Source organism: Anguilla anguilla, chromosome 3 (genome assembly GCF_013347855.1).
Source record: "Anguilla anguilla isolate fAngAng1 chromosome 3, fAngAng1.pri, whole genome shotgun sequence".
Classification (NCBI taxonomy): domain Eukaryota; kingdom Metazoa; phylum Chordata; class Actinopteri; order Anguilliformes; family Anguillidae; genus Anguilla; species Anguilla anguilla.
The window spans coordinates 64,486,006-64,627,378 of NC_049203.1; the positions used below are offsets into that span (position 1 = coordinate 64,486,006).

At 46.0% G+C, this 141,373-nt stretch overlaps 8 protein-coding genes, 1 long non-coding RNA gene and 3 other non-coding genes across 17 annotated transcripts in view; 9 read left to right on the forward strand and 3 right to left on the reverse strand.

Annotated features, from left to right (window-relative positions):
• Positions 1–418, forward strand: part of si:zfos-2326c3.2 (mitogen-activated protein kinase kinase kinase kinase 4) — a 62,886-nt gene extending 62,468 nt beyond the window's left edge. For all 5 annotated transcript variants that reach the window (XM_035409645.1, XM_035409646.1, XM_035409647.1 and 2 more), the window contains one exon: positions 1–418. This exon is cut by the window's left edge and continues 3,803 nt beyond it. The gene's annotated coding sequence lies outside the window, so the exon portion shown is untranslated.
• Positions 419–2,997: 2,579 nt separating this feature from the next.
• Positions 2,998–31,517, forward strand: myot (myotilin). Its single transcript, XM_035411873.1, has 17 exons — positions 2,998–3,165; positions 10,917–10,972; positions 11,170–11,296; positions 11,665–11,730; positions 12,185–12,326; positions 13,547–13,570; positions 13,960–14,079; positions 14,817–14,970; positions 20,570–21,451; positions 21,775–21,922; positions 22,723–22,824; positions 24,007–24,044; positions 26,280–26,412; positions 27,161–27,368; positions 28,153–28,318; positions 29,293–29,426; positions 31,238–31,517. The coding sequence occupies exons 2-17, from the start codon at positions 10,965–10,967 to the stop codon at positions 31,366–31,368; spliced, it is 2,583 nt and encodes an 860-aa protein (XP_035267764.1). The 5' UTR covers positions 2,998–3,165; positions 10,917–10,964; the 3' UTR covers positions 31,369–31,517.
• A 734-nt stretch (positions 31,518–32,251) lies between these two features.
• On the reverse strand, positions 32,252–40,725 carry hdac3 (histone deacetylase 3). Its single transcript, XM_035411872.1, has 15 exons — positions 40,499–40,725; positions 39,617–39,699; positions 39,052–39,194; positions 38,582–38,663; positions 37,792–37,848; positions 37,593–37,648; positions 36,915–37,048; positions 36,605–36,685; positions 36,040–36,113; positions 35,879–35,943; positions 35,419–35,508; positions 34,431–34,489; positions 33,870–33,949; positions 33,612–33,769; positions 32,252–33,101 (listed from the first exon to the last, which is right to left on the reverse strand). Exons 1-15 carry the CDS (start codon positions 40,551–40,553, stop codon positions 33,032–33,034), a joined length of 1,287 nt encoding a protein of 428 aa, XP_035267763.1. The 5' UTR covers positions 40,554–40,725; the 3' UTR covers positions 32,252–33,031.
• An 808-nt stretch (positions 40,726–41,533) lies between these two features.
• Positions 41,534–81,011, forward strand: rell2 (RELT like 2). Of its 2 annotated transcripts, XM_035411870.1 has the most exons (7): positions 41,534–41,710; positions 46,343–46,605; positions 47,406–47,471; positions 48,124–48,187; positions 50,776–50,958; positions 51,508–52,308; positions 80,972–81,011. In XM_035411870.1, exons 2-7 carry the CDS (start codon positions 46,416–46,418, stop codon positions 80,994–80,996), a joined length of 1,329 nt encoding a protein of 442 aa, XP_035267761.1. In that variant the 5' UTR covers positions 41,534–41,710; positions 46,343–46,415; the 3' UTR covers positions 80,997–81,011. The 2 variants fall into 2 exon arrangements, with proteins under 2 accessions (XP_035267761.1, XP_035267762.1); XM_035411871.1 differs by lacking the exon at positions 80,972–81,011 and having other exon boundaries at positions 41,537–41,710; positions 51,508–55,355.
• On the reverse strand, positions 44,356–45,743 carry LOC118224386. The gene is made up of 3 exons (XR_004764629.1): positions 45,654–45,743; positions 45,382–45,452; positions 44,356–44,436 (listed from the first exon to the last, which is right to left on the reverse strand). It is a non-coding gene; the product is annotated as an uncharacterized LOC118224386 (long non-coding RNA).
• LOC118224382 (F-BAR and double SH3 domains protein 1-like) lies at positions 56,433–85,168 on the reverse strand. Its single transcript, XM_035411868.1, has 20 exons — positions 85,008–85,168; positions 83,150–83,247; positions 81,090–81,135; positions 72,760–72,833; positions 71,037–71,181; positions 68,878–69,014; positions 67,855–67,918; positions 66,719–66,847; positions 64,942–65,064; positions 64,506–64,601; positions 63,205–63,324; positions 62,974–63,078; positions 61,628–61,789; positions 60,947–61,063; positions 60,736–60,819; positions 60,050–60,236; positions 58,941–59,161; positions 57,752–57,941; positions 57,498–57,553; positions 56,433–57,244 (listed from the first exon to the last, which is right to left on the reverse strand). Exons 1-20 carry the CDS (start codon positions 85,026–85,028, stop codon positions 57,194–57,196), a joined length of 2,226 nt encoding a protein of 741 aa, XP_035267759.1. The 5' UTR covers positions 85,029–85,168; the 3' UTR covers positions 56,433–57,193.
• An 11,522-nt stretch (positions 85,169–96,690) lies between these two features.
• Positions 96,691–107,884, forward strand: hspa9 (heat shock protein 9). Its single transcript, XM_035409535.1, has 18 exons — positions 96,691–97,027; positions 98,091–98,149; positions 98,305–98,392; positions 98,741–98,922; positions 99,271–99,395; positions 99,532–99,605; positions 100,047–100,153; positions 100,824–100,986; positions 101,389–101,481; positions 102,412–102,621; positions 102,717–102,806; positions 103,116–103,253; positions 103,619–103,723; positions 103,834–103,951; positions 104,797–104,891; positions 105,151–105,243; positions 105,373–105,513; positions 105,767–107,884. Exons 1-18 carry the CDS (start codon positions 96,941–96,943, stop codon positions 105,839–105,841), a joined length of 2,043 nt encoding a protein of 680 aa, XP_035265426.1. The 5' UTR covers positions 96,691–96,940; the 3' UTR covers positions 105,842–107,884.
• LOC118224426 lies at positions 102,102–102,306 on the forward strand. The gene has a single exon (XR_004764650.1). It is a non-coding gene; the product is annotated as a small nucleolar RNA SNORA74 (small nucleolar RNA).
• On the forward strand, positions 104,023–104,094 carry LOC118224429. The gene has a single exon (XR_004764653.1). It is a non-coding gene; the product is annotated as a small nucleolar RNA SNORD63 (small nucleolar RNA).
• A 241-nt stretch (positions 107,885–108,125) lies between the features above and the next one.
• On the forward strand, positions 108,126–113,407 carry LOC118223135 (general transcription factor II-I repeat domain-containing protein 2B-like). Its single transcript, XM_035409311.1, has 5 exons — positions 108,126–108,225; positions 108,917–109,000; positions 109,771–109,830; positions 110,120–110,181; positions 110,525–113,407. Exon 5 carries the CDS (start codon positions 110,921–110,923, stop codon positions 112,727–112,729), a length of 1,809 nt encoding a protein of 602 aa, XP_035265202.1. The 5' UTR covers positions 108,126–108,225; positions 108,917–109,000; positions 109,771–109,830; positions 110,120–110,181; positions 110,525–110,920; the 3' UTR covers positions 112,730–113,407.
• Positions 109,434–109,638, forward strand: LOC118224427. The gene has a single exon (XR_004764651.1). It is a non-coding gene; the product is annotated as a small nucleolar RNA SNORA74 (small nucleolar RNA).
• Positions 113,408–114,457: 1,050 nt separating the features above from the next.
• The window catches only part of fgfrl1b (fibroblast growth factor receptor like 1b), a 35,540-nt gene continuing 8,624 nt past the window's right edge, over positions 114,458–141,373 (forward strand). Inside the window, exons 1-3 of the mRNA XM_035409312.1 lie at positions 114,458–115,170; positions 115,393–115,482; positions 133,393–133,665. Of these exons, the coding sequence (XP_035265203.1) occupies positions 115,422–115,482; positions 133,393–133,665 (334 nt within the window). The 5' untranslated portion in view covers positions 114,458–115,170; positions 115,393–115,421. The remainder of the gene's footprint in view (positions 115,171–115,392; positions 115,483–133,392; positions 133,666–141,373) is intronic.

Below are 141,373 nucleotides of genomic sequence, written 5' to 3' on the forward strand. Positions count from 1 at the left end.
TGTCCAATGCCTTTTTTTTTTTTTTTTTTTTTTGGTTATTTTAATTTTTTTTTTTTTGCCTGTGAAAATGTAAAATAACAAGCATTACAGACTATTTACTGTTTCAAAGAAAATGTATTTGGTAAGTTTTTTTGCATATACATTTTTCTCAGAAATTTGTAATAATGTCCCTATTATATTAAAAGATAATCATTCTCCCAACTTTTCTCAAGTTTTCTTTGTTCATTCTAATGCATAATTCTTATGCTTATTTAGCTTTTGTGCACTGGATTTTTGTAAACATTTTTATGTGTACAGCATGCACTGTATATCCGAATGTTACTTTCGATACAAGTCCCCATTTGACTAGTTAAGCTCTAAATTAAGTCTTGTAATTTTATATGCATTCTGTCATGCAATAAAATGGTTTAGAATAAAATCATATGCCTAAAACCTCATTTAAAAAAACTCCCTTATGGTTAGAACATTATCCTCTTATTCATAACACTTGAAAAAAAACATTTTAGTTTGAGGAAGATTCATTCATTAAAAACTTGTTGTTGAGTCTGGAATAATTACTTTGATTTAATTTAATAAGTAACCAAATGTGTGAATTAATGTGAAAGCCAATTTACCATGGATGAAGTTGCCTGTCCTCTAATGCTCTAATGCTTGCAGTGCATAGCTACTCTAACTAGCCAGCCGTACAAGAAAATATTTTATAGCATTTTAATTGGAAAAAGGTTTAAAATGTAATGTGATTTACAACTCCTTAATATGTGTCTAATTGAAAATAAGTGGTGCTCTTGGTTGCTTGGTTACCTCAAGATAATGTCTGTTCTGTGGTGCAGGGACTTCTTGCCCTCAGGGAAAAGTTTAATTTCTTTTTTCTTTTTGCAATAGGAGTTCCCATGGTGACACCGTGTGACACTGCCAATTATCATGTGAACTAAGCTCATGGTCACACGTACCTGTTTTTGCCATAGGAGTTCTAAAGGTGACACTGTGTGATGCTACCAGTTACGTTAGCTTAGCTCATGGTCACACGTACCTGTTTTTGCCATAGGAGTTCTAAAGGTGACACTGTGTGATGCTACCAGTTATGTTAGCTTAGCTCATGGTCACACGTACCTGTTTTTGCCATAGGAGTTCTAAAGGTGACACTGTGTGATGCTACCAGTTACGTTAGCTTAGCTCATGGTCACACGTATCTGTTTTTGCCATAGGGGTTCCAGTGGTGACATCGTGTGACACTGCCAAATATGTGAACTAAGCCCATGGTCACACGTGTCCGCAGGAGAAAATAGACTGGCCCCTGAGCTGCAGTCGTTGTGCCACTGGGCGGCACTGTTTCATTCAGATCAATTGCCTTGTAAATGTAGAAACAGTGCTACGTGCACAATGGGCTGCTTCTGCAATGCGGCTCGTATATTTTGCCATTAAGTGGTGAAAAATGTAATGTTTCTTTTGGGTTAAGAACGTGAATTTCCCATTGGGTGTCGTAAACCTAATTGGGTATTTAATCAGTTGCACAATAGCATTTAATGGTTCTACCGGATGTACTGCCTGGATTTCAAGACTAGGAAAATGTCCTGCTTAAAATGACCCCATGACCTCAGTGAAATTATTACTGGGATGAAATTGCAACTGAGTACCATTAAGGACGTGGAATTTCTTTTATTTATGTACTACATTTGTGGTGTTGAAGACAGCATTCTGTACAGAAGAGAACCTGCGGCTTTATTGAGTGGATCTGTGTCAATAGCTGCAGAGAACATTTTGGGGTCTAATAAGGCAACTTCTTGCTGTAATTGATTATGGTGAATAAATGACCCTTTTGCTAGAAAAAAAAAAAAAAACTTATTTTAAAAACATACCCTGGAATGCTATATGCTAGTATATTTCTTTTGCGTCTTATAGAAGGAGCTGACTCAGGAATTTCAGGAATATTTTCCATTCCGCCTTTGATTAAGTAATAGAGGTTTCCCTCTGTCTGAGTGATGCATCAGCATTCTTTGTTTTATTGAGTATTCCCCTGATATCATAGTGCAACATCAGCTTTCAAATTAAAATTACTGACAGTGTCTCCTGCTAATAATTATGCTATTAGCCCAGAAGCGAAGAGCTTCGGTTTGTCAATTCAAAATAGCGAATGTTTTATAGTATTTATAGTAGAAAAAATTTGAAATATCTGACTTGAACTCTGAGGTGCAGGGCAGTGGCACTCTGAGTAACCGATGTGTGACCTTCTCTGGCTCGGTGACCAACCGCCGACTACGTTTAAATTCTCTGTGCACCTCACGGACGTGGGCCAGAGGGACAGCAGAGTAAGGGTGTTGGGGGGGGGGGGGGGGGAGGAGGGGGCAGGCGGCAGAGGGTCATAAATCAGATTTTAAATGGTCCAGAATTCAGTCCAGCACTGTTTCGGGGAAAGATCATCGTACGTCTAATTAAACATTTAGCCGTACTGTCCTGTCACCCGGCACGCTTACGGTATTTATTTTCCAGGTAAGCGCTCTTAATCCGCCGCACTTCACACCTCATACGTCAACCAAAGGCCGCTGAGGCACGGAAAACATTAAAAACATAAAATCCTCGGGCCCCGTCGCCCTGGCGCGCATTCAAGATTCCCAGCACTGCCACAGGTGCGCATGTTTCACAGGTAAGAGCTGTTAGCGGAGGGTGGGGGGACCTGCGCGCCCTCGTCCGAAACACCCCGGGCTTTCCGCCTGGTATTTTCGTTTTTTGCGCGGAGCCGAGCGGTGTAACCGGGCGGGCCCTTGCCCTGCCCCGTCCGTCTATATTTGAGAGGTCCCGGCGTTGGGTTTTCCTGTAACTGTGGAGTCAGCTGCGTTGGGGCGGAGAAACCGTAACCCGAGACAGGGCTTGAGCTCACTTCCTCGATTTATTCCCCCCCTCCAGACGCTCCCTTGGAACCAGTGTCCCCCCCTCCTCCCTCCCCACCGCACACCCCAAACCTCCCCCCCCCGCCCCCCCTCCCTCCACCGTAGATGACCTCCTGCCTGTGCGGAGAGGGGGGTCCTCTGTGCTCTCTGAGCGCTGCCCAGGAGCAGAAAGCTGTGACAGGGAGAGGACTGGGAGTAGCGGATACCCGGTCCCACGCGCGCCTTCACCTTCGCCCACTGGAATAGTTTCGGCTCCACCGCCCCCCGAGGCCATCCTCCGGTAAGACCCCTGATTTCACAGCGCCAAGCTCTGCTTTTATTTTCCAACGCCGCCACCACACCCCACACCCCCCTCCCCGGAGGAACAATTATCAGAGGGAGGGAAAGGAGGTGGCTGTTTTGGGGGGATTAAGAGTTGGTGAGTGCTCCTTGTGCCTCGGGGTCCTCACTCGTGAGCCAGCGTGTAGTTAAGTGTCGACTCTGCAGCCTCTGTGGGTGCAGGTAACAAGAGCTGCGGTGCCCTCTTCAACTTCAGCCATTTTGATCGAGGGTGAAAGGAGTCACTCAAGTGTACTCCTTGGTTTGAGGGCCATCTTAGAACTTAAGTCCAAAATAGGTTTTGTGGGATACAGCTACTGTGGCAGTGGGGGAAAATGCTGAACATGACTCGACATTTCTAACGGAATGGATTTCAAGCTTGTGGCAGATTATTTTTGGTATTTAGATCTGTTTAATTAAAATATGTTGCATTCAGGAGTAGATGTGCGATAAAGGACCTGTAAATGTGGTAGGATTCGTGGTGCAGAGGGTGAAGCGATTGGAGGAACTGTTTCTGGGGGAACTGTTCAAGCAGGTGGGAGGGGGGTTAGCAAGCAGTAACGGGGCAAATAAAACATCCTTTTACTTTGCTTTTGCAAAGCATCTGCTACGATTGGCCCATCGCAGATCACATGACCATATGTCCACACCACTAGTGCGCTGATGTAGGACACAGGGGCTTTGTTGTCTTGGTGCAACCCCTATAGGTATTTATGATAGAGATACCAAAATTCCTGAATGGCTTTAAGGTGGTTACCGCTGAAGATTGCTTATGTGGTAAGTGGAACCCAAGGGATCTCTTAGGCCCCAATAAAACTACTGCTAAATATGGATGGGAGTTCCCTTCCCTGTGCTTAGGGCAGGTCCATGCACTGCATGGTTTTGACGGACAGTATAATTCGTACTGCTTAGAGGTGACGAAAACAGTTGTTAACTCCAATCTCGACGTGAAAATGAGCCGAGAGTTAGCGAAGTGTCGACGTTGAGTTTGCCCGCTAACGTGCAGACATTAGAGGGGCTCCCTGAACTCGTCCTGGATGTGACAAATTGCGCTGGCGTCCGCCTTCATTTGCAGCCCCACCGGGGGGAACGTGCCTCTCGACAACAGGGGGAAGTGCCGCAGCCATGATCGTCGGCCATCTTGTTCGGTGTTTTCCAATGGGAGAGTCCATTAATCCCCACTCAGGGAACACTCTGGGGAGGGGGGGGAAGGGAGGCGGGGGGTTCCCATACATCAGCAATGGTCTTGCCACCATGTCTTCTCCTTGTCTCCATGCCCCTAAATATGCTCGAGCACATCAATAAGATGGTTAAATATAGCTGAGGGACTAGGGGAATGCGGGGGGCCAACCAACGTGGCCGCCAACTTCAGAGAGCAAAACAGAAACTGTTCCGTTTAATCAAAAGGAAGGAAAACTGTTCAGAGATCCATACAAATTGTGTGGAGACCAGTACAAGTATTCAAGTTATCTGGGTTGGACTGTTGCCTCTTCATTCACAACATTCTCTGGAATTCCACTGAAGTTCAGAAGTGCTTCATAATCTGATTTTACGAGCTTTTGTCGGACTATATTTCACACCCAACAAATTTTTATCGCAATGATTTCCTAGGGACGATGTATCTGTTATAAAGAAGCTCATTCTCATCTATTTCCCATCAAAAGTGATTCAGCATCAGGATGCCAGTCTGATTTTGAAAGCCCAGCCCGAAGTTATGCAATTATATCTGCAAAAAGAAAACCATGAGTATGACATTGATAAAAGCATAAAAGCCTGCAACACAGTTTGCCCTGGAAAAAGCCAAAGACTACCAACTGACTTCTTATGACAAACTAATCAGGAAGCAAAAACAAATCTGCACCATTCAGGAACAAGGCCGTGTGGCGAGCTCAAAACTGTAGGCTTTTAATTAGCTGACACAATTTAGATAAAATGAGTAGAAATATCCCTTTGACCTTTTAATCCCACAGTTGAACTGGCAATCCCATGCCAAAATGTCAATGTATTCTGTCAGGAACCCTGTGGACAAAATATTATCTCAACCGTAATGAAGGAACATAGTGTAGGTTTTGTTTCTTATCATAAAAGGAAGCAAAACAGTATTAAAACTTTAACGGTATTTCAATTTTAACCAATTGCTGTGCTGCAGTCAGACTCACAATTGAATGTTTGGCTTTTTAAAGACTAGACCATTGAAGGCTTGTTTGTGCTTCCTTTAATCTTAACAAACTGCACCGGTTGGAGGTCAGGACCTATCAGTTGCAGAAGCAGGAAGTTTTCCATTTGGTTCAGTCGGCCATTACACCTGAATGACAGAATGCTCATGGACTGTGGGCTGGCTGCAAAAAAAAAAATCCAAAGCGGTTCTTTCGTTTCAGGCCAGAGTTTGTTATTTCACCGAAACTTAAGAGTCCAGGTGCAGACAAATGGCACAGCAGCATTCAGAAAAAAAAGTTGCAAGTCCATTACCTCACCTTATTTTTTTTGTTGAACTGTTTAACTTGGCCTGTGGCCCCAGTCCTGGATTTGAAAATAACTTAGAGTTATTCAATGAAACAGATGTAATATCACATCTGTGGCCATACAAAAAAAAAAAAACAGAACTACTATCTGCTATTATTAAGTGACTTCAGTTGCAACTATGCTTGATATTTCCTGGAGACTTTACCTTTAAAACTAAGGCTAATCTTCTCAAAGGAAAAATTGCGTTAGACCTACGTGAAGGAACCAGAGTGGTGTTAATTGCCAAGATTATGCCCAGGACCAAGTCCAACATAGCTGTATGATTGACGGATATATGGCAGTGTAGGATGACCACCTGTGCTATATGTGACCTATACCATGCTTATAACAGGTGCGTACTGTTTCTGTCATCCGTGTACTTTAGTTTATGGTCAGGCTGGAACACAACACCACAAGCGTTAAGATCAGAAAACACCATGGCTATGACACCCCTTTAACAACCCAATAAAATAAAGTGACTGAAGCAAATGTAATGATCTGATGTTGATCACCTTTGATGCATTTTCAGCATGGTTATAACACGATTATAACAACTTTTTCAGGTCTCAAAGCAGCCATTTTGTTTTTTGTGGTTGGTGGAATGATCACACCCAGCTGTACCCTTTTGGAGGAATGCCGAGATATTTTAATTGTGTTTCATAGGAATGTGCTCTGTCTCTGGAAACTGATATGTGGAGCCATAGTAAAAAAAACAGCTGTTGAGCCAACACAAGCCTTTGATCATCAGCAGTTTGTGGAAGGCTACACCGAAAAATATAAAGAATAAAAACACATTTAGAGAATGATAACAATTTGATAACAAAATTAACTTTTTTTCTTCTGCTGTTCTCTCTCTACCAGAAGAACGATGAACTATTTCAGTTCAGTTCAATTTTATTTGTGTAGCGCTTTTTACAGAGACAATGTCACAAAGGTGCTTCGCAGCGGACGTACGAAAGAAAATTGGGCATGAAAACAGCCAAGAATCAGAACTAACGGCTGAGAGCCAGAACTGACAGCTAAGAGGCAGAACAAATGCGCCTCGCTTGTTGCCAGTGTGTGGTCCATGGCAGTTTTTAACAGGCATAACGTCCAGCACAAGGTGAGCAATAACAGTCAAGTCACACTGTGCTAAAGAGGAAAAATCCTCACTGGAGAAGTGACCCAGTTCACCGGGACTGTCCTATTGCAGCAGGGGGTTTTGGAGCAGTTTAAGCTTGCCCTTTTCGCACTGAACACCAACTTTGTCATGTGACCTGACACCTTTAGAGGCACGCAGTGATGTGCTCCAACTCTTGCAGAGCGTACGTATAGTCCCTATGGTATTCATGTGTACTCCGTTAAGAGTTTAATTAATACTGAACATTTTACTGGACACACACCGACGGAATCTCCAAAAATCTGCCCTCTTGTCCCATCTTCTCATAGCCTTTCTCACCCCCCCCCCCCCCCCCCCCCCCCCCATCCACCTGCACTCACCCCTTTAGCCCAGAACACTCGTGGTTTCAACACAACGTTTCATGAAGTTTTGTCCCTTAACGAACTGGTAAAAGTAACAAAAAACAGGCCCCATACAGGAAAGACCAGTGTGACCCCCCCCCCACCCATGAGAGGATTTGGAAGGCGCTCTGCTGCAGCCGGTGACACGCCAGACCAGGGGAGGGGAAGATTTATCACGCACCATGTGTGTTTCTAAATCCAACGCCGAGAGGGGAACCGAATTAGACGCAGGGCAGCTCGGGTTTCCCCCAACCACCCCCACAGCCCCCCACCCCCAGATCGGCAGCACCCCCTGGGCTTCAGAGGCTACATAACTGGCTGATAAGTGGTAAGGGGGGGCCAGGAAATCAGACCCCCCCCCCCTTTTTTTCACCCCTCCAGCGGGGGGCTCAGAATACCACAATGGCTGAAGCGAGCGCCCCGAGGCAAAGGTGTGTTTACCGAGCATCAGAAAGCGCTCCTTCGTTGGTCAGGGCGCCTGTTCAGCGGGGAGGGGATCTGGGGGAGATAGCCTGAACCTCTGCACGCTTTGAGCTCTCCCAGTGAAACTCCTCGCTGTCAGGTGAAAAGAAGTGGCTGGCGACTCCACATGCATCGGTGTAGGCATGCGGTAGTCTACTCCCTCCCCAGACCGACAGAGGATAGCGCATCGACCAGGACCGTGATACACACAAGGAATTGGTATAACGACTAAATTGGGGAGAAAATGGGAGAAAATGGCAACAAAAAAGAAAGAAAGCCCCACGGTGACCGCTGGGGCCAGCCAAGCTCGCTTTTTTCGCCGGCTGACACCGCCCCCCAGATCCCCACCCCCCCCCCGCCCCCCAGGGGGCGGAGTCCGGCGTGGGACCTTTGTGTTTCCGGCGTCCGTCCAAGCTCAGGAAACACCGCGGTGCATTTGTACCCCGCGCGTTCCTAAAATGAAATGGCTTCAATAGCTCTGATTGTGTTTATGGTACAGGTCACACTGCTGCGCGTAGATCATTATGTGCTCAATGTCGTTCACTGTGTACTCAAATGTGGCTTCGGGTAATAACAGTTTTCAGTTTCAGTCCTCAAGTGGCTTTGAGACTCATTGGTCGAGCATACAGATACACACCACGCACACACACACACACACACACACAACCACACACACACGCACGCGCACACACAGATACACACACACACACACACAAACACATGCTCACGTACAGGTGCACACACACAAGCACAAATACACAAATACACACATACACACACACACACAAACGCATGCACACGTACAGACACACAACATGGCATCAGACACACGCCACACACATATGCACAAAACCTCAGTGGCATCCCAGAATCGCAGACATCTGTTAAGCGGTATAAATGCCAGTCCTAAGTCAGCAGCTGTAATCTGTTAAGCTACTGAAACTCCCAGCTTTATGACTGAAAAGAACAAATGTGTTACCACAAAGATGAGCTATTAATAGACATTAAAAGGATGTTTCAGTAACAAAGTGCCTGGAGAATTTTATATAATAAATAAAATGTGTGTGTATGTGTGTGCGTATGTGTGTTTGTGCATTTAAATACAAAAAATATTATTTTCATCTGTATTGTTATTGTTATTATCACTATTATTATTTTATTTATCTACTTTTGGACATTTTAAAAGGTATTAAAGATACTACATATACGTGACTGAGAATTCTACTTTTTCTACTTTTGCTTTTGGGACCATTCCGTCTTACTACTTTGGTACTTTGTTTAACTTTGACTAGCTTATTTAAGCGAGGATTACATTCTGTTTATTCTGCTACAGTCTTTGTGGTTTCTGAAATTATCCAACCACAACAAAAAAAAATATAGTTATGTGACAGTTTAATTGAATTTGTCCATCAAAGTTAAAGACAATCACCCGCTGTGGTTTGATTGAATTGTCCCTCCAGTTTTTTTGCTTTCTCACTGCGCCTTTAAGCCCAAAGCACTGCCGCTCGTGGCTTGTTGTTGTTTTCATGCTCTGCATTCTGGGGTGTCTTGTTTCTGTACTGGTGGAGTGTTTAGAAACACTGATCTAATTCTGTCATAATGCCGGGTGGAAGGTGAGTGGGGTGGGCAGGGAGGGGGCATAGTTGTTTGAGGGGGTAAAAGGCAGCTCACATACCTCTGGGCACTGTTGGGGGAGTAGTTTATCTATATCTGGTTAAACTAGTAGCTTAATTGCATTTTGCTGCAGTTTGCTAGCAGTCCAACTACGTTCAGATTTGTGCAGTGGTTGTAGTAGTTTTTTTGTCATTTTGAGGTGTACTTAACTACACAGACTAGTATTTTTGGCCCTAAAATATATATTTCCTATTATATTTCCTAACTATTGATCACACAAGCACCATGTCTGGGGAACATAATAATTATTATTATTATTGATACAACTATTTTTACAAATAGTTTTTTTAAGTAGTTTGAGCTATGGTTTTTGAGCAATTGTAATTTTGCAAGCTACATTTATTTTTATAGTAGCTTTGCCAAAGTTCAAACACTTTCAGTGTGAAGTAATTGGTAGTTTGTAGAACAACACTGTCAGAGTAGTTTGCCCAACACTGCCCAATGGGACTGGCTCCACAGAAAAGAGAGAAAGAGAGAATGCATTGAACACAACTGCATTGTGCCACACTGACAGCGCCCAAAGATGACCATGTGATCAATATTCTCCTCCTTCAATGTCACCAGACCCCTCTTTCTTCTGTGGCTGTTGAATAAAATGCCTTTAGCTACAGCTGAACAGCTGAGTTTAATCATTCTAATGCCAGGTGTTGATTTCTGGATGCTTGAATTTCCATCGATTATGACTAATGCTGTATGACTAATGTCATCGTTACGTGTCGCGTTATGAACGATGACTAACTGTCAGTTCAAGACAGCGATGTGGAAGGACGACGCACGTGGGGCGCATTTTAATTTTGGAGCGAATTTAAAAAGATGGCTTCTGTGCAACAGTGCCCGGAGTGTGTTGCAACTTCCGTTCTAAAGAGGAGAGGTCTCCCTGTTTACAGAGTACAGCAGCCACTCTCAGTTCACTCCCAGATCTGCCAATCTCACGCTGGATGATGGCATGAAACGCCGTCTATTTATACAGAAAGGGGATCCCACTGGCAGCTGGGACTCAGAACCCCTGCCCTTCCAATCCACCCGCTGTTACCCGGGGCAACTGCCTGGCCAATCACAGCCGAGTCAACACATGACTCTGATCTCTGATGGAGCTTCCTGTGGGGCCGTTGGTATCACAGCAGGACTCCCCACGGCAATCCGGCATATTTACAGCCACATCTCCGAAATGCCAGGATGCTCTGGGCTAGCTGGGTGGGCTCCAAAAAGCTAGAGAGCAGTTTGACAGCAAGCATGACCAGGACAGGACCTGGGCAGATTTGTACTGGTTAATTAACTGGATTGAAAATGAACAAGCTACAGTGATTAAATTGTTTATTTTTATTTTTGTGTTATTGCACTGTGTAATTAATCCTTGAAGGTGTGAGATTAGAAAGATGTGATTAGAATGTTCTTAACATTCTAATGCTGATGTCACAATCACTACTGGTGACTGAAAGCAATGGAGTTCTAGAACACTGAAGTTTGAAAAAGAAAAAAAACCATTCTACAAGACCTTCTCTTCAAAGGGTTAAGAATGAATGCCATTTCCAATTCATCCTCATTAACAGCCGTCCACACCCCTCCTCTCTTCAGATATCTACAGCAGCTGGACCCCACCACGCCCCTGGGAAAGCCTGCAACATGGCACAGTGAGTACAGCATGCCTGTCTGGACCCAGCCACAATACTGAGTCAATGCAGATACAGACAGTACTTACTCCTCAATCTCTTTTAACCATTTATTTATTGTCAGGATTGCGTTGATAATGAGGAGAAAATGAATGAAATATAGTTGGTATTGTGTGACACTGCGATTTTGATATTTCCGCCCCCCCCCCCTCCTCTAGGGTCCAGAAGAAGACCACCACCATGTCCCTCACCATCTCCTCCTGCTCCAGGGAGTCGTCCTCCTCCACCGTGATCCAGCAGCGGCACTCCAGCCTGGTGCAGCCGCTGTGCATCAGCCCCCAGAGGGTACCCCCCCACCCCCATCCCAGCCCCCCACAATCCCTACCTCTCTACGTCCCCCCTCCACACACCCCCCACCCCCCACAACATCTTAAGCCCCTTACCGTTTTTGTCTAAGAAAGTGAAATGAAAATCTCACCTGATTTGCTGTTAAAGTGCTGGTTAAAAATAGAAGTAGTTTTAAAAAACCATAAAAATGTAAATTCAAAAATTATATCTTGAGTTGATCTGGGTCTTTTTATGAAGAAAATATAGATTTTTTTATATCGTGTACAGATATGTAAAATGTTTGTATGCAGCTACTGATGAGCAGTATTGGCATCAGTTGTTCACCAGCAATCTTCTGGGTTAACTCATTGTTTTTTTTTTTCCAGACCCAAAGTCCATCATACAGCCAGCATTATTCTGGGAATGGAGGTGTGGCCCCAACATTTGTAAAGGTAATTTTTTCTATTTTGCTTTGAGGACGACAGAAGCAATGTCTTTGTCTCCCTCCAGTGGTATATTATGGAACTGCCTCAACTCATTTGAAGAATGGAGATGATTTTAGGCAATCATGTGACCATAATTATGCATTATATAACTCTCTACATTATGCACAGAATGTTGTCAAATCCAGTCCCTGTCACTTCTGACTCAGAAAAATTATATATTCCAAACTGGGGAAGCCGTTTGGAAAATGAAAAGATGAAAAAGTCCTTTGATGACATTTGGAAAATACCAAAATTCACATTATTAATTATTCAGACCCATGCCTTAAAAACTGCTGAGTAAATATTTCATTTTTGGATGCTGGACATGACAAGAGAAGCTATAACAGGAGGGGATTTCTTGAAATATTCGACTCAGAGACTAAATCCTCGGCCTTGTTCAAATCCTTGTTTGTCTTCCCAGTGTCTCCATGACGTCAGCACGGTGAAGGGCCAGCTGGTGGTTCTGGAATGCCGGATCCGCGGAACGCCGCCGCTGCAGGTCCTGTGGTACCGGGAGGACGAGCAGATCGAAGATTCGGCAGATTTCCGTATCCTCAGGAAGAGTGAGTCAGATCATGCCATTAACGCAGGCTGCACGCACAAACACACACACATACACACACACACACGCACACGCACACACACACACATATACATACACACACACACACACCACACTTACACACACACATGCACACACACGAACACACGCACACACACATGCACGCACGCACACACACACTTACACACACACACACACACACACGCACACACACACACACACGCACACGCACACACACACACACACACATGCAGGCTCTGAGGCTTAATAAAACGATGCCCTGTGCAAACATAACATAACCATGCATCCCACACAAAGCCAACGCAGACGCTTGCTAAGAAATGACACAACCTCGCATCCGAAACGAAGTAAGAGGAGGAAGAAAGCGCAACCCTATGATCACAATCTTCCCAATCCCTCTATCCCTCTCCCCCAGGTGGAGATTGGTATCTAGCCCACTCCCCCCCCCCACCCCCTACCCACGCCCAAAAGGCGGAGTATAATATGAACCCCAGCCAACGCCGACACAATTTTGTCCTGAGGTCTACACAAACACAGCACAGGCCCCAGGCTTACAGAAGTGCAATCCAGCCTGAGGCCTACCAATGCACAGCCCACCATTTTGATCTTCCCCTTATGAAAAAGTATTACATAAAGGTTTTATTTGTTAAAGAATACCTAAGTACATCAGGTTTAGTTTTAAGTTTATTTTAACAACTTAAAACTAAACTGGCCTATTTTAAGTATGCTTAAAGTATTTCCTGGAACTATACTTTATGCATACCATTTAGGAACTACTAAAATTTTTATCCTAAACTTTAATTTTTCAGCTGTATTTCCAACTGGGATCAAAGTTTACTCCTGGAAAATAAAGTGAAAGTTTAAGTACAACTACCTGAGATTTATTTCAAAAAGGAATACTTTTATAAACTTTTTTTTTGGAAGGAACAGCACAATCTGTAATCTTCAATACATACTAGTAAGGATGAGGTACTTTACCAAGCTCTTCTGAATACTATTTACCGTGTGTAGTGCAAGAGTAAGGGAGTCAGCATGGTTAGTTCTTCCATCGATAACAGCATTCATTTTGTAATGCTATTAACTTCCCAAAATAATAAAGTTATGAGGAAGTTATAATCTTTCTGCTTTCTAGTAGTGGTCTGGCATGTTGTTTTTAGGTTCTAAGCGTTAAAGCTTTTTCTCTTTTCCTTCTGTCTCCAGAAGCCAGTTCTGCATCAGTACCCGGTGAGTAAACTTTCTCCTCTTTGCTGATTTTGTTTAATATTTATTGTAAAGAAAATCACAAATACTTCTCAGACTAATATCAAAGTATGGTACTTCCAGTTTAAAAATATCTAATCAACAGGTAGACAATATTTTCACTCAGTCATCTCTCTATTGAATTTATTTTTATGTATTTTGTTGTAGTCTGTGTTATTGTTTTTTGTTGGTTTTATTGTTTAGATTTCTTTTGATTTCCTCTCTTTGAATATTTTGGATAGCAAGAATTGTATGTCTCCTTTAACTGTTAAATAAATGAGAATCAAAGGTCTCTCACTCTCTTTCCCTCTCTCTCTTTTCTCTCTCTCTCTCTCTCTCTCTCTACCTCCCTGCCTCCCTCTCTCCAACCGCAGAGGAATTATGCACACTGGTCATCACAGAAGCCTACCCAGAGGATTCTGGGCTTTTTAAGTGCATTGCGGGTAATCAGTATGGCACAGTGTCCTGCAGTGCCTTTCTGGAGGTGTACAGTGGTAAGTATAGACTGCGGTGTTCTTGCACCCAGTGACACTGTTGCCTGGCTGCACACACTATTTCTGAGGTTATTTATTTTTTATTGAACCTGAGAAATATTCCTCTGGCTATGCTGCTGTGTGTGTGTGTACGTGCGTGTGCGTGTGTGTGTGCCAGAATATTTTTTTCAATTCTCACTGAGAGCTCTGAAGTATTAAGAGAGCCTCCAGTACACCCTTGTACAAAATAATAGAATCACTGGCTGTTTTGTTAGTTTTGTTATTTCTATGTCCATCATCATGTTCTTGTATTTTTATGAAACCCTATAAATTTCCCCGAACAAGTTCTTCTGGATGGATTATGTCGTATTGTATCATCCCAATGTAGCACAGAAAACATTTACTGTATGTGTCAAATCAGAGCACAGAAAATGAAGGGATCCAGCAGAAGTAGACTAACCTAATTTACAAAATAAACCATTTAGAACTTAAGTAGTTGAAGATGGATAGACCGGGATGGGCGGGGGGCTAGAATGATAATGAGCAAGAACGAAATAAGCAGGTGTGACGATGGAATGCATGAACACACCTGGATGAGGATGGTCTTGAAATTACACAACTGAATGAAGACGTGTGGAATGCATGGATGAAATGGTAAACAAAGATGGCTGCAAATTAAAATCCAAGTGTAAGCTCGTTTCGATTAATTTGCACAAGGAGGTAACGTGCGGCTATGATGTCTGTGATGTCACTACCAGACCTGGATGACGTGCTGTCGAACGAGGAGCCTTCGGGGGTGTCCGTCGGGCAGGACTCCGATGACTTCCCCTCTTTCCTCCGGGATGCGGCCGAAATCCCGCCCCCGGAGTGGCCGAGCAGCCCGGATGAGGAGATGACCCCTCTGTCGGGCGCGTAAGTCCGACAAAACCAACTGATCTCCGCGTGCAGAGACGGGTTAACGCCTTCGAGTTAACGCATTTCAACTCTCCATCTTTGTGTATCGCTGGTCGCTCAGACGCCATCTGCAAAGCCAAAAACAAACACAGCGAAACCGTCTGTTTAAACCGATTGCTCATTAGCAGTATTTCCACGGGCCCTCAATCGGAAAATTATTTTGAATAGCAAATTACAGGGCTGTCAAAGTAATGATTGACTGCATTTCTATTAATCATTCTTGTCTTTGTAACTCACACATTTGCTTTGACTACAGCCACCGTATCATCACTGAAGCGATAGCCTTCTACTAGAAGTGTGAATCACTTATGAAGCAGGACTTGAAGATTTTTCAGTAATATCCAGACTGGTAATGTGACATGCCATAGCCAACTACAGAACAAGGCATGGGTAACTTGCTTATAGTAGACATAAGCCATTAAACACTGGAAAAATGCCTAACACCAAATAATATATCGTGATACTACATGTAGGCCTAATACTGAGCTGTCACTGCAGTAGCGCCTACCCATCGCGGCAAAAAGGCCAACGAGCAAATTCAACACATTCCGACGCAATTGTGGTAGCAGGAGTGGTCACGACTCAATATTCAAGAACTTCCACAAGATGGCGCACAAATCCTGTCCTTGTTGGCTACGGTTAGCGCTCTGTGTGACTCCAGAAAAAAATATGTTCCCACTGTGAACATATTTACAATGAAACAGTTGGAGAGTTTGCAAACGTTCGCCTATACCATGTGTCCAAAGGTATCGCGGTATGTTGATCAGACCCTGTTTTCTGTGTATACTCTCACAGATCAAAATATATGAAAATGCAATATGTACTTTTTAACAGATGCTAAATAAATACATGTCAAATAGATACATGTGTGAATATGTATACATAAATATATAACAATGTATATGGCCTACAATCGGTAATACAACCCATTCATACCTTTACATTCGGAATCGGTTAATTCTGTATTTCCACGCCAAAAACTATTTCGGTACCAGTAGAGGGAGCCATAATTGCAATACAGTGGCTTGTTGACAAGTGTTAAAAAGGTTGGTTTTTATTAGAAACCACTTGGAGGCTGTTCTCGTCAATTTAAGTAAATTAAGGACAAGTGTTGTGATATTGCACGATAAATATTATTTATTTTTGGCGTCGTTGCTACCCAGCCGCTCAAGCAGGCAGACGGGTGGACTAAATATAAAAATAGATTAGCCAAATTCTGTTATCTAAAAATACTAAATTCCTTAGCATAGTCCAAAAACATGGAACTATTTAAAATTTATAATGCACTGTCCAGCTAACATATTGTGGTAGGTAGTTTTGTTTGGTATATTAAAAATACTTTCTTGCATAGTACGAAGTTCAGCTACATTCAATGAATACTTAATGAGAACATCAATACATTCAATGAATAGCCAGACAACTTCATTTGGAATAAATTGGGGGGGGGGGGGGGGGGGGAGAGGCAGTGATGCAAGGCGGTCCAAAATACATAAATGGTGAGGTCACGTGAGGCGGAGGTAACCCTTACTTTGAAATGTGGAGGGGCACTGGAATCAGCTGGGTGATTTAGCGCGCGGCGTCATTGCCTGGGATAGTGTGAATAAGAGGAGGCGACCGGGCTGCAGTCTCTGGACTCCGACGTATCCACGGGGCAAGTGCTGCTGATCTGTAATCAGCCAGTGTATCCTACCCTTCGGTTTTCCGTCGAGCGGCAGTGGTTAGGTAAGATCAACCTCGAGATACGATTGTATGTATCTGAAGAAAGACTGTTTCACAGTTGTTTGCGTTCACATTTGGGTTAATTCAGCACAAAGCCGTCAGCAAGTTCAGAGTGACTACATGCTGTGGGATGGTTTGCCTTTAAATGTATGTTTATAGTTATTGCAACTCGTTTAGTTTCGTACTCTTTTTGTTAGTCATACTTTAAAAATGTATGCTATATCGAATAAATACAATTGTCTAAAATGCTAGCAGTCGAGCATTGAAAACAGGAGTTATTGCATGGATATTGCTGCTGTCTAACTGCTGTTATTTGGCGGCATTGTTAACTTGTGTCAAATAAATGTAGCCTACAAAGAACAGACTATTTAGCGTCCTTCGGTGTTGTGTATAAACTGCAGTTTTTTTTGGGTCTGCCACAATGAAGCTGTGTAGCTGCGGTTAATATGCAGTGGGTTTTGTCATTTTGTGGCATCTGCTGTACCTGCAAGTGCGCTTGAGTGAGTTACCTGTATTGCCGAAAATAACGTTACATTTTATAGGGAAGAACTTACGTCGTTGCGTGTGCATTTACAGAAATGTTTTCAGTTGTGAGGCAATATCAGCTGCGGAGGTGTTCACACTTAAGCCTCGGAGAGAATGTGATACGAACAGAGTCCATTCGGTGTCCATCACCGGTGCTATCTCTGATGTGTTACTACTGGACTCAGGAACGTGTGATGTCATGGAACTTAAGGGGGCCCGTATCCAGGGCGTTCCTGGGTGATCGGGGGACCCGTGGTTGAAGGGGACAGACAGCGGTTCATTGTCATTGTTGGCTGATACAGTTGTGTGTGCGAGACATTCCCAGATGCCCCCCCAGGGAAACCTTTGTTCTGGACAGTTTTGGAAGAGAGCAGATTAGCTTGCTGATGAACCTTCCCAGAGACCACTTGTTGTTTAGGATGGACAGATTATACCTGGAGCTCAACTGTACTTCCCAAGAAATCGCACACTTTTTGGAAGCAGTGTGTGTGGGCATTCCATATTACTATTAATATTTGTTGAAGCGTTTTCGAGACACAAAATCACCAACTGTTTACATTTACAGTGTGATCCCCCCAAAACACTACGCTGGCATATTTTGCAGGATGCATCACCATATAGCTTTGGCACGAGGTCAGCAGATACAGAGTTTCTAAAACTGATCCAACTATCTTAAGCCCCTTCCTAACGGCCACTTGAGTTACGATCTCATCAACCACTACACCTGTTGTCTCTGGTGATTGTGTAACAGGTCAAGTGAATGGTATATTCTAATCTAACAACAGCAAAACTAAGATGCTTTTGTGTGGTTCATCACATGTGTTGCGTTCTAAAGGTCAGTTTGATATTTAAAACTGTAAAGAGGTCAAAAGATTTCTCAAGGTGTTCTGTATATGTTCTTTATTGAGGAAGCAGAAAACAGTTTTTTGTTTCTGTCTCTGGCTGCTAATTGCTTTGCATACTTGCATCTAAAAAGATCCATTCCCAACCACTTTAAAGTTAAGCTTATATAGGCCTATTTTGAAAAACTTCTGCCAATTACCTCCAATCAGGATCAAAATGAGTTAAACTTGCAGCAAAACCTTTGCAGTGCCAAAGCAAACTCTTTTTTATTTAATCTGCAATTCAGTCAGTTGATTAAACTGTAGCTCCGGTTCTTTTTTTAGAGTTCAGTCACAAATCTGAAAGCCCAGAGAGCTCTTGGCTCTTTTTCACTCAGAAGGGGAATTTATGGCTCCTGGCTGTGTTCCCGTTGCAGAATAGGGGTGTAGAGCCCAGAGAAAAAAAGAAAAAAAGATGGAGGGAGAGAGAGATGACTCTGGCCTCTTTCAGTTTATTGATTTTCGGTTTCACTGCTGCCGTGCTGTAAAGGTGAAAGAATGCGCCATGTTGGTAGGGGGGAATTCCTCTTCCACCCCCCCCAGGAAAGAAAGCTGGCAGACGTCCAGAGATCGTTTTAGAACAAAGCCCGCTTGAAAGGGCTCTGGCTGGACCGCTCAAACCCTGTCGCATCTTTTTTCTTTTTCTTTTTTTTTCTTTTTTTTGTCCTGCTGTCTCCCTCTCAATAGGTCCTGTGTACAAGCCTCATACCCATTCAGGTTTGCCAGAACCCACACCCTCCCCCCCCCCAATCCATGCCCCCCTCCCTGCCCACCCCAGCTTGTTACATAAGGGGTAGAGCCAACCCATATGTGTGTGTGTGTGTGTGTGTGTCTGTGTGTGTGTCTGTGTGTGTGTCTGTGTGTGTGCGCGTGTGTGTGCGCGTGTGTGTGCGCGTGTGTGTGTGCGTGTGGGTGGCTGGCAGCAACAGGCCCTGCCTGTCTGTCCGAGAGGGCACATGTGTCCCGGACACGAGGCCCCGAGCCCAGAGAGTCTGAGTCACCTTCCACCCAAATTCAGTCTTTATGCCTCTCTTCAGGCCCTGGGTCACGCGTTCAGTTGGGACTCGGGCTTGTTGACCGCCAGCGTGCTGTAAGTTCACTCGCTCTCCTTTGATTTCCCCCCACAAAGAACGGTGCCACAGTTTCGCTTTAGTCTGTCATTCCATGAGAAACTTGTGTTAGCTTCTGAGAAGCGTGTGTGTGTGTGTGTGTGTGTGTGGGTGTTTGGGGAGTTTGGATTCGTTCGATCTCATTCTTCATGAGCGTTTTAAAGAAATTCTGTGCAGTTCTCTCGGGGTGGGGGCTGGGGGTTGTGTACGACTCAAAGACGTCCTTCTGAGACCACTGTGCGTTTTTTTGGAGGGTCCTGAGAGAGTTTTGCGCGCGTTTCGCCCCCCTTTACCCACAATGCTCCACGTGAGGCCGTGTGTGCGTCAGAGGTGGCTGGAAAACGAGCAGCACCTGCCGGATGATGTCAGCTCGCTCCGCGGGCTTCAGGTTTATTTGCGGGGGAAGCTTTAAAGAGGCGCGCGGGGGAAGCTTTAAAGAGGCGCGCGGGGTGCCTCTCATTCCAGCGGTCTCATTTTCTGTTACGCACTCTGGCCCTCAGCCCGAGAGCATCACGGAGCTTTTTTTAGCCAGCAGGCAAAGGTGCAGTCTCTCCAGAGAACCCAACTGATTGTTCTCAAGTGGCTGACACTATCTGAACGTCCTCAGGGTTTTTTTTGTTTTGCATTCCGAATGGAAAAAGCATGTCGGAGGGGTCCCGATATTCACAGCCAACTATGAGAGTGGCAAATGTCACTAGGAGTCCCGTGGCGATGCGTCATTTGCCATTGCGTCACCTAGAGAGGAAGGGTTTCCGTCAGCAGGGTGTCTCAGTTAGACACCTGTGATCCGCTCGCATCGATTTGGCTGTCCTCAGACACGGCAGCTCAGGTGATCTAGCTGACAGGTTGACTTCATGAATTTCACAGGATACCTGTGTTAGTCCTCTGCCTCCGAACTGATTGAGGAGGTGGTTGTAAGGTTGGGACGACCTACACTTGCGATTGGGCAAGTTCCGGAGTGGTGGAAACAAAGCCCAGAAACGGTCGGATGGAGAGCAACGGCTGTGCCCTCTACAGTGGTTATTATCAGCTATGGTCAGATTAAGCCTTTGAAGAGTAGGTTCTTCGGAATGTTTTTAAAAAATGTCAGTGTTCTAGAACTCCACTGCTTTCAGTTGCCAGTAGCGATTGTTACATCAGCATTAGAATGTTCAGTTAAGAGCATTCTAATCGCGTTTGTAATCTCACACCGTAAAGGGTTACCTGGAATGCATTGTCGGTAACCGAGCCGAGGGCACTAGGGAATATTGGGCTTGCCGTGTTTGCCAGTCTCAGGGGGGGCGTGGTGTAGAAACGGGGTCCCATTTCACTTTCGCCCTCCAGATCTCCGGAACTACAGGAGCTGAATAAAGGCACAGGCGAGCCCTACAGCCCCTCCGGAGAGAGCAACCACAGCTCGATATCCCGCAGCACTCCCGAAGCCTGCTCCCCCTCCACACCGCCGCCGCCGCCCGCCAAGGAGAGGCCGCCATCAGCCGAGCTGCCCGCGACGAGCGCCACCCAGGCCAGCAGCCAGCGTCACCCCGGCAACAGCATGAGCGTCGCCGACCTGCCCAGCTTCACCCCCTCCCTGTACCCGCCCACCGCCTTCAACTACGAGCGGCCCCGCCACTTCATCCAGTCCCAGCCTCACTTCCAGGCCCCCAGCTACGAGAGCGTGCAGCAGTCCCCGGGCTCCTACCCCAACGGCAGCACCTCCTCGTCCACGCTGAGCTCCCCCACCTCCACCCCCGCGTCCTCTGCCGTGGGCTCCCCCCGGGAAGCCCTGCCCCCGCAGCCCCCCCAGCCCGTCTCCCCGTCCCGGGCCCCCATGCGCTCCAGCGTCACGCTGATCCCCAAATCCACCGCCAATCCCCAACCCCAACCCCCACCCCAACCGAAACCCCAACCCCAACCACAGCACCCCTCCACCGCCGCCTTCCTCTCCTCCATCCTGCCGTGCCAGACCACCCCCCAGCCCAAATCGGCCCCTGCCCCTCCCCCAAAACCCACCTCCCCCACCCGCTCCCCGCATTCCCCCCCTCCCCCCAAGCCGGTCGACACACCTCCTGCCTCCCAGTCCTTGCCCGCCAATAGCTCTCCTCACTCCGCCACCCCCCCCAGCCTGTCCCCGTCCCTCCCCAAGCCCACAGCCACGTTGCAGCAGAGCGTGGCCCCCTCCTCGTTCGTGTCTCTGCCTGCCAGCTACAAAGGCTCTTCCAACAGGTGTGTTCCACCAGCACCAAAATGGCCGCTGCTGCTGTAACCAACGGCAGCACTGTCTGTGTTTTTGTATTTCTTCGTCGTGTTTTCCATTTTTAAAAACTAATAATTGTTTGTACCTGATATCTAATTTGACCAGATTTCTATTCTTTTCTATTATTTTTCTATTCTGTCCCATTCCTTTCCAAGTTACCCAGTGACCAGAGTGATCTCCATCATAGCTAATACCATGTTGTTCTTTTAGCTCTGTATTGTGGTCTTGTGATTTTTTTTGGGGGGGGGGTGGGGTTGCAGTTACTCACCGGCGGCCTCTCTCTGCTCCTCAGCCTCCCCAGGCCCATCCTGAAGAAGACGGCCTCCCGGCCGGTGTCCGTCTCCACCGACGAGGAGATCCAGGGCTCCAAGGACGCCCTCATCCAGGACCTGGAGAAGAAGCTGCGCTGCAAGGAGGCGCGCAGGAGGAACAACAGCCAGGTAACCGTCGCCGGGGCGGAGCCGTGGACAGGACCGCCTCTGCGCAGGCGCGGCACTCTGGGGTCCTGTTGCTAAGCACCCAGCGGAATGCTCAAAGTTTATCCCCTAAGTAAAGAGAGAACTGGATACGCTAATGTCCCAAACCGTTTCGGTCTTACGTTTTAAAAGCATGTGCTTATGGTTTTCACATTTAATTAGTTGCGTTGATGGCGCATAGAGTTTATTATCACCTTCTACCCTTCTTTTCAAAGGCGGTATTTTTTTGTTTAGTTCACTCCCAGATGTGCGTTGCACGTGCTGTAGTTCAAAGCAGTACACAGCAGAAATTTATATTTGAAGAAAAAGCTGTGTGTGTGTGTGTGCACGTGTGTGCATGCGCGTGTCATCATCTCAACGAACGCATGTTTGCTGTTCTACAGTGCGGTATTAACAGGGTTAGTACATTGCATTACATTACATTACAGGCATTTGACAGACGCTCTTATCCAGAGCGACGTACAACAAAGTGTATAACCATAACCAGGAACAAGTGTGCCGAAAACCCTAGAGAGAAGTACCGGTCCAAGTGCAGGGAACATGCATAGTATGTAGCTCCAGGTGAGTGGACGGGACTTGGCCAGCTGCCTTTGGATCGGAGGCTCTGCCCCGTTCCAGCGGGCCGGTCCCCTGGTGGGGCTGTGTGCTGATTAACCGACGGCAGCTGGTGCCTCAGCTAAGGTCTGCTGCCTGGAATCTGAACCTCGTATGGGCGCCCTATAAAAACCCCTGACCTGTGGCTGGTGTCCCGCCCCCCTGAACAGAAGCTGTCCTATGAGGAGCGCATGGCCCGGCGGTTGCTGGGGCCCGACAACGCGGCCTCCGTCTTTGATCTGGAGAATTCCCCGGACTCCCATTCTGAGCAGGTACCTGTCCACGAGTTTTACCTTCCCGAGCCCCATTAACCCCCCTCCTTAACGAACCTGAATGATTTAATTAGCTGTTTAATCAGCTGCACCGCCACTTAAACGATGCGAGGGCAATTATGGAGGTGTTGGCGAAGTCACCGGGGTCTGCGGTGAGCCAAATAAATGGCTGTCAAAAGTTAATCGCGCGCAGCTGTAAAGAAAAAAAAATGCTGGTTATTTTAATCGCGGCAAGCCAAATGTTTTTAAACGAAGCGTTTGTCCAGGAAATGGGCGTTGCTCATTGCTGAAACAAAATGGCAGTTGGCTGACAAATCAAAAAAAAAAAAAAAAAAAGAAAAGAAAAACTGAAAATATATCTCAAAGTGGGAGAAGGGTAGCGCACCCTGGAGCGATGGAGTCGGCTTCCATTTCAGATTTATTTTGGCCCCGAAAGAAAGAAAGAGAGAAATTCCACGGAGGTGAAGAAAAATGTGCTAACGTTCACCTCTGCATTATATTCCTAACGAAGTCTTAACAGTTGCCTGTCGGTAAATTTAACTCCATCCCGAGAGGCATGTCCCATGTGTGCCTGTGTGTGTGCTGGCATTCACACTGGCGTTGGGGTGGGGGGGGGGGGGGGTACAGTGTGTTCTGTTCCTCTACTGTTTGTCACTGGGGCCCACCGCACAATGGGAGAGGGCGCAGAGGGGGAGAGGGGGGAGGGAAAATTTCGGGCTTTGCCCGTCTGTCATTGGCCTCGTGAGATAACGAAACCGCGTCCCTCTTCCGAGAACTGGGCCATAAATAGCCAGCACGAAGCCCCAGTGCCACGGCAGCATTCTGACAATGGGGGGGTGAGGGGCGGTAGCGTGGGATGCCAGGAGGGCCCCACCTCCCTCTGCACACGTGCGGGCCCCTCACGCCACAGGGGGGGTGAAGGCTGGAAACATGTCGTCACGGTGGCCAAGATGGCAGCCGTCTTTGTCCTCCACTGCTGCCCCCACATGCCAAATGTCAGGCAGCGAAAGCGAATGTCCATTTTACAGTCACGCTCTTAAAGACACAAAGTCAAGTTTAGTCTATGAATGCTTATGCTGCGAGATCACAGTGCAGTTTTTCTTTTTTCTTTTTTCCATGTAAAGTGTACCTTTGTTCTTCTTATTCCTCCTAATTTTTTAAATTATCGTTTTCTTTCTGCAGCCAGATTCACCAGAAGGAAGGCACACTGGAGGAATATGGTAAATACTGCTTTGGAAATGGAAACGGCTTTCAGCGAACCTGGGGAAAATGTCACATCTTATCACCTTTCTACCTTATCACCTTGCATTTCAGTTTCTTCTTCAATAGAGTGCCACAGTGATGATGTGTTTTTTAGGCTAGCCCGGAAGTTTGTTCCCTTGGCATGGGTTCCCTTGGCAGATCTCCAATGCTTTTTTTCTCATAGGAATTTTATGTTCCACAGAGAATAAGGTCAACGTGAGCTTAAGAAAGTTTCACAATTTGTTCTACAACATAAATTACAACCATTAATATCTCCCCCGTAAATTTCATAGCCAGTATGTGCTTTAAAAAAGTTGCTAACGAGTCCCTATATTGCCTGAAACGGTTGTCGCACGCAGGCTGTGGTTGGCGGAATGCGACCATTTTTGTAGTTTCATTACATTACAGGCATTTAGCAGATGCTCTTATCCAGAGCGACTTACACAACTTTTTACATAGCACTTTACATTGTATCCATTTATACAGCTGGATATATATACTGAAGCAATTCCGGTTAAGTACCTTACTCAAGGGTACAACGGCAGTGTCCTTACCCGGGAATCGAACCTACGACCTTTCGGTTACAAACCCAGTTCCTTACCCACTGTGTCACACTCCGTCCTACAGTTTCAGTTCAGTTTCAGTATAGCAACCTGAAATTCACAGTGTAGATAGTAATGGGAGTAATTTATGTTGTAGAACAAAAACGTGAAACTCTCCTAAGCTTAAATGTTAAACACAGACCTTATTTTCTCAGAAATCGAAATCCCTATGGGGGTGGGAAAAAAAGCGTTGGAAATCTACCGAGAGAACCCATGGCTCAAAAATGCTAACTCTCTTCCAGGTTTTTGGTCTGCAAACTGTGACACTCGTATATCAGTTTTCATTCATTATTCGCTTAGCAGACACACATATCCATTTCAGCTTATGCATGGATTACATTTTTGTATATTGCCCATTCATGCAGCTGGGTATTTACTGAAGTTATTCAGCTACCTTGCGAAAGGGCAAAGCGGTATTTTGTAGTACTACTTTACTATGTTTGTTGCTAGGGAAAAGGGACAGACATGGTTAAATGGGGGTGACAGCAGCCCGCTAACGCTTTGTGAAAGATCAGGCTCAGTGACTGAAAGGACAGGCTGTTTTGAGTCAGTCAGTCAGTCTGTCCCACAGATACATGTTGGCATTGCGGCATGTATAAATTGGCCTTGGTTGGAGGAGGGCAGGGGATGGTGACTGTCAGTGAGGGGGTGGGGGTGGGGGGGCAGCAGCAGCGGGCGATGTTCGGGGGGGACAGCGTGATCTGGATTTAGTTTCCTGGCGGTAATACGCGCCCGTTTCCAGCGGGTCCCACCGGCTCCACTCCCGCACCGCCAACATGCTGTAATGGGGACAGTTATAGCATCTGAACTGGGCTGACCCAGCACCCTGGGGGTGATGTCTTTCGCCCCTTCCCCTGGATCACCTCCTCGGGTCAGCTGGGACTACAGTGTGGCACGGCGGCGGTCGCTGCCTCCACGCCCACGCCCCCGGGGCGAAAAGGCTGGCGCCGGGGCGAAAAGGTTGCCGTGCCCTTTAGCGACATGCCTTGCTTGAGCATCATCGGTTAATCGGTGAAAAGCCAGCTGCGTACGAGGGTTATATAACGTGTCCTGCAGAACACGTAAGCCTGTGAGTAACGGACACTGCCCTGATCAAGCACGTCTGCCAGGCCAATAAGGCAGAGTACTGTGTAACTGGACTGGAACGGTGCCTCGCCGTGTTTGAACAGGTCATAAAAAGACTGAGACTGAGAAGATAATGGCCTACGCTTCACTGCAACTTGCCGTTTCTGAGACATCTGTAGGTTCCGGTTGAAGCGCAGAGGTAGAAAAATCCAGGTTCAGAAAGTAAGAGGCCTCCCCAGTGTTTCGGTCGAATCAACTCAGTTTGCTAATTAGCATAGGATAGTCAAATCAAATAGTTCTTCCCTCCTTCTGCCCATAAGGAGAACTAGTTGATGAAATCAGCTGGGCTGAGTTCATGGGTGGAAGAAACACACGGCAGGACTTTTACTTTCTGACCCCTGGGCTTTCCACCTCCTCTACCAAAACGATATAGAATGGCTCTATCTGTTTTGACCAGCCCCCGTAAGATTCAGATGCGAGGCTTTTGGGTGGCGGACAGCGTGAAAACACCCCCTTCGTTTGCCCCTTTCCCTCTCTCTCGCTCAGGAGCGCACAGCATTCTGGGACTGATGGCAACGAGGGCTCGGCGATCCAGGAGAAGTGCTATGCCCCTCGTTTCCTGCAGGTGCCCCAGGACCTCACGGTGGAGGAGGGACGCTTCTGCAGGATTGACTTCAAGGTGTGCGGATTTTACACGAGTATTTACACCATAGCATCGGTTCGACCCGTCAGAGAAACGGAACGTGCGCTACGCATTTCGCCCAGATATTTGTCATTGGAGACACCGGCGGAACAAAACGTGCAGCCAGACGTGTTAGGACACCGCCAACCTTCGGGTTTGTTTTAGGTTTGGCGAATTCATAATTGTTCTGAACATCATTGTGCAGCGCTAAAGCAAGAAGACTGCATAAATTAAATTGGAGTAGTTTTTAAAAAAATATATTATTAAAAAGCTTGGGTGCCATAAATGCCACAAACTCTGTTGCACTTAAACACTGCTGAACTGGGACCAAATCATGTGGATGTGTACTACATATACAGTATGTCTGCATAAGCAGGCCACATGGGCCCACTCCACACACAAGAACATGCACATTATCGATAAAAGAATAGGTCACTCCTGTTGGTTCTGCACACCCCAAAGGTCTCTCTCAGAAATAATGGTACAGTGGAGATGCATTTTTGTTCTTTAGTAGTACATCCTAAAAGTACAATGATGTTATGTTTGGGTACTAATAAGTATTGTTCACAAGAAAAGAAGGTGCACAATTGCTGGCTCGGGGTAAAATTTTATGTGGCTATAGGATACCACCCCAGTGACAAGCGTTTGTATCTGTATAGGCACTTTTACACACCTTTTTTGTGAGTGTCTATGGCAGGCTGTTCCACACCTGTACCCCTCACACATTCGCGCTCTGTCTCCGCAGGTGGGGGGGCTGCCCATCCCGGACGTGTCCTGGTACCTGAACGGCCAGGCCATCCGGCCCAACGAGTACCACAAGATGCTGGTGTGCGAGAAGGGCATGCACTCCTTCATCATCGAGGTGGTGACGGTGGACCACGCCGGCGTCTACGAGTGCGTGGCCAAGAACCGCGCCGGCGAGAGCCGCTTCTCCCTGCGCTTGGACGTCATTGGTGAGGGCTCCACGCGGCCTTTTAAAAAAAAAAAATTAATGCGCAAGCACCACTTTTGATTTTTCGCTCTTCTTACTCGCAGCAAACTTACAGTAGGATTTGTACACCTGCACAGTGCTAAGCTACACATACTGTAATAATTCTGCACATTTTTCATTGGCTCCAGAGATGCTGCACATAACACTGTGTAAACAACTCAGTTGCAGCAGTAATTACAGTAAGGGACAGGGGACATTCTTAAAGCCAGTTAACCCTTTGAAGAGTTGGTTTTTTTTAAATGTTTTTTTTTTTTTACATTCCAATTCAGTGTTCTAGAACCACTAGTGGTTGTTACATCAGCATTAGAATCTTCAGTTAAGCCAATCGCATATTTGTAATCTCACACCTTATATTGGTGGTAACCAACTCTGTTCCTAAAGATCTACCATCCTGTAAGTTTTCACTTCAACCCTGAGAAAGCATACCTCATTAACAGCTACCAATCTGCACTGAGCTGCTAATTAGTAGTCAGGTGTGCAAAATTAGGGTTGAAATGAAAACCTACACGATGGTTGGTTACTACAGGATCTCCAGGAACAGGGTTGGTTACTACAGGATCTCCAGGAACAGGGTTGGTTACTACTGGATCTCCAGGAACAGGGTTGGCTACTACTGCCTTAAAGGTTTGAAAGTGCAAATACAAAAAAAGGTTCCACTGGCCATCGGTACAGTGAGGGGTCACGATCGCTGTGAACGCTCAGCATATTCCAGTATTAACTCCAACTGTGGCCCCCTCCTCCCCCAGCCCAGGAAATGCTGCGCCCCCCCACCTTCGTGCAGAAGATGCAGAACTCGCGAGCCCTGGAGGGGGACACCGTGAGGCTGGAGTGCAAGGTGGTGGCCTCCCCTCCACCCCAGCTCTACTGGAAGAAGGACAAGGAGATGTTTCAGATCAACCCCAACAGGATGAGGTGTGTGAAGGCCATGCACTCTTAGCAATCCATATGTGTGCAATTTAATTAAAGGTGTGCGTTTGCCCCGTGCTGAACTACTGTAGTCCTCTGGCAGCAGAAACGGGTTCAGCTGGGTTCAGCTCATTTGGACACCCTCTGTAGTCCTCTGTAATCAGGGTGCATGGGAGGTCTTGTCTAAGGCTGTTGCTTTAGTCACACTTGCCTTGATTAACAAAGCAAATGTACACTTCACAACACTTTCGTAAAGATCCTGTGTGGCGTACGCAGGAATTGGGGATCTGATATTATTGTGGTGCACATTAGCATTGACACCTGTGCTTTCCGCTTTCCCCAGACATAATAAGCATTGTTCTATTGACAAGTTGGCTGCATTTAAATTTTTCAATACACGGAGGAGAATGCCTGGCAGGGCCCATAAATCCAACACAGATAAAATCTAGAAAATATTCAGGAAGGCGCCCAACGGCATATTGGTTTACCATCAACTCCCCGACGATTCTGCAGCTTGACGTGGAAGCATCATCTTTCCTCTTAAGTATAAAGGAATGCTATTAATGTCAGGCTTATGAATTCATAAGGAGTCCAAGCCGTGTATAGGTGGGAGTTTAAATTACATTGTTGATGAAGTGTTCCGGAGCTGGGGCCTGGCTCCAGTAGTGGCGCCAGTGTTCTGATCGTGGGTTTACCGGATAAATTTGTGAGTGGGTCGCGGACCAGGGTGGCAGTGGTTGTGGGAATTGCAATCGCGGACCACGGGGTGGGGGGCAGATTTCATTCATGGACCAGAGATGGGGGGGGGGGGGAGGATTGGTGGAACCTCCAATTGTATTTATCTTTAGTTGTATAGCATGTTTGTGTTTTTTGGGTGTACCAATAAAAAAAAAAAAACTGGGAGTGCCTAGGGTCACCCAGTGTACAGTGTGCCGCAGCCGGTACCTGGTCGTAACGCGGGCAACGGCTCTCTCTCCCAGCATGTACCAGGACAGCGCGGGACGGCTGTGCCTCCTGATCAACAGGGTGGAGAAGAGCGACGCCGGCTGGTACACTCTGTCCGCCATCAACGAGGCCGGCATGTCCAGCTGCAACGCCCGGCTGGATGTGGGAAGTAAGCGGACGCCGAGGGAATGCTTATTAACCGTTTCAAGATTTGGAATGCTTTTTCCCCCCCAAAATTCTATATGTCAGTGTTCTTAGAACTCCATTGCTTTCAGTTACCATGGTGATTGCTACATCAGCGTTGGAATTTTCAGTTAAGAACATTCTAATCACGTATTTGTGCTCTCAGACCTTAATGGGTTAATGCATAAACATATTACATTTATATAATGCTTTTCACACTGAATCACCCACCTGGGCTTTGGCCTGCACAGATTAACACACTGCAGCTAGGCCAAGGAAGAGGGAGTCTTTTAAAATCACTGATGCACTCTGTCATACCCAGAGCAGGCTAAACCAATGCAGACTTCAGTATGTATTCAGATGTTTTCTTAAGTGCAACAATTTTACCTAATTTTTGAAGAGCCAAAGAAAAAAAAGCCATTATTTAAATGTTGCGATGTTTCGTACTGATGCTCGGCTTGCTCGTATAGTTTTAATGTGATTTCCTGCTGACCTCCGTACCGGTCTGGCAAAGAGAGGGGATCATTTATCTGTTTGTCAAAAAACACTGTGCTTCCTGAACTACCTTTGATTTGACCAGTGTGCGTTTGCCCATGACGCAGTGACATGTTTGCCTGACTGGCTGTAAATTTCGCTTGACAACTGGCTAGCACAAATTGAACTAACTGTGTCGTTTCACTTAAATCTTTGCGAAGCAGGCAAATATTGTTCTCTGGTCATTTTTGTGTGAAAAGTGTAAAAAAGGAATTTGACTGTCCCTTTGTTCAGACTGCTACTGTTCTATGGCTCAAGGTGTATCAGTAGCTCGTGTAACAGTCCAAAGGACCATTAACCACAGTGAAAGGGGGAAAAAAATGCTGAGTTGTTCTGAGACACTATCAATGCCTATTATATTTCATCCTTGCTCACACAGCACACCATCTGTCATGTGTAACAAAAGGAGGGAATTTAATTTTCTTTGTTCTGTTTACCTTTCGCTCAAGCCAAACCCCCAGAAAAATTTTTCCACTGCGTACATCTGTGTAAACTCTCTGCTTTATCGCAGCGTTTCTTCCTGTGCAGTAGAGTTACTGTCCACGGTTTATTTGTATTTATCGTAGCGGATGTGACCGAGGCTCGCAACAGCACAGCAAAATTTAGACTTGCGCTCTGCTCAGACGAAAGATTGTCTTTCAAGCCCACCCCCACCCCCCCGGCCCCCGACCCCCCCTCAGACCTGTAACCTGTAACTGGATCCGGGGCTTAATCCAGCTACAGCAATGTTGGCTGAGGAACAGGGACGCCGCACACGCTAGCTTCTCTTACGCTAACCGCTGTCCCAAAGAGCAGCTTGCGTTGTTGAGCTGAATCTGGAGATCTGTCTTCGGACAGTTTGCGTCTCCTAGTGCGGGGACCATTGAAATGTTAGCTGTGTTATAAATCGATGGAGAATCTGTGCTGAAACCTGCCTGGGGTGTAGAACATGCTTCCGTTTATTACAAGCTTTCTAAATTTCTTGCAAAAAGGAAATACCTCTGTTTTCAAATACATCATTTCTGATGCAGCTTGTTTGAGTATATTAAATCTAATGTATACATACGTTCCTTTTGAATGATGTTTAGGCAGTCCTTATTTCCTGTTAACACGTTGGATCTAAATATGCTTTTGTTAAAGGGCATAGCTTTGTGGTTATATGCTCCTATGATGACATTACACATTAAGTTGTTTCAGAGGGGTAAAAGTACCCAGAGCAGTCTGTGGAAAGGCTCAGGATCTGTACTGCATTTCATCCTGAAACTGCTTTTCTCCTTTCCCCAGCTCGCTTGAACAAGGTTGCCCCTACTGGCAAGCACGTGAAAGTGCGCCCGGCACTCACCAGCCTCTCGGTGCTGAGCCCAGACAGCGCCCAAGAGAAGACTGCCCCCCTGTACGAGAGCGAGGAGCTATAGACATCCGGCCCCCCCCACCCTTACCCCCCCCTGACCTGACCCCCCACCCCACCCCACCCCACCGTTTGTGTGCTACCCTTCACACCCGTCCCAGAGTCAGCTCTCCATCCAGCTGTCCCTCTGTTCCTGTCCGAGAGGAGGAGGGGCGGGGGGTGTAAAAAAAAAAAAAGAAGTTTTTGGAACCGGCGGATCACCAACACTGCCCAAACTCCCGGGACACCTCCCCACACCCGCATTTCTCAAATGCACTTTAGCCTGAGGCTGTCCGTCACCCGCCTGCCCCGCCCCCGAGGGAAGCTCCGCCCCCTCTCCGCATGTCTGTGCTGAGAAGGCCTTCGATCGACGAGTCGGAACGCCGTAACTGTGGTTTTGCTGACGTAGCGGTTAGAGGATGATTTGTGCATCTGTTAGATTTTTTTTTTTTTTTTTTTTGAAAAGTTGTCACCGTCTATGACATGTTTTTAAAAACACAGAACTGCCTCTAGTGAAAATGTATGTCCAATGAGCTTTCTTTCTATAAAAAAAGTTAATAAAAGGATTCTAATATATGAACTATTTATTGGGATGCTGGAACTGAAAGATTTGACCATCTTGGGAAATGATAGCAGGTTCCCCCCCCCCACCCCACCCCAGTTTAGGGAACTAAAAAAAACCCAATGATTTTGAGTGACAGTTGAACTACATTGGTTTGTGTAAATAAAAAAATGGATGGATGTGTAAAAAGCCCTCTTGACAGCACCGGACTGGGCATTTTGGGTTTTTAAGGGAAAATATCATTGTTAGGATCACATTTGCCTGTTCAGACCCTGACGCAGTGACCCTCTTATGCATACTTTATGGTTCATTTCTGGTGTGGCTTGTCCTTTTCACAAATCTGTTCAGCTTAAATCCTTTGGGTTGTTCATCCCCATTTATTTGCGTTTCTTGTTACAAAACAGTATTCTTGTCAATAAAAAACAAAAAAATTTTAAACAAACATTCTGACTTGATATATATATATATACGTATACATAGCGGAAGGTTGTCTGTTGTGACCTGCCCGTTAAGATAGACTGCTGGCTGTGCTAGACTGACACTTGGTCTACGCTGCACGCTGTGACTGTCCGGGGTGAAAGCACTGATTACCGAAACCGTTCCTGTGAACTTTAACCTTGGGAACGGGGGGGGCGACGACGCCCCCTCTTCCCCGTCCGGCGTCACCTCAGGAAGAGACAACGGGATTTCAACAGAGACCTTCGAAAAACACACACGGGTCTATAACTCGACTCACTTTGTCCAAGTAAGGCCACCTTTTCACCTCTTCGCATTAAACGGGTCAATCAGCTGTCTGGGGGGTGGAGGGGGGGGAAGTGCTTCGTACAGTAGAAGGCCGTACTATTTCGGTGGGGGGAGGGGGGTCCGTTACATATTTAAAACAACTATACGTGTACATACAAAAAAAAAAGGACAAAACTGAAAGGTTTTCTGATGGTGCCCATCACCACCTCACTGGTTAACACTGCAGTCGAGTCAACTTGATGTAAAGAGGACATAGTCTTTTGTGTGTAGGGAGAGAGACAATGTTCATGGTTCATCTACTGTTCGATTAGTGATGCCTGCTGGCGGACTCCTCCCCCTAACTGCAGTCCTCACAGAGGGAAACGCCCTCAGCGGCGCCGACCAATCAGATCTCCACATCGCTCTCTTTGTCGTTGTCGTGGTCACCGTCGTAGAATTCGTTAGCTGCCTCTGGCCTGTTAGCATGAATGAAGAGGAAAGCATTTATCATCCGGCTGAATAAATGTTTTTGTTTAAACAGTAAAAAAGGACAGGACTGAAATACGGTAGTAAGGGGATATGGATCACGAGCATGACTGAAACTGCCTTGGGCACCGTGAACTGATGGATGGAAAATGGCCGTTGTGTAATGGTGGCGATTCCCTGGCTGCTCAGTGCAGCCCCATTCAGAACATGAAACAAAGAGCGGAGCATTCTTTGTTGCAGTACAATACCCAGCCCTTTCACTTCCTGTGCTGAACAGGTAACACGATGGAGTGCTCGAAAAGAAACTAAACCATGCAGCCACTTGTTATCCACTTCTTCATAAGCACTTTTGAACTCACATAAGAAACGTAGTAAGTTTGAGGACAAAACACTGCATTTAGCCCGTCTGGGAGCATCGTTTAACTCCTGCCCTGTCAGTAACGGGAGTCTGCCTGCACCTGCTGTATAGGGGGGGGGGGGTGTTTGGGGGGGGGGCTCACCTGGAATAGTTGTCTTCCGAGCCCCGTTCGTCAGGATCGGCCTCGTCCGTTCGCTCGTAGCTCAGCAGGTCCGAGGGAACGTCGTGGATCTGGACGCTGGGGGCGTGGTTCAGCATCTTCAGGTTCTCAAAAACCGTGGAGCGGATCTGCTCCAGGTACTGAAGGGCACAGGGGAGAGGGCAGAGGGCAAAGGTCAAAGCTTCGGGGTGGGTGTGAACAGGAGAGGGCGGAGCCAAGCATGCAGGGATCCCCACTGACCTGTCTGGAGTTCTGGTTCTCTATCCTGGTGCTGACATCAGGGTGGAGCGTGAAGTCTGGGGCAAAATACTCAAAGTACTCTGAGAGAGATGAGAGAAGAGGAGGAGAGGGAGAGGAGAGACAGGGAGAAAAGGAGAGAGAGGGAGAGGAGAGGAGAGAGAGGGAGAGAAGTGAGGGGGGAGAGAAGCAGAGAGAGGGAGGGGAGAGAAGAGAGGGGGAAGAGGGTGAGGAGACAGGGAAAGAGTAAAGATGCAGGGAGGGTGGAGTCACACGAGGAAGCAGGTAGAGCGAAAAAAACAGGAGGTAGAAAGGAAACAGAGAAAAAAGAAATGGAGAAGGAAGGAGAAGAAGTAGAGAATGAGTACAATGGACCAAACAGGAGATCATATTCCATCTGACATAAGAACAAAGGACAGAAGACCCTTCACTACAAACACATCTCACAGAAACCACACAATACTTCTGTAGTTCCTGTCATACACACACACCATGTGAACACTGGAACTTAAAGCAGCCCACTCTCTGTGCTCCACTGGTACCAAACAGCACTTTCACACTCACCACTGTAGGGCAACTCGTCACTGATGGACTCCTCCACCAGCAGAGAGGTCTCGTAGGTCCTGAAATGGCACAGCGCAGTTCAGTACACGACACAGAGACGCTCCAAACTTCACACGACTTAAAGCACTGCAATCACTCAAGATCAGCCAGAAACAAAAATTTTAATATCCAAAATATACAATCAGAAAATTACTGAAAAGTTACTGAGAATATTCAATATCATTTACACCAACTCTGGCACTGACTTTAAAAAAGCACTGGATGTAAACAGCCAATAATTTCAGAGCATTAGAACAATAAATATGAGGCTTCCCAGAGTTACACACCAACTGGCTGCTTTTTCACAAGGAGAGACTTTTTTTAAATGCCATAGTACAGTATTCGAACTATCTGCCCACTACCCTTTAGGTTAACAGTACATTGTTTTAATCTAGTGGTACGCAACCCTGTTCCTGGGGAGCTACCATCCTGTAGGTTTTCACTGCAGCCCTAACAAAGCACACCTCCTTCAACAGCTAGAGATCTCCCTGAGCTGCTAATTAGTAGAATTAGGCGTGCTAAATTACGGTTGAAATGAAAACCTACAGGACTGGTAGATCTCCAGGAACAGGGATGATTGCCGCTGTTCTAATCGAAACCTAACTGCCCAAATGACTGTCACCACTGCCCCGAAAAACAAAGACACCATCACGACAGCCCATGACAGTGGTGACACATTTGCGTCTCCACCGCCTGTCACGGAAACTACAAAGTCACAGCTGTGCGTAACGGCAATGACATCACTGTTACCGCCCATAACAGTAATAAAACTGTCACCACTTCCCATAATAGTGATGCCCTTTTTCACTGTGGCCTCCAACGGTAATGACAGCCTAGCATTTCGACTTCCTGTCACTACAATGACACTGTCACCCAACCGCCCCTGTCGGTGATGACACACTGTGACATCACTGCGCGAGGCCAAGCCAAGGCAGCCAGCTCCACCCACCAGCATCGGGCCACATTGCGCACGGTGTACCCTCCTCCTCCGAGCACCAGCAGCGGGATCTTGAAGCTCTTCACAAACTCCACACATTCCCTGCGGATAGAGCAGACAGCCCATTACATCACATTCACACCACATGACCACTAAATTTTATTCAACATGCGGATTTACCTTTCACATTTAGCTCGTAAACGAATTAGTTGTATGATTAAATGAAAAATACTTGTCTGAATGGTTTAAAAAAATACAGTTCAGAAGCCAGACATGTTTATAAAGCCTTGTGAATAGCTACCCTCTAGCGCCCCCTGGTGTAAATCTAACACTGCAGGCCAGATTACAGCGGTTTCATATTTTTTTCCTCAAATTTGCAGATTAACGGAATCTCCAGCAGGTGGCAGTGTACGTTTTCAGTTACGGGCTCATTTGGTTTACCAAGTCACTGACGGGTTCGTGGGAAACTTACCCATGGCCTCTTATGCTGAGGTTAAAACAGCCCAGCCTGTCACACCCCAGGGAGTCGGCGCCACACTGTGGGAGAACAGAGTTACTACTACCAGTGACCCCAGACGCAGAAACAAACGACGGTAAAGGCGCTAACGGCTAGGACGTCAGCAGGGTTCTCACCTGGAGAACGATGCAGGTGGGCTGGTAGAAGTCCACCACTTGCTTGATGACAGGCTGGAAAAGCTGCCTATAGCCTGAAAGATGACAGACATTGACCGACCACCTCAGCACTTACAGAGTAACCTGCCTAAGTAAAATCATACACTAAGGATTTCAGCACTAATGAATTTATGTGGTGTGGAAAGGCCAATGGGATTATGGAATTTAATGAACCTAAACAGGCTACCACATAATTCACGTATATTTTCCTTACAAAACTTTAATTCCTCAATAAATGCACACAGTAAATATATACTGAGCATGACCTATCTGTGAACTCACAAACTGCAATACTGGAGTAGCAGCGTGGGTTCAGTGTTGATGGGATTTGGTCTATAATGCACATGTAACCCGCAAGCTGCTCCACAATGCTGCTCAGCAAATGAGTGATGTGTAATGACGATTAGACGTGTTAATCAATATTTACTCAGAGTCTATCAACAGAACGGCAGTGCATTACTGTACATGACGATAAACCGCAGAAATGAAGAAGGGGAGGAGGAGGAGGAAGGAGCAGGAGACTCACTCTGATCATCGATCCCGTCGCGGAGCGGAACGTTCAGGCAGTAATACCGACCGCTCTCCGCCCCCACCTCGTACATGTCACCTGGAGAGACGTCACGCGCACACACACACACACACACACACGTGCAGACAGGCACACACACACACATACACACACGCACACACACACACATATACACACACACACACACACACACACACACACACGCGCAGACAGGCACATACACGTAAGGTACGGTCACCGACAGCCCTCAAACAGGTGCTTTGCTTGCCAAGTCTGCTCCTACAGTTGAGCGCGGACGTGACTTTACCTGTTCCGGGGAAAAAGTAGTTCCCGTACTTGTGGAAGGACACGGTCATGACGCGGTCCGTCAGGTAGAAGGCTTCTTGCACCCCGTCGCCGTGGTGGATGTCGATGTCGATGTACAGGACGCGCGGGTGGTATCTGTGAGAAACGCATGAACGTGCATTATTAACGATAAATTACCACACGCTCACTGCACCGGGGAACCCTCTCATCTTCTCTAAGGCCCGGGAAAATTTGCCATGACGATCCTTTCACCCACTGGATCCTTTCTGTGACATCGACAGCGGCCCATCAATAACACGGCCGAATAAATTCACCATTTGTGGCGGAATTAAAGCGGGCAGATTAATCAATAAGCCTGGCGTTTGGGTCTCATCTCACGGTTCGTTTAATTTCTTCTACACTCCGCACTCTTCTGCACTAAATTCTGTGTTCAGTAGTCCTGAGAAGTGGTCCCCTTTCACACAGCCGTCATCTCCAATTTGAACCGAGTGTAAATGTGGGAAATCAATGCGGAGGACTTTGACTAGTTAAACGTGGTTTCGCTGAAGAGAAACATCCTTTCTGTTCACTTCGATTTTGTCCAACCACAATCATTACACAGATGTAATAAAAGGAGAGAAACACCACAATCATTACACAGAAGTAAGAATAAAAGGACAGAAAATCACTGCATACTTACTTCAATAGTTCCAGTATACTGATGACAATGTCGTTCACATAGCAAAATCCAGAGGCCTGAGGAGAAAATGTGGACATACAAATGATGTGTCATTTTTGTTACTTAAACATATTAAATATACAAAGAAGGCTTTAATGACAGAAAACAAGCAACACGTTAATCGCGTCACGTTTATTTATTTGTGGAGTTGGACGGTTACCTCAAATTTCTTGGCGTGATGCAGACCCCCAGCCCAGTTTATGGCGATGTCACATATCTGTCAGGAGAAAAATATTCTCACGTCACTGAAACAGCATTGACCATGCATTCAGATCTGAAGCCAGAGTGGAACTCGATTCGTTTCCTATCTCTACGATAAAACCCTTAAGTACCGTCTTTGTGACGATGATAGTTTTGATGGTCTACCAGTTCTTGCACGGTTGCTAGGAGTCCCATTTTCCCTTGCAATAATCTTTTAAATTCCAGTTTTGGAAACTCCTGCAGTTTTTTTACCTTCACCTTCCTTGCGCAGTTGAATTATATTATATCTAATCTCATCAAAAATATCTCCTTTAGCCATTTCAGTTGCACATGACAAATAAATCTGCAATGCAGCTAAGGTGTGGTTGGGGGGTTGTCTGTTTGAATGTTAGAGCCACTTTTGAAGGGCTCTAACAACATCATTGACACTTTTGGTGTTTTGTTGATTGGAAGGATGGAAGACTTAAAGTGGCAGTAGGGTGCACAAAAGAACGAGTGGACAAATACTGATAGATCTGATATTAAACGTAGTGGTGGAGGTTTTTCTGTCATTTTCAGTGAAATACATGTTTCCTGCATTATTATCTGACAAAAAAAAATTTGCACTGATGACTGGATTTCACTGGACATGTGTTTGTGTCAGTGTGCATGTCCGTGCGTGTGAGCGTGCGTGTGTGTACGCGTGTGCGTGTACGTGTACGTGTGTGTGTGTGTGTGTGTGGGTGTGTGCATGCTTCAGAGGGGCACACCTTATGGTTTAATTGCGTTGCTCCCTGAAGAGAGGCCCCAGTGTACCTGGAGCAGAACTCAAACAGGCCAGGAAACACAGGGCTTGGAGAGGACAGGAATCAGCATTAATACAATGAATATTTAAGCCATGCAGACAGAGAAGAACCACTCTCATCTGTCCGTTCCATCTAAAGCAACAACCACGGGCTACAATGAGTAAAGACGACAACAAATCATGTGACATTGACGTTTCACTGAATAAAACCAAACTTCCAGTTCCTTCCAGACAAGTGAACTCTTATTTCTTCTCTTAGTTTATTTAATTTTTTTTGTTGTTGTTGGCTTTATTGTACAGTATCTTGGCACCATTGCAAATGAGGGTTCCCGCCCTCAATGCATTACCGAGAATGTTAAATTAGTAACGAATGTGAACATTGAGACTGACTTTTTCCCACTCATAGTCTGTCATGCAAAGGTGGGTCATCCTTACCAGTCATCTCCCACATTGAAGGTGTTGAGACTCTTGGTGAAGCCCTGCATGTTGTTAGGGCTGACCTTCTGCAGGAAGTCTATGTAATCCTCAGAGTGGAACCGACACATATCATGCTGGGAAGCTTTATATGGCTTGAACACCTAACATAGACAAATACACAGAGATATTACACGATGCATATGACATCAGTCATTGGACAAAACAACATTCCGCAAAGGCTGATTTCTGAGGCTAAAATATGAAATAAAGATAGAGTCAAATGAAATATCTTGATCAAGGGACCAGTAATGTAAAAATCTATGGTATTGAAAGTACATAGCAACTGTATGTTCTCTGAATTCACCGTGAAACAAAGGCTACAGTAAAAAATTATAGCTCTTAAAAAAACGTTGGTCTTAGGACCTTCTGAATCCCTATAGGCTAAACATTCTTTCCAAAAAGTTGAATTCCGGTTTTCAGTGAAAGGTTACAGTCGTTGGGTCCGCTAGCATAATATTCACATTCAACAGAATAACCTTGAATCTCTGGCCGCAAATGAAACAGAAATGAATCAGAATCATACCATCATCTTTTTATAGAGGCCATAGTGCAGAACAAGACTATGCGTAAGGGAGAGACGGTGAGGTTTCATCGGGTGTCCCGCACCTTTGAGGATAACAAAAATAAAAATAGCCATCAAGAGTCACAATTATTACTGTCTGCTAAGTTACACCACTGCAGTTAGCTAGTTTCAGACGACATTGTAAAATATAATGAATATTAGCTGAATTTACATTTACGTTGGTATTGCAATTAAGTTCGCCATAAATGCATTTATAATAATACAATCTTAGATATTAGAACATTGTTTCCCCTCAAGATCTTTATTACGATAATGAATCGTGTTGAATAAATCACTGACATAATATGGGAATAGCTATTAGTGTGCATAGTTCAAGTTTTACATTAGTAGTTTCAAACACAAAACCATGTCTCGGTGAATAGTTTCCAAGACAAGTTGCATAAACAATAAGTGAATATCTGTTGCATAACATGGCGATTCACTTTTATCACGTTTTCATATCCTGCACTCAATATAACATCAATTAAATCGGTTTGACATCGATTACATGAACGATCGGTGTCACACACCGCACCACACATAGCCTAAAGACGTACAAAATCAACAGATTACAATCACTGAATCGAATAGTTACCACACCTATTCGATGATTAACGCTATTTGAAAGCTAACGTTCTATCAAAAGCTGATTAAGCTCTGCATTTTGCTTTCAGACCTAGCTGTAGTATCAAGCAGAATTAAACAGGTGATCGACAGGACGCACGAAAGATAAATATCATGTTAACTAACTGATAGTTAGGTGCGGAATTAAAGTTATCAAAACGTTAAAATATAAAGAGAAAGCTAACGTTAGTTAGCCCGCTAACACAAGTCCCATTTTACCATAATGAAAGTTCCCCACGTCCGGGTCATAAAAATATGCTGTTCTATTCGTCATTGTGCGAAAACTGTATATAACCTAATGGACTACAAAAAATATTTTTCACGCTTAATTTTTTAAAATATCAGATAATCGGTGATTTGGTATAAATTAATTTTCCTTCATTTAGCTAGCTAACACATAGCCGCCATTGTAAACACAGAATAAAACCGAATCGACGTCATCACAGGTCGACATTAGAAGCTGAGCATTGTAATGACGTATTCAGGGAGCGGGGTTCGGTTTAAAGTGGAAGTGCCATTTTTCGTATTGTAATAAACGTAAAACCGTAGCTTAATTAACTCACGAAACTACATCGTGTAGGCCCGTATCAAAACACAGATTTGTGATTCATGTTAATTGTACTAGCAGTATCGTATCGCGTACGACTTGCACGTCATTATTTATTTATTGTTGGTAATGTATTGTGTCATTCCTCCGTTGCTCACAAATTAAATATAGGCTGTTGAAGCATGTACAACGTATGAATAAATACAGGCCATCCTATTTATTTATATATTGATTTTATATAAATATAATCAAGTTATGTTCCAGTTATCTGCTACTTTATATGTCGAGTCAAAGAGTGGAATGATGTAAAACGTGGCACGTGGTAATTTTCTGTAGACTATAATTTTATTCAATGCAGGTGAACTTTGTGTTTTCATCTTGCCCGCATTTAACCATGTTAAACACAGACTGTAGGATCTGTTTCTTAAGTATTGGAATAGCAAATATTCTAATGTACCTACCTAAACGTTTTTATTGCAGTTTCAAAGGTAATTTCAGCAGTTTATTTCAAGTCTCATGCGAGTCATCATATAAGCTAAAAAGGGTTTTAGTTTTTAATTAATTGAATAAATTCTCCAAAGTATATCATTTTTGCTACTTATTCTTCACTGCTGTTATTTTTATAAACATTCTGTTATTAGAATTGGATTGAATTTATGTTATAGCCAATCCAAATTCTACTCTACGGTTATTAAAGATATCGACTAATCTCACTCAGGTCATGGTCGCGCAACGGGACTGGGTTATTTTCCCTTTAAATAACTTGGGAGAATTCCTCGCCCTCCCTCCGTTTACTCCGGAGCGAACCTCGTTTGTATTTCAGAAAGCAGGCGCATCTCAATGGTCCAAGCACGGGGAGGAAGACCTGCGATTATTACATCCCGGTGAGTCTGAGGTCTGGTCACTTGTGCTCCTGAGGGCATGTCTGCACGCGAGAGAGGGGCTTCATTGCCATTGCCTTCGATTCATTTGAACGCAGGGTGTACATGGCTTGCTCAGTGGGTAGGAAGATGGGCAGCGCCGTTTACTGCAAACGAATCAGGGAGGTTGTTTGTGATGCAGCAAAGACACAAGCGTCGGATGTGTTATTTGCAACAGTCGTGGCGATGTAATATGAAGACAGTTACGGTACTAATTTTTTTATCGTTATTATTATTTCCCTAACATGTTTTAACAATTATTTAATAAACAAAAATAGATAATCCGTGGATTTCGTAGCCATGATATTACAATTAATTGTACCCCCACACCCCTATGCGCTTTTTTAGAACGTTTAAATGATGGGTCGCGTTATCTCTTCCCGGTTTATTTGGTAAATGTGTTTTATCTCAGCGGTCTTTGCAACGCTTATCAAGATTGTAGACATTGATGCCGTGTGCCGTTCTCTAGGGGCTCTATAGTAAAACGCCAAGGGCAGATGTGTCACGGGCCACGCCGTGCTTATGCCACATAGTTATCGAATGGGAACTTGGAAAATATGGAAGATGCGGTATGCACATGCGGAAAACCACGTATTATTATTATTATTATTATTATTATTATTGTTATTATTATTGTTATTATTATTATTATTATTATTTGATCACAAGAGCCTTTTTGTCATGTCAACCCAAAGATTTGCAATGCTGAGCAAGTGCAAATGATTGAGCTAGAAAGGGACAAAAAAGACAGAAAATCTGTGAAAACATCTGAGCAGATAGGCCTACTGCTGTTTTAGAACCTGATTAGGTACACAAGGGAGGGAGGTCATTTGGATTGGCCCGAAAGAGAATTGTAACTATATATTTCCTTTGTGAACATCATTAGAAATCAAAGAATTAGGCCTAGATAATATATAACAGTAACTGATTCTTACCGTGACTGTTCCTCTCACATTATTATAATTTATATTATCATGGAAGTGTTTCCCTTTGGTCATGCACTTACTGTAACAGAAGAAGGACCAGCTGAAATCAGGTGGAAAGAAACTCCAGAAAGTGTGTAATGTCCAGCACCCTTTTAAATATAAGAGTCTGTAGCCTACTAAATGAGACCAGCACCATTGCCAGTAGTAAACCCTACAATTTGACATGTAAAAGATTCCCTGCTTTTTCCAGAAAGGTGAGGACAAATTAAGTTTATAACACTAACACTGTCAGCTAAGATATAGCGTTCTGATACGACACTGGAATCTTTCAAGGAACAAGTAAAATATGGCAAAAGAAACATCTGCATCCCTGATCCAGCAGTTTTTTTTTTGCAGGTGTCAGTTACAAGTGCACATATTAAGTGTTCCACACATACAGTGTATTTTGCGAAGCTGTTTTTATGCAAAGAATATACTATAGGCGTGTTGAGGCGAAAAGCAAGGCCTCTGAATCAAAGGTCACTCAGGCCAGGGACACACAGTACATTTGAATGAGGTTTGGTACACTCTCAGAAATAAAGGTACAAATTCTGCACAAGTACAAAACTGTACCTCTAAAGGTACTAGTGACAAGTGATTGTACCTTTCTAGGTCCTGAATTGTACCTTTTTTTCTGAGAGTGCATATGTGCAGGACACACAACATCACCAAGTCACTGTCAACCGCTGAATTTATCCTGGGACACCTCAGTCGTTTCGTGTAACAAGAGAAGTTGTTGTAAAGGTCACCAACGATTTTTCAATTGATGCTTGTGCTTACAGTAGGCTACACAGGCCGCCTCTGGACAATTAGAAATGGGCCTGCAGTATTTGGCAACTGTGTTCAGGTTTCAGCTAACTCTTCTGCAGTTGCTGGACAAGGGCAAATTCCGGTTGCCTAAAACCAGACAAGGAAGGGATAGGAGGTCAGTAAAAGCTGTGAGAGTATATTTTCCCACAGCTGTATTATATGTTTTACAAATGATTTATACACATCATATACACAGGTCTAGTTTTTTTCTTTACATAAATCCAATAGGCTAAATTTTCATTTTAGACTGTAATATTCTCCAATATTTTACTAATGCCTGTAGTCCAGCTTAAATGAGGTATTATTATGTATGTGTTTATTAAGAAAAATCAACACGATCGTGCATAATGATTATGTTAATATAAAAATATTTGATTCATAAATAATAATCATCTAGAGAGATCGCGTGATAATGTTAGGATACATAGTTTTGGTAATGTTGTTTCACAATGTGAAACCAGATCAGAACATGCTCGAGAGAGAGAGAGAGAGAGCTGCTTCAGAGCAGTAATATGGATAGCAGGAGTGAGTGAGAGAATGGTGGCACGGGTAGTGTTTAGCTACTCGGTCAGAAGAACTTTGATAACTATTGAAGGGTGATGGATAGCTCTGTGTACACAGATTACGTATTCTATGAGCGTTTGTGTAAGGGAGGGGCCCAGGTGGACCACGGGTATTCCCGAATCGACCATGTCCTCGAACTCCACGTATATAAACCATTTATCGGTGCATGTTCTGATATCGTAAGGGACGTGGGGGAATTGGGGTCTGCAGTTGGGCTGCCGGAATTGCACCCAGCAGGTTGCAGCTCCAAATCCTGAGTGAGGCATTGCTGTCGTAACCGTGGAGAAGGTTGTTAATCAGACTCTTTTCAGTAAATCCTGTGGCTGTGTAAGTTGTCATGGAAACAGGTGTCTGCCAAGTAATAAAAAAAACAGTGAGGCATAGTCAATCGATCACACAGTTGAAAGAAGAGAACTTGGTATTATTAGCTATGTATTAGCTAAAGAAGCGGCTGAATATAGTCATGCAAGTGCAGATTGTCTAGTCAGTGATTTTTACGGGCCATCGAAATAAATGTGATGTCATCACAGTGCAAGCTTTCAGCAGACTGTGGGATAGTGCTGAGTCACATCTCGATTCTTGCTGTTCATTTTATCGCGTGTGTGCTAAAATCATTGTTTTTTTCATCTTTCCCATGTGCGTCTTTTCTTTATACAAATGTTTTCCTATTAGGCTAAGTCTGTTTATCACGGAGACGCTGAATTTAAATGTTTTAATAGACTTTGAGCTTATTCTAAACTAAATAACTAATTGCAATGAAATGGGTGTTTCTCTTGTTGTTAATTGGGACTCCCAATAGTGCTGCACGCTGAGGTAGCAAAGACTTCTGTGACATTGAGAACAAGGGATCCTTTCGTTGTCATATAGCTCACTATATAGCAGCATTAAATATGTGCCTTATCAATTTGGCAACATCCTGTTTGGCGGCAACATCCTGTTTGGTGGTAACATCCTAAAGAACAGCTAGAAGACTGCATTTAAACTGGTAAAAGGGGTGCAGTGTGTTCCAGATACTAAGTTTTTAAGAAGCCAGAGCGGGAGCTGGGAGCTGGGAGCAGCAGGAGGGGGCCCTGGGAATATCATAATTATTTACTGAAGGACTCTAACTCTGGGGGTTATGGTTCAGAGTTCTCCCTCTCCTCACAGAGACCACGGGAAATAGACATTGGGGGGGGGGAATATCCCAGGGCTTTGCTCTCAATTTCATAAGAAAAACATTTTAAATTACTGAAAACAGATGGGGGGTGGGGGGTGTTGGGGGTTTGTGTTTATGAAATTCTGTCCAGCTATTCTTACCATGCAATGTTCCTCCGCTGCACAGCTCTTTAGTACTGATCTTTGGCCACTTCTTTACTGCATGCGAATTTCTGTGTGACATTAATTACAGAAATTCGCAAGTAGTTACTATTTCTATTTCAGTGTGATAGGATGTTTACTTCAGCTCAGATTTTTATAATGTGTTAGTTCATTCTTGCATGCGTGCCAGTGTTCATTAAACTTATTGGAATTTTTTTTTAGTCTCTCTAGACAAGAGCATCCGCTAAATTAATACAGGTAAATGTACTCACTGCTGTTTTATTGAATGATCAGCTGTTCAGCAGAGCTGTGCTAGAAGCTACGATTACTGGACAATTTGTCTCTGAGTTTCCGAGCAGAAGGTGTCGAAAAGACCTTTGAAAACTGTCAGTGGTGTGCGATCTAATAAATGATGCGGCTGGCTCGCAGACAGAGTCAGAGAGAGAGAGAGAGAGAGAGAGGGAGAAAAGGAGAGAGAGAGGGGGAGAGAGAGAGAGAGAGAGGGAGAGGGAGATAGAGAGAGAGAGGGAGGGAGGGAGAGGGAGGGAGAGAGAGAGAGAGAGAATGGCGAAGCGGTCTCCTTCATTGGAGGAATGTGCCGCACAGGGGGTGGTGGTGGTGGGGGGGGGGTGGTGGTGAGGACCGCTGTGTTCCCCTGGGGGCCTGTGAAAAATAGGGGAGGGTGTGTTCCAGGCCGGGCCCGCCTGTGGGGGCTGATAAAGGAGCCCCCACTGCGCGGCAGCGGGCACAGAGGGGTTATCTGTCCCCCGCACGGAGCCAAGATGGCCGAGACCAGCCCCTGCGGTTCCAACGGCACGGTGTAGGAGACCTGCGCTTGACGTCAAGTGGCAGGGCTCCTGATAAGGGAGAAGGGGGCGGGGGGGTGGGTTGAGTACCCTCATTCAGTCGCACAGGGGGGTAAACACACCTGTTTTGCTGCCTGCGTTCCCTATCTGATCAGGGCTAGCGTCCGGGCAGAGTGAGGGTGGGAGCGAGCGAACGAGCGTGAGAGAGAGAGAGAGAGAGGGACGAGGATGACGGACCTGGACGCCACCAGCGGAGGGGAGCCGCATCCCCAGTACATGATCTTCCTCCTGGTCTTCTTCTTCTTCCTCACCGGCCTGCTGGGCTTCCTCATCTGCCACATGCTGAAGAAGAAGGGATACCGCTGTCGCACCGGAGACCTGGAAGAGGAGGAAGAGTGCAAGGACAAGCTGGCGCCAGGTAACGGCGGCGGTTGACATGGTAACAAACGGACCGCGGCTCGGCAAGATTCTCGAGATTCTGTGCTGCCGGAGCTCAGAATGGGTTCCTAGGGCTGACCTGTCGTTTGCTTGTGTTTTCTGGAGAGAGTTGATGGCTGTTTGCAGTGGAGCTCCGTCGAAGCTATTTGCTTGAATGCACAAAGTAAGGAAGGAGTATTGATTCATGCAAGGCGCTGTAAATCGTATCAAGCACTGCTTTCTGATTTATTTTATGAAAGGGTGGCTCGAGGAGTCTTTTAATTTGTTTGTTTTCCTGAGGGGAAAGAGCCTTGCTTTCTTCCAGAATCTCAGATCTGTTGCACATTATTTGGAAGCTCATGTACTTCACGGAGGGTTGCCAGTTATGATACAAGAGATGTGGTACAGTCATTGTACTTAATTGTCGCATAAAAACACTGGTAGCTTCATAAAATATAGATAAAGGTTATGTGTTTTAGTCACACTTATGATTTAATCATGTCTGCATTAATGACTTTATTAGCACTGAAGTGTTTTGAGTGGTCCAGCTTACTGTACACCCTCAAGCATGCTGGTGAACACAGGAATTTCAGTCAATAGAATTACGACACAGTAAAATTTTCAGTGACTCTTACATAATACATAAGGTCCCCCATGGAATCACACCTACTCTGTTATAGCTGAATTATCACTGGACATTTTACTGTGCAAACATTTACCATGAAAGGGGTTTGTTAGATACGCTCATGATCGTAACCAGATGCTATACTCATAGCACACAATTCCTCTCATATTTTCCAGATGACGGACCAGAGGAAAATCAGGACACCGTGGAGCAAATTTTGAAGTGCATTATCGAGAATGAAGGTAAGGCTATTATTCTCTTTCTTTTTTGGGTGCTGTCGGTGCATCTTGTGAAATTGTTCTTTGAACTGATGAAAAAAAAAAAAATGAAAAAAAAGTGATGTGTAAGTGTATCTGTGTTTATATCAGCAGATTCTCATAAAAAAGAATCACTGGTTACCTCGTGATTTCTGGATGCAACCTGAGCTGAATATTTTAAACATTGGGGGAGACTGTGTGCTGCAGTCTGTTTAGCTGCTGGCTTCAAACCCAAAGACACCCCCCCCCCCCCCGGCCCCCATGGGGGCTCAGTTCCAAGCTTGACATTTTCTGTACACTGAGCCTGTCTGTATCTGCAACCCTCTCTGCTTTCTGAATTTGAATAAAGTTCAGAATTACACGAGGAGGGAGGACTGTCCGTTCTCCTTTAACAAACAAGAAAGCAAACAAATAAGCAAATAAGTATGTTGAGTTCACATCCATGTTGACTTCGCACACAGAATCTGTGAACTTTTGAGCTTTTCTTGAGACACAACAGGCAACGGCAGCTACGATTCGCTGTGTGACTCTTTAATGTTGATCTCGTATGCTGTTGCACATTTTCCATAAACATTTTTTTTTGCATACTTCATATTTCATATGATGGACATCTCTTCCAACCTGTCTCTCTTGCTAGCAAATATGGAGGCCTTCAAGGAGATGCTGGGGAACCAGAATCCATGTGAGCATAACGTTGCAAGGTATGCATCCCCAGCAATGAGCGCTATGGAAACAAGAGTATTACGCTGCAACCTGATGTTCTCTGTAGATCCCTCTGTTGAATTTATTTAACCAGTTGCAGTTTGTACTGTAGAATGTGTATTACCGCTTCATATAGTATGAGCAGCTTACTAAGGTTACATTCTCAAGAAATGTGAAAACATTTTTGTGAGGAACAATGCAATTTATTTTGTGCAGCCATTAAGCTACTTTACACTTAGTGGAATGACTTCCATGCCTCTTTGTTAATCTTTCTGGCACGACTCCAAAACCGGATAATTCTCCCTGGTGAAATCAAACTGTTTAATAATGAATATGAGGAGCTCTTTGAAAAAAAAAAGGATTTAAGCCCAAAAGAGATTTGGGATCAGGCACATTCTGAAGGACGTGTGGGTGTTTTTTTTCTTTTTTTTCGTTTTTTTTTTTTCAAGATTGTGGTGATTGCATTGTTGTCACGGCAATAAATAGCCCAGGTGTCTGTCAGGGTGTTGGATGAGCTGTGATGTCGGGAAGTCTTGAGCACAGTCCAGTGAAATACTTCTTGGCTTGCATAGGGGCCTGATTAAATCTCTCATGTCTCGCATGAAGAGTACACTCAAGGACGTCGTCTCAGGCACATTGAAACTGCAGCGTTGTCGTCAGCCGACGCTCGTCCCTTTAATGGAAAGTCCGACCAGTCTTGGAGCAGTCCCAACCACATGTGAACGTTAAGCACAATGGATTTGTCCTTCTTATTTTTGGGTATGGGTGACTGATTTGTCACAAAAAGAGCGGGTGGGAATTAAGGCTGTTCTGCCTGCCCTAGGGAATCCTGAATAAACAGCCCCAGGCAGCACTGACGTGTGTGTGTCTGTGTGTGTGTGAGACTGAGTGTGTGTGTGTGTGTGTGAGAGTGTGTGTGTGTGTGTGTGTGTGAGACTGAGTGTGTGTGTGCGTGAGAGTGTGTGTGTGTGAGTGAGAGTGTGTGTGTGTGTATGTGTGAGACTGAGTGTGTGTGTGCGTGAGTGTGAGTATGTGTGCGAGTGTGTGTGTGTGTGTGACAGTGTGTGTGAGACTGAGTGTTTGTGTGTGTGTGTGTGTATGTGTGTGTGTGAGACTGAGTGTTTGTGTGTGTGTGTGTGTGTATGTGTGTGTGAGACTGAGTGTTTGTGTGTGTGTGTGTGTGTGAGTAAGTGTGTGTGAGACTGAGTGTTTGTGTGCGTGAGAGTGTGAGTATGTGTGCGAGTGTGTGTGTGTGTGTGTGACAGTGTGTGTATTTGTGTGTGTGAGAGAGAGTGAGTGGGTGTGTGTGAGACTGAGTGTGTGTGTGCGTGAGAGTGTGAGTGTGTGCGAGTGTGTGTGTGTGTGTGTGACAGTGTGTGTATTTGTGTGTGAGAGAGACTGAGTGTGTGTGTGCGTGAGAGTGTGAGTATGTGTGCGAGTGTGTGTGTGTGTGTGACAGTGTGTGTATTTGTGTGTGTGTGTGCGTGAGACTGCGAGTATGTGTGCAAGTGTGTGTGTGTGTGTGTGACAGTGTGTGTATTTGTGTGTGAGAGAGAGTGAGTGTAAGTAAAAGCTGCTGATTAATTTAGAGAGAGCGAGAGAGAGAGAGCCAGCATGGTGCGCCGTATGACATAGCTATGAGAGCAAGAGAGTACTTAGAAAATAAGATCTTTTTTTTTACCGCTCTCTAATCAAATCGTAAGTCTTGCAGCTGCACACCAAGGTGCTTAGTACTCAGTGAACCCGGGGGGGCGGGGGGGGTTGGGGTGGGGGTTGGGGGGCGGATGGGAGTGGTGCATTCACTCTCTCGGCTGATTTGCAGAGACTGGCGGTTTTTGGACTGATCCCGCCCAGCGGGAGTCAGGGCCGCCCATTTGTATTCCTCCCAGGCTCTCCCCCCTGCTCCGCAGCAACCGCGGTGGCTCCTGAGGGGGGCGGGGCCACCTCAGCCAGGGTCAGGGACCCGAGGCCGACTGAGCAACGTGCCGCGTGATTCGCTCGTTAGTCAGACACCTCAGAGAGACGATGCACGGGGTCGTCCGGGAAACAGCCGTGTTGTGTCACCGATTCGCTGTCGTTCCCGAGGCCTCCCCCCTAAGGGGCGTGTCTGCAGAGGCCGTGACTGTGAGGCGTCTGAGCACCACAGGTGCTGGAAGCCCTGTTGTTGTTTCGTCAGGATTATTTTAAATATTTCGTTCTTCTCACCTTCACACTCAGATGACTTGGCTGGTAAGAGCCAGCCTCACCGAACCTGGTAGTCTTTGTCTGGATGTCTCTGAGCTCGCAGGCACATTACTGCACAGACTGGCTAGCTGCTGGCACTATAGTGCACTCGGTGCTTGGGATTGCCGTTTGCAGCTATATTTGAGGCCTGCTATAGGTTTTATTGGAAGGGTGTGATGAAGGTTAAATGCAGTGTTAAAGCTCAAAGTGTTAACAAACCCTGTCATTACCCTTTAGTACGGTACAGTGTGGGGACAGTGTCTGTTATGATTCGTTTTCTGTCTTGGCGCCTGTTTGCGGTTTTTTGGACGTGCGTTGTTTTTAACCACGTGCCCCCCTGCCCCCCCCCCCCCCCCCCCCACAGCAGGCTGCCACGCAAGGAGAGCCTCGGGGGGTTGCCCCCGCACCACCACACCGTCCACTCCGGCGCCGACCGAAACTCCTGCCACCTCTGCGCCCAGAACCGGTCCAAGAAGGCTCGGCGTCGGAACCGCGTTCCCCGCAGCAAGGTCCGGCCCGGGGAGCAGACTGTGTTCTCCGTGGGCAGGTGAGTCGGCGTGGGCCCCCCCCCCCCCCCCCCCCCACCCCCAAAAAAGGCCCTTTCTTCTATGCCGTTACATCATTGATTTGGGGGATTGATTATCTATTGCTGCCTTATCTATTGCAGCGAAGCTTATATTATTATTTCTTTACTTTATGATCCATTTCATTACATTGCTATGTCTGAAGATATCCAGGTTAAATACATTTCCCTCGTGTACAACAACAGCGTCCCAGTTACTGGTGAGAAGGGCAGTTCAGCCCGAGCCCAAGCCAGCATGCTGCGCTGTCTCCCATCTCACCTGAGATTCGAATGCCAGAACATTCTGAGATGAGAACGGGCCTTTCAGCACATCCTGGCTCACATCCTCTTTGTATTAAAAAGTTTTTCATATTGAAAGAAAGAGAAACAATACCGTTGCAAGAACTCCAGCTAGAGATAATTGGGGGATAAATAAATAAAAAAAAACAACAAAAACTTTTGACAAGTTAAAAAAAAAAAAAAAATTTATTTGATACTTTCCCTGTGAACGTGTCCCCTTGATTTTGGCTGCAGGTTCCGTGTCACCCACATGGAGAAGAAGAACAGCCTCCAGGGCTCGCCCAACCTGCCGGCCAAGGAGTCCGTCGACCACTCTGACAACACCGAGCCCCTGGACGACCAGGAGGACCCGGCGAAGTCGCAGGAGGGGTACAACCTGCGCAACATGTTCAAGCAGGTCAGCCCCACCAACGGCGTGGTCGCCGTGGAGACCAAGCGGAAAAAGAGCGTCACCCTGTTCCCGCCCTGGAAGAGCAGCGAGCCGGCGGCGGCGGCGGCGAAGAAGCCCCAGGAAACGGCGGCGGCGGTGGCGGCCGTGATGGAAGTGGTCATCGACGACGACGACGACGACAACGGCGACTGTCCCGACTCCACCGAGCAGCCGGAGAGCCCCGTCCCGCCGCCGGAAGAGGGCACGGACACCGACGTGCCGACCGACTCGGAGATGGCGGGGGACAAGGTCGCGGCGAACGGGGGGGACAAGGTCGCGGCGAACGGGGGGGACAAGGCCGGAGCGAGCGCGGAGGACAAGGTCGCAGCGGGGGCGCAGGCCGCAGAGGACGCGGGGGCGGGGGACAAGGTCGCCCCGAGCGCGGAGGACGCGGGGGCGCCCGAGCAGCCCGCCCCGGCGCGGATGCGGCAGTTCTCGGTGGTGCGGACGGGGCAGAGGGCGGAGGAGGCGGCCATGCCCGGCGAGTTTGGCAGGGACGACATGGTGGAGATGGAGGACATTAAGGACTGCAGGGTGAGCCTGGAGGAGGACAGCCGGCCCTCGTGGGAGGAGAAGAGGAGGTCCGTGCACACCCAGCACAAGTGGTGAGAGAGCTGGGGCGTCGGGGGAGGAGGGAGGGGGGGGGGGGCGCCAGCAAGGTGGAGCCCAGTCCCCGTGCCACAAGGCAGGGGGGGTGGGGGGGCAGCAATACGGCTGGACCCGAGCCACGCCAAAAACTACGCCCCCGGTCACTCACCGGGCCCCTGACTGGTACGACCCACGTGCCACGGGCAGTATTGAGAGCGGGGGGGGGGGGGGGGGGGGCCTCCAGCCGAGGGGCGGTCCGACTGGCATCATCAGTCAGCGCCGCGCTGTAGCTCAACGTGTCGGGCCGACGCGCGCGGAACTTGTCAGACAAAAAAAAAATTAAATAAATACAGCTACTATCATAATCGACTTCGCTGGCCCTTTGCTGGAGAGCAGAAAAGCAGTGGGTGAGAGACACTCACCTCGCTCACCTGACTGCATCGGCTGACAGTGAAGAAGAAACGTCAGCCAGCACCGGACGCTGTGTCCTCTGTGCAGTGTACCCTGCGGCTTGACCGCTTTCCAAAACTGAACTCACGGAGTCGCAGCCACAGGCTTCCCTTGGAGGAGCTCCAGGCTTCCGTCTCTCAGCCTGTCTGTTTTAAATCCTCCACTCTTCCCTGCACTTTCCAGCCCTGGCCGTCTCAGAACGGGCGAGGCAATAACCAGACGGAGGGAAGGTTTTGACGTCGTACAGGAAGATAAAAGTAAACAGGTTTAACTGAAGGGAAATGATAAAATCTCACGTTTGCTATATGACGGAGGGTCGTATTTCAGGTGTCTGCAGCCCTGGTTCTGGAGAGCCACAGGCTCTGCTGGTTTTCATTGCTGCTCTCCTTCGCACTTAGAATTGATCGATTTATCAGTTAATCAGCAGCTAATGACAGTTAACTCACGTCGCCTGGTTACTTGGGTCTGAAGTGGGTGCTGATTTTGAGGTGAAAACAGGACCAGGTGGGTCCCCAGGACCAGGGCTGCAGACCCCTGCCTTATATTATAATCAGACAGACAATAATATCTTTTTTTTATTTAAATTATTTAATGTTTAATTGAACATTAAAGTACATGCCAGTTCAGGTACACTCCCCATGTTTTCACACCGCCCCCCCCCCCCCTACTGGGACCCATTACGGAAAGAAAACCATCTGGACATTTCACCACATATTACATCACATGCATTTCCTACCTCCCATAAAATCCCCACGTCCCCTTCCATGAAATGTTTTCATACAGACATTTTCAGTCATATTCAGTGGAGCAGCCCAAAGAGAATCTGGTACTGATGTAACTCCAGGCGATCTCTTAGGACGACGTAACCAAAAAGGAGTCCAGAGACGACTATATAAATATGAATCAATTTTTCTTTTTAAATGACTGCTGTAATATTCTTACTGTATCCGGGTAAAGTCACAGATATTGATATAATACTTGGGAATCTCAAAAGCAGGAAAAGTCAATAAGAACTGGCCTGTATATTCACCCCTCGATTCCTTCACAATAGGAAGAAAGTCACTTTCCTATTCTCTCTCTCTCTCTCTGTCCCTCCCTCCCTCCTTCCTTTTAAACCCAGTACTTCATACATTCACTTAAGGTTACCCTGTGCCTTTCTCAGTCTAAAAATACATCTGCTACATCTCTTCCACTAAAAAAAAATAACAAACATGATAAGAAATAGTTATCCTAGCCACCCGTTCAACCGGGGTCTGTCGCACCCTGCTGCTCCAAGTGTGTATTACACCCAAACTGCTTCCTCTTACCCTGAGTAGGGGTGACTTCTTTTTCCCTTAAACTGAATATGCACTAGTCTCTCTCTGACTGATACACACCTGTTACTTACATGTGATACACACACACCTGAGCAAACATAACTCCATTAGCCCATGTAGACATTTTACTCGACTTCCATACTCATAAGATACTGAATACCATTTTTTTTTTTTGCTATTTTTTGTTTTTTTAGTAGATCAACAAGTCCATCAGAGCTGTACATACTATATTTTATCGGTTTTAATTTAACATAGAATTTTCTAAATATGCATACTGGGATTATATAATTTTATTCATGAAAACTGAAACATGTTGAAATGAAACTGCTGTTGTTTAAGTTCCATTATTATATGTGTTTCTGTTTGCTATAGACTTCTTTCATAAATACATACGGTAATCTGTAAATTTCAGGGGAGGAAACACAAACTGTGATCCATAGCTGAATGTACATGCTTAATTATAGAGGTGGCTGGGGTGGTCTACACCCACTAAAGGTGTAAAAAGAGATTTTTAAAACTAATAATATTATACTACAGTATACTATAATTCGTAATGAGAATATCATCAAAATCACCTCTAAAATGGAAAATATTATTTATTTTTTGAAATAATTTATTCAAGGTTTAGTGGTACGAGAAGGTAACCGACACTTTGGCTACGTATCTACTGGCTCAGCCACTAACTGTTCACCAGCAACGACAGTGGAAAAGGTGCACGGGAAGGTCACGTCTCCACATCGAAGCACATCCACACGCAGCCGCAGGACGCCGCGTTCTCCGCGGACGCGAAGGGCACGAAACAGAATGAGTGCGAATTGAAATAAGCACACCCACCGGTCACTGGCGCACGGCACTTTTCTGCTGGGGTCGGACGAGCGGCCGTCGTCTCTCAGAATCACGCGTACGAGACCACGTTCACCACCCCACCCCCCCCTTCCCGCAGCAGTCTGCACCAGTCCACTGCGATGACAATACCGTTTCTCAATCATGTTTAAATCCTTCACTTCCTCGTCTGTTGATTGCAACTACTATATATAAATGTGTTCGTAATAGTGGCCTTAAATAATCCATATACTGCATGTGACATTGACAGAATCGAGCTGGAATTATTTGTAGAGAATCAAAAATAAGTGAAAAAAAAATGCATATATCTGTGTTATGATTATATATAATACCTATGTACCTTAGGTAACGAATCATGTTAGTCTCAAACTTGGAAATAAAGCTGTGCAATGGTATTTGTTCTCATGACTTTAAAAGGACACAAAAATAAAAGAAAGCTATGCATTTTTACCAGCTCTTGGGAGACCCATGTCTTCGTTCTTTCTTTGCTTTGCTCACACTTAGCGGATACGGTTCATGTCCGCAAGACCCATTACAATTTGACTGGTAATCTCTCGTCTTTCTCTGTGCAGCGGTTAATGCTATTCACAGCAAGCCGCCGAATCCTCATTTTAATTAGCAATTAGAGACCGAACAGATGGCATCCATGTTTTTAGGCTTCTTCTAACCGTTCAATTAGAATGAGTCCGTATGTCTTTTGTCCCAGTTTGTTAAACGTGTGTCACCCAGCTTAACAGACTGTGAACGAAATGTCCCTCACAGAATGCACAGAGTCATCGTCAGACAGGCGATAACAATTTATATTCCTCATTCATAGTCATAGTCATTGGGCCTCATTCACAAAAATGATCGCGTTTGATCGTCGACTGTGTGTAAGAACGTTTCCAAGAACATTTCAGCATTCATAATCTTTTTCTTATCTGTGATTGTTCACGGCTGTTTCTTTATGCAACTCACATAAACAGGATTGCACATAAAATTTACAAATAGCCAGCATTCATTATCTCATACACCAGGGATATGCACAAAAACAAAGGTCTGCGTCATGTGTCATGAATCCCATATTGGTTTTTGCATAGGAACGTTTTTAAGAACAAAATAAAGAATAATTGAAACATAATTTAAAAAAAAAACTTTTTCCCCCCCAATATTTGATGACATCAGAACATAAATAATAATTTAAATGTTATCACAGATGCTTCATGTCACAGGCTTCCATGCCCAGATAAGTATGAATTTAGTCTGGGCAAGAGAGGTTTTTTTTTTTATTGCCAGCGTGCTCATTTTAACTGAAATGTGAGAAAAAAAAATCAGAGAGCACAGTCAACATTTGAAAATTTTTAGGGAATGTGCACAGTTGGACACACATTATACTGGACGGAGTGTAGCACAGTGGGTAAGGAACTGGACTTGTAACCAAAAGGTTGCAGGTTCGATTCCCGGGTAGGACACTGCCATTGTACCCTTGAGCAAGGTACTTAACCAAAATTGCTTCAGTATATATCCATCTGTATAAATGGATACAATGTAAAATGCTATGTAAAAAAGTTGTGTAAGTCGCTCTGGATAAGAGTGTCTGCTAAATGCCTGTAATGTAATAATACAACTTATAAATGCTCAAAACAGCCAAGTAAAATAACACTGTGCGCATTTTATTTTTTCGCTGAGCAAGGACCCTGTTTCATGGGGGCTCAGGTATCTCTGAGAAGCAGTTCAATGAGAGGTGACTCCTGCAGGACAGGTGAAACTAAACCTCCCAGCACGGCTGCACTCAGTCAGACAGATCTGTCTTTTACAGCACCGCGGCTGCGCAATCTGAAACGATGACACAACGAGAAGAAATACAGAACAACGGAAGCAAGCAGCCCATAAAAGAGCACAACTTGTTGAGCTTCCACTTATGAAGACGGTTTTAAAAATACGATAACAACCTCAAATAACGTGATCAGGCAGGTTTTTTTTTTTTAGGTTTGAAACAAAATGCCATGTCAGGCACTGTCATGACCAGCCCTTTGATGCACAAGAAATACAGAGTATTACTGAAATGTAACAGGAGACCAAATGAAGGGGAAAAAGGTTTAAAAAGATGATGTTGCAAACACTGATTTTCACGTAATAAAACAAACGATGAGGGTAATGAACGGAACGGTATGGTAAGAACAGGGTTAACCTTGGTGGTGACCTCGATGGTGAAGAGTTGGTCCGTACAGATGACAGCAGGAGTTTGTCTTTATAAAGTCCTGAGTGTCCCACCCAGAGACAGATGTCCCCACCCTTGTCTAAACCGGGTCCTTCAAGGCACAGGGGAGTTCCTGTGTGACGGAGGAAGAGGAGGCGCTCGGACCTGGAAAAACGACAAACACACACAGCTCGTCAGTTGCTTGGTAACCTAGTGACTCTAAACCATTAGTAAAATCGTAAATATGAGATTGGAATGCTCTTAACTGAACGTTCCGATGCTGATGTAACAATCAGTGCTGGTGTTTGAAATCCACGGAGTTCTAGAACACTAAGACGTGCGTTCATTCATAAATGAAGGCACACGCCGCTAAGTTGAGAGAAGCATAAATTCAGCTGACAGCTCGTTTTCTACCCACCGGCCGTATGCGCCTTGACGAGAGTTCAGGTGAGCTGTGGACACTGCTGCAACTGTCTGTATGTATGGAGGGCAGGCAAAGAAAAAAAAAGAAAACAAAGAAAACTTGGGAAATCAAGGCTGAATCCACCAAAACGAAGTATAGTTAAGCACAGTTAAGCACAGTTACTGCAGGGCACCGTTAGAACACTCAAGCACAGTTAAAATCAAACTGTCAATAGTCAATATCAAAAACTTGTCAATAGTCTGTAATACCTCCCCTGGAGTCGAGCAGCCTGTGCAGGTCCTGGGGCGGCCCCAGCAGCCTGTCCTCCAGGTCTCTGGGCGAGGAGCCGCGCGCGGACCAGGAGCCCGGGCAGGAGGAGGAGCCGTGCTCCTGAGGGGGCGGGGCTCCAGCGATGGGAACGGGAGGCGAGAAGGGAGGGGGGGTCGGGGAGGAGAAGCACTGCAACCCGGTGGTGGACATTAGAGATGGCATGCAACCAGCACACAGAGTAATGAGAGAAACTATAAGTATTTCACTGCAAATGACAACGGCATATAAAGTCGTTATATGTAGGCGTGTGCACAAGTGCGCAAAATTAATCTAGTGCTCAAGCAATTAGAGATACTGCTCCAAGTCTGAAAGTACACTAACCAGACCTGGAACCAAAGTCCATTTTGTCTGTTTGAAAAACGTATTAAAGCAGCTAGAGTCTTTTAAGAGAGGAGAGAAGATGCTATTTTTTTATTAGAGGAAGGAACGTGAACACACGGATCAGCAATGGGCAGATATTACTGCTGGGTCTGGAGCTTCAAACCAAAATTGTATTCATTCACCAAGTTACTTCAGAATACTTTAAAAGCGCAAAGCGCATATCATATCTTTTACCACAAGGGGGCACTAGAGACCACGTTTCTGCTGCTCACAGTACTCATTTCTGGCGTTCTACTCTTGGGTATACATTACCAAGGTTGCACAACAATAGCTCTTCAGTAGGGCCCCAGGGCCATATTAGCAGAATTATTTACCAGGCGAGACTAAAGCATTTGAACACATAAATAACCTCTTGCACTGAACAAACGTAGCCATTCCGGCCAGTTTCAGGACCGTTACCCATATTTAAGCAGGAAAACCCTGGAAAGCTGTTGGGGCAGCAGTCTAGAATTTATACCCCTCCTATTAACTGACGTTTTAATTTTTCATAGATGGATTTACCACAAGCTGCAATGGATTTTTCCTGGTGTCTGTATGCATCCTAGGCCAGTGCTTCCCAGCCGTATCCAGGTATTCAACGTGTTGCATCTCAAGCACACCTGATACTAATCAAGCGCTTGATTAGTTGCATCAGGTGTGCTTGAGGTGTAACATGTCGAACACCTGGATTCAGCTGGGGATCCCCAGCGGAGAGGTTTGGGGACCACTACCCCTTGGTTAAAACCACAGAACGGACGCACCGCTCACCTCGTCCTCCTCTTCCTCCTCCTCCTCCTCCTCCTCACCCTCCCCGACCAGCTCCACCACCAGGGAGGGGAAGACGCCGACGCGGCCGTCCAGCTCGCCCTCCCAGAAGCCGTCGTCCACGTCGCTGTGGCCGCAGCGCAGGAGGCGTATGAGCGCCCCCTCCTGGAAGGACAGCTCCTCTGCACTCTGCCCGCAGTACTGGTACAGCGCCCGCGCCAGCCCTGCGGGCGACACACAGAGTGGTGACATCACAGGCGCCACCGCGCCACGTTTCAATCAGAGGCGCCATCCACGCCACGTTTCATTGCCAGCGCAGTGCTGACAAACCTGTCAAATCAGCCTGCTGTCAATCACTCAATCAGTCAATCAATCAGGCTTTGTTTACAAAGCATATTCCATACAAAAAAACAAAACACAACGTGCTGAGCACACAAAAAAAACTATTTTTCTGTTGGGTGTGGGGGGGGGGGGTCCAAAAGGCCTGGGCTAAAAAGTTTGTTTTACTCTACAATTTTTGGGGGTCCTAGAGAGACGGCATATGCACAGGGCCCAGAATTTTGTGACTGACCCTTGCAAACAAGTATGTGATGAATCATACAAAAGTCAAAAGACTTAAAACTCAGTGAAAGGGTAGTCTTTTGAAAGATGTGTTAGAAAAGTCATGACATATCATCTCATTTCCAGATAAAATGACCAGGCGATTATGTCTGGGCTCACTATGACAAAGTAACAGATAACTTTAATGTCTGTGTGACTGTCAAAAGTAAATAAACCCTGTCATAGTAACTGACACCAGGTCAAGAATATCCCATGAATAATACACACATTTATAATCAAATCATCGATGTCGATGATCGAACGATCGAACGATGTCTCAGATGTGGAAAAAGTTCAAAGAATATTTCCGTCCAGACATCCTGTCTCTGAACAGCTCTGGGAATGTACAGATGTACCTCTGGACCTTTGCCTTTGCCCGTCTCTCATTAGATAAGATCCGGTGGATTTACTGAACACAAGCACATATGCCCACGCCATTACACCTATCTAGCCCTAGCATCTCTGACTGCCGCGGCTAAAAGAGGAAATGGTGACAGAGGCAGAGAACTGACCCACAGTGTGAGATACGCGCTGCTGCCCCCTGGTGGAGCACCCGGGCGACGACTCGGAGCTGTTGAGTGACGAGTCCAGTCGAGGGCTCCCACCGACCTCGTGCGCAGCAGAGCCCTCTGCTGGCGGCCTGAGAAACTGCAGGTACCTCTCTGGCACGTATCCTACCTGTCCGGTGGCGTTGCGTGCCTGCAGACGACGGAGAGCGTGACTCGCAACTCGCAAGACACAAAAAACGCTCGCAGGAGGCTTTAGCAATGAACAACCCCCAAACAAGTAAAGAGGAACTGTTTACTTTGGACTGCATCTCACATGCAAACAGGAAGTGGGCTGACCACAAGTCTTACACTATTACAGGTTTGTAGAGGTGAGATTGGTTTCAGACAGCGAAAGGCACTGCCTAGATGAGTGAACACAGTATTCTAAAAATAAAACAACGTTTCTTAAGCGATGAGACGCCAGGACAGCTGTGCCGTGTAAAAAAAACTTTTAGAAAAAATGTAAAAGTTCAAATGAACAAATCCCATTTACAAAAGCCAAAATAAACGTCATTACAATGCACATCGTGTACTTAAAAAGCCGAAAGAACATTTAGGCCTACTGTCGACGCATCAACGTCAGCACGTAGAATTTGGAAAGAGTGCTGCAGAAGGAAAAGGGTCGGGAAACGCTTCTCTACAAAACACACCTTTAGCCAGTCCTCCATGTCACCATCCTCAATAACCTGAAGCTCCTCCCCTTCTGTGATTGACAGCTCATCTGCCTGGCAACCCTGTAGGAAGAGACCCAAATGAAAACATAAGTTCTTCCAGGGGCAACGACAAGGACTTAATCAGTCACATTTGTGACGCTACCTTGTAAGTCCAGTAGGGGGCACTGTGTATGGTATACAACCTCACCTGGTAGCTGTAGAGGACCCTGCAAGGCATAGGGTATCCACATACACCAGGGCCAGATGTTGACTCAGTGAAGATGTCACCATTTTCATCAAAATCCTCAAAGTCAAACTCATCCTCCTAAGAGAAGAAAACAAAAACAAAAACTTTTTTTAAGCAAAAATGGTCAATTCCCTGCTTTTTAAAACTCATGAATCGTGCCATACTCGTCTGTAAAACGCAAAAAATGGGAGCACCGTGGGGATATTAATATTCAAGTCTGTTTGGTCAAATACATTCACCTTACTCCCTCCCCCGCTAATACATATAAGGTTAAAAATGTCTTTTTTCTTTTTTACTCATTTTCATCCTCTTTTATATGAGCTTCCTATAGGATTTACCTCAGGCTTTAGTGTTAGTCGCGTTGTACCAAAGAATTGGAGAGGTGTGTCCTTAAACATGTGTTCTAATAAAAAATGGTGATCACTAAAATATATATATATATACATACAAGGAAAACACTGTTAAGATATAAACTGTAAACTGCCCCAGGGGATGCTGGGAGAGACTAAACCAACCCAGGGGATTCTGGGAGAGATTAAACCACCCCAGGGGATGCTGGGACAGAATGACCAGATAGCACCCCAGGGGATGCTGGGGCAGAATGACCAGATAGCACGCCAGGGGATGCTGGGACAGACTGACCAGAGAGGAGACGTCTCCGTTGGAGAGCCGGGCTTCGCTGAGCCTCCTCTCCCGCTCCAGCTCCTCGTCGGCCTGGCCCATGGCGCTGGACACCCAGGGGTCCACGTCCACCCCGGCCGAGGCCAGCAGCGCCAGCCGGGACTCCGCCTTCACCCGGCTCACCTGCGCGGGAGGCACGCGCCTGCGTCACTGCCAGAGGACACAATGACCTCTGACCCCTTACCTTCGACCCCTGAACCCTCACATCTCACCTTTGACCCCTGAACCCTGACCCCCTCACCTCTGACCCTTGACCCCTCACTTACCAGTGTGACCTTGCACCCCACATGAGGAAATGTACCTGCCCTAGCCTTTGAGCGGCCCCTCACAGTACAACGTTCAGTGTTAAAGCAGCTCCTACAGAGTGCATGCAGTCCCTATTCCACTCATATGCAGCCTGTAAGAGTTGAATTAACACCGGACATTTTATTGCGTAAGCAGGAATAGATTTGGGGGTTCCCCCCCAAACCCAACATTATAAGCAGCATTATGGGGCTCTAAGCAGCTGCCTGAGTCACTTAATGAGTCTGTCACACAGCCCTCGGGAAAAATATCGAAAGTGCAGGCGGCAAAACAGACGAAGATGCGGCAGACAAGAGCAGTGCGATTCTCTGAAGCGCAACGTAGATAAACAAAAAAAGGCTCATTCCTTTATCTACGGCAATCTGGAGCAGCTCAGCTGGGCCGCGGCGGCGGCGGCGGCGGCTGACGCAGTAAGCTGCCGTGACTCATAGCGGGAGCTGCGTCTGAATGTGCCTGCGTGCGGAGGGGGCCCTGTGTAATGACTCAGCGCGCTCCACAGAAAACAACCTGTGCGCGGAGACAACGGAAAGACGAGGGAAGCGCATTACACAAGGACACACACACACACACGAAATGCATCCTCTGTACACTTTCCATGTTTACTCAACAACCACCTTTCACTCCTGCCCACGCTGCCTTTGAGTCAGGCCAGTGATTTTGCAATTTTGCCGGGCTGAGAGGGCCTACTCCATTTCCTCAATAGTCACGGATTTCCCAGTGCAGGGGTGTCAAACTGAATCCCAAAGGGGGCCGCAGAGTCTGCGGGTTTTTGTGCTTTCCTTTTAGTCAGCTGCTGATTAAGGTCTTGAGAACAAGGCGTGTGTGGATTCATCAGCCAATCAGTGACTTAAATGAACCACTGGTGCTGAGAACACCCTGAAAAGCAGCAGAAGATGCCGCCCCCTCCAGGACTGGAGTTTGACGCCTGCGTCCTCGTATGAGAACTGTGAGCGGAGCGCAATGACACAGCCGCCACGCTGCCCCCTGCTGGACAGGCCCCTGACCTGCGCCTTCCTGATGCTCTCCTTCACTTCCTCCATCTTCAGCTCCACGCCCGATCCCGTATCCTCCGTCAGCAGCTTCCGCCTCCTCTCCAGCGTGTGCAGGGCCTGGGGGAGGGGGGAGGGGGGGGGTCACAGACAGGGCATGTCCCGCAGCTTCCCAAAAACACTCTCTTACACAGCTGTGATCTGAGGGGGTGCCGCTCCCCCTCCCTCCGCTCGCCCTCCGCTCACCCTCTCCCCGTGGCTGATAATTTTGTAGTCTTTGGCGGCTTTGGTGGCCCACTTGCGCGCCTCCTTGTCCAGGCAGCTCTCCCCCTCTGGGCTGGTCCTGCTGTGCTGCAGGCCGGACACCTGGGGCACAGGAGACTGCTGAAGTTGGGAAGCAGGTACAGCCTTCCCCCCCGCCCCCCCACTCATGGCCCAGCACCAGGGTTTACAACAGGGGGGGACAGCGACATAGCGACATAGCTCAGGAGGTAAGACCGATTGTCTGGCAGTCGGAGGGTTGCCGGTTCAAACCCCACCCTGGGCATGTCGAAGTGTCCTTGAGCAAGACACCTAACCCCCAACTGATCTGGCGAATGAGAGGCATCAATTGTAAAGCGCTTTGGATAAAAGCGCTATATAAATGCAGTCCATTTACCATTTACCATTTACAGCGAAGGTGCTGCACTCAAACGGTAGGGGGTGGGGGTCGCTGGATCAAAACCCTGCCCTTGCACACACACAGCTCTCATGGTTCTGCAATCTTGTGTCATCAAGCAAATTCAGTGTCCTGAGCGCCAATTAGATGTCATAGCGGGACACGGTAATGATGATGAATATACACACACATCAAGCCAGGTGCTTGGCCGGGAAAGCAACATGAACAATTCAGTAAAGCCTGCACACTGAAACTCAATATGCACCTTCATTCAGAGACAACAACAGGGTTTCGATCCTGTCTGGACCTTCATCAGGTTAAATTTTACATTAAATTTTATTTTGTTCAATGAAGGTGTATATCGAGTTTCAGGGTGTGGGTATGCAACAAGAGACGGTGCCTGAGTTGTTCATGAAGCTGGACATGGTGCCAAGAAAAAGAAAGAATCAATGCTGTATTTGGGTGGTTCTTTTAAAACAGAGGGAACTCTGACCCTGGTGAAAACATGGCTAAAGAGCGCTCCAATCGAATGGATGTTTACGGTTTTATATTACAGCTAAAAGCGGAGGCTTAATCCTTCTGATGTTTGTCTGTTTATGGCAGTGGTTCAATACATCTGATCAATAACACACATAATCTCTAAGACCCGTCGCCCATCCTGTGAAAATGGAGAGGGGTGACAACCTCAGTAAATTCAAAACCAAGCAACGCTTTCACATTCAGACACTTTAACATCCGTCCTGAACCGCAGTGTAAAATCTCTGCGATACAGTTTTTCTCACTGGCATAATCTGTGGTATATCTAGGATGGGTAAAATCAAGTTTTTGATCAAAATCAAATATACCCCCCCCCCCCACCCCCCGCGCCCCCAATCTCTACGAGTCGTACCGTGTCGCCGGGAACCTTCTGGAAGTGGAACTCCGACGTCCGCGTGAAGGCTGTGGATTCCTGGAGGAAGAGCACGAGGTCCTGTTCCCTGGTTACCTGCCGCGGGAAAGACAAAGAAGCCACTGACCCCGTCCGCACAAACACCGAAAGCACTGACCCCCGTCCACACAAACAGCGAAAGCACTGACCCCTCCACACAAACACCGAAAGCACTGACCCCCCCAGACAAACAGCGAAAGCACTGAACCCCGTCCGCACAAACACCGAAAGCACTGACCCCGTCCCCACAAACACCAGGCCGCCGTACGCCGGTGAGGAACGTCGCGGCTTCGAGGGTGTCCGCGTGGGCGTCGTAATAAAAAATTTGGTGCTCAAAAGGCTTTCTCTCCTCACTGGCAGTGAGGACGTTCAAGACGGCACCCGATGGTGGCCTCACCTGGCCGCAGTCTTCGCAGATCCTGGCGAGCTCGCTCTGCGTCGACTGGCTAGCGCCAATCTCCGTGTGGCACAGGAGGGTCAGCTGCTCCCGCACCTGGTCGTAAAGGTCCCCGTCCATGCTCTGCGTTCCAAGGGCGGGGACAAGGGGTTAAAGCACGCACACTAATACACTACACACGGCCAAAAGTCTGCGGACACCTGACATCCAATTTGTCCATCCAAAATTATGGGCATTGATATGGAGTTGGTCCACCCTTTACCGCTACAACAACTGCTATGGATCCCACTGTGTGCCCAAACTGTTGCCACAAAGTTGTAGGCACAGAATAGTCTAGAATATCATTGCATTAAGAATCGCCTTCACTGGAACTAAGGGCCAAACCATGAGAAACATGCCCAAACTAAGGAGGCATCCAGATACTTCTGGCCATATAGTGTACGTGGAACGAACATGGCGCCCCTTCAAAATAAAACAAAAGTACTGTGTTTACAGGGGGTCTGGCAGGCTCCTTGCTTCCAGCTTATGTTTCACCATTCCCAGCAAATTGCCGGTACATTTAGCACAAATGGCTCAAAGGAACTTTGTTTACCTCAGCGGCAGAGTTCTCAAAGTCAGTGGGCAGGTCATTTTCTGGGCGAGAGTCCGTGTGCGTGTGTATTCAACTCGCGTTTTTACATCTCTCTCTCTCCCTCTCTCTCTCTTTTTTCCTCTCATTCTCTCTCTCTCTCCCTCTCCCTCTCTCTTTTCCTCACATTCTCTCTCTCTCTCCCTCTCTCTCTCCCTCTCATTCTCTCTCTCTCTCTCCCTCTCCCTCTACCTCTCTCTCTCTCTCTCTCCCTCTCTCTCTCTCTTTTCCTCACATTCTCTCTCTCTCTCCCTCTCTCTCTCTCTTTTCCTCTCATTCTCTCTCTCTCTCCCTCTCTCTCTCTCTCCCTCTCTCTCTCTCTCTCTCTCTCCCTCTCCCTCTCCCTCTCTCTCTCTCACTGCTGTGCGTGCGCGCAGTCTGAGCTGCCGATGCAAGTCGCGCAGCCGTTTTCTTAGGCATTTTTCTAAACTGGCGGGTTTTTTTTTTCCGGGTCGAGATCGGGCTCAGTAACAAGCGTGTGATCTCGGGCCTGGCCGAGCTCGGGCTTCAACTCACTCTGGCCGGGTCAAGTCGGGTCGAGTCGGGCTTGAATTATCAGGCCCGATGTGAACTCCAGTCAACGGGTAGACCCAAAACGCCCTTCCCCACCTACACTGGAACTGAACTTTCCTCTCGAAAAGGCCAGCGGTTGCAACAGCGCCTCAGCGCACCACGTAGACTTTGATTAAATCTTGCTGGATTTCGGTTTTCTGCGCAGGGAAGAACAACTTTAATGACGCACTGAAATTTGTGCGCGAGACATAATGAAACCCCTCTTTAGTCTTCTGTAACTTTCTGAATTGAGGGGGAATCCTATAGAAACTTCTTCCAGCTACAATATTAGACTGTTTCAGAGAATACCCAGAAACAAGAGGCAGGTTTTTAGTGCCTCAGTTTTTCCACCGATTAGCAATCTTGGTGCTTTTGAGTTGGGTATACGCTTGAAGATTGTATCAGGAAACCACTGGAAACCACTACAAAAAGAGGTACGCTAAACATAATTTGGAGGGAATGTTATTTTGACTGCAGTCTATTCTGAGTGTTTTTGTTGTTTTGCTGATAGCAATCATATCCCAATAGCAAGCGCTATTTTGGTTTCAGTGACAGTGTCAGCAAAGCGGGGGAGAGGTCACATGCGATCACACACACCTTCATGATGGCGGGCAGCTCGGTACAGAGGTAGTGCTGGTGGTGAGAGTTGGTGGCCACCAGCATCAGCAGGTACTCATTGCGCACCTCCATGAGCCGCTGGTCGCACTCTCCGAGCCGGGCGTTCAGCTGTGCAAGACAGGGGCGGGGTGGGGGCAGCTGATATGAACCCTTTGAAGAGCAGGTTTTTTTTTTGGGAATGTTTTCTCAAAATTCTAAGTGAGTGTTCCTGAACGACACTGCTTTCAATTACCTGAAATTGACTGTTACATCGGCATTAGAATGTTCACTTAAGAACATTCTAATCACATATTTGTGACCTCACACCTTAAAGGGTTAAGAATGCTGGGAAGGAACACAATGTTCCACTGACTTCCACCCAGTCAGAGGTTGCACTTAGAAGACATGACGTTGATCTTGTCAGTAATGTAACACACTTAATTGTCGGACAAAGGCATAGCTCAAAAATCTATTATCTTGGCATGAAACAATGTAATTTTGGCTGATGTCATTAATTTTTCCGAGCCTACCACTCTGCAGACAATACACAGGAAGTCAATCCAAGCTCAGTACGACTCATTACAGACTCACAAGCCCAGTACTAGGAGCACTTTCAGTACAAGACCGAAACCACAGTTCTGTTAACTCACGGGCTTTTCCACCCCAGTAGCTAGAATACATCACACACATACGCAACAGACAAAAACAGCAAGTTCCACGAAGGCTTTCATTCTGGTGCCTCATACTGTTGGTGTTACTTGCTAAAAAATATGCTAATAGTCTCAATTTTGATCACACTGTTGATTCTTATCCAGCTGCCATGCAGGGTTGTTTTATCAACCCATGACTTAAGCCCATGACTTACACAGGGATAATGTCTGCGTCTATGTTTTAACCCAAGGATTGATCCGAGAAAACCCAAAGTACTTGAGTACTTGAGAGGAAAGTGTAAAGGAGAGGAAATGTACCTGTATTGATCCATGAAAAGGCTTAGGGTAATATATAATGTATATATGACAATGGATATATGCCTCAGTCGCTCCTTAGTCATCAAGTAAACTCGCTGCACATTTATTTAGAGGACATGACATGCACACTGGGACCTGTACAGACTTGCCTCTAGTCGAAAGGCCTACCTTTGCAGTCACCTTGTGTAAGCCTGTTCTGAAGTGGAAAATTCCATGGTCGCTCTTTTTGGACCTGTGAACACACAGTGGGGGAATGTTAAGGAATCATTCAGATCGTGCGTCAGGAATGTCACTCATTCTGGAATGATGCTTCAAGGATGGAAGAAGTACACGCTGAGCACAAACGTCATCTCTTCCCCTTTCAGCTTCAGTTTGGTGGGGAGATCAGTGCACGTAAACACGCTGATACACGTCTGCTCCGCACCACAAACTCTCAGTCAAGATGCCTGCTGGGTGATTTTTTTGAAGTGCTGCTGAAGAAAATCCAAATGATGGTTAAGATGGGAAGACGGGAACATTCCTCCGGGGTTCAGTACATGCAAATTCCTTTTATCATAACATTCTCTCCCCAGTTTTGAATTCCCGACTGTGCGCGACTGCGGTGACGCTGCAATTTCCATAGCGGGAGGGCGTAGACAAGTACACACTGTCATCAGCTGCTTCTTTGCACACCGCGGCCCACTAGGCAAACTCGCACAGGTATCAGTACCAGAAGACACTTTGTATGTAGATTTAGGATGCAGACCGCGACCAGCCAATCAGTCAGCAGGGGTCACTAGCGAGCAAAGGGACTGATCCCGGTCGACTAAAAACTCCCTAACCCTGAGCCATGCTACCGCCAATTATGCATCACTTCGCCAAGCTGCCAGCCACACTCGGCACTGGCATGGTTGGAAACTGATGCCCGACCCATCTGTGGGGCCTATCCGTACACTAGAACAGTGCCATAACAGGAAGGGCCACCCAGTCCATACCCAATACCTGTAATTCAAGACCAGCCCCTGGCACCTCCCCCAGGAGAGCAAGCCTGCAGGTACCACTGACGTGAGAAATGCATGATAAATGCGGGGTTAAGTTTCCCTTTCTCTCTCTCTCTGGATCCATTACAATGGGATCCTCCACGGGCATCTCAGTTCACTGTCTTTGAGCTGGGCCCTGGCCAATCTTTACCCAGAATACGGGCGGGCTCACCTTGCCTGCGAATCGGAGGCTTTCTCCCGGGCAACACTGGCAATGTGGCCCAGCTGGCAGTACTTCTTCTTCACTTTGTTGAGCTCCCGCACCGCGTCCACCAGCTCACCTTGCACCTGCTGCAGCCGCTCCAGGCCCTGAAGGGCACACGGCAAACATACAGCACACCGGAAAACAGCACCACTGAGGATACAGCACACTGCACTGAGGATACAGCACACACTGCACTGAGGATACAGCACACACTGCACTGAGGATACAGCACACTGCATTGAGAATACAGCACACACTGCACTGAAAATACAGCACACTGCACTGAGAATACAGCACACTGCACTGAGGATACAACACACTGCACTGAGAATACAGCACACTGCACTGAGGATACAGCACACTGCATTGAGAATACAGCACACACTGCACTGAAAATACAGCACACTGCACTGAGAATACAGCACACTGCACTGAGGATACAGCACACTGCACTGAGAATACAGCACACTGCACTGTGGATACAACACACTGCACTGTGGATACAGCACACTGCACTGAGGATACAGCACACTGCACTGTGGATACAGCACACTGCACTGAGGATACAACACACTGCACTGTGGATACAGCACACTTCACTGAGGATACAGCACACTGCACTGAGAATACAGCACACACTGCACTGAAAATACAGCACACTGCACTGAGAATACAGCAGACTGCACTGAGGATACAACACACTGCACTGTGGATACAGCACACTTCACTGAGGATACAACACACACTGCACTGAGGATACAGCACACTGCACAGAGAATACAGCACACTACACTGAGGATACAGCACACTGCACTGAGAATACAGCACACACTGATTTAAAAATACAGCACACTGCACTGAGGATACAGCACACTGCACTGAGGATACAGCACACTGCACTGAGGATACAGCCACACTGCACTGAGGATACAGCACACACTGCACTGTGGATACAGCACACTGCACTGAGGATACAGCACACTGCACTGAGGATACAGCACACTGCACTGAGAATACAGCACACACTGCACTGTGGATACAGCACACTGCACTGAGGATACAGCACACTGCACTGAGGATACAGCACACTGCACTGAGAATACAGCACACTGCACTGAGAATACAGCACACACTGCACTGTGGATACAGCACACTGCACTGTGGATACAGCACACTGCACTGTGGATACAGCACACTGCACTGAGGATACAGCACACACTGCACTGTGGATACAGCACACTGTACTGAGGATACAGCACACTGCACTGAGGATACAGCACACTGCACTGAGAATACAGCACACACTGCACTGAAAATACAGCACACTGCACACAAGGAATGGCGTGCTGTAGTAAGGACATAGCACATTGCACTGAGGAAACAGCACACTGCACATAATGCCAACTCAAACTGCACATATATATTTCTCTGTATATATGACAGAAGAATGAAAGCAGAGTAGGGAAGCGCATGGGATAATTGAGGATGTGTGAATCAGATGAGTTTTTCTGGTCTTGCAGAAACAATAGCTAACAATCAGGCAATAAGACTGAGAACCACAGAACAGTGACCACAGCAGTTCCTCAAGACAGTATGGGTCATTTCCCTGGTATTACTGTACTTCTGAGTTACCGTAACAGTGCCCCACCTCAACTTTAATCCTCACAGACATTATCAATCTGTGTAACATACCTTACGCAACAAATAAACTGAAAGAAATACATTATATATATATATATATATATATATATATATATATATGCAACACTTCATAATAGATTGGAAAATATACTCAATTACTGCCACTTTAGGATATAATAATATATTACACTTCTGTGAAATATATTTATCATTATATTTTCCACATAGGCAAAAAAAACATTAAAAAAGTCACGCTGGCCTCATGCCACGGATGGTGTTGCCATGGCATTAGAGTGAGCGCGTGACAGTAGCTGGCGGTCGCCAGGAGACCGTCCCTATCCATCGCAGCTGCCTCCGCCCCCAGCGCCCCAGTACCCCCCCCCCGCCCCCCTCGCCCCCCCCCCCCCCCCGTTCCATCGCCCCGTCGCCCCAGTACCCCCCCCCCCCCCCCCATCGCCCCGCTGCCCCATCGCCCCGGCACTCACCCTCTTGGCCCGCTGCTCGCTGGCGGTCCGCAGGCTCTTCAGGGCCTCGGCGGTGAGCGAGCGGTAGCCCTCTGCCGCGCCGAGACGGGAAGCGCCGCCGTGCGCCGTGGCCTCGACCAGGGACCGCCAAACGGCAAACACGCTCCTGCGCGCGCACACACACACACACACACGCACACGGGGAGGGGGGAAAGACCGTCAGCACGGGCTACTGCGGGCCGCAGCGGGTGTAGACGGTGAAGACATTCTGACCAAAGACCCAAAAAAATATGTAAACTGTGCCTGGATTTCATTCAATTCAATTTTATCCGTAAAGCGTTTTTTTACAGAGAACTGTCACAAGGACACTTTACAGAGTAGCAAGGCAAGAGACAGAGCAAAAAGAGCATACTGAGCAAACACCAGGCCTGAACCCCCAAATAGCAAGGTCATAAGGTAACAAACTCCCAGTGGGGAGAAAACCCTCAATTGGCAACGAGAAAAAACTCCCCAATGGGAATAAATCTCGAGAGGAACCCGGTTATAGGGGGGAGCCTGGATGTTCATGCATATGTGCACAAGTGTGCATGTGTGCGTATGCAAATTCACGGGCCTGCTCCAAAACCTGTTCCTTCAAAAGGTTCCCTTTTTGTAAAAAAAAAAAAAAAAACCTGTGAAAACAAGATTGAACATGATTCATGATGCCTCTGGCTATATAAGACAGCCAGTGGTGAGTGATAAGATACTTAAATTGCAGAACTGGTTCTATCCATCAAAAATTAAGGAAATATTCCATAAATCCCCAGTGGAGGATGCAGGTGGGAGAGATGAAAGGTGTAAACAGGGCACCTATACCTATTTATACGCATTTGGGTGATAGTTCATGTTGTCACTGTGTTAAGCACAATCAAAACAGTAGAGATTTAGGTTACTCATATAAATGACACAGTGGCATAAAACAAACAAGGACGCTTAAGGTGAAACCAAGATTATATTTATCACTGTATGACGAATGTGCATATTATTCATATAGCGGGTTTATTAATAACGCGTGCGTTGCTGCATGAAAAAGACCTCAACAGTAAAAATGCACTACTGAATTCCATGCTGAGCACAACTCTACTATTGATCGATTTGTTTGCAGGGCGACTGTCTGGCAATGGCGTGCACGGCATAATAATAAACTGAGCATCTTAATTTCACAGGTCAGTCGTGTCATTTACGTATTACATTAAGGGAATTTGGCAGACACCCTTATCCAGAGCAACTTTATACAGCTGGACAGCTATTCTGAATCTGAAGCAATGCAGGTTAAGTACCTAGCACAGGGGTACAGCCGCAGTGTCCTACCTGTGATTCAAGCATGCAACCTTTCAGTTACTAGGCAAGCTCCTTAACAATCATACTACACTGCTGCCATGTATTGTTAATATCCTTTCTTTAAGGAAGCCACTTACACAGGGCATTCGCCCCTTAACCTTATGATAAATCCTATAAAAGGAAAACCAGTAAACAGAAAACCGACCTTCAAAGGTGGTTCATAAATGATTCATAATTTCAACCTTGAGGGTTCTTCAACTTGTGAGTTTGCAGAGAATTGTTGTTTCTTTGCGCAAAGCGTTTGGTGCGCAAGTCAGGGGATTTACAACAACAAAATAAAATCTGTATTTTTCCAACACAGCAAAAAACAAAAAAAAATGACAGGGAAGCTAATTTCCCCAAAAAAGTGATAATATGAAATTACCCAGAATTCAAAACATCTCCCTTCCCCTTGTGCCAGTCTTTCTTCTGAAACTGCTGAGCCAGCCTCTGTAGTGCCTAGAAAACAGGAAGACAGAACTTCTTACATCTGAAATCCAACAAGGTTACAGTGCACAACAGAAATTAAATGAAATCAAGTTAATTTCATTTGTATACCACTTTTAACAGAAAACTGTCAAAAGAATGGTTTACAGAGTAGCTGAAATAGAGCAAGAAACAGAGCAAAAGAGAAAGAAAAGAAAAAACAGCATAATCGCCAGAAAGCCAGCACAAGCAAAGCCTTCGGTCTGAGCTGTTACTGTGGTAGCAGCAGTAGTAAGCAGGCAGTAGCAGCCTGGCTCGATTGGGACTGGGTACATGATACTTCATTTATTGACTTGATTTAAGAAAACACGAAAGGCCCTATTTCAGAGACAACAGCAGGGCAAACATGCTTAAGTTCTTGTGGATTTGCTCATTTATTCTTACAGGAATCATGTTGTTTTTCCTCCCCCTTCCTGGTTTGGTAGTTTTGCGGCCTGTAATGTGCCCATTGGGATTAGCACAGGTTGGCCAGCATAATTGGGCGTGTGCTCTGCAAGTTTGCTCTGGAATTATTTATTTGTCTTTTAATCCACCCATACCACCTTTCAACTCTAACACTGGCACATTGTGCTATATTGGTGCTCTTACCAGAGGACACATATGGACATATGGGTTAGACAAGCAATCACACAAGTTTGTTTTACTGAGAGAGAGAGCATGTCTCTATACACATGTGAAATTGTCCAAAATATGCTTGCTTGCACAGAACTTGCAAGTAGAAAATATATAAAAGGGGAACTGTAATATTTCTAAAGAAATTTCATTGTTTTTTAAAGCAGATATTCTGACTGAGAATCTCTAGGCTACTTATAGAAATGTATTGCAGCGCCCACAAATACATACGAAACGACATGTCAGGAAAATGGTATGTTATCCCCTTTACAATGTTCGTACACCTGCGTCACCCAGAGTGGTATGTATGTGCCGTCTCCTCAGCAAACCAGCGAAAACAACTAGAGCCAGCTTCCTGTGCGGATTCTACGGCACTCAGCTTCGCGACCGACGATGAACTCCGGAGGGGGGGGGGGGGGGGCGCGCTGCGTGTCCTTCGCACCGGCGGCGAACATATTAGCGGGACAGCGCGAGAGCAACACCCACGGACAACACAATGCGAACTCAGTTCTCGCAAGCGGCGAGCCCTGTCTGTGGTACCCGGGACTCTCCTTGCTTGGCGCCTCCCTGCTACATTCCTCAACACCCGCCGGCTCGGTGCGGCCGGGGCCGCGTCTCTCTAGACGGCGTCAATGAAATACAAGCCGGCGGACCGCAGACAAGAAACAGCTGCGGGGGATGCAGCCATGTAGACACATGATTGTTAATCACCGCTGGTTTAACAGACACAGCGGAGACCGTTATGTTAAACAAGAAGGATGAAGCTGCAGGAGAGTACAGTGAACCGCTAAAGATTATTTACGAACCACATTTAACTTTAATGAATGGACACGTTCATTAGCACTGAAACATTTAACTGTCTGTACACAATTGTGTGTCTAAACAATTAATGCTGTGCATGTGTGTGTGTGCATAAATATATAATCTGCATATAGGCTACATACAGTTTGTACATGCATACACACATATAGAGTAATATAATAGCTGTCTTAAGCTAATTTAAGGAATTCTTTTCACATACACTAGATGGCCAAGAGTATGTGGACACCCGACATCCAACATCTCATCCAAATTTATGGGCACTACATTACATTTATTTAGCGGACGCTTTTATCCAAAGCGACGTACAAAAATGCATGTCATGGTCATGGACAACTACAAAGCACAGGTTCAATAAGGTACGATACTCATTTCGTACAGCTATTTCTAGCCAAGAACACAGTTCAGTTCACACAGTGAACACTATTCTTACCTAACTTATGCCAAGCCAAATACGGAGTTGGTCCACCTTTTGCTGCTATGACAACCTCTACTCTTCTGGGAAGGCTTCATACTAGATGTTGGAGCATTGCTGCAGGAATTTGCTTCTATTCAGCCAGAAGCCCAGTATTTGCCCAGTTACTGTATAATGGAGGACAAAACATGTAACTCAAACTGAAGAATCCTGTTTCTTTTAACTGAAAAAAGGCGTGAAACTGTTTGTGGTTTCTCACGCAGAATACACAGGCGCCATGCTGTTGGATCGAATCTGTCTAGCCCTCACTTCCTGTGCCAGAGAACCACAATGCAAATGCAAAAGAAACCATCTTAGATACACATTCCCCTACAGCACCGGGGACGTGACATCATGACTCTTTGGATTCACTATGGCAACGGCAAGCCAGTTCCAGACTTGGCGGGAGATAGTAGCGTTGCTTCACTGGCTACCCATTAAGCATAGGATAGACTTCAAGGTTTTGCTCCTGACTTTTAAAGCTCTGCATGGACGTGCGCCTGTGTACATATCTAACCTGCTCTTACCTTATAAGCCCACAAGGTCACTCCAATCCCAAGACGCAGGCTACTTGGTAGTCCCAAGAATTTCCAAAAACCTAAAAGGTGGTAGGGCTTTCTCCTACAGGGCCCCACTACTGTGGAACCAGCTTCCAAAATTTATAAAGGAGTCAGACACAGTCTCAATATTTAAATCTAGATTAAAAACGCACCTCTATGCTCAGGCTTACAATCAGTTGTAGTCTGGAGACAGGGTGCGAGAAGCCTGTAGTCATAGAGCTTTGTAGGTGGCAATCCTTTCCTTACTGTCACCTGTCAATCAGCTGTGACCCGACTTTACATGGGCTGGCTCTTGATAGGCGGGTATGGCTGTCTACCCCTCATGACTGCATGGGTTCTCCATCCCTGTCCTAGTAGATATGCAGCCATATTCTACTCCTGGCAGGGTCCCCCCAATACATACCACTGCCACCTTACTCACTGTTTGCTATATTGCAAATTCCCTAATTGCCTTTCTCTGCGGTCCAGCCCCCCCTTCGTCATTGCCTCCACCCTGCCCACATCTGTCGCCACCTGCTGTTCCCCATCACCACCACCCGGCCCCACCCATCATCTGAGCCACATCACATATCTTATAAAACTGGCTGACATGCTGGTCACCAGTCGGCACCCTGAGCCGACCAGAGGAGGATGGGTTTCCCCCTTGAGCCTGGTTCCTTCCAAGGTTTCTGCCCATCTGCCACAGGGAGTTTTTCCTTGCCACTGTTGCCTTAGGCTTGCTCCTGTGGGGGTTTAGGCCAGGGTTGTCTGTAAAGCGTATTGTGACAACTGCTGTAAAATACGCTATACAAATAAAATTTGACTGATTGATTGATTGATAGTAACAGCAGTGGTAGTAGTAATAAACAACCTTATTGATCTGGGTAGGGAACCTAGTTTGCAGCAAAAATTCATTGAAAGCCATTTCAATCGTACAACTGGTCCCAGCAGCAAAGAGGAAACAATATCATGCTAAATAGTAAAACGTACACGGGGAAAAATTATTAAAGGTGCACCGATGCCCCTCACACGCCCCTCTTTTAGGGCCCAAATTTAATTGTGACCTTCAAACGCGTGGTTTCCGTCGCAGAAAGAAGAGCGCAGATCGCTCGACGGAAGCCCGATGCGGGCAGCGCTCAAATGCACTGCAGCTGCCGTCTGTAAACAACTACAAACACGCACCCGACGACTCATGGATACCGATGGAAGAGAGACAGAGAGTGTGGGTCATTAAAAGCAGCGTGTGCTCAGGACGCAAAAGCAGAGGGACTGCAGTGCAATAACTGCTTTAATGGGCTCTGAATAAATATTTTAAAAACATTTTTTAACCCTCCTATTATGTTCAAATTAACTAACAACTTTTATGTTTGGGGTCAATTTGACCCCAGCAATATAAACCTTCAGAAAATAATTGTAACTGAAAGTGTTACCAAAGTTTCTCTCTCAGCTACTTTAGGCCTTTCTACTGACCATCTTAATACCCCAGTAAATAAAACATGACTCCCCCCATCCTCCCCTCATACATCAAGTATTGATTTTATATGACTATTGCGAAATATGCAAATGACTGTACAATCTCATTCATTGACCTAAAATGGAAAACAAAGTATGTTTTGGTGTTTGCAGGGCTTTATGTTGGTATTAAGTGCTCATTAAAAAAGAAAAATAACATTTGGAAAGAAACACACCTTTTATTATCAAGCGTAGTAACATTTTATGTTCGGGGTCAATTTGATATTAAAAAAAAAAATATTAAAAATGTCAAACATTTCAAATGTTTAGGTTCAGAAAACACTTCAGAACATCAATAAGTAACATATGACAGTTATTCAATAATGAAGAAACACCAATAAAAAGTAAATTAATCACCAGAATTGAGTTTTGATAAAAAATGAACGTAACAGCTCAACTAGGTACCCGTGGGTATCAATTCTTCATTCAGACGAGATAGGTGCAAGTTTGTCACGCTCCTGTCGACCCTGCCTTGTTTCCCTGTCATCAAAGCGTATAATGTGGGAGAAAACATGAAATGTCTCCAGAGACATTGTGGCTGGAAAAATTGCCCTACCAGTGTCAGCATTCCAAAGGCTTGCTGTTGCTTCACCTTTTGACTTGTACACTCCTGCCAAAACAAGCAACCCAATATAGGATTGCTGGTGGGTCACATCCAGCTCTTTCCAATTGTCACCATACACATGCCTCTCCTCTAAGTTTGTCATCTCAAGAATATCCTTTTGCATTGATGGTGTTATGAAGAGTTAAAATGCAGACTTTATGTCTTGTACATGACTGCTAGCATATCTGGTGGGGCCTGGAACAATTTTGATGACATTAGCCGCGTTTCCACCGCAGGAACTATACCCCGGAACTAGGAACCTTTTGAGGAACTCAGTGCGTTTCCACCGCAGGAACTAGGGTCTAAATTTAGTTCTGGGGGCTTTGTTTTACCCCCCAAAACGTTCCTGCTCGGGGGGTAGTACTTTCCGAAAGTACAGGAACCTTTTGGGTGGAGCTTGCAGCGCTGAACATTTCTGATTGGTCGAGTACTCGCAGCATTTGTGTTGTATTTATTTTCCGCCATTACCCGCCATGTTTGAAAATATGAAGTGGCAATATATTATTTTTTATATTATCCGTATTTTCTTTGTTAGCCCGTTGTAATTGACTCAAAACGTTTGATACAGTTATGTGAGGTATGCGGTAGTTCTGCGTAATTAACATTGGTGATACAGTACAAGCAAACTGGAAATCACCTTCCGCACTTTTTGTCCGGGTAAAATAACAGGTTAATTCTAGTAATCTTCCCTTTAGCTTTTTCAGAGTGCTGTAATTTTACTCAATTTTACTGCCATTTTTCAATTCCACGAAAAGACCAGGAAGACTATGGACTAATTTATGGTGCATGGTTCGCATCTGGAGGGCACACTTCGCTGCTCGGCTAGCAGTAACTTCGAAGGAAAGCAAACGGTGGCTGTACCACTACTAATTTACATTTTCACGCAAGTCCGAGTTTTCGTTCTATTCTTGTCATTTTGCCATTAGCCTATATGGAATTGACGACGAGAAAGTAATCAAACAGCAAATTGTTTACAACGTGTGCATGTTTTCTGCTGTTGTTGCCAGTTATACATATAAATGTGAATGCATTCTGTCGCTTCGGATGTCAAGACATGAAAGCGAATGTTCGCATAAAAACATAATGAATGTGTTTGAGAGGATATATGAAAATCAATAAATACAAAAGTAACCATATATAGTCATTGCTGGTAACCCGTTGTATATAAGTGAAATAAACCCCTCCGGGCTGTCCCGGTTATTAGAAAATAATGTAGGCTACTACGGTGGTAGTATGGGGTTACAGAAGAAATCATATGACAGATGGACCGACGACAACGTCGCTTTTTCATACGTCAGTGGGCTAATTTGCCTAATCTTCGCGGGACTTTAGACCCCGGTGGAAACGCAGACAACCATTGGCTGAAGGAACCTTTTAGTTCCTGGTAAAGTAGTTCCTGGGACTGAAAGTTCCGGGTAATTTTGGTGGAAACGCGGCTATTAGCAGCACTAAGTCTACCCTGTCTTTCAACTGGGGATCCGAACCATAGTAGTTCTCCATTTTTGGAAGTGAACATGTCAATTCTTGATGGTTGAGAGATGACAGGGGTGTTCTTGGGGGTTGAGAGATGACAGGAGGGTTTACTGGTGGTTGAGAGGCCACAGGAAGGTTTCTTGGTGGTTGAGAGATGACAGGAGGATCTTTTGGTGGTTGAGAGATGACAGGACGGTTTATTGGTGATTGAGAAACAAAAGGAGGGTCAGAATGTGTCAAAGGCTTCATTCTCATCATCAGAGGAGGATGCCACATAGTCAGGGTCCTCCTCAACATTATCCTCAGTCTCAGACATATCCTCTTCTAAATCACTTTCACCCTCAAAGATCTGTGACAGAACCTCAGTAGCAGAAAATATACACCTCTGTCTGGTGGTCATTGTCAAAATCTTTAGTTGAGGCACAAATGCAAAGAGAAATGGTTTAGAGGGCTGTGTGTGCAGCCCATATTACAAGTTTGCCCCCGCCCCCATGTTGCGAGAATGATCAGAGATCTCGAGGGAACTATTTTTTCTCTTCACACACAAGCATTCTCTCTCTCTCTCTCTCTCTCTCTCTCTCGCTCCCTCTCTCTCTCTCTCTCTCACACACACACACACACACACACACACACACAAATTCATGTGAAAGTGCCCTCAGCCAACACAACAAAAACAAGATCAAAATGATGGTTTTATATATCAATAGAGTTTGGGGTCAAAATGACCCCCAACAACACTGATGCATACAACATGTGTAAAGGACATTGAAAATAATTTTGTCAGTTAATTTCATGTTTGCCATGTTTTCCCCATAAAGTTAGGAAAAGTCATGAAATATATAGCTGAAAAAAATATGGTAACCATATTTTTAGAGACAGTAAACATTGAATGGGGTCAATTTGACAAACATAATAGGAGGGTTAAACAGGTATGTGCTGTGACTATTAATTACAGTGCACAATAAAGCCGGCATTTGTCATAGATTATAGCCTCAGGCAGTTGTCTGCATCAGATAGGTGCAGCCATTTATTTCAAATAGCCCATCTGCTCCGTATACAAAATGTCAATCATTTGTTCCCCTTCAAACCCCGTTGGTCTGTTTGGACAGTTGTCCTTAGGTGTTAATTATTAATGCCGTTTAAAGTCATGCTCACGCACACAACGGGGCCGTCTGCCGCGCGAAACTGACTCTGTTTAAACAGTGTTTGTGCAGTCAGTTAGCGCACTCATGCATAAAGCTCTCCATCCACGCATTACAGAAGGACACGTGGGCAAGCGCATGTGATAAGCAGCGAAAGCTGATATCCTTGTGCTGCAGAGGTGCTCGTCCGCACTCTCCTGAATCAATAGCCGGGCACGCAGCAATGGAGACAAACAGAGAGAACGTTCTGGTTCTGGAGACCCGCAGAGTCTGTTTGTTTTGTTTTCCCTTAATAGCAGTAGCCAGGTCAGACCCAAGAAACCAGTTGGGGTGAGGTAACTGTGTAATCAACTGCTTTAATTGGTTGATCAATAATAATAATAATAATAATAATAATAATAATAATAATAATAATAATAATAATTCCTTACATTTATATAGTGCTTATCTCGAAACTCAAAGCGCTGTTCTTTTGCAGTGATGAGGGGGGAAACTCACCTCAGCCACCACCAATGTGTAGCTGATGCACAGAGGCCATTTTGCACCAGACATTCATCACACATCAGCTGAGGTGGGGAGGGAAAGAATGTTTTTTTTTGCCAATTAAGTCAGGGGATGATTAGGTGGCAGACTGAGCGAGCCAGATTGGGAATTTAGCCAGGACACCAGGGAACCCCCTACTCTTCACGACATGTGTCATGGGATCTTGACCGCAGTGAGTCAGGACCTCGCTTTAACACCTTATCCGAAAGATCACCGAAAGTACAGTGTCCCCATGACTGGCACTGGAGCATTGGGTTTATTTTTTTTTCCCCCGCTAGAAAATCGAGAAATGAGTCAAACTGTCTTACCTCATTGGCAATATGTTTGTCTTATTTAGCAACAAAAAAAAAAAAGTAATAGAAATGAAATTTTCCATTCTAAATTTAACCAAAAATGTTTTTTGGTTCTTGCAGTGGAAGAAGCGTGAGAGGAGGATAGCACTGCTAAGCAGCAAACAAGCAGCACAAGGACCGTTCTCTTCTCCTCCATCAGGCACTTTTCAACACGAGCAAAAGAGTGAAACACTCTCACCTGACCGTACTCTTTTTCAATGGCTGCCCTCTGTTTGCTGTACGACCTGCGGTTTGGAGATGAGAACGAGAATCAGCACATGGACAACTGCAGAGAGATCCATCAAAGGCAAAATCGGATCAAAGGTCAAATGATATCTGCAGGAATCATGTCCGCAATCAGGAATGACGTCCATAAGGTTTTTGGTTTTTTTTTACTGGGGAAGACACATTTGCTGGACTCTCACTGTTAAGTCTCCGTCTCATCACAAGAGACTGGGATCCAGAATGCTGTTGTTGTTTTCCATTACCGAGGGTGGGCATTTATTGACTGGTGTTGCCGTCTCTCCTGCATCTGAGAACTTACTTTGCCTTGGGCATTAGGCACCCTATACCTTGAGAGCACACGTCCCTGGTAAAGTGGCATGGAGGGGCAGATCAAATGCATGTCCTAAAGCCTGGGGGGGGGGGGGGGGCATAAATCATTAATTATTCACTTGCTCGCTATTTTCCCACATGCAGTGTCAGGATGTCTTGCACTACGGCCCCATGGCCCAGTAGAGAACGGGATCCTGTGCCAATTTTCTTTTGCACAGGGCAGCAGATAACTTGCTAAACTACTAAATAAAATGCTGAAGTCATTTGGGAAGTTAAAAATAGCAGGGCCTGATATGGATCTCTGCTGGTGAGCCTCTGACAAACACTCATCAAAAAATTCACAGTGATGACGTACCAGTTGTTTTTTTCTTCTTCTCTGACTTTCCTATAGTCTAGTACTCACAGTTAGGTAACATTTACGTGGTTTAGAAGGCTACAGCACATTTGTTTTAAAGGGCATGAATTGAGGCTCTAGTGCTCTGATTATCAAATAAAGCAACAGATGATGATTCCGGTGAATGACCCCAAAGGCAGTCTTTATTTCAATAACACTGGCCCTGCGAGGATAACAGCCGTTGCCGTTGACCATGTCAGTAGCCTTGCTTCATCCCAGGCTCATCAGAGCTTTATGTGAAATCAATATGACCCACTTAAAGGACCCAAGGAAATCAGGAGAGCAGAGCTGACAAACCAAGTGAAGACACCGCTTGCCGACTTCACTAGTCACTAGAATTACTGCCCGGACTCACTCGAGAACCACAAATACTAAAAAGCTGATTTTTAAAAATGTAAATAAAAAGTGCAAATGTAGGACAGAAGAGGACAGGGCAGAGAGGGCCAGCAGCAGGCTTGAAAACTTTGAGAAGACTATTTTATTAATAATTGAAGAGCTTCTCTGTGCGCAGGAATGCAATCATTGCGGCTTTATCTGTTTCTCAGGATTGTTTCCATTTAGAGTTGTAGATGGCAAAAATAAGAAAGCTACTATCTGAGTCAAGGGCTTCTTAGAACCCGCTGCGCTGACGCATTCTGCAGCTGATCATTAGCTACTGAACATTAGCGTGAGCATCACCCACAAATCCAGGGCCTGTTATCTATAGCACACGATTTTGAAAGCTAACGTGTGCTGAATTAATTCAAGCAGTAGACCAGCAAAGGGAAGTGTCTAAATAGTCGGATGGTTAAAGTGAGCTATTGTATATCAGAATTTGCTGAATGTAACACTGACAAAGACATATCACAGGTGATGTTTTTTTTTTCACATATGCATTTTGGGGAAAAGAGCCATGTCATGCAAGAACTAAAATTTCAAATTCAATGTGCTGGAGTACAGATGTAAAACAACAAATTGTTTCAGCATCCAACTAATTATGGACTGTACTGCGCAGTATATACACACACACACACACACATACAGCATACCTGTATATGGGTGTATGTGTGTGTGTGTGTCTGATTACTTGAGCTACACATGAGTAAATCACCTAAATGCTCAAAGAAATTTGGTAATGATGATATCTCTAAAACTCCCAAAAGGGCAGTCCATATCGTACTTGTTAGCATGACTAATGTGGAGGTGGGTTTACTACACCTTCACCAACCTTGACCACTGTCACTAGGCCAGACAGGACCTACTATTTATGAGCATGTATAAGTCCAGCAGGTGTACTTTCTCTGTCCAAGACTGGGGCATTAGTGTCACACCTGATGTCCTCCAACAGCTCGCTCTCCTGCTGGTGTTTACTCTGCAACCGGGCAACCTGTTCCGAAAAGGCCACCTTCACCTCCTGAGTCTCTTTCACCTGCAAAAGACACACAGACAGGTCTCCATTGGACGTTTAGAGCAAACCAATGGACCAATCAGTTATCCCGCACAGGGAACGTTAAATGACTCGAAAAGAATTTCGAAGTAATGAAGGCCGTGTTACCTGTGCAATGGGGGAGGGTGCGCACGTTCATCCTCTGCATGGAACATAATCAATGGCACTTTTAGCTAATTGGAGAAATTGATTTCTCTCAGACTTCCACTTAAGAATATTACGCCAATGCCCCCTGCTAGGGAACGTGCGCTGGGACCAAACGATAAGATCAAGCCAGAGGAAGACACGGTTTTCTCTGCGTAATAGTCTCACCAGTGCCAAAGATCCTCAGACATCCAACGATAAAAGCTGCTCCAATGACAGTGTCCCCTAAACGCACAACACGGGACTTTGACAGTATGACATTATCATCTAAACTCATAACTCGGCACTTTTAATGTTGCAGAACACTTTTTATTCATTCTGTTTAGTCAAATGCAAAATGTTACAGGCGATTTGGTTACATGCTTAGGGGGCTTACAACGGTGTGTTGGGAGTGTGCAGTCCATGCAGATCTCAAGCAAATTCTTTTCCATTTCACGGAAAGATCAACGGAGCTTCTATCATGACATCCTTCTAGCATTTAACTGCACATGCCGTCGCGTATCGTACTTCAAATAGCATGGAGTGGGACGTTGATACCGAGTGATTACACGACCTCGCTTGTTAATTAGGAAAGTAATTAATCGCAGCTTTATGAAGTGGGCTTAATTTTATTAATTTTATATTTTAATTCTGGCACGAAAACTTTCATGCACCTCCGAGCTGATCTGGGACGCTGATTAGGCTGACTGACATCGACTGCCGTGAGACGTTTCGGATGGTGGTTCACACCCCGCACGTGTTCTCGTGACGGGTCAAGGAGCAATTAAAGCAGGAGCTGGAGGATGTCAACACACACTCCCTCAGCGCGGACAAGCTCAAAAAATTGCACGTTAAAGTAGGCCTAATGAACCATAATAGTTTCCCAAACATAACAACCACAACCCTGCATTAAACAAGGTTACTAAGCACATTACACACAAGTATACAATTGCACAAGACTGTCACAAAATAACGTCGACAGCATATACTTAAACGGTTGCAAAGATACATCTACAGTATACGCTAGCAAATACTTTATTTGGTGTCGTAACCGGAATATGTACCGTGGTTCATCAGTGGTTAAATCAGGATTGACAGTGGAGTGAATATAAACCTCGAATGAAAACAGTTCCACGTATTCTAATGGAGTAACTTATTGTGAAAACGTGAAGGGAAATGTGTTGCTAACCATGACGTGCCAGTGGTGAGTTAGTTAACGGTGAGTTCTGAGTTCGACTGAAACTGTTGTCACAAATCCATGCCAGCAAAACACATATCATGATGCTTCTGTACCGGCCAGTGTGTTTGTCAATGTCGATCTTACAATACAGCTGTCATTAATGGACCCGGACTACTTTTTAATACTGCTCAAACACTGCTTGTTTAACATCGCACCGGAAAAGCTCAGAAATAAAGCAAGTAGCCTAGGCTAGACATGTTGCGCTTGCAACAATGAAGGCACACGCGAGCAGGGTAAGCAGTGGCCGAAGATGAACTAATCATAAACTAAAATACAGAAAGTAAACTTTTTTTATTCAAAACGAATGTTTTGTTTGGATACGATACAATATCAGCAACATATCCGCGAGTCTACCTGCGTTCTTTTTCAAAGACATTACCTTTCTAGGTGGCGGCTGCATGTTTGTCTTTCTTTCGTTGGCTCGGTTTTGTTCTTTATGTATCCTTCAGATGATGTTTTTTTTTTCTTTTTTTTTTTGATTGATACTTCCCAGACTAAATTTTCGTCTCACCCACTACAACCCATCTCTGCACACACCACAGCTCATTGAGGTAGGAGGAGCCGCGGTGACACCTGCGACCTCCCCCTGTGGGAGCCTGCCCCCTGGTGGAGCCTTGTGAAGACGCTCTCATAATGTCTATGTTCAGAGCCCATTCCCTCAGGGTCCTTGCTTGGATGTTCAATATAATATCAAGGCTATATTTGTTTGTTAATAATAATAATAACATATTTTTATTTATTGAAGTTGTACAGCACCTTGGTCAACGTCAGTTGTTTTTAAATGTGCTTTTTTAAAAATAAAGTTGACTTGACTTGACTTGCCATGATTGGTATAATTGATATTGACAGGTTGGTAGCCAATTTGTAGGCTATAGTTAAAAAATGTTGAGGTCCCACCTATCATAGTGTTTAATGTAAGCTTTCATTTCTTCCAGGGAAAAAAATGCTGCTTGCCTTAGAAATAAATACCGAAATACAAATGCAAATTTCTGTTATTATTTAAGCAAGGTATTTTACCAGACAAATTCACTCCCTGTATGTGCGTCTTACACTGTCCAAAAAACTGAGCAAACAAGTTAAAATCAGCCATTTTATTTGCAAGTGTCAATTAAAAGGTAAGGAACAGTATTGCTTCCAGGTCAAGACAATAAATTAAGAATAAATTAAAATTTAAATATATTTAAATAAATATCATACGACTATCCATTAGCTTCCAAGGTTGCACAGTTGTTGAAATGCGAATTTCAGCAGTTTAAAGAATTCTTTCGAAGAAATTACTGCTTTGCAGGTCAACTTCTTCACGCGATCAAATTTCCCAGTTTTCTGCGAAAGAAATAGGGGCGTTCATTGATGCACATAATAGTTCAGGCTGTTATCCACAACTGGCACATATTTGCAATTTGTTATTTTTGTACAGTGCATAGGCTGTTACGATAACGCACTTATATTGCTAAAATAAACAGATTGGTTTTCTTGTGGTTGAATCAAAATGAAAATAAAGGCAATCTGAAACTACACTGTAAAATGTCCAGTGTCAAATCAAATCTTACAGAGTAGGCTACATGTGGTCCTCCTCCGGTCCAGGACCATATGTACTGTGTTAAGAGTTCAGTTAACCCTGGACTTTTTACTTTGTACAAATACTTGGACAGTGAAGGTCAGCGAAATTTATTTACTCACCGTTAAAACCTTAAATCTTATTTTCAGTGCAGAAAGCCTAGATCTCATCTTCACGAAGACAGGCCTACTCCCCAGAGATTCCAGACCCTCGATAAAGTAATCTCTTCTGCACTCATCCTGCATGAAAAGAAATTCCCAGAGTTTCTGGTGAAACACTGGACGCACATTGCTCGCAGTGGTGTCATTTTAATTTTCAATGAATGCATCTACCGAAAGTGTTTTGGTGTCAAGTTGTTCCATTTCCCATTGAAATGAATATTACTTACCGCTGACGTGAAGTTCATTCGAAGACAGCATAGGCCTTCTCGTTCCTACGGAAAGGACATAGAAAATTATTATGCCTGATTATACTGAATTTATTAAAAAACCATTCCTTTGTTTAGCATTTTGCATAAGAGAGACATTTCTTTGGGGTTTCTTACCAACTCTATCTATACATGGCCTCATTATCTATATGGATGTTTACTAAAACCTCTGAGGAGACAACCCAATCTGTGGTCTGAATTTGAATTTGCAGCATGTCAGTGACAACCCAGTTCCTTCCTACCATTTCCTGTCATTGCTGCCCAAATATTATGACAGCTTAATTTACTGATACCCCCCCCCCCAAAAAAAAAAAAGTAAATTAAAATAAAATAAAATAAAATACATAAAAGCCCCTAAATGAAATTTGTATAAATAAACTTTAGTAGAGTAGTTTTTATTCTAATAGTAATCAACTTCTTACTGGACCTGTAAACTCTGTTGGAGTTAATTTAACATTTTGTGTGGGAATGATGCTTTTGTGTGCAAGTTGAAATGTGTAGAAAAAACAAACAAGAAACAAATGTTTCAAATATACGTTTTCTATAGAGCATAAATAATAATGTTACAGTTTGGTTAATTGCTTATAGATCATGAGTAGCTTTGCTCACCAGAAGCATAGCTATTTTTGCTGTGTGTATCATTTCAGAAAATGTATTGTTACAAACTATGGTGGGGAATGCTTCTCCTACTAGGTATCAGAAGTAGAGAATTGTTCTAAGTTCATTAAGTTCAAATGGCTGTTCTGTTGTGAGTCAGTGTCACAAAGTACTGTATGAGATAGTCACATTCCCAAATGACTGTGCATTTCATATGTGCTGGAAGCATCCACATCATGCAAATATCTTCCTAGAAAATACGGACTGCAGGAGGCCAAACAGAATTATTATTAGACAATAACAATAACAGGACGGCGGAAGGTGATGTGAACTCACCACCAAGGCTGTTTTGGTGCAGTTCTCAGGACACATCTGTAACACGGAAGACACAAAGCACGATCATTTCATACAGTAAACGACAGTGGCGTATACAGCGTGCCATATCTTTTTCAGTTCCACAACTGCAAAAATTACTAATGCGATAAGTGCATTCGCATGGTAGCATTGACATTACCCGTAGCTCCTTGTTCAATTTTTCAATGTCTTCAAGATATTCGTTGTTGCAAGAAGCCAGAGACAGTTTGACCAGGGTCATGATCATCACGGAGAAGAGAAGCACAGCGTGTTTAGCCATTGTACGTTATCTGCTCTGGGGTACCAATGAATCCAAAGTGATTTTTTGGCTTAATGAAGGCTTTGATGGGCTTTTAAAAGCCATGAATTCATTAAATTCTAAAACTGGGAAATTCCTCCGCCAATTTTCAGAATATGTGTCATACTTTTCCCTCCCACATGGGTTTTTGTAGGTCTATCACAACCACCACACTCCCTCCACACACACGCATACGCACACACACACACACACACACACACACACACAACAACCCACCCCTCCACATACACACATGACTGATTAGCAACAACCCAATTATCAGCTGAGAATATCACACGTCTTTGGTTTCAAGAAGATAAGAAGATTGCCACTGCTTACTTCCAATAATCTGGCCAAACAGCTGTATATTGGGTCACATGTAGGAATATAATTCACTATTCACTATATATATATATATATATATATATATATATGTATATATATGTAATTTTTATTTATTTATTTTATTTTATTTTTTTTTTTTTACATACATACATACATACATACATACACACAAACCCATACACACTATATGACCAAAATTATCTGGATACCCCTTGGTCTAGGCCTGGTTTGGGCTAGGCCCCTTAGTTCCAGTGAAGGCAAATCTTAATGCTACAGCATACAATAATATTCTAGACGACCATGTGCTTCCCCATATAGAAATGGTTTTGTCAAGAACGATATGGAAGAACTTCTCTAGCCTGCACAACCTCATCCAACACCTTTGGGATCAATTGTAAAGCCAACCGGGAGCCAGGCCTAATTGCGTAATCAGTGCCCGACCTCACTAATGCTCTTTTGGCTGAATGGAAGCAAATCCCTGCAGCAATGCTCCAACATCTAGTATAAAGCCTTCCCAGAAGAGTGGAGGTTGTTATAGCAGCAAAGGGTGGACTGGCTCCATATTAATGCCAAGATTAATCATTTTGGATGAGATGTTGGATGTCAGGTATGTTTATGTGCCATATGTATATACAGTGAGCTCCTTAATGTTTGGCACAAAGATAGGCCTATATTTTAAAAATTTCTTGATTTGGTGTACTTGATTTGTACACCACAATTTTAGATTTGTGGTTTAAGTGCACATCCTCAGTTTTCATTTATGGGTATTTTTTTCTGTTTTTGTTTCACCATGTAGAAATGATCACATTTCAAATTACCACAAACAACAGTGGTTACAAGTTATATTGTTTGCTCAACAATATTTGAACAGGAAAATAGTGTTTTATTTTTATGCTTAAACAATTACCGTGGTTTAAAAGTTTTTTTTATTTCCAAAAAAACCTAGTTTTATGCACAACCTTCTTCCCTACTATTATGTTGTTTTCCATAGTGTTCTATGACATTGGTGAACATATTGGGACGCATATTCAGATCCTTCAGTTTGTGCTTGTGGAATTTCCAATTCAATGGAAAATTTAGATCAGTTCAATTCTGAAGACAATGATGGCCGTTGCAAAACAAAACGTTTGTGTTCAGTTGAACACTACGTGATTTATTTTCTGATATTTTGGATCATTTTCTTGGAGAAAGATCCTAGGAGACGGTGATGTAAAATGTTTAGTTTTTGCTGGAGAACACAATTCCGTGAGCCCCAGGACCAGTAGACACAAAACAGCCTCCGTATTTCACCATAGGCATGATGTCCTTTTCAACGCAAGCGTCCTTCTTCCAATTCCAAACCCACTGCTGGTATACTTGGCCAAGAAATGCTCCATTTTGCTGTCATCTGAACACAGCACCTGATGCCAACCAAAGTTCCAATGCTGAACTTCCGTTTCTGCGTTGTCAGCGCCAATTGTTTTGGTGGGCACTGTGTGTGTGTGAATCTACATACGCACACATAGGTATCCAGTGTGTGTACGTTTGTGTGTGTGCGTGCCTGTCTTTGTGTGCACGACTGCTTTAATGCCAAGCACAGGGGCCCATTGAGCACGAATTGCCCCTCTGGATAAAAATAAGTCCTATTAAAACATATTTTTAGGTTTTTGGTTTTATATAACCGCGTCCTTCATTTGTGTCGAGGTGCGGTGAGGTGAACTGTCACAAACAGGCACCACTCGCGAGCTGTCATGACTGCTCTGAGCTCTCACCAGTCAAGGGTTCTCAGGGTTCGACACGGAGGTGAAGAACAAAGGCGACTGTTCGAAACGGCTGCGTCCGCCCAGAAGCCAGGGGGTTGGCCGGGGGGTCCTATCTCTCTCTCTCTCTCTCTCTCTGTCTCTCTTTCTTTCCCTCTATCTTTCTTTCTCGCTCTCTCTCTCTCTAATTTTCTCTCTGACTCTCTCTCTCTCTAATTTTCTCTCTGACTCTCTCTCTCTCTCTCTCTCTCTACAGCCGGCCTTTGAAAAGACTCCTGGCGATCAGGTGTGGTCAGTGCTAGCCTGTCTGCCGCACGGAGCGGAGCCCAGCCCAGCCCGCCTGCGTGCGTGTATGTGTGTGTGTGTGTGTGTGAGAGAGAGCGAGAGAGAGAGAGCCAAAGAGAGAGAGAACACGAGAGAGGGAGAGAGACATGGGGCTGTGTTCCAGCAAGTCCTCGGTGTCCTTGGTCCCGAACGCCCCCGTCCCGAACGCGGATGCCCGGAGCCAGGCGGCGGGTAGCAGCCGAGAGGGCACCCCGGCGTGGGAGGAGCGCTCCCCCGTGACGCAGGTCATCAAGGTGAAGGTGGAGGCCGGGGCCAGGGGGGGCGGCTGCGTCCCCAACCCCCCGGGCAAGGGGTACCTGGAGCTGGGCGGGAAGGGGGAGGGGGAGCCCCAGACGTCCCGGGACGCGGAGGAGGAGGAGGACACGGAGGCCGAGGAGCAGGAGGAGCTCCTGCACTTCTCCGACAGCGAGGGGAGCCTGAAGAGCGAGTTTCTGGAATGAGGGGTGCGGCGCGGGAGAGGAGGGAGGGGCGGGGCTTCAGACGGTCCCCCACAGGTCCGTCGGTTTGGATGCCCTCCAGAGCAACGAAGTGCCCTCAGAAATGCAAAACGTCCCGTCCTGAACTGCCTTTTCTTTACGTTTTCCACTGACCCCTGGGAGGGAGAATTTGGATTTTTTTTTTACAGGCTGAATCCCCGGAGGACACATTGTTACCCTGGAATCTGAGGGACTGTGATATTTGTGATGGTTTGTGATTTCTGTCAGATTCGATCGTAGGAAGAAACCCGGAGACACGCGAACCACGTTGGCTCTAGCATCACATGCATCTTAGAATCTTTGGAATGAATCATTGTATGCAGTGTAATGTACACATATATAGTGTAAGAGTGTGATTTTTGTCAGATTTGAGAATTTTGAATAAAATAATTTAATTTTAGATGACTAGGTGTTATTCTTGTCTGTCATATATCATTTTTTGTCAAACCTTCATTTTTTGTCAAACCTTCCACATAGAAAAGGTGATCTCTTTGCAACACAGCATGAGATTGTGTGAGATATTTTTGGGGTAATTTTTCCTTTATCTCTTTTGCATGCCTCAACAGTATGTCATCAAAACCCAGAAATAACAATAGATTCATATCAAATAAGTAAGTTAAGTGAAGCAGATGTCAGCACAATTGTTTTGTGTCAAACACCACAGCCAGCAGGTGTCTTTCTACTGATAAGCGTAACCCACTAATCGATAATTCACATTGGAAAATAAATTAAATTAAATTTTACGTTATGTGCCATCCTGTACATTGTACTACACCATATCTACAAATAATTTGGATCATTCACCAAGACTTTTTTGTGTGGCAAAAACGACAAAATAACACACATCTGGATTCATTTTTCCAAGATGATCTACATTAGAAAGCAAATGAATGCTGTGCATTTAATGAGTGTTGTAATAAACAAACACATTACAGGTGATTGTAGGTGTGACAATGCCACGTTGGCTCTTATTAGCTGTGGTGCAGTCAGTGAAACGTTGTCCCTTCACACACCACACAGCCTTGCCAGTGCTGGCCTCCTCTCATAGCCTTCTATATGCCCTTTCCCTCTAAGGTACAATTCCAGCAGTCTGCTCATACCAGCTAATGCACCTCGCACCTCTGCTAGTGAAAGAAGCTACCTGATTGAGGACTATTGGAGCAGCAGAGTCAGGGACCTTCAGCCCCCTGCTGCAGCCACATCTTTAGAATTCACCAGGGATGCGCCACCATGTATTAAGCCTTGATTTTTATGGTTGCACTTAGAGTCAGTCATTTTTACTTACACTACATGACCTAAAGTATGTGGACACCTGACATCCAAGATCTCATCCAAAACGATGGGCATTAATGTGGAGTTGGTCCACCCATTGCTGCTGATAACAACCTCCTCTCCCGGAGGGCTTTGTACTAGATGTTAGAGCATTGCTACAGGGATTTGCTTCCATTCAGCCAGAAGAGCATTAGTGACGTTGGGCACTGATTGGACGATTAGGCCTGGCTCGCGGTTGGCTTTCCAATTGATCCCAAAGGTGTTGGATGGGGTTGAGGTCAGGGCTCTGTGCAGGCCAGTCAGGGTCTTCCACACCGTTCTTGAAAAAAAACATTTTCGTATTGACCTCGCAGTGGGGCACTGTCATGCTGAAACAGGCAAGGGCCTTCCTCAAACTGTTGGGGAAGCACATAATCTTCTAGAATGCGATTGTATGCTGTAGCATTAAGATTTGCCTTCACTGGAACTAAGGGGCCTAGCCCAAAACATTAAAAACAGCCCCTTGACCAAGGGGTGTCCAGATACTTTTGATAATATAGTCTATCTTTGACTCAGTGCTTGACAACCATCAATCAACTCACAAAACTGCTTAAAGACGTAAGAGATAAGAGAGAGAGGAATTTTTATTTCTGAAAGGGAAAATGTTGACTGAATTCTTGCCTAAAATTAAGAATATATTATTTTTTCTAAATTCAATTGTTCTCAGGTTTCATACTACTTATCCCTCAGACCCAGCATTTTTGGCTTTTAATTTTCTCAGAAATATCAAAGAGTTCATCCAGGATTATTACGACAATGCTGTTTTTTATTTTGTTTTTTTTTTACATTAAAATATACAAAAATCTGGAGAGAAGTCTGAATTTAACAACAGGAGGTTGCTTTCATTATATTGAGTAGCAGCACAGCAATACTGGCAAATCACTACATTCATGTTTCGATAACTTTTCAATAATAATTTTTCAATAAACTAGGTTATTTTTATTTTTCAGTTGAAAAACCAAAAACTGCTGGGCTTAAAAAATGTTTTGTTTTAAATCTGTTTAGCTTTTTCAAATATCCAGGTATTTATTGGTGAAAATCTGTTTTAAAAGACAATGCTGGCTTTACCAAGTATCAATACAAATACAACCAATATTACAGGTTTTTGTTGCAAATTATAATGTAATACGCTGTACTTGCTAACGTCTAGTTTACATATTGTATCTTCACTTGACTTGTGTATAGTTGCATTTGATGGTGTACTTTGTTTCCATCTTCAGAGTTCATTTACAATTTTTCATTTTCAAATCATCAGTTGTGTTTAGTTGATAATGAAAAACAGCTCACATATTTACTGAAATTATTGAATGCTTATCACGTGTTGATCAAATGGACAGGGTCCTGTCCTGAAAGACATTTTGACGATTTGCAGCGACTACACTCATGAGATATCGGAATGTGGAATGATGAGGACACAGGTTTTTTTCACATAGAATCAATATTTAATTATACTGCTTAAAGCAAGCTTAGATGCTCAGAAAAATGTCATCTTTTCATACTTATCAAGGTTTAACTGCGTTTCCTTCAGTTTTTCCTGTAGTTCATTGGACTCCACAGAGTACGCTGTATGTTATTTTTCCATCGTTAAAACCCACTCCCACAACACCTTTTTCTTTTACCCATTATTGTGCCCATCGCGATTGTATAAAACATTGAAAGTTAACAATGCGGCTGGAGCGTGAGTTGGTTCTTTTTCCGCCGCTGACGATGATGCACCAGGTGACGGAATGATGTATTTTCTGTGATCCCCACAGAATTTCAAAGATGCGATAATGGGCAAATTTCTCACCCGTCACCATTACGCGTCAACAAGTTGTTAGAAAGATAACAGGAGAAAATTCAAACAGCGTGAGCTAAGTGGAAGCAGCCAGAGGGTGTTCTTCCTAAGAAGCTGGACACCTGTTAGTGGTTAGTAGAAACCTCAGCAGAGGGGAAAACCAAATCACAGAGATAAGATTTTTCCTTCTATGAAAAAAATGATATCACAGCGACCGCCCCACAGACACACACACACGTGCTCACATGCAATGGAGAGAGATAGAGCTGTGCAGATACCATCAGCTCAAAAGGGGCAGGTGACATTTCCGACGGGCGAAAGGGACGGTGTCCATTGTGGCTCCAGTCTTTTTTTCTCCTCACTGAAATACCCAAGATGAAGGAAACTGATACGAGGTGACATGATAAGTCTTTCTTTCTTTCTTTTCTCACTTTTATGAAGCTACAGAGACTGAAGGGGCGATAAAAAGGATTGGAGGTAAAGTTGGGGTTTTTTTTCTTTCAAGATGTCACATTTTTCCTTCATTGCAAAAAGAAAAAAGAGAAGAAAAAAAACAGCATCAGCAGCTTTTTTCCTGTACTCTACTTTGGTGATATAATGTATAAGGGGTTTATTACTACAATTTATCACAAGTTGCTAACTTCTTACCTATCACTGTCTACTATATTGTAAGTTGGTGTGGTCTTCCATGGTGACCTACAGACTAAATAAATAATTTAATTACTTTCATTCACAAAGTTGTACTTTGGTCTCCATACTGTTCTTACTGTATCTTTACATTAAAATGTTTTAATCATAGTTCTTATAATCTCTACTTAGTCCTTGATTAAATTACAGATATCTACACATTCTTTTAAAATCCCATAAAATGGCAACAATGTTGGCAGTTAAAAACCATTTAATGATGGGAAGAAACTATATAAATCCTGTTACTGTATAAATCATCAAATCAAGCTTTATTTATAGAGCACGTTTCATACAAATTTGTGCTTAACACAAAATAAAAAATCAAACTCATTAAAAGGATTAACATATATACATATATATCCTGTTATTTTATGAGATGTCTGTTACATAATGACTTACTACCTTTTACATGGCTGTAATCACAGTGAAAAATACTGATTATTTTACAGCGTACACTAAGAACCAAGCTAGGGAGGAAAGTTAATTTAGACTTCCTTGCGCCTTTGTCCTGGAATAATCTGGATTTACATTCTTGCTTTTAAATATTTGTATTCTTTCTTTTTGTTGTGTTTCACTGATGTTTGTACAGTTTTCTGTATATACTGAGAACTACCTGTATATCTCAATGGGCCTGCCCACTGCAAAACAACATGGAAAAATGGCAGGCCCTCTGGTGGCTGCCCAAGGTTATGCTCCGTGCTCCTGGTAACTGGAAAGCAGTTCCATCCTTTTGCATTGTTTCTACTCCCGTAAGTCATACATCTACAACATGTTAGGGCCGCACTGGCTTGTGCAAGTAGCAAAGAAAAGTACAAACAGATAAGGCCAAATACTGAGATCTGCCACCACCAATCTGACCTAGCAAGCCTGTGTCCCCCAAAAGTTATCAAGACCACTGGCAATAGGCCTAATATATTTCATGCCAAAATAATTCTGATACATAACTGAGTGTGTCAGGAAAGCACACAGGAACTTTAGCCTTCCATTTTATATTAATGAAATGATAGTTGAGAAGATAGTTGAGACTTTTGGGGGGTACTTTGTTTTTTCAAAATGGTATGGCAGAATGATTTTTTTGATGACTTTTAGAAGTGGTATGACAAAAGCAACATTGCCACACCTGCGACAGTATCCATGGTTGTGTCTCAAACGTTGTTCCAAACATACACTAAACAAGAACTTCCGATACCCGTTCAATAAGTAATATTTCCAGATCTCTCATTTCTAGAAATGGGAGACAAACACATATATTTTATATTATTAGAAATGTTATTTGGTTATAAATTATAGCAGATTCTATTGAATGTCTATGTTTTCTAGGTCTGATTTGAATTAAATGCTAAGATTGTTTCTATGTATTGCAATATTCTTTCCAACAACACTTTCTATTTGTTCCATTATTCTTTCTACCTACAGAAGTTTAATAATGGACCAACCATCCCCATAGTGTGTGCCAACCAACCCCGTGTTGGGGATGGTTGACACCAGCGCACAACACAATTTTGATCATTAATAAAATAATTCTATAAACGACGTGCTGACATATTAAATCCTTCGTTTGTTTCTGGTTAGATTACTGTAACATATGGTAGGCCTGAGAAATACTACCGAGAGTGAAAATTGTACCAACCAACCCCGGTCTCCCCTACCGTAAACTATCCCAACCATTCCAAATACCATGGATTTAAATTCACTGCTGTAGGCTAGCTCACCAGTTATAGCGACGTTCATTTACATTACTGTTCGACTAGTGTGATGTTCTTCTTCCTTTTTTTTAAATTATGCCCATCTATTTATATATTTGGTTAGGAATTATTAATTTATCCAACTTGAATATCCTCTTGTGACGGAAGACAAATTTACCTGATGTAATAAAAGTGTAATTTCACCCTTTCAGGTTGACCTTCACTTCGCGTGTTTTGTCAAGTCCCCTTCTGCCCACGAATAAATTGTCTCCAATTTTGCTTCTAAAACGAAATTTTATATATTCTTAAGTCTTTAGACTATTTTTTATATACATCAGAAGGTACGCATGTAGTATACAATGTTGAAATAAATTAAAATTTTACATTAAAAGGGTGTAATTAGAATCAGGCTGTCTTTGGGCTGCTGCACATGGGTCCATTCGGCGGTGCACGGTGCAACCCATGTGTTGGATAATTCCAGAAGATCGCAGTCGCAGGGTAGCGTGGAAAGCAAGTTCACTCTGACTGGGCACATTCGTAAACTCACTGAAGAAAGTCTTTGGTTTACTATTTAACATTTTTTTCCAAACAGAATTGGCAACCTTCAGTGGTAAATCAGATTCTGCGATATACAGCCTGATTTCTCTTGAATTACACAGCACTATCTTTCAGTCGGCCTTCATTTTACAAATTTACTAGAACGATCCGTCGTCATGATGCTGAATGCAGTCCGCACCGCTTCAAGAACACTCTCGTGTTCTAAAAACAGCTCACGGAATGCTTCTTCGTTTGTCAAGAAGGTAAGCTAACAGACTAATCGTACTCGGCTAGGTTGCTTAGATAAACCACCCAAAAACCTATTCGAAATGTGCTTGAATTTATGAAAGTTGTCACGTTACTTTGCAGTGACGCAAATTGGCTGGTGCCCGGCCAGCTAGCTCCCGCTAGCGACTACATAACTCTCACTACATGCTGTTAACTAGCTGAGGACATTGCATTACATTAGCCAATGAGGTTAATTTTTTTAAAAACATTGGTAATGCAAAAGTGATAAATAGCTGGCTGATTTATAATTTAACTAATTTAGCTATTTACACACACTGGTCCTTCCAGCACGTGATTGTTTCCTTACGTAATTTTGGGGTGCTTATTCACAAGCCAGCACAAGAAAGTGTCATGCGAACCTTCTATTTTTATTCGACTCCGTGTATTTTTTGTAAAAGTGTCTTTGGTGGCTTGCTAGGTTCTTCTTTATTTCCAATTCGATGCCCCTAGAATACGGCGATGGCCTCAATCAACTCCTTGTTTTACCTGTCAATGGTTTAGCTAGCTACCTACATTAGCTTGTTAAATTGGCCTAGCCACATTATCATTTGGTTAAGATGTTTTCGATCCTGAGTAGCCGCCTAAGTAACGGCCATGTGCTGGGTTGAATTCGCTGTCAACGCGTGAAGGGGATAGTTCATTCTGTGTGGAATATTGGAGAATACAGATGCGTCTGTGACCTTCACGGTAGCAAGCTAGCCGGCTAGTGCTACATATGCACAACCCGTTCAATTTCTTAGGGGGGTGGTTGCTGGCTTGTGTGTTTCTGAACGGTTATATCCCAGTGCTATACTTGTATATGTTTTTTCTGACATCCATTAACGTTTAATGGCGCATTTTTGTGTATCAATGGAGGTAGCCTATTGCGTTTGGAAACTCGAAATAGTATGATTAACGTTATACATGTTCATCAGTTTAGTGTCACTTTACTCTAGTGTAATATTGAAGTGGGTTGAGCTCACGGATTGTATCAATTCTGCCACAGGTGCAGGTAGTTGAAAAAAATTTAAACCAGAGTTTAACAGTGTTTCTTTGCAGGCGTCCTGGAACGGATTGAGTCAATATGGATTACGAAATGTTGCCAGACGTGACTATGCGTGAGTAAACTAGACTTTACACCATCTGATTTCTTGAATTATGGATATCATCCATTTATCTTGTAAATTTAAGTGCTATGACTGGATGCCTTGACCGTATTAGGTCCTCTATGTATTTTTTTACATGTTTTCCTCTGTAATGTCATTTACAACAGATCAGAAGCTATCAAAGGGGCAGTCATTGGAATTGACTTGGGAACCACAAACTCCTGTGTGGCTGTTATGGAGGGCAAGCAGGCTAAGGTAAGATTGATACTATTGCTTTCTTTCAAGCCAGTGTTCAGTTCATCTTTATGAAGTTTAAGCAGTGGGTCTTCTGTCTTCACTGCAATACTACCTGTTGGAAATTGATTTTACATACTCGGCTGATAATTAGCTGTGGTTATGTAACATTTAACATAATTTTGTTAAAACTCAGGCTGTTCATCACACAAAAGCATTATTTAGATGTTTTGAGTGTTGATGTAAGTATCTGTCAAAGTTTGACTTGAGTCCTGTCTGTGAGGAATTCTGCTGCAAGATGTGGCAAGGCAAGATGGCCGCTGACTTGGCTGCCTTTTTTTTTTCTTTTTTCTTTTCTTTTTTTGGCAGGTTCTGGAGAACGCAGAAGGAGCAAGGACGACCCCCTCAGTGGTGGCCTTCACCACTGACGGCGAGAGGCTGGTGGGCATGCCAGCCAAGCGCCAGGCCGTCACCAACCCTCAGAACACCCTGTACGCCACCAAGCGTCTGATTGGCCGACGCTTTGACGATCCCGAAGTTCAGAAGGACCTGTAAGTTTGCCTCAAAACGAGAGGCTAATGGGAGTGGTGTAGCTTTATCTCACAATACAGAATGTGTACATTTGCCCTGATCCATTTAAAAATGTTTTTTGTGTGTGTGTGTGTGTGTGTGTGTGTGTGTGTGTGTGTGTGTGTGTGTGTGTGTGTGTGTGTGTGTGTGTGTGTGTGTGTGTGTGTGTGTGTGTGTGTGTGTGTGTGTGTGTGTGTGTGTGTGTGTGTGTGTGTGTGTGTGTGTGTGTGTGTGTGTGTGTGTGTGTGTGTGTGTGTGTGCGCGCAAAGTGGTTGGGCAGGATGGGAGAGATGTTTTAAGGATCCTTTCCCTCTGCTTCATATCTACAGGAAGAATGTTCCCTTCAAGATCGTTCGTGCCTCTAATGGTGATGCCTGGGTCGAGGCTCATGGGAAAATGTACTCCCCCAGCCAGGCTGGGGCCTTCGTGCTGATGAAGATGAAGGAGACTGCAGGTAAGCTAGGGGGTAGTAGTGTTGTTTCAGCTCTGGTGGACTGCCCCGGTGCCTGTGTAGTGTACTTACTGCGAGTTTGTCTCGTGGACACGGTCAAGCATTAATCGGCAGGCTCTGCGTTGTGACCTTTCGACAGAGAACTACTTGGGCCACAGCGTGAAGAATGCCGTCGTCACCGTGCCGGCATACTTCAACGACTCCCAGAGACAGGCACGTACCGCCCTTTACACCCCAGTCTTTGACCGTAGCCATTTTGCCACTCTGTAGGTCAGTCATTCCATTGTCTGGTCATTGCCTCGTTGTTTGGGCGGCAGTGTAGCATAGTGGATAAGGAACTGTAAGCGAAAGGTCGTAGGTTCGATGCCTGGGTAGGACACTGCTTTTGTACCCTTGAGCAAGGTACTTAACCTGCATTGCTTCAGTATATATCCAGCTGTATAAAATGGATGCAATGCAAATGCAATGTAAAAAGTTGCGTAAGTCGCTCTGGATAAGAACGTCTGCTAAATGCCTGTAATGTAATGTGATGCAATGTTTGTCGAGATACAATAGCTACTCTTCCCCCCCCCCCCATATCCCTTGATAAAGGTATTCCCCCCCCCAAGTGCTGTTTATATCGTCATTCACGATGGGGTTGTTCTCTGTACTTAGGCCACAAAGGATGCTGGGCAAATTGCGGGGCTGAATGTGCTGAGGGTGATCAACGAACCCACTGCTGCTGCTCTGGCCTACGGATTGGACAAGACCCAGGACAAAATGTAAGCACGCTATCTCTGTAACTGGCACCGAGGAAGGGTTTGGCAGTCCCGAAAACAAAGGTGAAGGACTATAAACATGCCATGGGTTTCCCATGCCTGTGAGAAATCCTAAAAAAAAGAAAACTTTTGGAAAAATATATTCCAGGACTTAAAAGTTGCTCTGAGGGATTTCAGACAAACGCCTTAAAAGAACTGACATTTTATTTGTAGATTTTATTTTTTCATGTAAGTTTTGCCCTTTGAATTTATTCTGTAGGCCTTTTCACATTCTACTCAAAATAGTTAGAGATTGGATTCAGGGTGACAGCAGATCTGTGGACAATGTTAATTTTCAGGAATATAAAGGCTGTTTGTATTTCTCTTCATTGAGGGTACACAACACTGCTGCTGCAGCATACTGAACAGTTTTTTGGGTTCAGTTTATGGGTTCAAATAGAACTCATAGAACCCAAAGTCCTTGAATTGGCAGCATTGTTGAGGGTGCAAGAGCTGATGTAGAAACTTAAGACCTAACTTTCTCTGCTGAATTTAAATACCAACTTTAATAAATTCACTTTTTTTGACAGTGAAAAAGCGACATTGTTCCATAGTGATCACATTCTAGTTTCAAGCACAGTGCATTGTCTTCCTCTCGACATTTAACTGTTGGAACCTGTTTTTTTCCCCCCAGTATCGCAGTGTATGACCTGGGTGGCGGTACCTTCGACATCTCTGTCCTGGAGATTCAGAAGGGCGTGTTTGAGGTCAAGTCCACCAACGGAGACACCTTTCTGGGCGGGGAAGACTTTGACCAGCACCTGTTGATGCACATTGTCAAAGAGTTCAAGAGAGAGGTTAGTGTGGGGGGGGGGTGGCATGGACTTGTGACAGTGGTCCTGGAGTAATGCTGTCTTTTCTGTGTCAGTGACAGTGTGGTCACCAGAATCCGGTTGTCCGTTGAGTTTATTGATCCATACGAACCCTCTGAGTCCTAGTTGTTAATGCACTCACCAGTAGTTGCACATTTCTAAGTTGCAGTTATTCGCCTGTATTTTTATTATTTCGCTGCAGGTCGAACCTCTTCTGAACATATTCATATGCAAAGCTGTGTAGAATGGTCAACAGCAGTCACTGATTTGTTCACACGTCAGTTCACCCTTTCCAGTAATTTGAAAGAAATAATAGTCTTATCCTAAACGGTTATTTTGTCAGAGGGGGATACCTGTTCATACCTGGTTTTTGTACGTTCTTTCCAGTCCGGTGTGGATCTCACCAAGGACAACATGGCCCTGCAGAGAGTGAGGGAGGCAGCGGAGAAAGCCAAGTGTGAGCTGTCCTCTTCCCTGCAGGTGAGAAGAAGTGGTTGGAGCTCCATTTTTAAATCCGACCAACCTGCCTGAAATTTCTGTGGTGATCGAGTGCATTATGGGATGTGGCAGTCTTCCAAAAATCTTGTTTACCCCAAATGCCTTTATAGCAAGTAAAATTTTGTAATGAATTTGTCATGGTTTGTCTGAAGTTGTGCTGCTGTAATAGGTCAGTTAAGGTTAAGCTGATCTTATTGGGCTGTTTGAATTTTACAATGTGAAGTCATGAGGAATCAAGGCTGCGTCTGGTTGGTTGGCCAAGTCAAGACCAACTGTGCCCAGAACTAGAAATGTAAAAAATGACAGTTAAGAATTTTACAGGCGAGAAATGGAAATTGAATGGCTCTTGAATGCCGATAGATAAGTATCCAAATGACAGAGTTAAGCATACAATTTACTATGGGTTAAAAACAATTTACTACGGGTTTAAATACCCAAAGCAAATTGCATGCGCTTTATGCATAAATACGGATGTCAGACAGGTAGCTTGCTGACACAGCCAGCGTAGGTAATGATTATCAGATGTCCGTGCCTTTTGGCCTGGTTTCCTTCTGGGCCTTATCAGGCTGGCGCAGGAGTGAGGTCACTAAGTCAGCGGGAACCCCAGCGGCAGTCAGCTGCGCAGGCCTGCCCCGTGCCTGAGCCAGTGTTACTCTGCTGGGAGAGGAAGGCGCCGTCGCTGTGGCCAGGCGCTGGCAGACACTGTTTTAGTGGCTGCCGATGCCAGGCTGCGACGGTGCTGCGCCCCTCTGAGAGTGGGCTGTGCCCCACACATTGGGGGCAGCCCTAGTCTGGGGGGCGAACATTCGCCACGCAACAGGGGCGCGCGTCGCGCCCAGCCGCACGGCTCGACACGCGACCCTAAATCCCTGTCTCTTCCCCCCCCCCCCCCCCCCCCCCCCCCCCCCGCAGACCGACATCAACCTGCCGTACCTGACCATGGACGCGTCCGGGCCCAAGCACCTGAACATGAAGCTGACCCGCTCCCAGTTCGAGGGCATCGTGGCCGACCTCATCCGCCGCACCGTGGCGCCCTGCCAGAAGGCCATGCAGGACGCCGAGGTCGCCAAGAGCGACATCGGCGAGGTGCTGCTGGTGGGCGGCATGAGCCGCATGCCCAAGGTGAGCGCTGGTTCGGTCCGCCCGCTCGCGCCCGCGCCTCACTCCCGTTGGTGTCTCACTGCTCACCCGCGCGACTCCCGTCTCTCCGCCCACAGGTGCAGCAGACGGTCCAGGACCTGTTCGGCCGCGCCCCCAGCAAGTCCGTCAACCCCGACGAGGCGGTGGCCATCGGCGCAGCCATCCAGGTAAATATGTTCCCTCGGAACCACTGATTTCCCTCTTGCTGACCCCTCCACGGTCAAGGACTAAATCCCACAATGAGGCTGTTTTTAGCGCATAAACCTCTGGATTTTAGAACAACCTCTCGCTAGATCTGAGGGCATCTGAATCAATTAAAACATTCAAGTGAAATCATAAGGTCTACTTTTTTTCCACTTTCCTTCAATTCATTATTAACATTTTTTTGTAAAGCACATTGAATTGCAACTTACTATGAAATTTGCTATATCAAGTTAATTTTTTTTTTTTAATTATTAATTATTATCGTCATCCAGGGTGGAGTGCTGGCCGGTGATGTCACCGACGTGCTCCTCTTGGACGTCACCCCCTTGTCCCTCGGCATCGAGACCCTCGGCGGGGTCTTCACCAAACTCATCAACCGGAACACGACCATCCCCACCAAGAAGAGCCAGGTGAGGACCGCAGTTGCTTAAAAGCAAAGCCCTTTTTCTGCATGCACATAAGAAGTGTAGTATAATGGGTAAGGAGCTGGTCTTGTAACCTGAAGGTTTGATTCCTGGGTAGGACACTGCCGTTGTACCCTTGAGCAAGGTACTTAACCTGCATTGCTTCAGTACGTATCCAGCTGTATAAATGGATGCAATGTAAATGTTATGTGGAAAAGTTGTGTAAGTCTTTCTGGATAAGAGTGTCTGCTAAATGCCTGTAATGTAATGTAGAGCGAGCATGCAGTTGCATTTGGGTTCATTTCCCCTGTGTGGGATTATACTGTAGTACTGCCATGGTAATTGTGCTCACGTTTTTCTGCCCTTGCCAGGTGTTCTCCACAGCTGCTGATGGACAGACGCAGGTAGAAATCAAGGTGTGCCAGGGAGAGAGAGAGATGGCTACAGACAACAAGGTCCTGGGACAGTTCACCCTGGTACGCACCTTGCCGCATCAAACAAAACGCAACTCAGAATACAGAAATGAGAAGACTACGTTCTTTTGTCCTGGGTTGTGTCTTATGTCTGTTCCTTTTTTGAATTACAGGTGGGGATCCCCCCTGCCCCCCGAGGAGTGCCCCAGATCGAGGTGACGTTCGACATTGACGCTAATGGAATCGTGCACGTGTCGGCCAAGGACAAGGGCACTGGCAGAGAGCAGCAAAGTGAGTCAATCCCCCTCTGTCTCCCCCCCCCCCCCCCTGTTTTCGGCTAGTTTTTGTTTTCTTTGGCAGCTGTGCTGTGATGTCTTTACCAACACATCATTCTGACCCATAATATGGGGAAGGTTCTTGTCTAACTGAGCACAGCTGCTGACAGAGAACTGTGTTATGGAAAGCAATAAGAAACTTATGTAGTAATGCAGTTAAGATTGCATGTTCATAATCAGTGTTCGCGCTAGCCTGTGGAATGCTGTGTCTTTGGAATGCAGGGCATTTGAAAATCTGAATTTTGCACCAGTTCACATATTTTAGCCATAATATGCCAACTCACAATAATAACATAAAAAATGTTAGCGTGAAGTGGGGCGAAATAATGAGATTACTGGGATGAAACCAAATTTTTTCCAGACAGGCTTTTAAAAAAAAAAAGAAAGAAAAAAAAACCCCTAGGAGCGAAAATTTACTTGTGTTGAGCAAGCTAACTAGAGCGAGAAATCTGCTTCTCTTTGGATCTCTCAGTGCTACCAATGGTGGTGTAAATATTATGATTATTCAACAACATGGACAGCATTGAAACAGGAGTAATTATTTTGTTGTGGTTCAAGTCTGGGTCATTGCCTGTTAATAATTTAAAAAAAAAAAAAAACCCCAGACCTCGGACTATCTGCATTTGTAGAACACAGTGTATCTTTCCCCCTGGACCTTGGTTCTTTTTTTCTGCATAAAAAATGCGGAATCCTGCGTTAACACGACCACTGATCTTCAGTTTGCTGCAAACTCTTCATCTACAATGAAATCCTTTCTCCCCTTTACTATACTAATCCTGTTCTGTCCTGTCTATCGTCCAGTTGTAATCCAGTCCTCTGGTGGGCTCAGCAAAGACGACATCGAGAACATGATCAAGAACGCAGAGAAGTACGCTGAAGAGGACAGGAGGCGAAAGGTAGGTCTAGCAACCGTTTTCCCATCCATTCCCGGAGTGCGCTGTGCTTTATATATGAGCATCATGCACGTTGTTGTTCCCACTTTATGGATTACTGCTCATGAGCAAGAAGTTTGCTGAATCTCCAATCAAGAAACATGTATGATTTCATAAACCGTGGCCCATTGCTACATGTAAAATTACTTGGTGACCTTAATTGTGGTGGCTTGCGCCATTTTGTGTGGCCCTGAACTCATGTGCTTTGCCCTCTTTACCACAGGACCGGGTTGAGGCGGTGAACATGGCCGAGGGCATCGTGCACGACACGGAGTCCAAGATGGAGGAGTACAAGGACCAGCTCCCTGCTGACGAGGTAAATATTTCTTGGAACGGGGTGGGGTGGGGTGGGGGACGGGGCGGTAGAACCTGTTGCTTGTCCATATATCATCAGCACGTGCCGAATGAGGCCCCTCCACTAACGGTTTTCCCCGCTCTCTTCCAGTGCAATAAGCTGAAGGAGGAGATAACCAAAGTCAGAGACCTGCTGGCGCGAAAGGACACCGAGACCGGAGAGAACATCAAGCAGGCCGCCTCCAACCTTCAGCAGGCCTCTCTCAAACTCTTCGAGATGGCGTACAAGAAGGTAACGGCGTCTGTGGCCCGAGTTGTCATTTCCATATGCTGTGACCAAAAACTGTGTCATCGTTTGCGGGTGTCCTCTGCCATAAGAGCTGTAAGGGAAATTTCCCTGCGTGTCTGCTTGTTGAGTTTGTTTTGCTCAACAGAAGCTTTTTGGCAGCGGATCCCAGATTGGCTTATCTTGTACAGCCTGCCATGATTGGTCAGAATCCGTTCCTGTAAAGCTGACCATTTGCTGTTACGTCTTCTGTCCACAGATGGCGTCGGAGAGGGAAGGCGGCAGTGGCAGCTCAGGGACCAGTGGGGAAGAGAAGAAGGAAGGCCAGCAGTAAAACCCCTTTTGCACTTAGGATTGTGCCAGAGACAATGGGACTGAAGGGCTTGGGAATGTAGACCTGACGTTATCCCGAGCGGCTATTGCGTTGAAGTCATTCTCACATACTGTGTTTTTGCAGTACGCTATACAGTATACAAATGCCATTGTATGCCTCCCCTCCCCCTTTATAATTTAACTGTTAAAAACAAAGAAAAAAAGAAGTGTAACATCAGAATTTTTAAACTTGTTTTCTTTGCCTCTATGTTGTGAAATAGTAAAATGTCTAGTAATTATTTGTTGCCTGTGTTTCCCTTGGGCTGATTTTCCGGATCAAACAAAATCACACTTTGCTTTGTTGTTTGCAATTCTGCTCGTGTCTTTTTGCTGTCAAGGTAAGGTTTTCCATGTGGAGATTATTTGGGTAATGATGAAGCAAGGCCATTCCATCCCTCGATTTAGACATCGGTAATTTCACAAATTCAAATGTATGGGTGGAGTTTCATCTCTGCGCAAAGAAAAGGTGCAACTTGAAGAAAGGCTGAATTTGATGTACCTTTGAGTTCCAAAAAGAACGGCGGCAGTCTCTATTAGCTGTGCAAAATGGTGAAAGGCACTTAGATTTTCTTATTATAGTTGACTCAAATGGCTTTGAGTGAACGCTAATTTAACAACTTGGGATGCATATCCTGTTATCATACCCTTATTTTGAGAGTTCAGTAAGTTCTTGTATGGGTGTTTAGTAAATGGCAATGCCCATGCGATTATGTAGAGATGGAGCCTTGGTCAGGTGTGCACATCGTACAGTATACTACTTTAAATCTATCCATGGTCCATTACAAGCGGTATGTTCTGATACATGGCCTGCCGGTACTGTCTGGTCATCTTAGTTACTCCCTTTTGTGGTACATGGTATGCTTTGCGATCATTTGTATATAGTTTTGCGACACTGTAAATCAGAGTCATTTAAGTTGACAGACTTCCACAAGACAGTAATGAGGAAGGAAGTGGCTGTTTTTTTTCCATACCCAGGTTGCGTCCCCTCTGAAATTGGGTCTTAAAACTTGCTGCTTGTTAGCCAAATTGTCAGTACAAAATTGAAAAGCAAGTTTGTGGAGGAATGGTTCATGTGAAATTGTAAAATGTGAAAACTATTATCTTAGGGTTTAGAAAATGGTGGTGAGGAGTGTGTTTTTGGAAGATGTTTAAGTCTCAAGAGGATTTAAATGCTTCCATTATAAACTTTTATAATAAAAAAATAAAATTTCAACATGGAAATGTTGTGTTCTGTGGTCTGGTGGTTGTTCGTATTCACAAGCCTTATGAGCCTATGAGGCTTACCAGTTCAATGAAGATTTGAGATGACCCCAATTTACTGAGATGTATAATTTGCTAATAAACCTGGGGACAGTATATTGTTTCTTGTAATGATCTCATGAAGTTGGAGGCAGAGAATCTGGCCTGCTCAACCTGATATTATTGAATTAAGGTAGCTTAAACTCGATGAACCCAATCCGCAATCAAAGGAAAACATTCTCACTGAAGTTCCCTTTCCACCTCGTCTTCTGGCATGTCAAAATGAATGAGTCACTGTTGACTGCTGTTTAAAATGACCTGTGTAGTTTGATGGTGTACAAGCATCAACATTTGCCTGTCTGCAAAATCAGTGTACATCCACATCTTTCTTAGTAGCTGCTTTTCAGAATGATGTTAAATCCCATAGAAAGTGAAATCCTTAGAAATTGTGATGAACAGATGAATGAATGGCTTATGGTCTCTCAGATATTTCAACAATTAAAGTGCTAGTTGCTTATACTGTGTAACTTTACTTTTTAAGACAATGCCAGCCTTCCTTTTGAACAATATCAAATTTGAATTCTTTTATGGTAGGGCTGAATTTTACTCAACAACCTCTTAAATTTAGCAAAGTTGTTTATCCACAAGTGTATTTTTTAAAAATCCCAACCAACTTATATTATCTTCATGAAAGAACTGCGGTTACTTTATGGATCTCTAATACTTACGAAAATTAAACATGCTCATAAATTTTCTTTTTTCATGATTACACTTTTTTGCGTTAATATTTTTTATTTTTTCTTATTTTTTATATTGTTCTTGTATTGACGCATACTGCATTATTTTATCTTGTCATTTCTGTACATCTTTAATAAATGTTGTAATGCCTGGAGATTTTGTACATATAGAAATCATTCAATAAAAAAACTTGTCACGACAACTTCCGCATGTAAATTGAGTCTTCCAGGGAGGGTTTACATATCCCATAATACACGTGGTTACGCAAAAGAGGCGCTCTATGGTGCGCAGTATAAAGCGGAGTGAAGCATTATAAACGACCTTTCATTTAGGATGAAGGACAGTGAATGGAAGCGGTTTTACATGGAGGTAAGACTTGATGCGTAGGACTAAGTTGCAGATTTTGTTATTAGAATTATTCACCGCCGCTGGTATGGTTGCGAAAAATTACCTATGCAATTGAATTGGTAGGCAACGTTAATTTAAGGGAAAGCTACATTTTGCTATTTCAACTTTCGAAAGCATCTTGCCAGCCAGTTTCTGTGCGTTAACTGTTATATTCGGTTTGGTTAGCTGACAATTTAGAGTTTTAATAATGATTACTAGCAAGCGATTTCCTTACTCACGTCTTTTAACTTTGCCGACACAGTTGGTGAAATTGGGTGGAACTTTGTAAGCAACACGTGGTAGCAGGGTAGCTAGCTGCTTATATACGTGAACGTACCACGATAGGCGGCTGATTTTTTTTTTTTTTGTCCTCGCAGACGAGCTACACTTATGTATCCAAGGTGGCTAGCTAGCTATGTGTTTTTGTTTTGAGACAATCGAAATGTATATTTAAGAATTTTGTTTTACATCCAGCTAGCTTTGTTCCGCGTAACTGAAATGTATCGACATCTATGCTAGCGGACTAACTGTATTCAAGTATTCATCTACTTTCTTGAAAGTTGCATCCAGAGTTATGCTATGCGTGCACTGACGGCGATCAAGTTAGTGAATTGCATTAAATATGCATGTAATCCTCAATCTTTCAGCGTCTGAATGAAACTTGTCGTCCTAGGGCGTCGTATTGTGGGCTGCAGCTGTTCGACATCGTCTTCCCTGGATGACTTGAGTCTTCTGCGAGTGAAAATGAACTTACCAGGTAATTTAACTGCGCTGTTAATGTCCTGCTTTCCATGAACTTCCTTATTTTTTTACGTGATTAAATTATTTTTAGCACTTTGACGTTATGATATTCAAATCATAAACGACACTAAGACACGCTACCTGTTGCACAATGCACAGTCTTCATAAGAATTGAGTTGATGTACTTTTTGCACATCTAAATAAACATCCTTAATGTTACTGTGTCTCGTTGGTTAGGTAGTCGCATTAATCCTGCTGGTAAACACTTCCTCATGCCTTTTTGTCTTTGTGCAATACAACACTTGATCAGGCTGACTACATTAGTTTAAAATGCAATTTTTGAAGTTGTATAGGAATGTATTGGACCCTATATTCGGTGTGCATTTTGTATGGTGAAATGGCAGTCCTGAGGACCAGTCCCACAGGCCTGTCATTAAGCCAATGGTAACCCCAGCGGCAGTCAGCTGCGCAGGCCTGCCCCGTGCCTGAGCCAGTGTTACTCTGCTGGGAGATGAAGGCGCTGTCGCTGTGGCCGGGCGCTGGCAGACACTGTTTTAGTGGCTGCCGATGCCAGGCTGCGACGGTGCTGCGCCCCTCTGAGAGTGGGCTGTGCCCCACACATTGGGAGCAGCCCTAGTCTGGGGGGCGAACATTCGCTATGCACAGAGGGGAATGTACTGCCCCCCCGGGCATTACACTGGGTATATATATATAGGTGCAGGTCTGTTAGTCCAGTCTATTGAGTCCTTATCCTCTTGTAAAAGTGTCCTTTTGCCTTGTGTTTAGATTGTAAGATGCCAGGTTGCTGAAGGCCCATTCAAGATGCAGTACTGAATTTGGGTGGAGGTAAGCATCTCACATCATGGGTTGTGTTGCATTCTGAACATGAAAAGACAAGTGCATGAGTGTCAGCACAGGGAGAATTTGATCAGTTTATATCAAGCAAAGCAAATTTGTCTGAACACACTCGGTGATTCTGGCTTTGCATGTTCTTTCTGAGCTAGGCGGGCTAAATTATGGAGTCTGCATCCTTGGGCATGGCAAACGGTTTGGCTCTAAAATAGTTTGGCTTTATAAAGCCAAACCATTTGTTTTCTTGAATTGCAGTGAAATTGGTGTGTGCTTTATTCTACAGAACGCGTGTTCCAAATATCAGCTGTGACAGTTGGAGTTGGTAGCCAGTGGACTGAAGGCCAGGTAACCTGCCATACACTGAGCATTTTTATGATGTCATTGATGTTAGGACCTCCACCCCAAGTCTGTACTATCATAGCAGAGGCCAACTTCCTTGTTATGATCTCTTTTCCCTTGGGACATCAAAGGCAGGACTTTGGCACAGGTTAATGTGGGTCCATTCTGCTATAACCTGACAAGAAGACCTGAGACAGTTCAAATGTGGCAGTTGGGTTTTAAATCTTGTGTATGTGGCAATGGGCTGTTTGCAGCCAACTAGAACCGGGAGGTTATGGGGTGGGGGGTGCAGCTTACAGAGCTGATGGGGTACTCTTCATTTCTGTAGTTTCCTTATTTCTCATTTCAGGTACCATGACTGGATGTTGAAGATGTCAGTGGGCAGTTTTTTAGGATCCCGGGTTGCAGTTTCTGCTTTTGCGCATTCCTCTAACACAGGCATGTCAAACATACGGCCCGCGAGCCGGACCCGGCCCGTTGGATGATTTAATCCGGCCCGGCATAAATTTCTGAGTATGTCAAAAAAAGAAGCGAGTCTCTAGCTCATTTCTATCAAAAGTTATGATTTTTTTAAAATAAATACAAACCAAATGCTCCCTCCGGCCGCGGGAGGGCAGTAAATGTGTAAAAGAGCTCACGTCCAGCATGCGGCATTGACACGAGTTAGTACTAAAAATAAACCGGCAATCTTGCTTCACAATTCACCACTACTAAACAAGTTATCGGTCAACACACCCTTCCCAAAATGGCACTGTCAAAAAAAAGAAAAGTGGACACGGAGTGCAGAGTTTTCAAGGAAAAATGGACTGAGAATTATTTATTCACAGAAGTGAATGCAAAACCAGTGTGCTTGGTATGTAATCAGCAAGTTGCAGTGTTCAAAGAGTTTAATATTCGGCGCCACTATGAGACTCATCATAAAGACAAGTATGACCACTTGAAAGGACAAATAAGGAAAGACGAGATAAACAAATTGGTGGCTGGTCTGAAGAAACAGCAGTCTACTTTTACGCGCAGCCGCGATATCGCTGATGGGGCTGTAAGAGCCAGCTGCATTATTGCCAACGAGCTGGTGCAGGCATCCAAGCCATTTTCTGATGGGGAGTTTGTAAAAACATGCATGCTGAAGGCTGCAGAAGTCGTGTGCCCTGAAAAGCGACCTGCCTTTGCCAATATTAGTCTAACGAGGAACACTGTCGCAGATCGGGTGACAGAACTCTCAAGTGACTTGACAGGCCAAATGAAAGAGAAAATCAAGTCATTTATCGCATTTTCAATTGCAATAGATGAGAGCACCGATGTCACAGATATTGCTCAACTGGCCATATTCGTTAGAGGTGTTGATGAAACTTTGACCATCACCGAGGAGCTGCTTGAATTGGTGCCCATGAATGACACCACAACAGCAGATGACATTTTCAGCGCTCTCGTTGGAGCGCTGGACAAGGTGGGAGCGGACTGGTCCCGTGCCGTGAGCCTGGCTACCGACGGTGCGCCATCAATGGTCGGGAGAAAGGCAGGCGTTGCCACAAAATTCCGTGACAAAGTACAGACCGCAAATGGAGGACAAGAGTTTTGGGCATTTCACTGTATTTTGCATCAGGAGGCGTTATGTTGCAAAACACTGCAAATGGACCATGTTATGAGTGTGGTTGTGAAAACTGTCAATTTCATCAGAGCGCGCGGTCTAAATCACCGTCAGTTTGACACATTTCTCAGTGATAATGTCATTCATGCTGGCCTACCATACCACACTGACGTGCGGTGGTTAAGCAGAGGTGCAGTACTCAAGCGCTTCTTTGAGCTACGAGGGGAAATTAGACAGTTCATGGAGAAGAAGGGACGCCCAGTAAAGGAACTTAAATGCAAGGAATGGGTGCAGGATCTTGCGTTTATGGTTGATATTACACAACACTTGAATACACTTAACACTACATTGCAGGGCCGTAACAGAGTTGTCACTCAATATTACGACAGCATAAGTGCGTTCAAGATGAAACTGTCACTGTGGGAGACGCAGCTATCCAACGGTGACACCGCGCATTTCTCTTGTCTCACAGCTGTGCGTCCGGAGGCACCGGACCGTCCCAATAATGATTTGGAAAAATATAAAGACAACATAACAGATTTGCTGCGAGAGTTTGAGCAGAGGTTTCAGGTATTCAGTGAACTTGAGAACAAATTTGGCTTTTTTCGCTCGCCATTTACAGTGAAGCCTTCTGATATGCCAGCTGACATTCAACTCGAGCTTATTGACTTGCAGTGCGATTCCGCTATGAAGGATAAATTTGGGTCCGTGGGATTGGATACGTTTTATCAATATCTCGTGCCAGGTTACCCCAAATTAACAGCCATGGCTGCAAAGGTTCTATCCATGTTTGGGACTACTTATCTTTGTGAACAGGTGTTCTCCGTAATGAACAATAATAAAACAAAGCAGCGCTCAAGGTTAACAAATAAACACTTGAATGACATTGTTAAATGTGCTGCTAATATCGATACACTTGTGAAGGCAAAAAGATCCCAAGTTTCAGGAGCCAGCAGCAGCAAGTAGACTGCAGGAGTGCAGTGAGAGAGAAAAAAAGTGTGATGACACGAAATTTGTTTGCACTCATGAATACAGATCATTAAAAATAAGATTAATCTGGTTTCATATTAAAGACAATTAATATTGTGCAGTATATTCTCAGCTTCAGTAGGCCCAGCCTAGTAGTTTGATCTGATGTAGTCTAATCTTATTGCCCATGCACTGCTATAACTTTTATTTTGTATTTCTTTTTTTATTTATTTCAAAGCAGTATGACAATTAAGGCGAAAATATTTTTTTCATAGCTCCCACTTGAGTTTGTTTAGTGTGGTGAGTTGGTTCAGGTGTAAAACTGCATTCACTTAACTGTTAAAATAAACCAGTTGTTAACACATTCACCGCCTAACATGAAATCATTTTTTTTTTCCATTGTTTGTGAATAAATGTGTTGTGCTTAGAAAAGATCCCTTGTCATCCGTGATTATAATATGTAGGGTAGGCTACAAATGTAGGCTGAATGATAAAGCATAGTACTGAAAAACAAAGCTAAATATTTGGAGTTGACATTCTTTTACTGATCCGGCCCACCCGAGAACAGAAAGTCTGGATCCGGCCCCAGAGCCAAACTGAGTTTGACATGCCTGCTCTAACACGTGTTGCCCTGTGTGCTGCTAAAAATAAACAATAAAAACCATTGTAAATTAATTGCTTTGTTTGACTTGATTTTGTTCTAAATGTGTTCACCTGACAATCATGCTTTTTACTACTTTTTTTGTAATTAAAAAAACAAACAAACTAGACCTTGGCATTAACTGCATTGAGAGCATATTAGTGGTGGGAATGGTTTGAATCTGAGACTGGTAATGGCTTTTTTGGAGGGGTGGGGTTGGGGTGCCTTGCTGTTTATTTGGTCTCAAATGTTGACTTGAGCCAAGCGCATAAGTGATGAGTGAGTAGTCTCATGTTACTCAGACTGATGGGGAGCAGCAGTGTATATAAGTTAAGTATAATGGGTAAGTAACAGCTTTGTAACCTAAAGATTGCTGGTTTGGTTCCCAGGGAGAACACTGCCCTTGTAGCCTTGAACAAGGTACTTCTGAATTGCTTAAATATCCAACTGTAAAAATTCAGTGTTCTGGATGAGAGTATTTGCTAAATTTGGTACATGTACCTCCTGTTCCACTCGTGTTATATGTACCTCCATCCAGCACTTATTGTGCCTTGTATCATTGTCTTGATGTAGCTTGTAGTACCACCTAGTTTCACTTAGCATAGGTTAGATCAGTGTAATGTTCAGTGTGTGAACTGGACTTAATGTGTTCATGGCTATGAATAACTACAAAATGAGTATTGTACCTTCTCGGACCTGTGTTTTGTAGTTGTTCCAATGAAATTTGGTATGCGCTTATTGTGCGTCGCTTTGGATAAGTGTGCCAAACATAATGCTAAACGCCAGTAATGTAATTTAATCAGGGTGACCCCTGGCTGAAACTGGGTGAAATCTCAAAAATTCATGTTGAAAACTTCTTGATGGTTTACTTTGAGTGACTAACCCTTATTCTGCTGCAGTTGAATTGACATCTCTAGTAATACTGTACATTACAGGCATTCAGCTGATGGACTTTGCCAGAGTGACTCACACAGCATGCACGTATGAGGCATTGCAAAATATGGTTTCTGATTGCATGTGTGCACGCAAATGTGAAAAATTTGGGCTTGGTGATGTTAGATGAATTTGAGTTGTCTTACTAAAACGTTGTTTAATAAATGGTGCTATACCAAAACGGTTGGGGGGTGTTTGCCCTGCTGTAAATTTAATACATAGTCAATGCATTGTGGGGGTGCGTTTTATGTTATGTTTTGACAATGAATTGCATATGAACCCGTTTTTTTAATATAAATCAGGTGTAGTCAATGTCTAATGTGTTTTTTAAAATGCCTTATCCGGTACCTAGAAAACAAATTAGTCTTACAGTAGGTAATGGTTTTCAATAAAAGTGTCAGTAATCGCAATCACCGACAGAGGGTACTCGATCGTTGCCACACTCCACCTTTGCAAAGAAGTGGGTTACTAGCCGGGCGGTGATTGGTCAGTGGGGCCCAGTGTTCCACAGCTGTGAAACTTAAGGGAAAGTTTTTTTAATCCGGGGGAAAGGATGCTGGTGAAGTATTCTGATTTTATAGGAGAAGCGAGAGGAACGTTTCCATAGTAATTTTCTCATCGCCCGCTGCAATTCTATTTTATTTCTAAGAACACAGTCCAGTACAGTGTATATTTCGGTAACTAAAATATGCGTTGACTGAGTTAAGGAGGGAATAAATGTACCCTGATATAGGTCGCTACGTACATTGGGGTATGGTTTAACGTAACATCATAACTTCATTAAGAGTAGAGCCTAATTGTTTTATATTTATATGCGCTTCATTTGAAATCGTTGTTCGGAATTTCTGTCAGCGTGCACGAGCGTGTGAGTATGTTTTGAACGTTATCCTGCTTGCTCTATTCTAAGCGACTGTAAGGCTATAATCGGGTTTGTTGCTACTGAGAGTAAAATGCTACCGTTAACGTCCAATATTACGCAGGTGTAACAACAATATTTTTCGAAAGTTATGTGACATGCTGTAGGTATTTTACTAAATATTGATTTCACCCTCGTAACGTCCATTCTGCTCTCATTTGTTTATGACAGATTCCAAGGGGAAAGAGATTTTCTATAGAATGGGGATGCTAAATGTCCACATAGCGATATTGATTCTGGCGCTGTCAACTGAGGCGAGAGGTAAGTCAATTCAAATGTTTTTATTCATGGGGTTAATTATTTTCCGTACGCCTATCTATTTATAGAAAAGCAATTTGCACGGTTCTGAAAATAGAAGTATGATTCTGGAATATATCGTAATTGACCAGCGGATAGACCGTCCCGTGACGTACGCGCGCTCCGGGGACTTGTTTTAGTTTCTTAACAAATTCTGGCAGCATAAGTAGCTTTTATATGAACAGAATCGACGCGTTCTCTGGAGTGAATCTCCGGTTGTAGACCACTTGAGGTAACTGGAATAGATGGCGGTGAAGCGGTCTGTGTGCACAATGGTTCTCTTGTCTCGTTTGCTTCGCCTTCATTTAGCCTTTCGAACCTCAATTCGGTGTTTCTTTAACTAAGCCCTTGCTATGGTGAATTTTTTTAAATGGTCAACACTGGAGCTGCCGCAAACTATGCACTTTAATGCAGTAGCTACGTGTAGCCTAATGGGTGTCAAACTTACTGTGGAAAAGCAACTAAATCATGTCCACATTTTCGCTGTCGTTTATATCATCCAATGGAAAAGAAACTAAATCATGTCCACGTTTTCGCTGTTGTTTACATATTTATGTCAGTTGACCGAAGTGCATTTTTATCAAGGCGTAAGTACAAACCGAAAGTATGTTCGTGGAGTCAAGGGAGTCTAAATATTCACTTGGCATAAAGGTTATATTTATCTTACCGATTCGCTCTTCTGTTTAGGCTACTTTAACAAGGCAATGTTTGAGTCTACTCGTAAGAAAACACCCCGCATTAAACCGTTATAGTGGATTTACAACTTGACTGTAGTAAACCAGAAGTTAATAAAAATACGCCGAAAGTGAGATTTAATTACGTGTCTTAAGTAAGTCTACAATTTACCTCAGTGAAACTGTGATAGGGGAAAATAAAGTAGGCCTAATCAAATTCAGGGATTTTCCCAAAAAACAAAATGTTGTTGGCTAAATTTCAGAGGTAGCATGAACTCAAAATCTAGAGGTAGCCTAATAATTTCTCGCGAGCTTATCGTACAAAAGACAAATGTTGATGTGCACAACGCTGGATGCTGAGCAGGAATTGAGGAGTGATCCCTCCCTTTACAGACAGTTCTCATGTTTAATTCAGACTATTTTTGTAACTCTTTAACACCATCGCACACCCGGGATTCACACTCTGTTGGTCAAGTGTGACGGAAAGTGCTTTTACTGTGGACTTTCTAATGAAGGACTGCGCTTACCGGGAATAGACACTGCGCACTATTTACTGACAGAATGCAACTCGAAACGCGCTAGTGGAAGTGCATGTTCGACTATGGACGCGAGGTGTCCAAGGACAAACAAACAAGTCCTTTCTTAGAAATTCTGCGGAAATTTAGCGGCGCGTAAGTTTGTGTCTCCTGCCAAGTTGAAAAGCAGTTAACGTAAATCAAAGCGGAGCCGATGACACCCGCTGGGCTGCTGGCGTAAATCAGGGAAGAATTCGCGCTTTATGCTTTTGAGGGTCGCTCAGAGTGCCCTTCTAGTCTCACCAGCCTGCTGAATGCTGCGCTGTAGAGCACTCAGTCACAGGAAACAAACAGGGCATTACTAGCACAAGGCCGTGTCAAAAAAATTGATATAATTTAGGCAATGAAATCTCTCTTTCTATCTCTCAATTCAGTTTTAAAATGGTTCGATATATACTGACGTAGAATCAAAAGTAAGTGGTTCTGAAAATAATTTTTAAAAAGCAGGCGATATAAATAGCTGTTTGTTTCTAAGTACCCAGTTAGCCTTCACGTGTATTTTAACATCCCCAAAAAAAAAAAAAAAAAACTTCAAAACTGATGCATAGCTTTTCACAGTGCTGTAAATGGAATGCAAGTACACTGCTTTTACTTAACTGGATTAGCAATGTGTAAGCACCCTAGTTTTATTGAGTTAATTAGCACTCTGTATTAACCAACTGGCCAGCTCCTGACCTTTCCTAAGGGTGAGCAGTCCATTGTTTTGTCTGTTTACCGAAGCACGCTCTATTTGCTCGTCTCTCACATTGTGTGTGTGTTTTTATGTGCGTGCGTGTGTGTGTGTGTGTGTGTGTGTTGGGGGGGAGCACACAATCTTTTACGTACTTGGATTGTTTTCTTCCTTTGGCTTTGTTTTTGTCATTCTTGGAATGAGCGACTTGGGACTGAGATATTTACATTGCATTACGTTACATACTGGCATTTAGGGGATTTGCTTATCCAGAGCAAACTAGCAGAACTTTGTAGCATTTTTAAGCAGTATCCATTTTTACAGCTGGATTTGTAGTGAAGCACTTCAAGTTAAGGGCCTTGCTCAGGGGTACACTGGCAGTTGGTCTTACCTGGGAATCGAACCTGAAACCTGCCACACACATTTTGCTGGCTGTGTTTTTGGATCGTAGAGGGGCAGTGTGGGAGGTCTGTCCTGAAACCCGGGGAACATGTACACAGGACAGTGTTGAGTCTGACCTGTGGGAAGGTTCTGGTTCTGGTGCTGGTTCGGGCAGATCACCACACAGGCAGGTAATGCCCACACGCTGCCAGTTCTGTGGGATTGAGGCCCATACTTATTCTGACATACCGTGCCTTACTTTGCTACTGTTGCTTTGCGCTTTCCTCTCCTAACTTCCCGTTAATTCTTTCACAGTGTGCCGTACCTTTGTTAGTCCGAGGCAGGAAAGGCTGGAATGTGCTGACTGAATGTGCCGTGGACTTGCGCGCTTCAGAGGGTTTCCGTAATTTCACGCGGGGTCAAGTCTCCATCGCAGACAGGCTAAGTGCTACGTGTGCGAAGGCGGGACGCGGTGTTCTAGCGCTTTCTCAAGGTGCTCTGGTGCTAAATTTCAGACAGAAAACACAGCGGCTCCGCCATCGTAGGCTAAGGAAGCCTCGTCAGTGTAGCGAAGAGTGATGCACGTGCACGTGCAATGTGCATCAAAGCGATGTGCACATGCACAGACGTGCGCACCTTTGTCTTTTCTCCTCCTCGGTTGGCCTCCTGTGTTGCTCTCGGCCTCCATAGGGAAGAGCTGTAAAAAAAAAAAAAAAAAAGCCGATTTTTACAGCCCTGTGTGTTTATATGGGCACAAGGGGAACAAACACACTGTGGACACAATGCTCCCTCCCTCCCTCACAGAGAAGAGCAAGCCCGTGCTGGCCCACGCTCTGCAGAGAGAGAGAGAGAAAGGAGTGAGAGAGAGAGATACACAGATGCAGAGAGAGAGAGAGAGACACAGAGAGACACAGATCATCTTTTCATACAAGTTTTCTGACATACACACAGCTATCCACACCATACAAAAAAAAAATAAAAGATTATGGAAGTCAAGGCAGAGCCTTCCTTTCTCATCAGAACGACACAGCACCTCGTTGTCCCCCCATAAATACCCAAAAAGAGGTTTGTTTTGCGCAAGCATGTAATAGGAGGAGAGAGAGAGAGAGGGAGCGATATCGTAGGCAGGTAGCTGGTAGGTGTTGTAGGTGGACTCCTCTAGGAAAGGGCCGCTTGGATGTCTGAGAAACAAGGAAGCCCCAACGCCCTCCACCCCAGATAAGGTGCAAACACAGCCGGCTTGTGGAATGTTTTAGTCCCCCCTCCTTCCCTGGTGTGGTCAGATATTTCCTTCTCCTTGGTATCTTCCCTGCCAAGGCAAAAATTTGCAAAGCGGCCAATCGGCATCAAGAATGATCTCTCCTTTCTCCCATTCCTGCCTGGCTGTGTGCTTGTCCATTTTCTGACATCGGGTGTCGGACACAGCACGGGGACCAGCTTGGCTATAGGACCAGCTTGGCTATAGGACTAGCTTGGCTATAGGACCAGCTTGGCTATAGGACTAGCTTGGCTATAGGACCAGCTTGGCTACAGGACCAGCCGTCCACAGGCACAGAACGGAGCAGTGGAACTCCAGCAGTCTGCTGGGACCAACAAGTTGGTTACTTAAGCCCCCCCTGGTGAAGCAGGCCGTATCCAAACTAATAAATGGGGAGTCATGTGATTTATGGATCATGCCCTCTGCAGAGCTCTCCAAAACAATGCGTGTAACTAGCTGCTAGCAGTGCCTGCCACGTGTTTTGTTGGGGTTTTTTTTTTCTTCTTCTTCTTCTTCTTTTTCTTCTCAAATAGCACACACATCAAAGCTTTTTTGCCTGGTGATTTAACATTCTAATCTTCTACAGTGTTTAGAGTAATCCCTCTCGGTGTTAAATGATACGTGATAGCGAGCCGGTGTCATGTCGAGCATTTCGAACCCTTGTACCCCCCCCCGGAGAGAGGTAGCAGCCGCTTGCAGACCTTCCTCGGACGATTGCGGGGGCACTCGAGAAAGAGAGGCTTAGCGCTCGACGCTCGACCAACCCCAAGGCCGCTCGTTTGAAGAGGGCGGTGCGGCCCTCCCGCCCGGACGGAGGCTGGCACGGCCGGGGCGGGTAAACAGCTCTTTTAAGGCCGCCGTTAGCCGCGCCCGCTATCGCTCTGCTGTTTGCTCTCCGCGCCAGGTGTCAGGGCCGTCCAGGTCATTAGGCAGATAATGCCCCCCCCCCCCCCTCCGCAGGCAACCCTTCTGCCCTTCGCTTATCACACCACCACCCCCACCACCCCCTCCCCTTCCCCCAACAATGGCTGATTATGGGAAGGGTCTGGCTGGGTTCCACCAGCAGTGCATGCTGGGAAGGAGTCAGTCGCTCTTGGCCGGCTTGTTATTTGGGAGAGTCACCATAGAGATTGTTTGTAGTGGGGCAGCGGAGTGTGGCTGGCGTGGGTTGGGGTAGTTTTAGGAGAGGGGTGTAATGGTGATAGAGCGCAAGATGTATGAGGGGAGACAGATCTGGTGTAATACCAGCTGTATTGCAGATTATCATAGATTTCTTTTAGGTATGTTTTTGCAATCGTATATCATGAGCTGTAAAAGTATGCTTTTGTTGCTTTTGTACTTCTTAGTTACAGAATAAAGCTTTTACTTTTTTCTTTTTTTTTTACAAACCATGACATTTGACCCGGCTGAAAAAGAACAGCGGTGATGGGATTCCTAAATATTAATTAATTTTCATCAATCACGCATTGATGGATAGTTGGAGAAGTTTCAAAATAACTTGAGCTCTTAAACTTGAGAAGGTGCCACAGTGGTACTAGGGCTTCTATGTGGAATATAAGCTCTTGCTTTGCAAAAATCCCCCTTTGGCATCGCGCGAATCAAGGGCGTAACATGTTTTAGGCATGAAAATGTGCACAATTAGCAGCCGTAGTCAAAAAGCATTCAGAATTGATACCAGTAATTATGATGCAGTGGAGTTGGGCGTCTCCAGCTGTCTTGAGTGTTTTTTTGGTGTACCCTGGGGCTACTGGCCTGGAGGGAGGTTTATTGTAAGCACCACGGGGTGCTGGCCCAAATGTGCTGGAGCGATTTAACGGTGCTTACCGGTGCCCGTGTGTCCCGCAGAGAGAGAGAGAGAGAGAGAGAGAGAGAGACAGAGAGAACGGCAGGGCCAGGAGAAGCAAAAAGGAGAGATGTAACTTGAGTATTCCACCTCTCCTGCTCCAGCTCCTTCACAGAATCTCAGCTTCCTGCAGACACCCACCTCCACCCGCCCAGTTCCTGATTTCGCCACGGTGACACACGATGGGGTGGAACGGGCCGTCTGAGAGTGAGATGACATCACTTATCTGGAATATAATGCAGGCCTTGTGCTGCTGATAACTTTGTTTTTTTTTTTCCCCTCTCTGTTTTTTTTCTGTTTTCTGAGCCATCTCACTTTTTTTGATAAGGAAGAAGATTCCTTTGTTTGTTTTGTGGCTGAGCCCGCTGTAGAGGTGAACACTGCCATAGCAGGACATTTCTCTTGAGTTCGTCAGGAGTCCTCCTCCCTGGATCTGCGTATTTTTACCATAAAGGGAAAAGCGAGTCGAGAAATCGTGTTTTATTATTACGAGCTGGCGAGAAAAACACACATCACCTGAGGTCTCTAGCACTCTAGTGTTTGTATGTTTCTCATGCCATTTCAGGGTTCGGTTATTTTCCTTTCAGGGTATTCCATCCTTCAACCGAGTAATGGATAACTTGGCAGTCGTGGACCGCCTGCGTGTGTGTTCTCTGGCATTGTAAATATGTAGTCCTAGTTAACGCACATGTGTTCTCTGCGAACGAGAGACTGGCCATGAGATTTAAATGTGGCGGTTTCCCATGATGGCTGATCCTGTGGCACTGGAGAACCTCACGGTGGAGAAGGCACACCTGTCTGTAGAGACATTAGTGTCACATTCAGTGTTTCCCCGTCACCTCGATCCAGCACCATTTAGCAATGTGGTTATAGACCGGACAGCGTTCTCTCAGCTCTCTCTCTCTCTGTGCCCGTGCGTGCGTTTGTGTGTAAAGCGCGCATGTGTGTGCTTGAACATGCACACGTGTGCATGCACGTCCATGTTATCCTGCCTGGGGGGAAAATCAATATGGCAAGATACCAACTTTCTTAGTCCCTTTGCACTTGAATAAGTTCTGTGGATCGCCCATGGTCTTCTCTGTACCTGTGTGTGTGTGTGTGTGTTTTTTTTTTTTTTTTGTTCTGTTCTGAAATGCTATGCCTTTGTTGTTTGCGATCGCCTTGATAAAAGTGAGCGATCTGAAGGGAGGGAAGAGAAAACCGAGCCCAGTTTCCCTGTAGAGAGCGGCGGCCGCCCCGCCGGTCTTTCGAACGAGGCGGCAACGAGCCGCGTTTGCTGGAACGCGCCCGATGCTAAATGGCGCCGCCGTTTGAAAAAGTGTTGGTATTTACAGAGTCATTAAAAACACAAAGGAAACCAGCTTCTCTTAAAAAAAAAGAAGTTTTACCGCAGCGGCCTGGTTTGAGATTCCTGTTTGTGGGTGGGGTGGGAGGGGGGGAGAAAAAAGAGTAAAATAAATAAATAATAATAATAAAAAAAAGAAAGAAAGAGGGAAAAACAGCTTCGCGAGGTCGCGGACGTGTCATCGTCAGCGCTCTCGTGCACTTACCTGTCGGGCCTGACGGGCGCTGTGTTTGCACAGGTGGGAGACGGTCCTGCAGAGTGAATGAGAGAGGTCACTCCGCCATTGTTCCCGGCCCTCCCACTGTCGGGGCCCGCTATGCACACACGCTAACCCCAGGCCGGGGCCTTCGACATGGCCAATTTGTCCTGTATGCGGCCTCCCCCCCCCCCGCCCCTAATGGGGGAAGTCTTTGTCGGAGCCCCCTTTTGTTCCACCACCCCCCCACCCCCGTTGAGGCGGGATTACGGGCCCTTTTAACAAGAGGGATTACAGGACGGTTCCCCTTCACCCAACACCACCCCTGTCAGCCCTCGGAAAAGGTGCACTTCGCTTTTTAAAACCTTGCTTTTTTACCGAGACCTGAATAGCTCGTTCTGCCCATTTGTTCCATTGATTCAGAGCGCAGGGGTTTTTTTTTTTGTGTGTTTTTTTTCTTCTCTTAAGTCCTGTGGCTTTCTCAGAACACAGACATTCCAGGCATCTACGCAGGACCCGTGTCTTAATGGAGGGGCCTCCGTCCCGCCTTTCATCCCCCCCCAGACCTCCAGACCGAGCAGCCACCTGACTGCGAGGGCCCGCTGCCTTCTGTCTGACTCCTGTCTGCAGGGCCGGAGAGCATGGGGAGATGTGTGTGTGTGTGTGTATGTGTATGCATTTGTGTGTCTGTGTGTATGCGTGTGTATGTGTGTATGTGTGTGTGTGTATGTGTGTGAAGTTTGTGTGTGTGTGTGTGTGTGTGTGTGTGTGTGTGTACGCATGTGTGTGTGTGTGTGTGTGTGTGTGTATGTGCAAAGTTTGTGTGTGTGTGTGTGTGTGTGTGTGTGTGGTAGCGTGCGTGTGTGTGCGCGTGCGCATGTGTGTGAGGTTTGTGTGTGTGTGTGCATCTGAGTGTGTATGTGTGTATGTGCATGTGTGTGTGTCAAGGAGGGGGAGCCACTTCTGCCGAATGGCGTTTAGGAGGTATGATAAAGTCAGATGACATCACGGGTAGCCAGAAGGAGAAACAGCGAGCTGCAGGCTTTTTAAAAAATTTGTTATTCCTCATTTTCTTAAAAGCGTGGTGCTACTGACACCCCAGTGTGTGGCATCTCACCCGCGGCCTCCGAACGCTCGTCGCCTCATTCTTGTCACAGACGCGAGAAAAAAAACGGCGCTCCCCCAAGAGCGCAGAAAGGTCGCGGGAAGCGCGGACGCAACGCGGCGTGTGAACATTCGCCGGCGAAACAAACGCCGGCGCGGAGCTGCGCCCCGACCGCTGGAGCGCAGAATCCTGTGCGGCGGGAGATGCTACCGGCTCGCTCACTCGCTCGCCCGCTCGCTCTGTTGACTTAGGCGGGAGCTGTTAACCCGGCAGGTGCCCGTTGCCCCCGGCAACGATCAGGCGGGCGCGAGCGCGGCTGTACCCAGAAACCCTCCTGGAGCCGCCTGGAGCGGTTTACGAGGGCAAGGCTCGGTTCTCCGCTGCTCTTCCCTGTGGTCTCGGCTGCTGGTGGTCTGCGCCGGCTTGGGGGGGGGGGGGTGGAGTGGGGGGGGGGGAGGTACAGGGGTCCGTCTCACACCGGGTGAGTCCAAGCCTGGAGGCTCCTGGCCCTCCCGACGGCGTGCCTAAAATACACACCCCGCATGGAAAGGACAACAAAGCCGGGGGAACAGGAGCCGCAGCGATTCAGCCCGAGCGTGTCGAGAGAGAACCCCGTGAACCTGTCATGTGACCTGCGTGCGATGAGCCAGCCTGTGAGCAACCTGGGGCGGCCTTGAGTTGCACTTGCTGTTGTTGTTGTTGATTCTGAAATGAGGCTGTGATATTTAGGGGAAGGGCAGCAGTCCTTGCTGACGCTGTCACTTCCATGTAACCGCCCCCCCCCACCCCCCTCCCATTTTAGGGTAGACCCTCTGCCCCCCCCCCAGCAGCTGCCAGGGTGAAGGTGCCAACAGTGAGGTAAAGGACAAGCTTGACATCACCTGGAGAAAATTTTAACGGGCACAGATTTAGAAAAAAAAACGTCAGTGCCTTTGTTCTGTGTCTTTTATAGTTCAACGTGGGCTGTTTCTATAAAGTGACGGGGGGGGGGGGTTAGGCTGTCTCCCCACCCCCCTAGGGGTATTTTGGTGTCATACAGACAGCTGCGGGCTCGAATGGGGGGGCTGAGGGAGAGCGGCACGCACAGCTAAGGATCGGGGAGGGGGGGGGGGCGGGGGGTGCAGGCATGCCGACGTGGGGCGCGATGACAGATACGGCCGCTCTGCTTAGCGTTTACAGCCGCGGCTGCTGCGCGTATCTCATCCCTGGCTCCTAAAATACCCCGGAGGGGGGCTGCTTTGGGGGGCGGTTAGAGAGGGGCGGGGCCGAGGGTAAACGAGGCCTGACCTCTCGCTAGCCAGCCAGCGCCTAAACCACGCTGCTCCCGGGGGATGTTGGGCCCGGCTGGGACGCCCCTGTCCCGGGCGCTCGGTTCGGGGGCCGTCTCCCCCCCCTTAACGAGGGCGGCGGTGTGGGGTTTCGCGGCCGAGAGCACGCGCGAAGTGCCGCCGCTATCGTTTCAGATTAACGAGCCCCGATAACGGGCGGGGTCACCGCTCAGCTGCTCCACTTCCGCCCGGATACAACAGCTGGACGCAGGGCTGGGGGGGCGGGGGGGGGGGGCACGGGGGGGGATGCACAAAGACAGGGGTACGCAGGGGGGGAGGTGAGGGGTGCAGGTGGTAGTGGTTGGGGGAGGGAGGGAGGGAGGGAGGGAGGGGGCACACTGCAGAAAAAAAAAGGCTGTGTGACAAGTGTTTTAGTCCTGTAATGAGACTCTCAGAAAATATTCGCTTGTTCTGAGTTGCATTTTGCTTTTTTGCGAAGTGTGAAATTGTCTTTGGAAAATTTTGAAATCAGTAAAACTGCCTCCCCTCAAAATTATTTGGTCATCAACTGTAGTGATGATGTTCCTTGGCCGACCAGGCCCTTTGCGATTACTGAGCTCACCAGTGCTCTCTTTCTTCTTAATGTTACAAACAGTTAGCCTAAGGTTTGGCCTTTGTCTCAACTTTTTTTTTTCATATTTCTCAGCCTCATAATGGCTTCTTTGATGTTCATTAGTACAGGCTCCAAAGAACAGGCTCCAAAGGCAATGAAAAGCCTAGAATCAAGTCTAGATACTGAAAGCTCTCTTATGCTTGCGCTAAAGAAATTAAACACGCCTGACTAATCAGAAGCACCTGTAAAGCCATTTTGTCCCAAGTATTATGGCGCCATGAAATGGGGGACAAATCTAAAATGGTTGAGTGCACAGCCAATCAAGAAGAAGAAGAAAAAAAAACGGCTTTGTTCCAAACATTATGGAGAGCGTTGTAATTCTACTAATTAGCAGCTCAAGGAGATGTGTAGCTGTTGAATGAGGTGCGCTTTGTTAGGGTTGGAGTGAAAACCTAGCGGACAATAGATCTCCTGGAACAGGGTTGGGCAGCCCTGCCGTAGACAAATGTAAATCTCTGTGTTTTGCCTGCCGTGGAAAGAAAGCTAATCCTACTTCTATACCTGGATACCTGAGTCCTCCCTCTGACTCCTATTCAGCTTTAGTCCTACAGCTCAGCCTTATTCCAGGAAGTGTGTGCCCTAACCTCGCACCTGGAGCAGAACCATTCAGCCACATCACCACCAAAGAAGAAAACAATCGGAGGGAGTGGGGCTGGGGTTTAGAGCAGGGCTACTCAGCTCCAGGTCCTGCGGGCCACAGCGTCTGCCACAGCACTACCAGACATGATTTCAGTATCCGAGTTCACTTACTGAAACAAGCAGGTAGAATAATAAGTGAAATCTGGTGGTGTAGTGCACGGTTGGAGCAAATACCTGCGGATGCTGTAGCCCTTCAGGATTTGGTGTTGAGTAGCGTTGGATTGGGAGTTGAGTAGCGCTGTATTGGGAGTCGAGTATTGCTGGACTGAGAGTTGAGTAGCGCTGGATTGGGAGTTGAGTAGCGCTGGATTGGGATTTGAGTAGCGCTGGATTGGGAGTTGAGTAGTGGTGGACTGGGAGTTGAGTAGCACTGGATTTGAAGTTGAGTAGCGCTGTATTGGGAGTTCAGTAGCGCTGGATTTGGAGTTGAGTAGTGCTGTATTGGGAGTTCAGTAGCGCTGGATTTGGAGTTGAGTAGTGCTGGACTGAGAGTTGAGTAGCGCTGGATTGGGAGTTGAGTAGCGTTGGATTGGGAGTTGAGTAGCGCTGTATTGGGAGTCGAGTATTGCTGGACTGAGAGTTGAGTAGCGCTGGATTGGGAGTTGAGTAGCGCTGGATTGGGATTTGAGTAGCGCTGGATTGGGAGTTGAGTAGTGGTGGACTGGGAGTTGAGTAGCACTGGATTTGAAGTTGAGTAGCGCTGTATTGGGAGTTCAGTAGCGCTGGATTTGGAGTTGAGTAGTGCTGGACTGAGAGTTGAGTAGCGCTGCATTGGGAGTTGAGTAGTGCTGGACTGAGAGTTGAGTAGCGCTGGACTGAGAGTTGAGTAGCGCTGGATTTGGAGTTGAGTAGTGCTGGACTGAGAGTTGAGTAGCGCTGGATTTGGAGTTGAGTAGTGCTGGATTGGGAGTTGAGTAGCACTGGATTGGGAGTTGAGTAGCGCTGGATTGGGAGTTAAGTAGTGCTGGACTGAGAGTTGAGTAGCGCTGGATTTGGAGTTGAGTAGCGCTGGATTGGGAGTTGAGTAGTGCTGGATTGGGAGTTGAGTAGCACTGGATTGGGATTTGAGTAGTGCTGGACTGAGAGTTGAGTAGCGCTGGATTTGGAGTTGAGTAGCGCTGGATTTGGAGTTGAGTAGCGCTGGATTTGGAGTTGAGTAGCGCTGGATTGGGAGTTGAGTAGCGCTGGATTGGGAGTTGAGTAGTGCTGGATTGGGAGTTGAGTAGCGCTGGACTGAGAGTTGAGTAGCGCTGGATTTGGAGTTGAGTAGTGCTGGATTGGGAGTTGAGTAGTGCTGGATTGGGAGTTGAGTAGCACTGGATTGGGAGTTGAGTAGTGCTGGATTGGGAGTTGAGTAGCGCTGTATTGGGAGTTGAGTAGTGCTGGACTGAGAGTTGAGTAGCGCTGGTTTTGGAGTTGAGTAGCGCTGGATTGAATGGGGCTGAGGGGCGGGAGGGCATAGCAGGCGCAGTGAAAGAGAAGCGGGAATGGTGGGAAGAGCTTCAGTCAGAGCACGGGCTGAGTCACAGAGACCTGAGGAGAGATTGATGGTGGCAGTTCACCCGCGGAGAGGCGGAGGGTTGACGGAAGAGAGGCGTGGCTAAGAGCAGAGGTAAACACGGAGGGGTTAGGATAACATCGGGGGCAGTGTTCACTAGCCTCCCCCCCCCCCTCGCTCGTGCCCCCCCCCCCCACACACACACACACACACACCACGCCGCAGATTTAAAGTCAGCAGCGCATCAAACGGGACGCAGATCCTTCGGCTCGATCTCCCGCCGAGGAGAGACCGAGGGGCACGGGGGGGGGGCACGGGGGGGGCCCGGTTCCGCCCCTCCGCACGGGAGGCGCGGGAGTGTTTGGTCTAGCGCTCCTGCCAGCGGGTGCAAGCACAATGTTACCGCGGTTACCTAAAGTCTGTGCGCCCCCCCAACCCACAACCTCAGGATACCGCAGATAACAGATAAGGAGAGCCAGGCCTATGAGCGAAGAGATAGCGGCGGGAGATCTGATTGGAGATGCACGGCTATTTGGCAGGAAGTGCAACGGGATAAGTCTGGCTGTCCCCCGATTGGCTGATAGTGCCGTGGCATTCACAGCGCGCGCTGTATGCCATTCCGATCTCATCGGGAGAAAAAGTGGCGCCCTGCTTTCTCCATCAGACCTCACCATTCATCCCGTGGCTTTTACTGGGGAGATTTTCCCTTTGGCACTTGAGCGTAACGTGTGTGTTGAACACACGTAGGCCCGCTCTCAGGGGTGTGCAGAAGAGGGAAACTGGGAATCTCTGTGTATCAGTTCTCTCTCTCTTTCTGTCTCTCTCTCTCTCTCTCTCTCACTCTCTCACTCTCTCTCTCTGTTTCTCTCTCTCTCTCTCCCTCTCTCTCTCCTCTCCCACTACACCCTGCCTCGTCCCTCCCCAGTGCCATTTTAAATTTTTAATGATTTGCTCTGTGGAGTTGCGTTTGAAGCTCTCTCTGTGTGACACCCGCGTTCTTCTCCTGGCTCTTTTTGTGGCCGCCAGGGCTTCAAAAGCGCTTGCAGGGCTGTGGTCGCAGAGGCCTGCGTTCCATAAATCATCCTCCCGCGAAATCTGGACAGCCCGTGATCAAGATGTCCCAAAACAAAGTGGCGGGGCTGGGAATTTAGAATGCGCTGTTGTAACGGAGATTCGTCGAGAATGATTTTCGTTGAGAAGGGCTTTTCGGCCTGGACTGTTGAAATGAACAGTTTGCGTGATTGAGCATGGACCTCTCCTTCCTGCCATGTTCACTTTTATGCACACTGTCTTGTGTTTAGTCTTGCAATTAGACTTAAAATCTTAATTTTTTTTCTCTCAAGTAGTAAATATTAGCTTAAATTACTTTTTTGACTTGACAAGTGAAATCATCTTATCCCATTGGCAAATCTTTAAATGAGTTTGCCTCACCTCACTGGCAATCTTTTGTTTTATTTTAACAACAACAAAAAAGGGATAAAAAATAGGATTTTAAGTCTAAGCATAAAACTTCATTAAGATTGATTTAAGACTAAGATTTAAGATTTAAGTTAAGATTTTTTGGTTTTTGCAGTGCAGGCATCTCCACGAGATCACCCTCAGGGTCCATGAGCGATGAGTGATTTAGACTAAACGTGCCTACAGTGCACCTTTACGGTTCGTCGCAAGGCTCGACTGCAGCGAGTCTCCCATGAGGCCTAGCTGCGAGCGGTGGCGGTTCTTTGCGTGCGGAGGCCCATCTGTGCCCGTAGCGTGACTGTGACGCCGCCGCCGCCGCCGCCACCGCTACTGCTAGCTAGCTAGCTCACCACAGCCGGAACAGAGCCCTCCGTGCCTCTCTGAACCGAGATAAAAAAGACAACTGGGACGGATTGTGTGCAAACAAACAAAGGGGACCAAACCGTCCACGGACGAGAAGAGAAGAGAGGAAGGAAGAGAGGAGAAAGGGAGAAACCGGTCTGAGATTAATTTAGCGACGTGCGGTGCGTGTGTAATGCGTGTGTTCGCCTGCCAGTGTCGGCGTGCGTGTGTTCCTCCTCCTCGTCTCTGTCGTCCCTGTTGTTTGTGGAGGGAGAAACCCTGCTGTGTCTGTAAGTTCAGGAAACAAGTGAAGTAGCGGATGGGTTTGTTTGTGTGTTGGGGCGGTGGGGGGGGAGGGGGGTTAGGGTGTTGGATGGTGAGGGGTTGGGGGGGTTTGTTTTATTTGACTTCAATAGGGAACAGTGGTATGGTGTTTATTTTCTTCCCAGAGATGAAGCAAGGGGGTGTTACAGGGGGGCAGTGCGGGGTGAGGGGGTGGGGGGGCGGGGTGGGTTTTGGAGGTCGCCTCTGTGAAGTGATCAGGCTGGTACCAGACCAGCTGTAATCTTTCGTAGGGGCAAAATCCACCCCCCCCCAGCCTCCCTGTTTGCACGTTCCAGAAGTGCTCTTATCTCTGTCCCTGGGCTGGTCCAAGGCCTACCCTGGTCAGGAGAGAACATACCAGCACACATACAGCGCCCCCCTCAGGGCAGCCACCAGCATTGCCTTATCTATCACTTCCCTTCCCTGGTACAGGGGTCCTAGAGGACACCCCCTACCCCCCTCCCTGTACCTATTCAGCCCTCCTGTACCCCTGCAGATTGGCCCAGAACTTTTCAGGGCCTTGGTGCAACTGGGGGGGGTCCCATCGGATTCACCACCCCCTCTCCCCACCACCGGGCTCGGGTGCCATCGGGACGTTTCCCTGTCGACGCTGCCCCCCAAATCTCCCCGATACCCTGCGCAAAACTCCCCGGCCCGCTACAGAGCAGTGCGCCGAGGTGACGTGCGTGACAAAGGCACACTGTAAGGCCCCCCCCCCCCCCCCCGTGTCGCTCTTTTAGGGAGGGGCGCCACGTGCAAAGGCGCGGGCCGGAGGACTGGGGATAAGGGAGCTATTTACATCAGCGCCTCCATCACATGGGGGCCTCTGCGGACGCCAGGTTGTTTCAATAAGGCTGCCCTGAGAGAGAGAGAGAGAGAGAGAGAGAGAGAGTGTGTGAGGGAGGGAGGGAGAGGGGGAAAAAGGCAGAATTGATCTGGCCATTTCGAGGTCTGCCGTATTTGAGCCTCGCTAGGACATGGAAAGTGGGATACTGGACCATTGTGTCCCCCCTCCTTAGCGCTGCTGCTTTTATAAGCAAGATTCGGAAGGGGTGGGGCTCGGGGGGGGGGGGGGGGGGGTGCAGGGGATTTGTTCGCCCTCACACCCGCAAAATCCCTCTGTTCCTCAACTTCAAATAGAAACCGCATTTCCCCCCCAGTCAAACTGGCCCAACGCTTGTTGAGAAGGATGCGCTTAAGAATGGCTGATCTTCATTTGGAAACTTACAAATCAAATCTTTGCAAAAAAAAAATTTTTTTTAACTTTTCATTTTTAACTGGGCAATGACAGTCCCAGTCTTGATCTTGAATTTGCATGACAGCCGCCTGTGCAGGGGACAGGGGACGGGATGACAGCAATCCAGAGGAGCTGCCTTTCACAGTCTGTCAGAAGACCAGCACTTCACCACAGAAGGTCATAGTGACAGAATGAAAACAATACACGCATTGAAACGCTGTAAAACAATCAAAACCTCCTTTCTTCGTATTTCCTGAACGAGTAACAATCGCGGTGAATTCGTCAACATTTTATTCCGAAAATCCGGTGTTTTTTTCCTTGCAAAAACCATGTGTAGATAATCCCAAAGGATGTCCAAAGTCCTGATGCAAACTACAATCTGTTGGATGTTTATCCTGGCTAGTTTGTGATGGTATGTGAAGTTAACAAAAATTCCAAATTACTGAGGCAGGTATGTTCCTGTGGTAAAGCGAAATCCACCCAGATTCTTTTGTGGCTACGTGCTTCTCACTCCCATGTTCACGGAAAAGAGGAATTTTTCCTCCATTCTTGCTGCAGTGGAGAGTACTCTTTTTTTTTTTTGGGGTGGGGGGGGAGGAGTAATAAAAGAAAATAACTTCTCAGTCTAACCTTCTGGAATGTACCGTAATTTAATTCCAGCACCAAAAACAAGCCTCACTTTTTCCCCCACTTTTCTTTTGCCACTTTCCTGGATAGTAACCAGCAACTCCAGGTGAAAACACTTCAATCCTGCAGAGAGACCGGAGGAGGGAATGGGGGGGGGGGGGGGGGGGGGGGGGGGGGGGGGGGGAGAGGGGAGAGGGGGGGGCACAAGGGGGGGTGGGGGGGGGGACTGGGGAGGTCAATGTGTGGAGTTTCATTTCTCAATTTCCATAATCTTGGCGGTTCTCACAGCAGTTGCTTGGTACGGCAACAGGATGTGACAGTACCAGTCATGAATGAGACCTACCTTCCAACACACACACACACACACACACACACACACACGTGTGCGCACACACACACACACACACACTCCCCAGTGCCGTGGCAGCTGGGGCAGGCTGGGGGAAGTGGAGAAGGGGGCCCTCGCAGGAGGGACCATGTGCTGGGGAGAGGGGATGAAAAGAACCTTATGCACGCACACCGGGTTTGGGAGGGGGGGGGGGGGCAGGGGGGGCAGGGGGGGGGTGGCTTGGGTTATGGCTCCAAAAATACTACAGCGAAAGAGAAGCCCACCTCACTGCCTCTGCCATTCCTCTGGCAAAGAAACTGTGGCCAAAGGTCCCAGAAAAAAAAGCCCAGAGTCCTCCAGGTTTGGGAGTATCGGACCTGGAGCCTCCTCTCCTTCACTTCCGCTCATCTGCGAAGTTTATCTCTCCCGTCTCTGCTCGTGTGCGCGGCACAGAACCGCCCCCCACCCCCAACCCCCCCCCCCCCCCACCCCACCCCAGAGGCGCTCGCTGGGTGGAGTGTCGCCCCTTTTTGCCCTCCGGTTGGGGTTTGGCGCCGGGTCTGGAGGTCTCTGCAGGAGAGCCGGGCGTCGCTAAGACAACCAGCCCCACAGCCTCACCCTCAGACAGAGGGGAGCCTCCACCGGTGGAGGGCTGCGGCAGCAGTGCATGCTGGGGGATAAGCAGCCGCGTCGCTGATTCCGTTTAGTTTTCCACGGGCAGTTCGGCTGCCAGAGCTCATTAGCTCCAGCATAACCAGTTTTTTATTTATTTTTTTATTACCAGGATGAATTAAATGTTTTATTCCACCTGAATTAAAAGGTTTTTTATTTGTGCCTGCGTTGCAACATAAAGTCTCGGCAGAGTAAACAGCTTTGCGTAATTTACAGGCAGAGCGTGAATGGGGGCGACTCACGCCATGTTTAGATATTCGGAGTTAAGCGCGTCATCGCCAAGCGCCGCCAGGACCCGAAAAAATAAACCTGAACAGGCTCCTGGGGCTCTGAGAGGAACAGACCGCTGTTGAAGGAAGTGTGGTCTCACCATCCTTCAGAGCGCGCTCACTGTCACTCCACCGAAGGGTGCACAGGGATTTTAACTGCTGAAACACAAACGTATACATAGCCATGAAGCTTCACCTCTGCTCGTATTATTTTCTTCACGGTGTATCGATGTCACGTTCGGGTCGAGATGTGTTGACGCTTTATGAATTTAGCTGCGCAATTTTCTACTGCATGATAGTTAAATATGATGTAAAAGAAGGACAAATCGTGGTATTACTGCTGACCTGCACACCCTACGTTTGAGAAAATTTGATATCTTCCTCTATGAAGATAGCATATGTTTCACCATACTAAAAATGAATGTTTAAAAAAAAAAAAAAAAAAAAAAAAAAAAACGTCACCATGACCACAACTTTGTGTGTGTGTTCCAGGCCCCCCCTGGGTGAGCCGGCTGGTGGAGGAGCGTCAGATGGTGAAGCTGGGGCGGACGATACGCCTGTCCTGCCCGGTGGAGGGCGACCCGCCGCCCCTGGTGCTCTGGGTGAAGGACGGGCGGAACGTGATCCGCGGCTGGAGCCGCTACAGGCTGCTGAAGCAGGGCCTGAAGATCAAGGAGGTGGAGCTGGACGACGCCGGCGTCTACGTGTGCCGCGCCACCAACGGCTTCGGCAGCGTCGCCCTCAACTACACCCTCATCGTCATCAGTGAGTGACGCCGTCTCCACCTCTGCTCTGCTTTGGTCTCTGTTCACCTCCTCTACCCTGCTCTCTCCACCTCTGCTCTGCTTTGGTCTCTGTTCACCTCCTCTACCCTGCTCTCTCCACCTCCTGTACTCTCTGCTCCCCTCCTTCATTCTGCTCTCTCCACCTCCTGTACTCTCTGCTCCCCTCCTTCATTCTGCTCTCTCCACCTCCTGTACTCTCCACCTCCCCTACTTTACTCTCTCCACCTTGTCTACTCTCTCTCCACCTCCTCCCTGCTGTCTGTCCACCTCCTCAATTTTCTCTGTCCACCTCCTCTACTCTCTATTCACCTCCTTCATTCTGCTCTCTCCACCTCTTCTACCCTGCTCTCTCTCCACCTCCTCTATCCTTTCTCTCTTCTCCTCCTCTGCTCTCTTTTCACCTTCTCTGTTCTCTCTCTCTCTACCTCCTCTACCCTGCATTCTCTCCACATCGTCTCTCCTGCTCTCTACGTCCTCTACCCTGATCTGTCCACCTCCTCTCTCCTGCTCTCTCTGCACCTCCTCTACCCTCCTGTCTCATATTCCTAAATAACATCTGTCCACCTCCATCAAGACTGGATTCATCCATTCAGCACTAAGTAACCCTTCACTTCTCCAATACTCTCTTTATTTCCTGAACCTAGTCTCTCTGCCCACGTCTGTACCTTGTCTTTCTCTACTCAAAAATTACAACACATTTGTACTACTTCTTTTCCAGTCTCTCTGTGTCCTTCTGACCTTCTTCCATTTGTGAATAGCTAAGATAACTAAGGCACCGCAAAATCTCATCGTGTTTGCTGCTGATAAGGAGGCAACGTTTGGGCACAAACAGTGCCTTTGTCTGGCTGTCGAAATGTCGGTGCTTTATCTTCAGTAAACACCAACCTTCTTTTCTTTTTCTGATTGGCTCATAGTTTGGGCTGCATCTTGCTAGTTCTGGGTGCGCAATCACCACTATCTCATTTCACAAGCAAATAAATCTCCATCGACACCCCCCACCTCCTCTCCTCTGCTCTCCTCTTCACTTCTCCCCGTCCCCCATTTTCTACTCACCCCACCACCTCACCTCGTCCAATGACAAACTTGCCAGTCCACCTCTGCCCATTCTTTCCCACCTCTCCACCTCCTGTGCCACTCATGTGTTAATCATCTAATGTCTAAGATCACAAATATGTGATTTAGAATGTTCTCTAATGCAGTTGAGTTCTAGAACACTGACTCAGAATGTTGAAAAAAAAAAAGCATTCCAAAACATCTGCTCTTCCCAAGGTTAAAACAGTTTCTTTTTTCTTCAGTCTTCCTTATAAACTAATCATCATCATCATCATCATCAACACCACCACCGCTACCCCATATCCCCACAGCAGTCTCTGTGTGTGTGTGCAGTGTGAGCACTCTGGGGGCCTCCCAGCGGCCCGCCATGTGTGGGTAACCCAATCACAGCGTCGTCTGTCCAAGGCCGAACGGCGCACAGTAGTGAGTCACGAGCGCGATGTGTGAAATAACAAAGCGTCGTGAACGGGCGAGAGAGAGAAAAAAAAGAAACAGATTTAGCCTTAGCCTCCGTGTCCTCAGAAATGTCTACAGACGCTGCGCGGCCTGTAGACCCCCCAGCCCTGCTGAAACAGTTTCAGCCCGTCTTGGAAAGAAAAAACAGCAAGCGCACCAACTGCATTCATGTTGGACTTACGCTGGATTACACTTGGCATGACTGACAGGACCTGGCAGGCAACAGGCTATTAAATAAATATGGTTTCATTTAGGCAACAAGAAATGAAAACGTACAAGCGCGCATTGTGTAAAAAAGGGAAATTATGGCTTGTTAGCATTTTTAAAAAAAAAGAAGCCTACAGCTCATGTGTCTGGTTTCATATCAATTTCGGAGAACAAAGGAGTCCTTTACCTTCTGCGTCTGTCACATAGTGCTCCTGTCATGCAAGAGCTGCAGTTGTTTATGACAGTAGACAGTAACTCAACACCACACTCCTCATTTTCCGTTTAAAAAAAAAAATTCTGTCAGACACACTGGGAAACTATTAATAAATGAATTAAGTTGCTTAGTTGAGGCGCTGAAGTATTTCATGCGACTGGGCGTGAGGGAGAGAGAGTGTCAGGAGGGGTGGATGTGTGGGTTTGGGTGAGGGTGTGGGGGGCGATTGTTCACAGTCACTGGCACTGTGTGTGGGACACGCTGTCCAGACCGGGGGGGGGGGGGGGGGGGGGGCTGGTGCGTCTACAGAATGCTTGACTGATGCCTGTTGAGGGCCTCTGGACCAGGCCTCTGAAAGGCCTGCCTTAAAGGGGGAGGAGCTTGTGTCGCCCGGGCGGCGATAACTCTGCTCTGGTGCGCTGGTGTTGAAAGGCCCTCGGAGTCCGAGCGTGGGGTCCTTCCTGTGGAGCAGCCTGGTCCCTGGGCCCAGAGAGAGAGAGAGAGCTGTACTGTGGGAAAGGGGGCTGACTCATAGTCGCTACGCTGACGTTTGGAGCGTATGAAGTGTTTTAGGCCCGGGGGGGGGGGGGGGGGGGGGGGGTTGGGGCCTCTGCGTCCGTGAAGTCCCCACTCGTGGTGCACGTCGAGCGAGGGGCCCTTTCGGTGCGAGGAGTTTAACACAGCCTGTTGCGTTTCTATTCCTTACGCCCCCCCCACCCCCCCCGGGTTCCCTGTTAAATTATGCCGCAGTGGTCATTAAACCTGGTGGCTAATTGCCCCAGAACGAAAAGAAAGCAAGGCAGGACAATAAAAAAAAACTGAGGGCTTTTGGTTTCTGGGAATCACATCATTTGAGAAGGTGGTAGCATTTTGTGGTGTGGAAGTTTGCCTCCCCCCCCCCCCCCCCCTTCCTTACTGCATTCTGTTGCATGACCCTCTCACCCTCCCCCCCACACACACACACACACACACATTCTGTGTAACGAATCCAAGCTACTAATCTAGCAGGTGTTCAGTAAAAACATGACCGAAAAATCCATAAAGTGCAAAGCGCCATGGTTTCAATCAGCTTAAAAAAAAAATCTTAGTCAGCGCTATTCGCTTTTTTTTTGTTGAAAAAATAACTGCACTCTGGTCAAAATGTTCTCAGACGCTTAGCTGCACTCCGGAGGCAGCGGTGTGCTCAGACACCCGACACACAGAGACTAACGTCAACCAGAATCTTGGCGGGGGAAACTCCCGCCAGCTTTAATTATTCCAGGGAGGAGCGCTCGGCGACATTCGATAGCACCTGCTGTCGCTGAGGCTGCGTCTAAAGTTCCCGTTCCTGCGGTGGACAAGCACGGGCAGGAGGCACGTCTAACCTCAGGTTCCGATACCCCCCCCCCCCTTTTTTTTTTTTAATATAACAGTCGCCGCAACATACCGAGGAGAACGCTCTTGTCATAAAGGTGTAATTTTATCTTTTTACTCGATATTTTGCCCCCACATCCTGCTTCGTTCCGTGATGGATGAGTGCAGTCGTTTGGCCGTGGAGCCGGGTGGAGGTAACCGTTGTAATTTGAAAGCTTCGTTTTACAGAGAGCGCACTTTGGGCTGAAGTGGCTCTTTGTGCGCCTGTGTGTGCGAACACAGGTACATTTCCTTGTCTGAAATGGATGTGGAAATTCAATACGGTTCGGTATTATTGTGAGCTAACCACCTGCCCAGTCTTTTTTATGACATCATAAACTTGGATTGACAAAAAAAAAAAAAAAAAAAAACTTACAGCTTGGCTGTAACTGTGAACTTCTCGGAATACTTTTTTTAAAAAGCCAAAATGTGGCTTTCGCAGTTTAATTTTTATTAATATTAGTAAAGAAAGATGTTGTTCAGTGTAAGCTGTCAAAGAGGCGTGATACCATGTTTCAGTTACCACTGAGGTCTCTTCTGGCCCTCCCATTATAAATTCTGGCTGTTCCCTTCGGCTGGGTGAATAGACCAGTCACAATGCTGTTAGTTTAAGCCAGAATGGCACAGCTCAGTGTCCCAGAATCACCCAGGCCACCCTCCGCCCCCCCCGCCCGCCCGCCCCTCCCGCTGGCCTCCCCCTTGCGGGGGCCTTTGTTAGCCTGCGTGTCGAAGGCCACTCGTGCTCCGCTTGCATTTTTCGGGCTCTGTGCCGCCTGACTGGAGCACGCCCGGAGAAGGTGGACCTCGTCACGTAAAGAGGCATTAGAAACGGACTGGGTCAGGGTGGCGGCGTCTCCTTTCACTGCTGAGAAGGGCGCTGTCCGCAAGGAGGGAAATGGGTCCAGTGTGTCCAAGACAACCGCGGTAGAACCCTGGAGTCTTTTGGGGGAGGGGGAGGGGGAGGGGGGAGGGACATAAAGCACTAAAACAGAAGAATGGGTATGGGGGGGGCATAAGGAACTAGAACAGAAGAGTGGGCATGGGGCGGGGGGGCATAAAGCAATAGAACAGAGGAATGGACGTGGGGGGCGGGGGGGGGGGCATAAGGCACTAGCGAACAGAAGAGTTGGCATGGTCCTGGCCCTGATGTCAGTTCTGTGGCACGCCCCCACACACACACACAAACGGGGATCGTGTTCCCATGAGCCTCTGGGTGCTTGGGGCTTGTTTACCTCCCTCGTGCCACTCACCTATGGCAGCCGGCTCCCTGGACACCGCCTGGTCGCCTCTGTGCAGCGGCCTGTGGCACCGAGTCAGGAGGCGGTCAGGACTGCTCTGTGTAGGACAGGATTCTGGGGCACTCTGCCAACTGTCAACTTTTCTTTTCTTTTTTCTTTTTTTGTTGTTGTTGTTCGGCTGCCTGCAGGGGAGGTGCATATGTTGTTGTCGTCTAGCCCACACCGTCCTCACCTAAATGGCTAATTGTATTAAAATGACATGTCGGGGGGGGGGGGGGCAGCAATTCTAGACTACTGACAGACAAAAGAGGGAGTCTGAGTTGGGAGGGTAGGAAGGGGGGGGTGCGGAGGTTGAGGTTTTGGACCAGAATACCGAAGGTACATTTTTGTCAAAAACCCCCACCTTCCTTCCTCCCTTCCTTTTCTTTTTTTTTTTTTTTTTTTTTCTGGAATGGAGTGACTCAGAGGTTAGAGCAGAGCAGCGATCCAAAGTTTTTTTTTTTCGCGTTGAATTAATGTTTGAGTAATTGCCGCTTCGTATTTTTCTTCTCTGAAGCGAGAAAGGGCAGCGTTCTGGATTGCCTGTCGTGGCGTGCATTTTGTGGGCAGTGTTTTTTTTTATTTTGGTTGCTTAATACCGAACCCACTCCGTCCAACAGAGAGGAGGCTCTTAGAACCGCCGTTCTTTGGAAGACCCGGTGAATGGCGGTGATGTGGGCGATGCTATAGAAATCGCTGGAACAAGCATAAACAGTCAAATCACCCAGGCTGTCCTTTGATCCTTTTTTTTCGTACCGATGCAACAATGAGGAATGTTTAAATGTGATTACTTATAGAATGACAGATATGTCCTTCAGCCATGCCTTCCAGAAACAAGTTTTTTTTTTTTCTGGTTTTTTTTTTTCTTCTCCCTCCTCATTGTAGGGAAATACGTCGGGACAAGTTCAAAGCACAAAACACATATGGACGCAAATTAATCCATGCTTGTGTGAGTGGCGGAAGAAAAAGAGCGCGAGATGAAAGGATGTTTTGATGGAATTGAAACCATTCTGGTCTCACATGAAATCAAGTCAAACAGAAAGACAAAAAAAAAAGAAAAGGGTTTTGCCTCTGTGCGCGAGAGAAAGCGGGAGGCTCAGGCTAGCACGACAAACAACTTCCTGTTGAAACGGCGCATCCTGGAATGGCAAGATGTGAACTGCGAGAGGTGGGGGTGGGGGGGGGGCACACACACAGCCGTGACTAAACAGTTGCTCTCCCTCCCCAGACACGCTTCTGACGGGGACGGGGGCTCGGAACAGCTGGGCCGGCTTTTACGGGTCCTCCTTACAGCTGCTTTTCTACTACTACTGTCTGCCGAGCGGAAGCTGCTCAGCTCTTTAAGCGTAAACAGAGAAGAAGTCAAAAGAGAAAAAAAAAGAAAAAAAAAATCTGATGCTTCAGTGCTGCTCCCATCCTGTTTGAGAGTTCCGGGAGGCCACAGGGCTAGGCTGTGTACCTTTTGGGCATTCCCTGAGAACAGAGTCTTTTCCCTCCACTGCCCCAGCTGCAGTCAGCATGTGCCCTAGCAGCACCCCCCCACCCCCCGCCAGCCCCCCCCCGACCCCTCCCGACGCCCCGTCCCGCGGGTGGCTGGGCGCGTGAGGTGGGCCCCCTCTCCGGGGCCCAGGCGGGTTTCCAGGCTTTAATTAAACAGGGAGAATGCAAATTATCCACCTTCACTCACACTCCACATTAAAGCCCCTTTCATCCAGCTCATTAGAGAGCCCTGCTGAGGCGGGGGGGGTGGGGGGCCGACCGGCTGGCCCTCTGCAGGACGCACAGGCTCCCCTTCCACACGGCACAGAAGAAAAGAAGAAGGGGGGGGCGGTTGGGGAGGGGGGTGGCGGGTAGGGGTTGTGGAGGGGGGGGGGGGGAGAAAAGGTTAGGGTAATTTCCTCCCGAGTCGCCATGCGCCTGTTGCTGCAAAAACCGCGTATGGCTCTATAAAAGATAGGAGAGGCTTCTAATTACCCTTTTTCGGCTCCGCTCCCTTCCCTGTCCCATGCTGCGCGCGCGCTAACGCTCTCTAATTTGCGTCTCTGGCTTCAATCGAAATCGGGGCCCGTGCGTGCGCCCCGAGTCGCTGCTGTGCGGCTCGCCAAAAATAGCCGTCGCCGGTCAGATGATTTCGGTCCGCGGCGCACTGTACCGAAATACGTCCGCGAATAGTAATTTGCGTCGCCGGCGGAGCCCCGTCTGAACTCCGTGATTGATGTGCGCTTCTTTTTTTAGGGACGCCCGTAAACGTGTCAGTCAGGACTCCGCTGTGTTGCGCAAGCTGCGCGGGCTCGCGCGCTGTGTGTCGATAGCGGCGACGGTTTTGTATACCTTATTGTGTGATTTTCAAAAATATTCACGTAGAGGAATTGTTGCTTTAGCAGCTGAGCTGAAAAAATTACAGTAGAAATGTGCTGAGGTATATGAGTGAGTGAGGTAAAGCACACCGGAGAGGAACTTGCAACCCCGCAGATCCAAAGTTCTGTGGTTTCGCCGCTACTGCACGTAATTCCATATTGGGTGGCTAGAATGGAAATATTACTTAAACTGAAGTTACAAACGTTTACTGTATCGTAATTAGATTTCTTGTATAATCTAATTACAGGTAAATCCATGAGGTATAGGCTCACTGTTGTTTTGCTTAGAGTGGTTCAAAAGATTCAGGCAGGCATATTACCATAGCAACAGACGAGAAGTGCTCCATTACACTTTTTCATGACTGTTTTTAATGTACTCTGTGAGAAATGAATATGGGTTTTTCATCCAGGTACAAAGTGCTCATTTTATTCAGAAGCGTCTTCCCCGATGAAAATCAACTGCACATTCCAGCCTCGTTCATTACATTGTGTTTGTTTTTGCTTGTGATATTTGGGCAGGGTTAGGAACCCCCCACCCTACCCCCACCTCTCCCCTTCCCCCATGTCATGCGCAGTGGAGTGTGTGTTTGTACAGGTATGAATGGAGAATGAAGCTTTTTGACGGAGGAACCCTTTAAAGTTCTTTTCCTAAAATAATACGCGGCCCTAAAAAAAATGGCGTCTCCACATGAAGGGGGCTTGTAACAGGAGCTGCAGCCTGCCCCCGGCCCC

Bases quoted from the DNA above. Each gene is read 5' to 3' on its own strand.
- myot (XM_035411873.1), top strand. The intron at 14,080-14,816 runs GTAAGTATAGAC...TGTCACTACCAG, and splicing joins CTTTCTGGAGGTGTACAGTG to ACCTGGATGACGTGCTGTCG. The intron at 26,413-27,160 runs GTGTGCGGATTT...CTGTCTCCGCAG, and splicing joins TCTGCAGGATTGACTTCAAG to GTGGGGGGGCTGCCCATCCC.
- hdac3 (XM_035411872.1), bottom strand. From the start codon at position 40,553: ATGACGAATAGAACAGCATATTTTTATGACCCGGACGTGGGGAACTTT. The intron at 38,664-39,051 runs GTAAGGATGACC...GTCCTCTCCAAG, and splicing joins TTCAATGTGGGAGATGACTG to CCCTGTGTTTCCTGGCCTGT. The intron at 34,490-35,418 runs GTGGGTGGAGCT...GTGCCATTTCAG, and splicing joins CGCAATGTGGCCCGATGCTG to GACCTACGAGACCTCTCTGC.
- LOC118223135 (XM_035409311.1), top strand. From the start codon at position 110,921: ATGGCACTGTCAAAAAAAAGAAAAGTGGACACGGAGTGCAGAGTTTTC.
- rell2 (XM_035411870.1), top strand. From the start codon at position 46,416: ATGACGGACCTGGACGCCACCAGCGGAGGGGAGCCGCATCCCCAGTAC. The intron at 46,606-47,405 runs GTAACGGCGGCG...CATATTTTCCAG, and splicing joins CAAGGACAAGCTGGCGCCAG to ATGACGGACCAGAGGAAAAT. The intron at 48,188-50,775 runs GTATGCATCCCC...CCCCCCCCACAG, and splicing joins TGTGAGCATAACGTTGCAAG to CAGGCTGCCACGCAAGGAGA.
- hspa9 (XM_035409535.1), top strand. From the start codon at position 96,941: ATGATGCTGAATGCAGTCCGCACCGCTTCAAGAACACTCTCGTGTTCT. The intron at 102,807-103,115 runs GTAAATATGTTC...ATCGTCATCCAG, and splicing joins CCATCGGCGCAGCCATCCAG to GGTGGAGTGCTGGCCGGTGA. The intron at 105,514-105,766 runs GTAACGGCGTCT...TTCTGTCCACAG, and splicing joins TCGAGATGGCGTACAAGAAG to ATGGCGTCGGAGAGGGAAGG.
- LOC118224382 (XM_035411868.1), bottom strand. From the start codon at position 85,028: ATGCAGCCGCCACCTAGAAAG. The intron at 63,325-64,505 runs GTACGACTCGTA...CCTGTGCCCCAG, and splicing joins AGAAGGTTCCCGGCGACACG to GTGTCCGGCCTGCAGCACAG. The intron at 60,237-60,735 runs GTGTGTTTTGTA...CGTCGTCTGCAG, and splicing joins ACATGGAGGACTGGCTAAAG to GCACGCAACGCCACCGGACA.